The sequence below is a fragment of the Xyrauchen texanus genome, chromosome 31 (genome assembly GCF_025860055.1).
Source record: "Xyrauchen texanus isolate HMW12.3.18 chromosome 31, RBS_HiC_50CHRs, whole genome shotgun sequence".
Taxonomy (NCBI): Eukaryota; Metazoa; Chordata; class Actinopteri; order Cypriniformes; family Catostomidae; genus Xyrauchen; species Xyrauchen texanus.
Window position 1 is genome coordinate 27488835 of NC_068306.1, and position 118090 is coordinate 27606924.

Consider the following 118090-nt stretch of genomic DNA (forward strand, 5'->3'; position numbering starts at 1 on the left):
TATAATGAAAGTGAATGGTGACTGTAGCTGTCATTGTGCCTAACACCTCTTTTGTGTTACATGGAAGTAAGCCATAAGTGTTTTGAACAACATGAATGTGAGAAAATGATTACAGAATTTTCATTTGTGTGTGTCTCTCTTTCTCTCTCTCTCTTTCTCTGTATTGCTCATACAATGCTCACTGTTTACAGCTTGTAATGCTCTGTTTGCTGAAAACATTGTGAAAGGCAGAACTGGAACTTGGTGTTTGTTTAAACAGCATGACGAGTTTTTTGCTCCACTGAGTTTCATTCTTTGCAGATTGTTCCCTTCTCCAAAGGCAAATTGGTACATTTTTATGTTTTAAGTGCTATGCATTCTTCAAATGTATTTAAAAAGATACTTTACCCAAAAATGAAAATGTTGTATAATTTACATGTTGTTCCAAATACATTGTAAACTGGTTTGGTTGGAGTGATGGAGGAGTCAGGAGACAATGAGGTAGGTTCAAGGTTAGTACTTTTAATGTTGTACTTTGTCACACACACGACGGTAACCGTCGTTACAATTATATTTCTCTTCCGACAGGGCACAGGTTTCCACTCTGGCTGTCGTGCTTCACGCACGCACGCACGCACGCACGCACGCACGCGCTCACTCACTCACTCTCTCCCTCTCTCGACATTTGGCGTCCCTTAAATGTCTCTCTCCGTATCACTATAACAAGACACAGGCGTTAGAGGTAATTACAAACCAGGTGACAAGCCTTACCGCTCTCTCTCTCCCGCAGACCGACACATGACCACGCCCCCCATGCCACATACATATAACATTCTTTCTGGACACAAAAGGAGAAGTCAGGGATTGACAGCCTCGGTGTTTGTGTATATAAATGCGACTTGCATGAAAATAGCAGGTGGTGTTGTTGCAGGTGAGTAAAACTTTTATGGGCCAAGACCAGCATAGTGATTCAGATGGGAAAAAATATTATTTAAGTAATTCGTAAATGACTTATGGTACCCTATGACGGTATTTTCATGGTGATCTCATATTTGTTTTCAAGGGACACTGACATCAGCTTGCAACAGACATGTACCAAGGCAAAATCAACATTACACTGTAGCATCTGCTATAAAAATACACAAGCCATTTATCATCGTAATGTAAAGTCAAATCATTGAAGCATTGCGGAAAAGAAATTAGAAATACATTTGTACTGTGTGAACAGACTTGGAGCAATGTGGTTGCAAACAGGGAAACTATAAACATTCAAACAAGACAAATTATTTGAATTGTACAATTACTAGTTTTTCCACTGTAGCATTTGAACTTTCATTTTTAAAGGGGCACATAGTTATATGTTCCTAACTGCTGAACTTTTTAACAGAAAGTTCAAATATACTTTAATAAAAAATATATATATATATATATATATATATATATATATATGTTTAAAATGTAAACCCACATGAGAAGACTCTAGTCATATCAGTCTTAGAGACGTGGCTCATTGTGCATGACACTGTGGAGACTCGCAGCATGTAGAGGCTCATGCTACTGCTATCCGCACAAATTACGAAGCGCCCCATTGAGAGCGAGAATCGCTAATAGCAACCACGAGGAGGTTACCCCATGTGACTCTACCTTCCCTAGCAACCGGGCCAATTTGTTTACTTACAAGACCTGACTGGAGTTACTCAGCACACCCTGGATTCGAACTTGTGACTGCAGGGGTGGTAGTCAGCGTCAATACTCGCTGAGCTACCCAGGACCCATAGAGCGCCGCCATGTTAAGATCACATGACCAGCCAAAAATTACCTGCTTTATCTCAATAATCCCCCACAATTGGACGCCTTCACCTGCAGAATATATAATCATGGCTAACTGCAATTAGTTCATTTCTAAAATTGCATCGGTAACTGAAAATATTTGTGATCACGTGATGTTGCATAGATGCCGCTAGATGTCAGCAAAGGTGTAGACTTGGCTTGAACATTGGGTCATTACAGTCTGAACAAGTTACATGTTTCCATTGATCATGTTATAAATATTGGAGAGGTTGTACTTGCTTGTTGATTATTGGGGGAGGGGTGGATTCCAGGGGGGATACTAGTAAATATCCCCCCTGGAATCTACGCCCCTGGGTGTCAGCGAACATAAACAGAAATATTACAGACTGCACCTTTAAACTACATTTTCTGAAGAGAATTTGAGTGGTGCTTACTCAAAAAATGTACTACTATAATACTAAGGTGTTGTGGGTCGGTGCCAAGGCGTTGCTACTATGTGGTTGCTAGGTGGTTGCTTACTGGCCCACCTGATATTAAGATCCCTATTTATGGCTTGGGACCCTCCTTCAAATTTGATATTTTTTATTGAATTGTTTTGCATGTTTTACCATCCGGCAAGCAAAAAGTATCTTATTGCATAGAAAAGTATTAGCATATCTCCTTGACAAGCCGACAGTGCAGGTTTATTGTTATCCCTCTAAACTCTAACTCTAAAATTGAGCAATAGTAATACTGTAGTGTGGCTTGCATAAAATGCTTCACTAATTAATAAAAAGTCACACTTATGTTTTAATAATATAAAAGCTACAGTATGTCATTGAGGTGTGTGGTCTTTACAGCTTTACGAGCACAAATCAAATGAATTGTATTTTTATTGCTGTCATATTCTATTTAAACCTTCTGATGCCAATCCCATACAATAACAGTAAACAAACAGAGCCCATAACAGGAATATGGTTGAATGAGACAGCATTGTCATTAATCACTCAAGTATGTTTAAATTTGCTCTTTAGGGAAATATTCTTAAATCAGCTTTCAATCTGCAGTGAAAATAAACAGCTACATGAGTCAAGGCCTCTTTCACACTAGCATGTACAGTATGTTTGTAGTGTGGGCTGTTTCCTGCAGGCTGACCATTCCCTTCCTCCTGTTGCTACTTTCTGATCTGCTACTGTTCAGTCAGCATCTCTCTTGCTGTCGGAACAACAAGGCACACTAGATTACAGGCTATATCAGTAGTCAGAGGCTCAGATACAGTCTTTAAAGTTGAAGTGTGTAATTTCTGAGCCACTTGCACCACCATACAGAATTGCAAAAAATAATGACAGTTTTAAAATAGGTTTCCCAAAAACTACACCCATTTTATATTGGTCAGTCTAACAAATAATCTGAAAAAAAAAAAAGCAGTCATTAGTTAAGACTTTTTTATGAAATTATCCTAAAATATCTTATAGTTGTTTATTCACTTGAAACTGGGAAAAATGTTGGGTATTTTAACATTGGAAAAAAGTGCCCACATTACCTTTTCACAGCAACAGCAGAAAAGATCAAGACACATTAATTAATAATTACATTTAGAGAATGCTTTATGGCTTTTTAGAAATCTATGTCCTGGGCTGGCACTGTAACCACAAACAGATGCTTTTATGAGCTTTCATGTGCTAGACATCAAATAAATACAGTCATATGTCTGTAGAGTACATTAGTTGAAATATTTAAGGTCTGAAATTAAACAGACTGGTCAGAGTCAGTATATTGACTGATATATTACATGTTTCTGAATGTGCAAGAGCATTGCAGACCGATGGTGTGCTAGTTCTCCACAAAATATCGTATTGCACTGCCTTAAATGGGAATCACATAGAAACAGGCCATATTTTCTGTGTGGTTCTGATTAAAACCAGATTTGACTGTGCTGGCCCTTATCCAGTTCCCACCCAGGGACAAACAGATTTCTTTTTCATACGCTGTTGAACACACATAAGTTTGTGCCATGATCCGTTCCCCTATTTTAGACACATCTCTCGCATTTTATGCCTGTTCCCTGACTCCAAGCCAGTTGGAATGGACCAAATAGTTCAAATGTGAGTTGGATCACTACACACAAAGTGCAGTCGCTCCCTGCAGGGCAAATTTTATAGAGGGAATTCATAACCAAAATCTTCACAACCACAATCTTCATGACATTTTGTACCGTAGTGAAAACTGACGTTGCCATTTCACACATTTTTCTGCATTACAGCTGGTGTGAGCGTAACAAAGTAAATCTGAAAAAGTTTTTGTGCATCAAAATCATGCCGTTATTGGGGCTGGGGATGAGTACCCATTTAGGTCCACTTTGCTCTGGTATAGCTTAGTCATTGGGCTCAGGGGAGAGAGGGCCCACATATAAGATTTTGTCTTTGGCTTTGTGAATTTTAGCAGCCGCCCTGTTCAGAATAGACTTAAAAAAGATAGACTACTCAAGAGGGAGAACATTAAAAAATGATTAATTAGAAGAGTGAGCATTTGCTAAACTACTATCATCATCATCATCATCATTATTATTACTATTATTATTACTGGCACTTGCTTTAGCAAGGCATCAGTATTACAGTTTCTCAGACCTCCATTTAGGGATTTAGCAAAATCTGTATCCTTTAGTCCAATTTTTGCTTATGAATATGGTATTTTAAAATAATTAAACATAAATTAATAAGAAAGACCATATCTGGTTGTAATCCTTGTCCATTCATATATATATATATATACACATATATACACACACATCTTTTTCAAAAAGATGAATTTTCACACCCAATGTCTTGCAAAGAATGTCTTCCAAGTCTCTCCAAACATTTTTACTAAACACGCAGTTGAAAAATACGTGACCAACACACTCCTCTAAACCTCAAAATTCACATTTAGTATTAATATCAGTATGAAATCTCAGGAAAAGTGTTTTAACAGGGTAGGCCAAATGAGTTTCCCTCACCTTGTTAATAATAAATTACAATATTTTTATTGGTAACAACCACGCATATTTCCAATCAATGTAGACAGATATGAAGATATGGGGTTGTATTTTGCAGGTAAATACCTTATAAAAAGATTATTCCACCTCCTATCTGTAATATCAACTCAACTCAATATCAACTAAAAACTGTAATATTAATTATAACATCAAGTCTAACAAAATCAATGTCAAATTCTACGAGGCATGTTAAACCAGATGGAACAGCATCAAATACTATAATGTATTTCTTAGGAATTCTTGGATCCCCGTCTGTCGCTCTCTTCGACGTTGTGTTGGAGAAGTGACAATAATTCGATCCAAGATGGCGGCGCGGTAGCACGCAGCGGCCACTCCGGATCCAAAATGGTGCTATTTTTGTTAAAAAAGCCCGACTTTTGTGACACATGGACATCGGAGCAACCGGTGTTAGTGTTTACCATCGCCAGACACTACTGAAATATAAGACTCATGCAAAAACCAAGCTGCACGATGACCTGCAGGAGGCGCTACGTGTACTCTGCTTGCTGCGGAGACCAGGCCTCCAGTCCTCTGCATCGCCTGATGTTGGTGGCTGGGGGAGAGGTAAGCGGTGTGCGAGGAAGCGGAAGCGCGGCAAGAGGGCGGGGGTCCATGCTAGGCTAAAAACAAACCCTAGCTAGCCGGCTCTCCCGTCTATCCTGCTCTCAAATGTTTGCTCCCTGGACAATAAACTGGACTATATCCGACTCCAGCAGGCTACGCAGTGTGAGTTTAGAGACTGCTGCGTCTTTGTTTTCACGAGTCCGCCATTCAGCTAGATGGGCTCGCCTCGTTTCGCGCCGACAGAAATACAGCTCTCTGTGGCAAGACTCGTGGTGATGGCTTGTGTGTTTACATCAACACGGAATGGTGCAAGAACTCCATGCTAGTCTCTAGTTACAGTTCATCGCTGTTGGAGCTTGTGACTGTTAGATGCAGACCTTTTTATTTACCACGGGAATTCACCACTGTTTGCATAACCAGAGTTTACATTCCTCCCAGCGCTAATGCTAAGGAAGCACTCTGTGAAGTGTATGGGGCTATGAGCGAACTGCAGAACGCTCACCCCGATGGGTTTATTGTCGCCGGAGATTTCAACCATGCGAATCTCAAGACAGTGCTCCCTAAATTCCATCAGTATATGGACTTTGCAATGAGAGGGGCGAACATATTTTATCTTGTTTACACAAACATCCCAGGCGCGTACTGGGCGGAGCCCCGCCCCCACCTCGGATACTCAGGCCACATCTCTGTTATGTTAATTCCAGCATACAGACCGCTCGTCAGACGCACAAAACCGCTTCAGAAGCAGGTGAAAACCTGGCCAGCAGGAGCCATCTCTGCTCTTCAGGACTGTTTTGAGTGTACTGACTGGCACATGTTCAGGGAGGCTGCAAAATATGGCGATTCTACCAACTTTGAGGAATACACAGCATCAGTGACCAGCTACATCAGCAAGTGCATTGATGATGTCACTTTCTCCAAGACCATCACCACACGCTCCAACCAGAAGCCGTGGATGACTGCGGAGGTGCGCACGCTGCTCTCTGCACTCCCGAGAGTTACTATGTGCTCACAGAGACCAGGTTCTCAGGCACCTCAGCTGCTTGGGGCTTCAGGTCAACCAAGAAAAGAGCAAGCTCACCCCGGTCAGAGCATCTCCTTTCTCGGCATGGAGTTAGACTCAGTCTCAATGTCCGCATATCTCACCAACAAGCGTGCGCAGTCAGTGCTGAAATGACTCGCCAGGTGTCCCGACACATCCTGGTCACTACCGACGCTTCCAGATTGGGTTGGGGCACCGTGTGCAAAGGGCACGCAGCTGCGGGCCGTTGGAGAGGGGTCCCACTGTGCTGGCATATCAATTGCCTAGAGTTGATGACTGTTTTCTTTGCCCTGCGGAAGTTTCTCACGTTAATTCGAGACAAACATGTCCTGGTCAGGTAAGACAGCACCACTGTGGTAGCGTACATAAATCGCCAAGGCGACGTATGGCGTATGTCATGACTCGCACGTCGTCTCCTCCTTTGGAGCCAGCAGCGACTCAGGTCACTGTCACAACAACGCTTGCCCAGTGGAGAGTGTAGGCTTCACCCCCAGTCAGTCAAGCTGATTTGGGAACGATTCGGCAAGACCCAGGTAGATCTGTTTGCCTCCCGAGAGACCTCCCATTGCCCGCTCTGGTATGCCCGAACAGAGGCTCCCCTCGGGGCAGACGCACTGGCCCACAGCTGGCCCGTGGTGCAGCGCAAATACGCATTCCCCCCCCAGTGAGCCTTCTTGCACAGGTGCTGTGCAAGGTCAGGAAGGACGAGGAACAAGTCACACTAGTGGCTCCCTATTGGCCCACCCGGGCCTGGTTCTCGGACCTCGTACTCCTCGCGACAGCCCCTACCTGGCAAATTCCCCAGAGGAAGGACCTTCTTTCTCAGGGGCAGGACATGCTCTGGCATCCGCATCCAGACATTTGGAAACTCCACGTCTGGTCCCTGGACGGGACGCGGAAGATCTAGCTGGTCTACCCCCTACCGTCGTAGACACGATCAACCAAGTCAGAGCCCCTTCCACCAGGCATCGCTACGCCCTGAAGTGGTGCTTGTTCGCAGATTGGTGTTCTTCCCCTCCTGGGACCTCTCGGTAGTCCTCGCGTCCTGTGTCTTCGTTGTGTCTTCCCGGCCACGTCGCTGAGCCGAGCCGCTGTAGTGGCCGGACCATTTCCGGCTCCTCAGAAAAATCATGAATGAACTCTAGTATTTCCTCGCCTTTATACCCGTATGTCCGGGGGCGTGGTATGCAAATACTAGCTGCCAACTTCTCATTGGCCTTTTTTCATAGATCAGAGGTATATTCGGTGCTCAAGAGAGACCCATAGTGTCGCTTCTCCGACACAATGTCTTGTTCCCTCCATCAGGGAACGGAGGTTACATCCATAACCTAGACAAATTTTATACTTATGAAGAAATTCTGTGCATGTATACAGGTGCCCATTTTCATTTAACAACTTTCTAACAAATATAATGTCATTGTCCACCCATTTCTGAAAAAAAAAAAAAGTTTGGGTTTAAATGTTAGTTGACTGTTATTCCAAATTATACTTTTATTTGTTGGAAATATATGTTTATAAACAAGCAACCAGGAGAGTAGAACCTGTCCATAAAAACTACTTAATTTAATTGGAATTTTATTAATCTCAAAGTTACATTTCAACAGAAATCTTGTCATCATTCCGTTTGATCCTTTGACACTTATGTAATTTAAATGCCCCATTGACATTCAGACCCATGCTGAATGTTTTCATGAGTTTTTGACCTTTACATTGACCCTTGTCTTTAAAGTGAACCAGGTAAGCAAATTAGTTAAATTTTTGCACTTACATACACCGAACCATGTGCTGTTGTCCAAAGGAAACTATATAATGTGAGCAAACCTGTCTAGACTTGTTAGCCTAGCTAACAATGGTGTATTCTGTATCTGAGCTTTGACTTGACCATTAGTTTTGCACAAATGTTACCTGAATTTCAGAGCTTTCTGAACCGTAAACAGCATGTCCGTCAAACAAACATTGGTCCATGTGAAATGGATCTTTGGCCGGGTGATCAGGACAAAAATTAAAAAGACGATAACTTTGGACAACACGTGGTTCTCTGTGTACGTAAGTGCAAAAATTTAACTAATTTGCTTACCCGGTTCACTTTAAAGACAAGGGTCAATGTAAAGGTCAAAAACTCATGAAAACATTCCGTATCTGTCTGAATCTCAATGGGGCACGTAAAGGATCAAAGGATAAAATGGAACGATGACAAACCTTTCTGTTGAAATGTAACTTTGAGATTAGTCAATTTCCAATTAGATTAAGTAGTTTTCACGCAAAGGTTCGCATCACCAGACTTGTGCTTGATCCATACCTGCTCAAGGCAAAGTGTGATTTGTTCAGAGTGATAATGTTGCTGCTTCAGGAGCACTTATTTAACCATCAGTGTAATTCATGTTCAGTTACCAGAGCTCATGTTTTGTGTCATGTTATCAGTTAAATCATTAGCTGCACTCATGTGATGTATTAATGTACTTAAACCCATTGTAAAATAGTCAAGCATGGTTGTGAATTTATTCTAATCAGTGTGTTATTTGCGTCACAAGTTCTACAACAAGAGAAGGACTTACTTTGCCCATGATGCTTGGAGCAGTGCTTTGTTGGGAAGTTGTTTTGTTGAAGGCCTTGCCAGAGAGAAGATTCAAACACATGAAGCATGAACTATCAGAGATTATGTATAAAGTAGGGCAGGTCGTTGACACCCTCACTAGGAAGATGGTTGCTGGATAGCAGTTTTTGGAGCCTCATACGGAAAGCACAGAAGATACAGAAGCATCTTTAATTAAAAAAATTGGAGCAATTAAACATTACGTCCTCTGCATCTTCCTTTCCCTCGTCCTCAAAGTGTTGTGTGTTTGTATGTAAATGTCTTGACATTGTCTTAAGCTATTAGACTGCCTTGTGTTTGGGTGGTAATTAGCTACACAAGTTTTGCAAATCGGCACATAGATGTGATAAATGGTGCTTTCTGACTAGTGGGTTGGCAATTCTGAAGCAACCATGTCAAATTATATTCTTTGAAACTGGGCCAGGGTAAAGGGAAAAAAAAATCACTGGGGGGGGATGTTGATCTTTACGGTGGGCAATTGGTTATTTCTTCATTAGATGGAGGGGGAGGTTGACAGAAATTTCTGGGGGGCACAAGGAAAATCAAGGGGAGCTATAACCCCACCCTCACCATAGACATGCTTTGAAAGCTTCTGCCTGCTGTTCGTTTTGACACAGAAAAACTAATAATATCAGAAACATAATACTTCAGTATAATTTGGCAGTACAACATATTATTCAACAGTAACCCTTCTCAGCTTTTTATTTTTGCAAACCATTTTCGAAGGCTTAGTTGTGGACCACGGTTTGTATACGTTGTCTTAAACTGGACGAGGAGTGTATTCATGTATGTACAGTATGGTTGTGCTAGATTCAGAAGTTGCATTTTATAAATATTTATAAATGTATATTTGACCGAACGGTTACCGGCAAGACGGAAGTCAGCCTAATCTACGGAAATAATTCCTAATATAATTTTTTAGTTGTCAACTACGCCACCTAGGGACTTGCACCCTAAGAATTACAAGCCATCGGCTTTTATCTACTCAGAGCACACAGGTTCATTATCAGCAAGTAACTGGGCAGAGTCATGGGTTCTAAGAAAATAGATTTTATTACAACAAACCTCAGACGCACTGTAAAACCACCCCTCAACAGAGCATTAGACAAAATACTCAATTCCAAACATACACACAAGAATTTACAAAGAAATAATCCAAGGGTTGAAATGTAAATAACAGCAACAGTAAATTACCAAAGGAAAAATAAATCAAAAAGATGCATTAGTTCCAACACATTCATCAACCTGACCATACAGGGCTGGAGGACATCTACTTTGGGCACCCCCGGTTGGAAGTGGCCTACAAGGAAAGCAAAAGAACAACTCACTCAATACTCACGCACCACCACACACCACACAAGTGAAATAGAGCACTCTCAGTGAACGGGAGACCCCACTACCACAGCCCCAGGACACCCGCGTACAGTGGCCCTCAGCTCCTGCATGGGAATATACAACAAGAAAAAAATGAGTACAAACACAATAAACAATTTCACACCACTGGCAATGTAAATACCAGAAAATAATAAGCACAATAATGAATCTGCAAACACAGGAGAATGACTCTTAGTCACTAACACACAAAAAACAAAATATTCAATAAATCCACTTAAATCACGGACACATAATAACAACAAAACTAAGAATCAGTGACACATACGAAAAAAAAGAAACTACACACCAATTCAATATTGCGTTTTTAGACAGAAAAACACAAACCAGGTTAACTGGAAACAAAACGAAAGGAAAAGAGGACAAGATCATAAAATCTGAGCGAGACAACAGCGCTGACCGGGCTGCTCGCGCTACTGCCAAATATTGCAGCACATCATGCCCAACCTATCCAACACAAAGATATCAAGAGTCAGAATATGGTCAAATCAATCCTAGTGAAAGAAATGCTCGGTACATACCAAGGGTGATGATTTTATTTACATAGGTTAACTGCAGCTGGTGCACAGACTCCACTAAACGACCAACGCCACAGAACGCTGCAATGATACACGCTATAAGCGCACGTACATCAACATTGAGCCCACAAAAACGCCACTCACCTGAATAAACAACCAGCCAACCCCAACCAATCCACTCCTGTATTAAGTGGTCCAACCGATTTGCATGCTACCTCCCAGTCTATATCAGCGCCAACAGAGAATATTTAATAGTCATATCATAAGAAAACAGATCGGACACAAACACATACACATACACATACACATACACATACACATACACATACACATACACATACACATACACATACACATACCTTTCCCTGCAGCACGTCGAGACAGAATGACGACACAGAATAGGGCGGGTGTTACAACCGATCGCCTCACAAAACCAGCGCAGCCCATTTAAATACACACTTCCTAATTCGACATAACCAATGGGTGACATCTACGTCACCCACACACTACATTCAGCTTTGAACTAGTGCTATATAATAAGGGCTTTACGTTTGTCATTTGAACAGACATTACAGTGTAATATTGCCCTCTAGTGGAAGTAAAAGCAATCAATCCAGTCAAGTTAACCCTAAAGGGATAGTTCACCCAAAAATTTACTCACCCTCCTTGCATCACAGATGTGTACACAAATTATATTATAAAGATTATAAAAATATTTCAGCTCTGTAGGTCCATAAATGCAAGTGGATGGTGATCAGCACTTAAAAGCCCCAATATCCACATAAAGATAGCATAAATGTAATCCATATGACTCCAGTGGTTAAATCCATATCTTCAGAAGCGATGGGTGTGGGTGAAAAACAGATAAATATTTAAGTAATTTTGTCATAACTTCACCTCTCTGCCCAGTAGGGGGCGATATGCAAGAGGAATGTAATTCACAAAAAACACAAGGAGAAAGTTAAGGAAAAAAGGACTTAAATGTTTATCTCTTTTGTCACCCACACTTATCATATTGCTGTAGAAGAAATGTATTTAACCACCAGAGCCATCTGGATTACTTTTATGATGCCCTTATGTGGATTTTGGAGCTTTAAATGTAAGCATCCATTCCTTGCATTGTATGGATCTACAGAGCTGAGATACTCTTTTAAAAATCTTTGTGTTCAGCAGATGAAGCAAAGTCAAACACATCTGGGATGGCATGAGGGTGAGTAAATGATGAGAGTTTTTTTGGTGTGATCTAGCGCTATAAAGTAAGGCTGTGCATGAGTAATTGATTAATCAAATACTTGTTTCACCTTTAAATATTCAACAATACTTGAATATTGCACTTTGATTTTACGTTGTCTTTGCCTGGCATGAGCAACAATGAAACTGCTTCTCTCACCTAAATCTTGCGATTACAAAAATAAAATTTTAACTATTATAAGTGCTCGTATTGCTTCAGAAGACTTGGAATGCATGTCTGTAAGTGTCAGTGCAAAAAATAAAGATGTTTTTATGCATAGTGCTAATTTCTTCTAATTCTTTAATGGTTAAAGGTTGAACATACATTCTTAATTACAAGTAATCGATTACTCGTTTTACATCTTAGAGTACTTGACAACAAATTCATTCTAAAAGTTATCGCAGAGTGGTTGATTGTGGAAAAAAGGATATTAGGTTCCAAAGAATGTCATTTAAAAAAGGTAATGTGTACTGGCTATGGTTGGTTTGTTCTGCTTTGCAAATTAGCAAATATGTAAGCAGTAAACAACATACTCTAGTATTTGAACTGCATTTTCCAATAGTCCAGAAGACAACAATTGTTTATTTTAAAATGTAATTGACAGTTAATACTGATATGACCTGCATAAAACCAATTTTTGGAAACAATGAAAGTTTTTAAAATTAAAAAAAATATACAAAACACATTTAAATTACTGTATTCTTTTTTACATTGACAGATATAGGGAGAGTTCTGACACTTAATTTATAAAAAAATATACTAAAATAGGAAAAAGCCAACAGTGACCTATTTACAGTTACCAATAAACTGCGAGCTGTGCACGCTATACAGTATGTCATGTGCTTACCAAATCTAGCACAAGATTACCAAATAGATAATAGTTTTACTTCCATCTTAAAAAGTTGCATGTTGGGTTTTGTGATCTTAAAATCCATTTTCAACACTGTTGAGTGTATATCACTTTGCATACTCCACTGATCTTTGAATATGAGACATGAAAAGGTCAAACACGCAAAAGCATAAATTCATCAGCTGTTGTAGTTCAGCAGAAACTTTAAGCAGGCTGAGAAAAGACTAGAGACAAACCTCCAGGAAAACACTGATGATAAGTGGATTGAGAACTTCTCCCTTTTCATTTGCTTGAGAAACAATCATTTACACTTAGTGGCATGCAAAAAAGTACCAGCATCAATATAATTATCAAACATTTTTAAAAACATAATTAAGGATTATCTGCTGATTGAATGAATATAGACACAGGCACAGAGCTTTCTTACCCCAATGGTAGTTAAACAAGATGTGAACTTTTTGGATAGTAGTGATATCTCTTTGCAAATAAGGATAGTAACTCTAAAAGAGAATAACATCAGATAATTTTTTCAAGATGCCAAATGGAGCACCATCCTTGTATTGTTTTGCAGAAAGACATTGTAATAACTCACTGCGATAAGACGTTGGTTTGTTCTGCAGCTGTCACCTCCTCAGTATTACAGTGAAGCAGCATTTCAGCTGTTTTGTGGAACTGCTCTATGGATCTGGCTGTGAACTCAGCCAGGCTTGTAATGGCGCAAACAAATGGGCCTTCTATAAAGACGCATAACTCAAATGATTCAAGCACATTGCATATATTCATTATTTACATACAGTATACTGTATTTAACCTAAAATTATGTAAGGATGGTTCAAAAACATGTAGTACATTTTCGATAACTAGAGTGTCAGACCTCAATGCTGCATTTTGCCACTGCTGTTTCCTGCTCTGTCTCCTCTGGTTCTTGCTGTGAGTTTTCACTTTGTAGCTTCATGTGTGTGATATGGTGTTATGAATTGTGGAAGTAGGAGAAGGCAGACGGGAGTGTGGATCCAAATGCGGTTTCTTTATTGACAAACAACTAATAACAGTACAAAACAGGAGCAAAATAAAAGGACCACGATGGGTAAAAGAAACTAAAGATTAGATGACATACAGACGGGGTGCGGGTAATGAAACATACACGGAGGGCAGGGAGATCCACGAACGGGTTAACAGCGGGGAACACGAACAGCAGGGAGATCCTCGGACGAACACGCAGACAGCGAACATAAACTGTGAACAACAGGGAGAGAGGTTATAGCGAACATGTAACGTAATCTCAACATACAACGTCAACGAACGACAGAGGAAAGGGGAAACAAGCGGGTTTAAATAGACGGACATGGTGATAACAAAATAACAAACCGGTGCGGACAATAACACGGAGAGGGCGGTGATGAGTGAAACAGAAAACACGGTACAGACAACAAGGGATTGTGACACGGAATGTGATAAGTGAAAACGGAAAACACGGGACGGACAACACGGGATCGTAACATAGTCCCCCTCAAAAGGACCGGATTCCAGACGGTCTAAAGAAACCTAAAAACAACAAACACAAAATGTTCCAGGCGAGGGGGGCTAGAAGAGGGGGAGAAAAGACAGACCAAAAGGGGCACAAGGGACACAGAGACAGACCAAGGAGGCACATGGGACACAGAGACAGACCAAGGAGGCACAAGGGACACAGAGACAGACCAAGGAGGCACAAGGGGCAATTAGGCAGTCCATGGAGGCACGAGAGACGGACAGGCAGACCAGGGAGGCCGAGAGGGCAGACTGGCAGTCCACGGAGGCGCAAGGGGCCGACAGGTAGACCAGGAAGGCCGAGGGGGCAAGCAGGCAGTCTATGGGGGTGTGAGACGGGGCCAGGGTCAGGTGGCCTGGGGAGCGTCCACCGGGCAGGGACAGGTCCACGAGACCAGGGAGGTGGCCACAAGGCAAAGACCGGTTCAGGAGGTCTGGGAGGCGTCCGCTGGGTAGGGACAGGTTTGGGAGGCCAGGGAGGCAGCCACAAGGCAAAGACCGGTTTAGGTGGTCTAGGTGGCGGCCACTGAGGCAAGGGCCGGTTCAGGGGGCCTGGGAGGAGAAGTGGCCACTGGGGAAGCTGGCGGAGCCAAGGTGGACTTCTGAGGCGGAGCAGTCGTGGCTTTGGATGGCGGCACCGAAGGAGGTGTAGGCAAGGATGCCGGAGCCCCTGGGGGCGGAGCAGAGACAGGCAGAGCCGTGGCAGACTCAGGCGGTAAGGCCTTGGGCGGGTCAGGAGGTGGAACAGTGTTGGGCGGAGCCAAGGGAGGTGATGGCGTAGAAGGCTCAGAAGGCAGAGCTGGGGGAGCCACTGGAGGCGGAGCCGAGGGAGGTTCAGGAGGTGGAGCCGAAGGTGGCGAGGGCGAAGAAGGCTCTGAAGACGGAGCTGATGGAGGCTTCGGAGGCGGAGCCGGGACAGGCTCGGGAGACTCCGGGGGCGGAGCCGAGGGAGGCTCAGGAGGTGGAACCGAGGGAGGTTCAGGAGGCGGAGCCGAAGGGGGCGAGGGCGAAGAAGGCTCTGAAGGCGGAGCCAAGGGAAGTTCAGGCGGCGCAGCAAAGGGTACCTCAGGAGGCGGAGCCGAGGAAGGCCTAGGAGACGGGGTTGAGGAAGGCGGGGCCGAGGATGGCTCGGGAGGCCCAGGAGGTGGAGCCATGGAAGGCTTTGGAGGCTGAGCCGAGGAAGGTGGCGCCGTAGGAGGTTTCAGAGGCGGAGACCTGGAAGGCTCTGAAGGCAGAGCCGAGGGAGGGGGCGCCGTAGGATGCTCTAGAGGTGGAGCCCTAGAAGGCTCTGGAGTCTCTGGGGGCAGAGCTGTAGGAGGCTCGGGAGGCGGAGCCGTAGGAGGCTCGGGAGGTGGAGCCGTAGGAGGCTCGGGAGTCTCTGGGAGCAGAGCCGAAGGAGACTCGGAAGGCGGAGCCCTGGGTGGCTTGAGAGACTTGAGAGGCGGAGTACTGGGTGGCTCGAGAGGCGGAGCCCTAAAAGGCTCGAGAGGCGGAGCCCTGGGAGGCTTGAGAGACTTGAGAGGCGGAGCCCTGGGAGGCTCGGGAGGAAGAGCCCTGGAAGACTCGAGGGGTGGAGCCCTGGGAGGCTCGGGAGACTTGAGAGGCAGAACCCTGGGAGGCTCAGGAGGAGGAGCCCTGGAAGACTTGAGAGACTTGAGAGGCAGAGCCCTGGGAGGCTCGGGAGGAGGAGCCCTGGAAGACTTGAGAGACTTGAGAGGCGGAGCCCTAGGAGGCTCGGGAGGAGGAGCCCTGGAAGACTCGAGAGACTGGAGAGGCAGAGTCCTAGGAGGCTCGGGAGGAGGAGCCCTGGAAGACTCGAGAGACTTGAGAGGCGGAGCCCTAGAGGGCTCGAGAGACTTGAGAGGCGGAACCCTGGAAGGCTCGAGAGGCTTGAGAGGCGGAGCCCTGGAAGGCTCACGGGGCACTGGCACTTGGATGGTCCTGGCTACTGGCGCTGGCTCTTGGACGGTCCTGGCTACTGGCGCTGGCTCTTGGACGGTCATGGCTACTGGTACTGGGACAGGGACAGTCATGGCTATTGGCACTGGGACAGGGACGGTCGAGGACACAGGCGCTGGCTCAGGGACGGTCGAGGCCACAGGCACTGGCTCAGGGACGGTCGAGGCCACAGGTGCTGGCTCAGGGACGGTCGAGGCTACAGACGCTGGCTCAGGGACGGTCGAGGCTACAGGCGCTGGCTCAGGGACGGTCGAGGCTACAGGCGCTGGCTCAGGGACGGTCGAGGCTACAGGCGCTGGCTCAGGGACGGTCGAGGCTACAGGCGCTGGCTCACTGACCTCTGGGGCAACAGGCACTGGCTCACTGACCTCTGGGGCGACAGGCACTGGCTGGTTGACCGTGGTATGCGCTGGCTTGGGTTCGCTGGGTGACGCATAAGTAACTTGAACAGTATGATTAAAAGATACCATGCTAAATTTGTCTGCTGAAGTGGATATGTATAATCTTTAAAGAACATCTGTTAGTTCCTTTATGAAATCTTCTCCATCATCACCTGAGAATATCAATAAAGATATTTTAACTTTTCAGAGTTCTTCATTTTAAATTTTTCAGGGTTCCCACACTTTTTGACCAATGCATTTCATTGACTTTACCATGCTCTTTCCAGTCTTATGTGATTACTGGATAAGGTTGTTTTTTTTTATTGATTTGTTAATGTATCATTCAGACTAAATAATTAACTGGTTCAGCCAATTCAACTATAAGAACCGACTCAAAAGAACAGTTTGCTCACAAATGTATGTTCACAATAGAAAGATCTATGACTTTTCCAGGCCTGGACAACACCATTTTAAAACATTTCCAGGTTTTCCCTGACTCTGAATATTCCTTCCAACCATTTCAATGGTTATGTTCCCTAATATGTTTTTATTTTAGTGTTTACCTTTTGTATCATCCTCCACCTCATCACCAAAATCCATGAGGTAAAAGGGCTCTTTAATCTCTTGTATGTCTTCTCTTAGTTTAGCTAACTCATCACTAGACAGAGAGTAGTCAACACACTAGATGAGTTCAAAACCTCACACCACATCTACAGTACCATCAAGTAGTTAACTGCTTTATATAGTATTGTCTACTTTGTTTTACGTTTCTATAGGATATGTCTATAGATAAGATTGATGAAATAGAATTTGTTATTTTCAGAGCAATATCTTCACTTTATGTGAAGTGTAAGTTCTATTGACCTTAGCTTCACTTTCTCCAGAGTATCTCCAAAGCCTCCAGATGTGACAGACCTTGGAACTCATCAAACAACATCCCATAATGAGCCTTCCTGTCCGTTTCCAAAGTTAAGTTTTCAGCTGTCTGTTTGCTGTTGAAAAATGGAATTAGAGCAGTTTCATTCAACAATTCAACAGCAGAATCCAAGTGTAGATTGGGCAGGACACTTGTTCAGATAAAGGTTGGCATCAACTTCAGGGAATATATTCAATATCATCAGGACAGACAGTCATAATAATCTACGCTAGTGGCCGACTGATGTCCAGAGAGCAGAAAAGTCGATGGCCTTTATAATGACAATATATTCAGAATATAATATGACATTAGCAAATTAAAACAATTATTCAACACAATATTTATTCAAAGTTCACTAAAACAGGAAATGCTCATTGACAAGACTGTTGGTACATTTTGAATGGAGGAACACAAAATGGAACAACCACTAAATTTTGCTGATGTCCATCATTACAAATTAATTATAGATGCCTGTTCGATCACTAGATTATGCACCTATGACAGTTTTGTGTTTCTGATCATCAGCCACTTTGTTTTCTTAAAGCCAGGATCTTACTCTGCTATCACATCCATAGTCTTCTTCCCAATAAACTCCAATGCATACAGACCACCAGTTATTACTGTTTTACCCTGGCCAATACAAATAACAATACAGAATAAACTAGATAGGTAAAGTTTGTCAGGGCAAATTTTGATGTTGACTTGACAAAACTTTGTCTAAGTTTAAACTAAATTAATTAAAAAAAAGCTTTGAAGATACAGATAGACAGTAGGGATGCCACAATTCTCAATATAATATTGAACCTTTTGGTATGACATCCACGGTTCAATGCGCGCTTGTCGGTATTGCGTATAAATAATTTCCATGCATTTAATTTCTCTCGAAGAAACAATCCGTACATTGTTTCTTCAGCTCCTATTTTCGAGATTTGACAGCTTTTTCCAAAATGTATTCCACATCTATTTTGGTCGCTAGCATATTAGCAGATAATTCCCTTTCTGACGACTCCAGATAATCGATACGTTTCTCAACATCTGCCACTCTTGTAACCAACTTGTTTCCATTTCTGTAATCGATCGACATATTACAGTGAGATCCTCCAAGTCAGCAACAACCTTCGTCAGCATCACCGACATGTTGGACAGTTAACACTGAATTTCCTTGGTCGCACCATCCAAATCAAGTCCCCGGTCTGCAGGTGTTAGGTGTACCTTGTCTTGTCTCACTGTTGCCCTTTATTTGTCATTTTTGTCACTTTTGTAGTCCCTTACTTTGCACTTGTGTCACCCGTGTAGCTCCATAGTTCCCTTGTTAACCTTCGTGTTCTCTGTTCATTGTTTTCACCTGCCCTTGTTAGTTTGCCATTGTTTTCTGTTTATTGCCCTGTTATCTTGTTTGAGTTCTGTTTGTTCATTGGCCCCCGTTTTCCCATGTCCGTGTATTTTAACCCGGTTGTTTTCACTCCCCTCTGTCAATCGTTGAATGTTGTTAAACCTGGTATGTGTTTCCCTGCCTGAGTTCTCAGTGTTGTTGCATCATGTTTAAGTTTCCTGTTCAGTTTTGTTTCATCGTGTTTAAGTTTCCTGTTTTCCCATTGTGGGTTTTTCCTTTGTGTTTATTTGTTTGTTTGTGGAATAAAGATAAGCTGCATTTAGATCCACTCTCCTCGTCTGCCTTCGCTGCCACCATTCATAACAGAACGATTGACCAACACACATGGATCTAGCAGCCTATTCGACAAATTACCTGCTCATTTGCCTCAAGCAGGAGGACCGCCTTTTGGAGGACCACGTCCAGGATTTTCTGGAGCTGGCACGCATCTCTGACTTCCCCGACTATGCCCTGGTGACATTCTTCCGGAGTAACTTGAACGAGTCTCTGAGGGAGCGGTTGCTGCCGTGAGTCGTTGCTGGACGCTTATTGGTTTCGTGGAGGAGACCCTGTGGGTCAGCGGATCGCCGCTTACTGTGGACGTTCTGAAGGATGACGCTCCTCCCACGAAGATACTCCCCCTGTCTGCCACGATTCGTCTCTCCACGCCCGTCCTGACCTACACGCTGCCAACCTCGTCCGCTTCAGAGCCGGTGTGCCCCGCATCCGCGATCCTTGAGCCAGCGTGCTCAACTTCGTCTGCCCGGAGGAGGAAGAGAAGATGGGCTTCCGCCTCCCGGCCCACACCTGCCCCGGTCTGCGAGCCAGAGCCCACGCCTGCTCCGGTCTGCGAGCCAGCGCCCGTGCCTGTCACTGTGAGCGAGCCAGCACCCGCGCCTGTCACGGTGAGCGAGCCTGCGCCCGCGTCAGCCACGGTCAGCGAGCTTGAGCCCTCGTCAGCCACGGTCAACGAGCCTGAGCCCTCGTTAGCCCCGGTCAACCAGCCAGAGCCATTAGCCCCGATGTCAGTGAGCCAGCGCGTGTCGCCTCAGCCATCAGTGAGCCAGCGCCAGTCGCCACCGCTGGCAGTGAGCCAGCGCCTGTCGCCACCGCCAGCAGTGAGCCAGCGCCTGTAGCCTCGACCGTCCCTGAGCCAGCATCAGTGGTCTCGACCGTCCAAGAGCCAGTGCCCGTAGCCATGACCGTCCAAGAGCCAGCGCCTGTAGCCTCGACCATCCCAGAGCCAGCACCAGTGGTCTCGACCGTCCCAGTGCCAGTAGCCATGACCGTCCAAGAGCCAGTGCCCGTAGCCATGACCGTCCAAGAGCCAGCGCCTGTAGCCTCGACCGTCCCTGAGCCAGCACCAGTGGTCTCGACCGTCCCAGTGCCAGTAGCCATGACCGTCCAAGAGCCAGTGCCCATAGCCATGACTGTCCAAGAGCCAGCGCCTGTAGCCTCGACCGTCCCTGAGCCAGCACCAGTGGTCTCGACCGTCCAAGAGCCAGTGCCCGTAGCCATGACCGTCCAAGAGTCAGTGCCTGTAGCCTCAACCGTCCCTGAGCCAGCACCAGTGGTCTCGACCATCCCAGTGCCAGTAGCCATGACTGTCCAAGAGCCAGTGCCAGTAGCCATGACCGTCCAAGAGCCAGTGCCCGTAGCCATGACCGCCCAAGAGCCAGCGCCAGTGGTCGTGCCCGTCCAAGAGCCAGCGCCAGTGGTCGTGCCCGTCCAAGAGCCAGTGCCAGTGGTCGTGCCCGTCCAAGAGCCAGTGCCAATAGCCATGACCGTCCAAGAGTCAGCGCCTCTCGAGCCTCCCCGGGCTCCACTTCCCGAGCCTTCCAAGCTCTCCATAGCTCCGCCTTCCGAGCTTTCCAGAGCTCCGCCTTCCGAGCTTCCTAGAACTCTGCCTTCCGAGCCTTCCAGGGCTCCGCCCCTCTCGAGCCTCCCAGGGCTCCGCCTCTCAAGCCTCTCGAGCCTCCCAGGGCTCCAATTCTCGAGTCTCCAGAGCCTCCCAGGGCTCCGCCTCTCAAGCCTCTCGAGCCTCCCAGGGCTCCGCCTCTCAAGCCTCTCGAGCCTCCCAGGGCTCTGCCTCTCGAGCCTCCCAGGGCTCCGCCTCTCAAGCCTCTCGAGCCTCCAAGGGCTCCGCCTCTCGAGCCTCTCGAGCCTTCCAGGACTCCGCCCCTCAAGCCTCTCGAGCCTTCCAGGGCTCCGCCCCTCAAGTCTCTCGAGCCCTCTAGGGCTCCGCCCCTCAAGTCTCTCAAGTCTCCCAGGGCTCCACCTCTCAAGCCTCTCGAGCCTTCCAGGACTCCGCCTCTAGAGCCTCCCACGGCGCTATCTCCCATGGCTCCGCCTCTTTGAGCCTCCAGAGCCTCCCTCAGCTCCACCTCTTGAGCCTCCAGAGCCTTCTTAAGCTCCGCCTCCTGGGCTTCCCGCAGCTCCGCCTCCTGAGCCTCCAGGGTTTCCCTCAGCTCCACCTCCTATGGCTTCTCCGCCCCCCATGGCTCCAAGGCCTCCAACCGGCTACGCATTCTACGGCTCCGCCCCCCCGGACCGGCCCCTATCCTGCGGCCACCTCCCAGGTCCCCCAAGCCAATCCCCATCCCGTGGTCAACTCCCTGGCCCCCAGGACCGGCCCCTGTCCTTCGACTGCCTCCCAGGCCCCCAAACCTGTCCTTGCCCTGTGGCCAGCTCACAGGCCTCCTGAACCAGTCCCTGTCCTGTGGCCACCTCCCAGGCCCCCTGACCCAGTCCCCTCTGTACCCCCCTTGGACTGCCGGTCTGCCCTTTGTGCCCCCTTGGACTTCTTGGTCCCCAGGACTGGCCCCTGTCCTTCGACTGCCTACCAGGCCCCCCAAACCAGTCATCGCCCAGTGGCCTTCTCCCAGACCTCCTGAACCGGCCCCTTTCCCTTGTCTGCCCCTCGTTGCTCCCTGGACTGCCTGTCTGCCCCTCGTTGCCCCCTGGACTGCCTGTCTGCCCCTCGTTTCCCCCTGGACTGCCAGTCTGCCCTTCGTTGCCCCCCTTGGTCTGTCTGCCCACCACAAGCTTCCCCCCCAGTCAATGGACATTTGTTCTTTTGGTTTTATGTGATGTTACTTTTGAGCGTCTGGAATCCGCTCCTTAAGGGGGGGCTCTGTTAGGTGTACCTTGTCTTGTCTCACTGTTGCCCTTTGTTTGTCATTTTTGTCACTTTTGTAGTTCCTTAGTTTGCACTTGTGTCACCCGTGTAGCTCCATAGTTCCCTTGTTAACCTTTGTGTTCTCTGTTCATTGTTTTCACCTGCCCTCGTTAGTTTGCCATTGGTTTCTGTTTATTGCCCTGTTATCTTGTTTGAGTTCTGTTTGTTCATTGGCCCCCGTTTTCCCATGTCCGTGTATTTTAACCCGGTTGTTTTCACTCCCCTCTGTCAATCGTTGAATGTTGTTAAGCCTGGTATGTGTTTCCCTGCCCGAGTTCTCAGTGTTGTTGCATCGTGTTTAAGTTTCCTGTTCAGTTTTGTTTCATCGTGTTTAAGTTTCCTGTTTTCCCATTGTGGGTTTTTCCCTTTGTGTTTATTTGTTTGTTTGTGGAATAAAGATAAGCTGCATTTAGATCCACTCTCCTCGTCTGCCTTCGCTGCCACCATTCATAACAGCAGGCCTGTCAGAGTCTTTTAAAAAATGTTTTAAACACTTTTTCCGGCCAAACTGAGAATAGAAACGAATGATGGCAGCAGGGTATGTACGTGTCCCAAGCAAGCACTGTCCTTCATAAATACATTGCAGTGAGTTAGCCATTTGGTGTTTCTCATGTGAGTGGATTGACTCACTGAACATACACTTGATTGTCTGAGGAAGCTGGGCGGGGTTTTTGTTTGTGTTGGTTCCGCCAAGTGGCTGGAGTTTATTTTGTGGAATAACACCGCATCAGGACAGTTGTGGATGAATCTGTTTGTTCCTGGTGCTTATAACTCCAGTTGGCTAGAGTTTGTTGAGTAAGTCATCTGCTGCACTCATAAACCGCAGGCTCACTGTACACTTGATTGTCTCTCTGAGGAAACTGAATGGCTTTATATTTGTTGGAATTTGTTTTGTGGAAGAACACACCTTCCAGAATGAATCTACATGTTCTTTGTGTTTATTCTGCCTATTGGCTGGGTTTTATTTTACAAAGTATTTTCTGTTATGTAATTTTGCCTCACTAAATTTGTGCAGAAGCACCAGACTTGAGCAATCCGATGGCAAGGTTGTCACGGGGGCTCTCGTAGGCGTACATAGACTTTTTGAGTTTAGAGTGATTGATGTTGGCGCTTTCGTGCACAGGGTTAATGCACATTTTTTTCTTTTTTCTGTTTGTGTGGTTCTGGGGGATGTTCATGTTTTGATTTTCATACTAATGTGGTCTTTATAATCTTGTTTTTGACACACAATTAATTTTTTCTAAAATGTCAAATGTTAATATGAGTGGGTTATCTTTCTCCAGGTGGAATGTGAATGGGTTGGGGCACCCCATAAAAAGTTTATTTTCTTAAGCATAAGAAAGATGATGGTGTTTCTTCAAGAAACACATCTTTCCTCGCAGGAAGCTGAAAGATTTGGGAAGATATGGGGTGGGCATATTTTCTTTAGTGCTGGCTCAAGCGAGAGTAGGGGAGTCATTATATTGATAAATAAACATCTACAATTCAAATTTCTCAAACAGATTAAAGATAAATTAGGGAGAATAATTATTGTTTTAGCAGAAATTCAGGGGCAAATGTTGGTTTTGGCTAATATTTACACGCCTAACGTTGATGATCAGTGCTTTTTTATTGATCTTGAAGGGATGTTGCAAATCGCTGGTACCCCTCATGATATAAAATTGGGAGGGGAATTTAATCTTTGGATGACTCAGTCCTTGATCATAGTGAAGCAAAAGTGTGTACGCCCCCTAGAGTAACATTGATGTTACACAGGATATGTAAAAAATCTTGGTCTTTCAGATATTTGGCAACTTTTGAACCCATCTGGTAGGGACTATACATTCTTTTCATCAGTCCATAACATTTATTCTAGAATATATATTTTTTTATATCCAAGTCCCTCATTTCATCTGTTGTGGATTGCTCAATTGGAAACATCTTAGTCTCAGATCACGCCCTGGTGAGTTTAGAGCTGTTGCCACATACAGAGAAAAATAAATCATATAGTTGCCACTTTAATGTATCCCTTTTGCAAAATCCTGATTTCCAACAAAGGTTAAAGACTGAAATCAATGTTTATATGGAGACCAACTGGTCCTCAGTATCCTCCGAGGACATGGCTTGGGAAGCTCTTAAGGCAGTTCTTAAGGGCTGGATAATTCAGTATGCCTCATTTACCAAAAAATCGGAAGTGAATATAAAAAGTGTAAAGGCAGTTCTGAAGCACCGAATGTCGCCTGATGGCCTCTGAGAATTGACCAGATTAAAATACAGATATAATACTATTTTTTCACAGAAAGTGGAGTTTTGGTAATTCAGGGCAAGACAGTCATACTTTTAGTTGGGGGGAGAAGCAGGGAAGCTTTTGTCTAGATATATAAAGCAGAGAGAGTCTTTTTCTACCATTCCCTCAGTGAAATCTGCTGGTAGTTAAATTTTTACCTCGGCCATTGATATTAAAGGGGTCATGACATGGGTTTTTTTATTGTATTATTATGTTCCCTTAGGTGCAATTATAGTATTAATATATTTTTTTTTAAGAAAAACTTTTAAAATCTAGTGATTTATGACCTTTTCCCACCCTGTTTCTCATCCTCTGATTCAAACAAAGTCTGTTTTGGGGGCGTTTTCCATTTAAGACTTCAGTGTTAACGCCCACTGTTATGATTGGCTAACGTCAGTGCCTATGTATCAATTATTGACGCCCCCAGCCAGAACAATATGCAAGTAAACTAAGTAAAAACACTGTGATTATTCATAATGAATGAAATTGCGCTTTAAAAAGTAGTTTAAAGTTTAAAATAGATTACTTACAGTTTAGCGTCGTCGCTGTTCCCAGAATAGTCGGCACGGACTTATATTTGAGCAACAGTTTTCTGGCAAAGCCAGCATCATATTGAGATTTGTTCTCAAAACAGTCATCCTTAAAATGTACAGAACAAACGCTTAAGTTAACACTGCCGTGACTGGGACGTCCGCAAAAAATAAACTGCATCCATTTTTCCCTGACGTCTGGATCTTTCGGCAGCTTATTCAGAGGTTTTGTTTGACCACAGCCAGGAACAGCACATCTGTGTGGCATCGTAATTTTCCTGTGCACAAGTAGTCTCTATCAGAGCTCGCTGTCCATCGACTGAACACTTGTGAGGCGACGGCGATACTGAAATGAGCGTAGTTGTCTTGCGCTTAAAGCGTAGTTATCTTGTGCTGGAGGCGGTCATATGCAAACGCTGGTACGTCACTTCTAACCGACACGTCACTTCTAACCATGAATCCAGAACGAGCTGTATTTTGAGCTTGATTAAATAAATGATTCGTTTAGAATGGGGAGGACGTCTTAAAATATTAAACTTGCAGGACGTTTTAATGATACAAAGACCTCTTATATGCCAAAAGATCAAGGCAAATTTGGTTTCTCATGTCATGACCCCTTTAATAATGCCTTTAAAGAGTTCTATCTTGATCTTTATAGTTCCACATCTTTGTCTATGGATGAAGATATTAGAACATTTAGAACCTCTGAGCAACTGAGTAACTGTTGAGCAAAACAGATCTCTTGATTCTGAGATAACCTTGAATCTTATGATACAGAATTGGCTCCACTTTTGTTAGAAGTTTATAGGGAATCATTAATGAATGGAAAGCTTCCCCCAACCATGATACAAGCCCAGATTAGTCTGATTCTTAAAAAAGACAAAGATCCAAGCAAGTGTAAAAGTTAACGTCCAATTTTCCTGATCCAGCTAGATGTAAAAATTGTCAAAATTGTTGGCTAACCGATTAAGTTATGACATCTCTTATACATACAGATCAGGTGGGGTTTATTAGGGGCCACAGATTTTCTGACAACATAAGGAGTTTCATCAATATCATGTGGTCAGTAGGAACCCGGACTGTGCAGAAAACGGGGAACTGTTGAACTATGTGCATGCCTGAGACAATGAACGATGTGCATGACTAACTATGTTGTTGCTTACAGTACTAATTGCGCTCTTTTGTGTTTATTTAAATACATGATTACAGTGTTGATGATGTATTGTGTGCAGAGGCAGAATAATACTGAGAATCAGGTGCAATAAGGAAATGCTAAACGAGAGCAAAAGTGAAAAAATTAATTGAAATAGTGAATTGGATAAAACAATTGTTAAAAAAAAAAAAAAAGAATAGGGACACAAAACAGCACCTGCTTCTCTGATATCTCCCTGCCTTGCTCTCGCTCACTGGTTGGCTGAATGGACAGCCCCATGAGTGAGAGGAAGAGGAGATTCAGAAGAGAAGAAATAGAATAATTGGGAAAAAGATAAAGAAAAGGCTAAATGTTTTCCACTGCAGTGAACAAGACTAGAGAAAAATGCAGAGACAAGCGAGTTTTGTAAAGTTTGGAGATCAACGCAGATCTGAAGAGTGGGAGAGAGAATTGGAGAAAACACTGATAGAGTCAAAGGGGATCAGTGATAATTTTTGGAAAGGATCAGAGTATATAGATTATACAGGGCAGAGGAGGAAGTTAACTAAGAAAAAGAAAAAGGAACTGGTGAAGGGTCTGATTAAAGTAGTAAACTTAGCGGAGACCTTACAAGAATGACCGTTTGTTGACTAGAAAGAAATTGCAGCAGGTAACATTTCTCTCTCATACAGTACGCTAGATACTGAGTGCAGTGAAGAGCTGTAGGGGAGGGGCTGGCTGAGCAGAGAGAAGGAGCTGTAAAGGGAGGGCTGTGAGCATGCACAGTAACAGAGAAGACTTTTTTTTTTTTTCTTGTCTCAGTTTTCCTCCTGAAACAAAAATCCTAATGTGGTGGCAGGCTGAGAGGAGAAAAGAAATAGAATTAAAAAGATTAATAATAGAAACACAGGGAATTAGTGATCATTTCTGGAGTTATGAACAAATTAAATACAGTCACAATTTTTAAGATGATTTTTAATAGGGAGAGTAAAGGAGAATTAGCACCAATGTAGAAATTGTCTTGAACAGAGACCCAAAATGGATGTGACAGCTGTTGGTGGAAGTACATGGGTTTTAATATAAAAAGAAGTAACAGCAATCAACTACTGTAAATAATGAGTGTTTTTTATGGACATAAAGGAGAGAGAGGGATAAAAAGAGGAGAGCAAAAGGAGGGGCAGAAGTAATAGGTTTGTTTTAGTTTAGTATTTTTTGAGAGCTCTGTGTTTATAAAGGCCTTGTGTTTGTAAAAATGGGGGTATCTGTGTTTGAAAGTGTGGGAAGTATGACTGAAGTGTTGTTATATTCAAGCAAATGGTAAAAGAGGACAAATGATATGATGATAAAATAACTAACAAGAAAATTATATTTTGTATCTTATTCAGTTAAACCTTAAATGTGAAAACTTCACATTCATGTGTCTGTTTTATGTTCTGTTTGGTCCAGTTTATGAGAGAATACTATTTTAACATTAACATTAAATTAAAGACTAGAAAGTTGTTTTTGATTTTTCTATGATTTAAAAATGTCTGGAGAACAATTTAAATGTGAGTGCAGCGTTGTCGGTGTATACTTGATCAACCAACAAAAGATAGGCAGAGATTTTTTATTTTTGTTAGGAACTGTCTGATGAAGGCATTGAGGATGACTTTGAGGGGAAACAGGCCTCTCTTGATGTCTTCAGACAGACAGAAAGGGACTTTAGAAAAAGATAGATAGCAGATAGATAGCTATTTTATTTGTATTTTATTTATTTTTTGTTTGGTATACACAGAATAGGTCTTGGTTGATCATGAGTGCACTGAGAAGCTGCATTTGAGACTAAAATGAAAGGAAAATAAATTTAAGAATGATTTTGATCATTTAAAAATTGGTCTTGGGGCAGGTGAAGCCCATGGAGAAAGGTTAAGATTAAATTGAACATCATAACATCCTCAAATGTGAATGTTAATAACTTCATATGCATGTGTCTATTCTGTGTTTCTTTTGTCATCATAATGTGTATGTTGTTTCACTAACTCATTCTGGAACTAGTTTCTTAGCATTGCAGATGGCTGAGAAATATGATTTTTTTTATAAGTTACTAATGCTGCAGGAGGAAATCCGGAGACAAAGAAGACTGAAAATGACGTGGGCTATTATCTGATTGATCCTCCTGCCCTCATTACTGCTGGTAATCATTATTGATTTGCCATTTATAATGTGGATTCAAATTTCTATGGAAAAGTTGATTTCAGTCTTATACGATCGCTTTATGATTTTCCAGAATGCCATCAATGGGGTTCAATGCCCATTTTCTAAATTGTTCTGAGTATCTAAATTTAAATCCAGCAGCTAACCACTGATTTATTGATTTGAAGAATAAATATTACAAACGTATGGCAAAGTATAGAGTTACTGTGGCAGGGCGGAGGGCGGGGCCGGGTCGTGATCCTACGCACCCGGACCCGTATTAGGAGTATCGTGCGGGAGAGAGATCGTTTACGGACATGTCCGTCATGTGTGTGTAACATTTGTTAAAGTAGCAGAAATAAAACCTGAATGGAAATTAATGATCTATAAATGAGTTCAATTTTAGCATATTTTACTTTTACTTTGGACAATTTTAATAGATTGATGAATTTTTAATAATGCTTTTTGAATTTAACCATATTTTGAATTGTCTCCATATTTAAGCATTTGTAGATGTTCCATTGCCTGTGTCGGTTCTCTGGTGATACTCCCTGAAAAAGAAAATATCTGTTTACTGATAACAAATTATTACGGATTGAGGACTGAGCAGTATCAAGACCAGGGGCAAGAGGTGACGACCCGATGATGGGTAAAACTCTCCAAAGGTAAAAAAGGAGGGGGCCTAAGGCAGGGCGTCACTGCCCTGGAAACCTGCCCAAGAAGGTTTGAAGGGGGTTTAAGGAAATGGATGAATGCTCTTAGATCAGAAGCATCAAAAGGGAGGTCTAGAAGAGACCTGCCCAAAAAATTTTAAGTTCCACTGAACCCGACTGCATTTTAAGCATTCTGTCACTGTGTCATCAGGGGATTATACCCTGTGTAGAGGATTATTTATAGATTGGTTTTGGGGGTAAAGTTTTGCGAGCCATTGCAGACAAAGGAGTGCCTGACTTTTTATAGAAGTATTAAACAGACATGTTTGTATGATAATGAATTTAGACTGGAAGATGATTTATTACTTTTACTTTTGCTTTAATTGAACTCATGTACATTTTAAAAGTAATGAAGAATGGAAAAGATTCATGGTGGTGACTAAAGATTAAGATTGCTTGTCTTGTTTGTTTGTAACAATATAAATTGAATTAATTAAGAAATATGGTGCAGGGTTGGCTACAATTGGTATAATAATTGAAACAACAATTCTTGAGAGGGGAATAATATTATATTGTGTGTTACCATTGATTAAATAATTATGTAAAAAACAGATGAAGTACTGATCAATGTAAATGTCCAATGCAACAGAAAGACCAAACTGGGAGGAAATTGATTCCTCCAATGATATGTTATATATTTGATCATTCTTTTATTGATTTAATACTCTGAATTATTCTGATGCAGTCTAAAACTATGAAAAACAGCTTAGCTTGCAGGGAAAATTAATTAATGTGATACAGACATTGAGAGACCTTGGGAAACAGGAGGAAATGAAATGTATGTGATAAGTGAATGAGTAGGGAGTTTTAAGATAAGGAACACCTGTGGTAGTTTACCTCCTCTGATGAGAATTATAGCCTCTCTGTGAATGACCCTTTCTGTGAATGACTATGAACAATTTTGTGTATAGATACTAAAGGGATGATCTAATGTTTTTAATTGGAACAAAGTCAGGCTCTGCCTGGCACCTGCCTGGAGGAGGCAGAGGACCCAAGTGTTATTTAGTGCTAGAAATGAGATGCAACAAATGTGTGTGTAGCAAATGACTGTAATGAGGGAAATCATTTAATATACTAAACAAATGAATGCAGAAAGTAATGATTGTTAGTTAATATAAAGCATGTAACCATATGAGGTGATTTACAGTGTGCTTTCTGCATATAAAATGAAATAGTCATGCTGTTGCCATCATTGAAGCAAGTTGGGCAGGATGACCCACTGAAGGAGAGAAGGTGGAAAACAATTGCAGCCTACAATACCTATGAATAAGAAAGACATATTAATATGGATGTTATTACTGACATACTTGGGACAAGTGTTGCCCCCAATACAGGGCCTACCAGAGAAACGTCCCAAGAAGGACCAGGATCCCCAGATGAACAATTATAAGAAAGCACACTGCAGAGTGGGTTCCCTACAATCAGCCTTGGGGATCTTGGATGGCCTTTCCAATGAAGCTGACCTAAAACAAAATACTCCAGAAAGTGAATTCAGAAAGTACAGAGCACTTGACGGACTGTATTGAAGTAACTATGATATGGACTTCCCAACGATGAATATGAGGCAAGATTCAGATGAAGAAGAGCAGCAAGCACAAAACCAAGAACCTGAGGTAGGAGAAGATCCGCAAGCACCGGCTAGAGAATCTGAAGAAAGAGAAGAGGAAGTAGAAGAGGGACAAGCGAACGTAGGGGAAGAGCATGCTGAGGCAGAAAGAGGGATTGAAGCATGTGCCACAGTGGAGCAGGAAAGCGTAGAAAGGGAGACGGAAGTATTTGTCACAGAGGAACAGGACCAGGAAGATGAAGGAGAAAGACAAGAAAGTGCTCATCCTGCTGAATCAGATAAAGACGCAACTGAAGGAAATGAAACAGGCCAACAAACGCAGTCACTGGACGAAGTGTTGTGGGATGCAGAGGAAAGAATGGAAGCTCAAGGAGGTATTAGTATGGATGATGTTGTGGCTAACATATATGGGACAGGTATTGCCTCCCATACAGGGCCTACCGGAGAAACGACCCAGGAAGATCCAGAATTTACAGACGAAGGAACATCAGAACGACCATGGTATGATGAGTTCCCTACACTTGACATCACAGACCTTCAGTATTATTTCCCAGAATGAGCAAAACCGAGATATCATAGAACGAAGTGTCAGGAGGGAGTGAGCACTTGGCTCACAACACAAGAATGAACCTGGAAATACTAGAATTTGGATAAGCAATTTGGCTAAACAGGGCAAACCGAATAATCCGCCTAAGACCCAACCTGACGCAGTGCCCCATCAGAGGGTATCAAAAGCAGTGATAATGAAAGGGGATGATGAGGGTCTGATGCAGATCATTGTCAATGTTACAAGGTAATGTAACCAGAATTAAAAGGGAATGATAATAATGTTTATTTAAAAAAATACACTTTTTAATTGTTTTAGAAATATCATTTGTTGTTTCAATTATCTCTGAAGGTAATATTTACTGAGTAAATTGATGTATAATGAAATATAGTATGTATTTATAAACTTTAAAAACACTGGAGGGCCTGAGAATAAGACATTACAAAATACAGAAAAGGATCGACGAGCACCTCAGTGCTAAGCAGCAAGAGCAAGACTCTACTGGTAGTTTAAAAACTCGCTGTCTGCTCCAACACACCACCAGATAGCGCTCCAGATTACCAGAAATGTCTGTGAGTTCCTCTGGCACCGAGGGATACATATCACTATGTTAGTTGTACTAGTGTTTTGTTAAGCATATATCTATATATATATATATATATATAACAACGTGTAACAATTGTACTCTACATCACGCAAGGCTTTGAAATTGCATGCACACGCTTATTACAAATGAGTTGATTTGTTGCCACCCACCCCTAGGAAAAGTGATAGCTAGAGGATTGGGATCTTTTACTCCTTCCTAGCCAAGTGTGGAGGGAGACGTTTGGTCCTTAATCCTGCAGAGTGCAGCCCCATAAAGACGGTATTGGATAAAGGACTGAGTGGCCTATTTTGGCTACATGATGGAATGGGACAGACTGGCTTGTGTGACTGCTCTCTGGTCGAGGGAAATAGAGTGAGACTTTTTGTAAGTCTCAAAGGAGGGAGTATATAGTATATTTTTCAATATTCTAGTATGTTTTTATATCAAAGTACTTATATGAGTTTCCTGGCCTTTGTGTGACCCAGGAGAGAGCATATGAGTTTACTAAAAGTGTTGATGCTGCAGAGGCCACAAAGAGCACCCAGCTGTAACAAAAAAATGAGGCTAAGGACCTTGAAACACAGTTGAAGATAATGAGTAAAACAACTAATGGTCAAATTAATTAAAAAGATAGACTAAAGCCAAGTTTCTACCAGTAAAAAAGATATCAAAAGGCTCTGTGAGATAATGGTGGCAAATAGTATCCATTGGTTACAAAAATAATGAAGGGGTGTAGAAATGAGGTAATGCCAGATAACAAACTGTATAGAAGAGGAGGTTTTGGACTAAGAGAGTCAGAACAGACAGCTGACCGGTCTCAAGTTTGTTGGTGTTCAATAAACTACAACTTTGGCATCTGGAACCCTGGACTCCGAGAGTTTTCTTGCATTTTAGAGAGATTCGTCAAAGATTTTCCACGACATCTCCGGTCGCTGCCATCTCACTTGATGCCGAAAATGCATTTGATATGGTAGAATGGAATTACCTTTTTAAGATTTTGGAAATGTATGGGTTCGGAAGTGCATTTATTGGTTGGATTAATTTACTTTATAGACACCCTGAAGCAGCGGTACAAACATATGGATTCATTTCAGATTATTTTACTCTGAATAGGGGCACTCGGCAGGGTTGCTCTCATTCCCCATTATTGTTCTTTCTTGCCCTGGAATCATTAGCAGCTGCGATAAGAAAGGAGGATTATTTTCCAGGGGTGATCGCGGGAGGTGTGGTGCATAAGTTTCTGCTTAGCACAGATTATATTTTATCATTCGTTTCTGACCCGACTAGATCTATGCCTTGCCACCACAGAATTATTCATTCCTTTTCCAAGATCTCAGGATACAAAGTCAGTTGGTCTAAATCTGAAGCTCTGACAGCATACTGCCTGTTAACGGCTTTTCAGGACAAAAGCCTTCTAGTGGCCCAAACAGGGCATTAAGTATTTGGGTATTTTATTCCCAGCAAATTTGTCTGATTTTGTTAATTTTGACCCTTTAATAAAATGTTTTTTGAGAGATGTGGACAAGTGGGCTTCATTACATTTATCGATGATTGGGAAGGTTAATGTTATTAAAATTAACAGTATTCCAAAATTCAACTACCTGCTATGGTCACTCCCAATAGATGTTCCCCTCTCTTATTTCAAGCAATTTCATAGCATAGCGAAGTCCTTCATTTGGAATGGTAAATGTCCACATTTCAACAAATTACATAGGTCAGTTGACAAAGTTGGGCTAGGCCTACCCAAGATTCTGTTTTATTATAATGCGTTCAGTCTCAGGTATTTGGCTCATTGGTTGCTTCCACTTGAAAGAGCCCCTCCCTGGTTTTCTGTTGAACAGGATGTCCTTGCCCCTTTTTTGTCATTACAAATCCTTTATCAAACTAACCGGAGAAGTTAAGTCACACCCCGTTATTTCGTATTTGCACGTGATTTGGACAAGAGTGGCCAGAGTATTTAATTCAGACATTTATTTAAATGTTGCCTCAAGCATATGGCTGAACCCCAAATTATGTATCAACAAGTCCCCTTTCTGTTGTTCAAAGTAGATTGTGAGGAGGGTTACTACACTCGGCGACCTATATGAGAGTGAAGTGTTGAGATCTTTTGAGAATTTGGGTCATCATTTTGGGATTCCCAGATCTCATTTTTATAGGTATTTACAGCTGCGCCACATGCTCTGTATGGTTTTTGGGAATAGCACACACCCCCCTAAGGCGGCAGGTGCTTTGGGATAGGTGATTGCTGCTTTTGGAAAAGGTCATGAGGCATCAGTGTATTACTCCCTGCTAACAGTGTCTGGGGGACGGAGCTTTAACCTCTATCAAGAGATTATGGGAGAAAGATTCGAGTTTGGTATTGGAGGAAGGAGTGGACCTACATTCTAAAAAATGTCTGCATCTAGAGATGCAAGGGTTCACCTTACACAATTAAGATTTTACATAGATTTTATTGGACCCCCTCTAGATTATATATTATTGATCTTAAATCACACCCACCTGCTGGTGATGCCAATCAGAAGTTGGAGATACAACCCATGTCTTTTGGGGGCGTGTAAAGATCCAAGATTTTTGGTTAAAAGTTCAGAATTATTTGTGTGCTGTTTTGAACATTAAAATTTTTCTTTGTCCCAGAGTGTATTTTTGGTGATGGGGCGGTCATAAATTTGGGGGATAATAACATAAAAAATTGGGTTCTGACCAGTCTCATGATCGGCAGGCAAATAATTTTAAGGTGTTGGAAGTCGAATGGAGCGTCCTATTTTTCAGAGTGGTGTGTGGAAATGGGTAAGGTAGCTGCATTTGAGGAAGTGGTAAGTAGAAGGCTGGGGTTTAGGGACTTATTTGTTAAAAAATAAATGGGGTAATTATTTAGTTTTGGGGTGGAACTCTCAGGGAGGAGATGTGGAGAGTGTAGTTTAGTTTAATTATGTATATATTTATAATTTTTTTTATCATGGCACCATTCATAACAACTTAATGGCATTATTCAATGAAAATAATCATGAAATAAGAAATAGATAAAAAAAAATCGCTTCAGTTTTAATAATCTAACCTAAATTTTGTTTGCTTACCGTACTCTGAACAACATTGGTTAAAGAGGAGAGCATTCCCATACTACTGGAGAAGATCTTTCCCATTGCACCACCCATTCCATAAGACCTCTCCCTTTCCTCTTTATTTGCCTCACTGCTAGCTGATCCTGCAGGCAGATGGCAGAAACATCAATCGGCTGACGCCAATAGATCACTAGTAACAACTTCAAGTACAAGATCAAGTACTTTCCATAAACATCAGTTTTTTCGTCCTCGTCCACTTGAGCAGAAAGCTCCTCGGGAGTTAGGATTCCGAGAGAAGTCTCTGCTTTCTCAATGGCCTGTGATAATCCTTGGCCTTAGCCAATGAAATAACAGTATCAGTCTCTATAATACATATACTGAGCTGCTGGCAACAGACCCTGAATGTGAGAAGGATTTTGTCAGTTCAGTTATAGTAACAGTTACAGAATAGCAATTGTGCCACATACCCACAGTAGTCACAGTGGCAGTAGCAGTGGACAGGATAGACTTACCCCAGCTGCCCCAGTAACCCCACCCTCCTTGGGAAATAGAGGTCTCCATGGAGGACTGATGTTGGACAAATACAGACACAGTTACTTTGGTCGGGATGCTCAAATAAACACAGCACTGATTTGATATTGCCACAGAGCCACAGTTTTACACATTTCAGAGAAATAAACCTATAAATGGCTTACTTATAGTTTCCTCAGCTAAGCATTTTGAGCTTGCCAAGTATTTTAACATTGAAAATGTACATACTTCCACTTTATCTTACAACACCGGCACACACATTTCAAGATGGTTGGTGAAATTTACTAGCCCTTGCCCTACACATCTAGTCTTGAAATAAATAAAAACAGTCATATTTTTGTTGTTAATAATATCAGAAAGGGTGAGCTAAAAGTCTACTTTTGCATAATTTTCTGCTGGTTTTGATGTCTCTGGGATCTTCTGGTCCTCATGTGGAGGTTTGTGTTCTGGTCTCCTCCTGGTCTTATGGTTTGAAGCTACATCAATTGAGCTGTCACTCAGAGTATCAGCGGAGGGCTATTTGGCTCTTGGTCCATTGATTTGGTCACTTGCAGAGCTTTCGTTGTCTGACATCTTACCACATTACAATCTCGTCTTGACGTGGTTAAACAAATAGTTCATTACTTAATTATCTTAAAGGAATATTCAGAGTTTAATACAAGTTAAGTTCAATCAACCTCCTTTTCTTAAAAACAAAATAAACAAAAAAGCAAAACTCTGGGTTCCAGTTAGGCACTTACAATGGAAGTGAATGGGGCATATTTTTTAACATTAACATTTTCAAATGTATAGGCACAAGACATAAACAATATGTGTGTTAATGATTTCAGAGTGATAAAATCACTTACTAACCTTTTCTGTGTAGTTAGTTATATCCAATTTTATAGCTTATCATCATTATCAAGACAACATAACAGTGTAAATCCCGGTTATTTTGTAGTCTACCACAAAAACGACAATTTAAAAAATCTTACAGCTCAAATTAACAAAACATTTGTAACAAAACAATTAAAGTGCTTTTATTAAATTATAAGCTTCACATTTCAGCCTTTAATCTTTCCAAAAACTGGCCTCATTCACTTTCTTCACAGTAACCTTTTTTTATTTTTTTTTTAGAAACGGAAGGATGTGGGGCCTGGGTAGCTCAGCGAGTATTGACGCCGACTACCACACCCCACACCTGGAGTCACAATTTCGTATCCAGGGCATGCTGAGTGACTCCAGCCAGATCTCCTAAGCAACCAAATTTTCCCGGTTGCTAGGGAGGGTAGAGTCACATGGGGTAAACTCCTTGTGGTCGCAATAATGTGGTTCTTGCTCTCGGTGGGGCACATGGTGAGTTGTGCCTTGATGCCATGGAGAAAAGCATGAGACTCCACACACGCTAGGTATCTGCAGTAATATGCTCAACAAACCATGTGATAAGATGCACGGATTGATGGTCTCAGACAAGGAGGCAACCGTGTTTTGTCCATGCCACCTGGATTGAGACAACTTACTATGTCACAACAAGGACTTAGTGTGCATTGGGAATCGGACATTCCAAATTGGGGAGAAAATGCCCCAAAAAAGAAGAAAAAAAGAAAAGGAGGGATGAGTCAAAATAAATTTTTGTAATTATCAACTAGGGTCGCAGCGGTACACCGGTTTCACGGTATATCACGGCTTATCTACAGTAAAAATGCAACCGGACAAAGAATCTCACCACCGCTTACACATCTTCTTTCCTCCTTGACTGCCTGTCAGACTTGTCAACTTGTGCCACACACACACATGCAGTGGAGAAAATGTCAGAGAGAAGTGAGGGGGTCTGACATAAGTAAGTGTGTGTGAGAGTTAAAGCAGTGTTTCTCAACTGGTGGCTCGCGGACAGCAGGGAAAGAACAATGCTGTGGTTCTCCTATTGAAGATAATTTGGCAGCCGCCCAAATTATAGCCTATTTAGGACTGCTGAGGCAGATTTAATTATATAATCTGCACCTTTGGACGAGTGTAATGGAACAAGCTTGCGCTAATGATCTGCTCTTCTCTCTGGCACACACGTGCAACAACCGGGCTTCCCTCGATATTGTGGAGCACAGACCTCAAAACTGATGTGACCAATTTCAATTCTAGTGAGACTTTTCTAGTTTATAGCGTTACTGAGGAAGTCAAGTCAAACCTCTCAAACGGTAGGCAGCCCTGACATGCCAAACAGCACTGAGGAGGAAAAGAGCACCACTATGCTATGAGTTAAAGGGACAGACAGGAGCAGTCTGGCTGTGCTGTCGTGCATCTACAGTATATGCTAACTGTTAACAATCATAGGACATTACTTTAAAAGCTCACACAGCTGATGTTATTTTTCATTTAGTAGTTAATTTAACATGATATGCTAACATGTAAACTAACATACTTTAGTTATATAACATGTTATAGTTGCATGCGATTTTTTTATCTTGTTTATTATTCGGTTTATTATTATAATTCTGTTAGCTTTATTTTTCTTTTCTTTTTTCAAAAGGGAGACTTTTTTACACATTTCAAGTTTCAGTTATGTCCCAGCCTTAGTCTTGATATTATATTATATTCTCTTCCTCCCTATTTCTTCCACCGCTTCTTCCCTTCCCAACTTTTGCTTGCATTGCATATAAATGTCTTCCTTTAATTTCATTATTCCAGTAATGTTGCAATTTCTGTAGCATCTTTTGATTTATTATTGGGGGGGTGGGGGGGACTACAACAACAAAACAAACTATGCTAAACAGGTGCCTGAGTACAATTAAATAAAGAGGAAAGGGGTGCCACTTATGTAACAATATCATACTTGCTTACAATACTGCAGGCTCTAATTGCCTTTTTGCCTTTACATTTGTAATGAACAATATTGTTTAAAATCATTTTCAAAGTGAAAAAAAAAATAGGTTTGAGTCCTACAGGAAATTCTCTCATTGTATCTTTCCTCCCTACTCTGTCACTGGACATGATGTGGTATGTTTTTCCCGTTAAACTCTCGCTTTCATTGAGGAATGCAAAACGATGACAAGGTGTTGTTGTTTGGAGGCTGCACTTACAGTTACGTATACATGAGGGCGCTTAAAGAAGCAGTTCACCAAAAAAATGAAAATGCTCTCATCATTTACTCACTCTCATGCCATCCCAGATATGTATGCTTTTTTTTCCTGCTGCTGAACACAAGTGAAGATTATTAGAAGAATATTTCAGCTCTGCAGATCCCCACAATGCAAGAGAATAGTGACCAAAACTTAAAAAAAAAAACACATAATGGCAGCAGAAAACAAAATAATCTATAGGACTCCAGTGGTTTAATCCATGTCTTCTGAAGAAATCTAATCAATTGTGGGTGAGAACAGACCAGTAATCTAGCTGGAAATAATGATCACCAAGGAGACTGTTGGTATACTTCTGACTGGTATAAACTGGTATAGTTCACCCAAAAATGAAAATACTGACATTATTAATTCAGCCTCGTGTCACTCCAAACCTGTATGACTTTCTTCTGTGGAACACAAAAGAAGATATTTTGAAGAATGTATTTAACTGTTTTTGTCCATACAATGAAAGAAAACAACATTGGACCCCATTGACTTCCATTGTATGAAAAAAAAAAGAAAAAAAAAATCAAAATATCTCCTTTTGTGTTCAATATGTTAAAATATTTGTGCGACTAGACCATTTATGACTGCACAACTTAATGTGATGTAATCATGCAAAACTATGAGCATGAAGTGAGAAACATTGACGGTTTTTGTTCTAAACTTTATTCTAGGTGCCTGCTATGGTTTGGACAGTTATGAAGTCAAAAATTATCATTCACGTTGCAAAAAAAAAAAAAATAATAATAATTTTTTTTTTTTATCACACTTAAACAAGCTTGTAAATGTTGTTGATTATGTAATGCAAATGTGAATATGAGACATGCGCTTTAGTAAAAGTGTTTAAATGTAATAAGAGAGCATTGTTTGAGGAACAGAGAGGAAAGCAAGTGTTAATTAACTGATTCTCTGCTGTTTTACTCGTGATTTGAGTGAAAGGGGATTAAAGTCATTGGTTTTTTTGCGAATCTAGTGTTCATTCCACCAGGTAATTGCACTTTTATGTACAACAGGCCACATAAAAATAATTTTGCAAAATGTAGTTATTGTAACATGATTCTTTGACCAGGTTGCAAATGCCACTGGGGAGAAATATTAAAATGCGACTTAATAAACCAATCGAATTAAACTTTCAAATCGAATTTTTATACTTATGTATGATTAGACTTTCACTCAAGTATGTTTTTGGCTAGATACTTGGAATTTTAACTGAGTAAAGTTTTTACTGAGAATACTTTCAATGAAGTATAATTTCTGAATACATTTTACACCCCTGATACTGCCTAACATCTCCTTTTGTATTCCCAGGAAGATGAGTCATATGAGATTGCAACAAAATTCAATTATTAAGTGATTAAATTATGACAGAATTTTCATTTTGGGGTGAACAATCCCTTTATTGTAAGACTTGTTGTCTTTTGTGTAAGCATATTTAAATGTATTTTTACATATAATAGTTTAATTCCTCCAGGAATTTTTTCCTAAAAGGAATTTTACAACCCATTACAAAATGTACAGCTTCGACTTGCAGCTGCAACATCGTGAAACATTTCTGTGCATAAGTATTTCAGTAAACCTGATTTTTTTATTGAATAAGGGAACATGAAGTATCATCCTATCATTGATAACTTATTTTTATGACATAGGACAGAAGTTAAGACAAATTTAGTTAGTTCCCGTTATGAAAAAAACAATAAAAAGTCATGCAAGGCTCACAGACTTCATTGGAATTCAAAGCTCGTTGAAAAACTACACAGTCCAGAAATCCACCTCAAATCTGATTGGCTGGCGTCACTCTGTTGTGTGTTGTTGTCCTCGGTGATTGGTGCGCCAGTGTGGTCGTCGCTAAGTCTCGATGTTCTCACGCAGTGCGCATCAGAAACGAAATGGCTGAAGAAGAGGTCGAGCAAACTTCTGGAATTCTTCAGGAGATTTTCACGTCGCCTCTGAACATAAGCTTGCTATGTCTCTGTTTATTCCTGTTATACAAAATCGTCCGCGGAGACAAGCCTGCAGATTTGGGCCAGTTTGAGGAGCCGTTACCTAAACTTAAAAAACGAGATTTTACTTTAGCAGATCTGCAGGAGTACGATGGGGTGAAAAACTCGAGGATCCTGATGGCTATCAGCGGGAAAGTGTTTGACGTGACAAGAGGGAAGAAGTTCTACGGGCCCGGTAATACACGACCTAGTTCAATCTCAAACTTATCTCCAGTGATTTATCAGTGGCCGCAAAACCATGCGGATTAAGTGCTTTCTTGCATTCCTTTGTGTTTACGATACGATTAATGGTGTCATTTTTATTTTAACTCATCATATTCTTGTATTTAATTAAAATAATCATCAATTAATTAATCCACTTAATTTCAGCCACGCCCAATGTTCACTTCCCTTTTAAGTTTTTTTACATTTAAATATTAATATAGAGTAATGAACACTATAAAAATGAAAAGATACTTTCTGGATATCCACCAGACACTAATGTGTCAGTCATCCCATCATAAAGTAAAGGCTTTGAGACAAATGAAATATATCTTAAAGGTATAGTTCCTCCAAAAATGAAATTTCTCTCAATGTTTACTCAACCTCATGTCATCTCACAAGTGTTTGACTTTCTTTTTTCTGCTGAACACAAATTAAGATTTTTAGAAGAATATTTCAGCTCTGTAGTTCCTCACAATGCAAGTGAATGGTGACCAGACATTTGAATATCTAAACAGCACATAAAGGCTGCATAAAAGTAATCAATACAACTTCAGTTGTTTAATCCATGTCTTCTGATATGATCCAGTCGGTTTTTGGTGAGAATAAATAAAAATATATTTCATCTTTTCATTGCAGTCTCTATGCACAATCGTGATTTCAAGATTGACACTTCATATTACCCGATGCATGTGCAGAGCGCTAAATGGCACTAGGAAGTGTAATAAAGCTTGCAATCATGATCGCCAAGGAGACTGCTGTTGTGAAGGTTTATAGTGAAAAAGGAGTTTGTTCTGTTCTAATCCAAAAACAATTGGATCACTTCAGAAGACACGGATTAAACCTCTGGAGTCGTAGGGATTACTTTTATGCTGCCTTTTTTTGCTTTTAGGATCTTCAAAATTTTGGTCACCATTCACTTGCATTGTATGGACCTGCTGAAATATTCTTCTAAAAATCTTAATTTGTGTTCTGCTGAAAGTCATACACATCTGGGAAGGCATGAGTGTGAATAAATGATGAGAGAGTTTTCAGTTTTGGGTGAACTATCCCTTTACTTCAAATATGGGATAATTGAGACTCTTTGAAAAGGGTTTTGTCAGTGTTGCAGCTTAGGAACCCCAAATGGTGGTTTGAGGATCTTTTCATTTTTACAGTAATTCATTATAATTGAGATTTCATACAACCTTCTTTAACCTTGTTCTAACGTTTTTGTTCAACAACTGTGCTTCCACGTGTGCCTTTTGTGCACACTTTGGCAATGCCAAAACTGCTTGTCATCAGTGAATGATTAACTTATCTCGGGACAAAGGTCGGGGGATGACGAGATACTTCAGATGTTGACTGTCTGATTCATTCAAGCACTATTTGTTGATTCTACCTAATTTGCATTCCTATCAAAATTATATATTTGTGAAGAGTTCAGATGTTGAAAGGGCCCTGCTTGTTCTACATACTCACTCTGTTCACTTTTAGAGGGCCCATATGGGGTCTTTGCAGGCCGGGATGCCTCCAGAGGGTTGGCCACATTCTGTTTGGAGAAGGAGGCCTTGAAAGACACTCATGATGATCTTTCGGATCTCAATGCCATACAACAGGAAAGCCTGAACGAGTGGGAGACCCAGTTTGAACGTGAGTTGAAGGACAACTTTTTTTCTTTCCTCTGCGCCCAGTGAATTTTGCAATTGACATCTTGTAATAAAAGCAGTCATAGTGGGTTGCAGTTTGTTGTCATAAACTCAATCCCACTTGGGAATTGCTGTATCAAGCAAGCTATTCTTATTCTTTATTCACACTGAAACACAATTATTTTCGTAAATATCCATCATTTTCGCATACATGAAAAATACTGAGAAAGTGTTTTTTTTTTTCTCCACAGAGAAATATGATTATGTTGGGAAGCTTCTTAAACCTGGAGAAGAACCGACAGAGTACACGGATGATGAGGAAGTCAAGGACAAGAAGAAGGATTAGAACATGCAGATCACAGGGCGGACCAAACCTAGTTCTATCCTTCCGTGCTTATGTGACCTAGCTTTGTTCCAGTCACACTTGCCGATAGCTCGGTTTGACTATTTTGTCTGAACCTCTCATTTTCACCACCATGACCTTAAAAAGCATTTCTTAAGTTTATAGACAGAATTTCATATCACTGTTGTCTTTAATGTAGTACATGTTAATGCTGCATTAACTGTGACTTATAATGTCATTTGTAGTTATTCAAGGGTAAATATATGCTTCAGGAATATATATGGCTTACTGTTAATATGGAACACAATTCTCACTCTTTTTATTTTGATTGTTGATCAGTTGTTTTATCTAACGAGAACATTTAAACCAAAAAAATGACATCAAGATACACTTCAGAATATTTTGTGAGGGATTTTAAAAGAGCATCAGATGACATGTAGATGAGATCTCAATCAAGGGTGCTTGATGGACCAGTTTCACAGATACAGATCAAGACTAAATGCATACTAATGGGATTTCAATAGGTAATCAGTGAGATCATCACATGCTAGTCTTAATATGTGCTCAGGAAACATTTACATAGATGTAACATTCCATGAGATTATGTTTTTGACCAATTCAAGTATTTGTTCATTATTAAAGAACATGACTTATTAACATAATGTATTTTTTGTACATTTGTCCAAAGTTAAGTTTTCTTTTTTGTGGAAAAATTTTATTTGTTGATTTTCTTAACAAGTATCTTTAAACTTTCCATGAATTTTGCTGATTGCTGGTGGTGAACACATTAACTGTTATATTGAACGTGATTTTGCCAGGTTGGACATATTCCTAACATCTGTTGTTGGTCCTGAAAGAATGCTCCTGTCAAGCAGTAATAGTAACTCTAGTAAATGGTAACGATAATCTACCCCTATAATCAGAGGGAAATGTCAGGTTAACTGGAATGTTGTTCAAGCCGAAATCCTGAAAGCTTAATTGTTGATTCCAAGACCAACAAAAGATTTTCATCCTACTTTGAAAATGATGGTCACTGAAACATTTTTTTTACAATAGAAAAATATATGGGCCCTGGGTAGTTCAGCGAGTATTGACGCTGACTACCACCCCTGGAGTCGAGAGTTCGTATTCAGGGTGTGCTGAGTGTCTCAAGCCAGGTCTCCTAAGCAACCAAATTGGCCCGGTTGCTAGGGAGGGTAGAATCACATGGGGTAACCTCGTGTTCGCAATGAAGTGGTTCTCGCTCTCTATGGGGTGCATAGTAAATTTTGCATGGATCACGAAAAGTAGCATGCGCCTCCACATGCTGCGAGTCTCCGCGGTGTCATGCACGAGCCACATAATAAGAAGCGTGTATTGACTGTCTCAGAAGCGGAGGCAACTGAGACTTGTCCTCTGCCATGCGGATTGATGTGAATAACTGCACCAGGACCTAGTACGTAGTGGGAATTGGGCATTCCAAAATTGGGTAGAAAAGGGGATTAAAAAAATAATAATACAAATATACATTCAAAAGTGGAAATTCAAATGTGAATTAATAAAGAGTAAAGCAAGGCACATACTGTACAAGGATCAGAAATGAATGGGGGCTTGGGGCAAACATGCCCTTGAAATTTAAAATGTTATCACAAAATGACAGCCTTACTGAATTAATTTGGAATTTATATGAATACATTGACTTCAAGTATTTTACATAAGGTGTGGCCATCCTGACAATATTTACGAAAATAATGAATTTTGTATTATTACATTTGAACTTGCATAAAACACAAGGGTAACAACCCACAGCAAGTGGCTTTAAGAGTGTAAATTAAGACAGCAATGGTGGCTCCTTGTTATACACATGAAAGAAAATATTACACCATTGCCTCGCGTTCCTAAAGTTCAGTACAGGGTTAACTATAAACCACTTCTCATTAGACTACAACAGTTTTTAGTCTACATTATATATTTGAGTATATTTTTTTTCCATGATGAATCTGCTGCTCGCTGTCTTGCGCGCATGTCTCGTACGCGCATTTCCGCTCGGTTATTCGCCATTTTCTTCCTGCCTTTCAGTTCAAGGGTATTAGCACTCGCAGTTAGTGGAACCAAGACATCGCCATGTATCGCTTCGCCAAGGCTGCTCTCAACCTCTCCGGTAAGATAAAATCTTAGCTGAGCCATATCTCGTTTAGTCGAGTTTTCAGCAATATGCTGATGATTAACGCTGGTCTTTAAACTAGCAGTTCGTTGCCTTTATGCTAAAGTGGTAGTTTAGATGAGACACATCCGTAGTTACGCTTCCTACATGGTTCCACAAATTAATTTCATGTATTGGGAGGTTTTCGCCCTAAAGAATATGTACGACTTATAAAACTGTTAATATCATAATTTAGTTATAGGTACTTGAACCTGTCACCAGATTACCCATACAGCTGATACTAATGATCAATGTAATGTAGCAAATGCTAATAGCACTGATTGCAACTTTTATCTTTCATTCTCAAATTACCCCATTAACACTAACGTACAAAAAATGTGACCTCTACAGTGGTTTGTCAATTCTTTTCTAAGTTGTGCTCCCATGTATGAACATGGAAAGGTCATTTTGTTTTGAGTTTACTCATAAATTCAGTGAATCGTGTTTGTGACTTGTATTAATGTTTTAAACGATTTGGCTACTTATTTGTCTTTGTAATAGGTCAAACTGCCCGTCAGGTGGCTGTTCGTAACCACTCTACTCTATCAAAAGAATTTCATGGAAAATATGGAGCCCCTCTGCTGATTGCAGGAGTCACTTTTTGCACAGCTGTTTGGGCATATGTAAGTGTCTGCAACACAATAGTCACATGACTTCTTTATGTAATCACTATTGTTTTATACGTGTTTACATTATCATTGCAGGTGATCACATCAACAGGCATCACATGGAACCTGTCACCTGTAGGCAAGGTGCAGCCCAAGGAATGGAAGGAGTAATGAACACAAAGAGTCCTGGTGAATTCTGAACTTTTCCATTTTGAAAAAGGAGCTCCTTTTCACCTGATTCAATCCAGTGTTTTGGCATGTCTGTAATAAATTAATTAAAATCTTAAGATTTGTCTTAGTTACTTTGTGTCATGTGTTTAAAGAAATGAGCTCTTGTGACATTTAGATCCAAAACCAATATTGTTGGACTGCAACAAAGTAAATTAAGATCATTTTTCAATTGCTTGAGTTCAGCAGATGAAAGAAAGTTGTACACATTTACTCACTCTGTCCCAGATGATGAGAGAAATTTCATTTTTGGATGAGCTATTACTCAATAAGTCCACATTCACTATAAATCTTTACCTCTTGCTCAATTGGAACACTGCAGACTTCAGGATGGTCGGTGATGCTTTGACGGTACATTGAGAATGCATTTTTATTTTTTAGTGTTTACCATTTACCTTAGTGTTTACAGATGCTACCAGAATACATTGCTTCTGGATTTTAATAGACTAACTGTGCCTGGATTGTGTGCATGTGCAGGGAATTGTGAATGAGCTTTGTTTTAAGGTTTATTGTAAATAAGGACTTTCTGGTGTTTCTTACACAAAGACATATCTCTTCAGAAGACATAGATTAACCACTTGAGACATATGGAATATTTTTATGCTGACTTGGTTCTTTTGGAGCTTGAACATTTTGGACTTTATTGACTTCCGTTTATGGACAAAAACACCCCCTGAGATGCGTTTGTGTTCCTTGATAGAAAGTCACGAGTTTGCGATGGCATGAGGGTAAATAATGAGATATTTATTATATGGTGAGCTATTCCTTTAACTTGCAGTTTTTACAATCCGGTGCAATTCCTAGGAGACATTTTGGATAAGTCAGCCTACAGAGGGGAACAAAAGTAAAGCATTCATGCAATATTCTAGCAATGCCAATTCTAAGCCTGCACCTGTGTTTATTTGCATTGTCTTTGCAGCTGATCTTAATAATTGATTATCAAGTATAACAACTGATAGCCCAAGTTTAAATTTTTGTTAAGGGGTATTTGCGAGTATTTAATGAGACAAGCGTACTAAATCATGATGCGAGTTGAACATTTACTTGGCTGAAAACGTATTTGGTTTATCGAAATCGCATGCTGCTAGCTATGCATGAGTGTATGGATGATTTGCAGTACCGTTACTTGTACCACATTCTGAGTACTTGGTTAGATATATTGATTGACAGCAACTATATCCAATGAGCTCTTGATGTGTTGACCAGCATGGCTCGACAAGACCCGCCCACCCCGTGTGCATCATCATCATCAAGCTAAGGTCATTTTAATTCGGGAACATACGCAGCACTGCACCACAGAAGCTACAGCCAGAATGTCTCTGTCAAACAAACTCACGTTGGACAAGGTGGATGTGAAAGGAAAGCGCGTGATCATGAGGTGAGTGAACTGGCACCGTTAAATTCCGTCGGAAGTGCCCGACACCTTCCGTTATTTATTACTGACATGTCCATGCTCCTCGATTATATGCTAGCATGCTTTGTGTAGATACATACAAATCTAGCTTGATTTATCGTCAAGGTAGTATGAATGAGCAGCTGTTCAGACATTTTGTATTTTTTATTTAAGCAGCTGTTCAAACAGATAACCGGAAGTGTATCTGTCAAGAGTCACGTTTTAGAGATTCGTGATACGTGCAGGATGGCAGGTATACCAGGAGGACGCGCACAGCCTTTGATTAATAAAAGTGTTAAGTAAAAAATATTAGTTTATCTAATAAAGGAAAGTCTTTTAGGTCCTGACACAATATGTGCATCTTGAAATGACATCACCATCAGCTGGAAATGTCAAATGGTCACCGAGCCTCTGCTTATTTAATTTTTGTGCCACACAGACAACCAGTACGTGTTAAAAAAAGCCTTTTTTTTTTTTTCAAATTTATCTTGTGCTATTTCCCAGCAGTAAATGATTTGGCTTGCTCAGGCGTGTTCTATTCATATATATGGTTGTTCACATGGCTTGTTCTTACTCGTTTGTCATGCTGATGGCGCCCACCACGCATGCGACGGAATGTTCTTATTATACCATAATTTAAGATTGTTTGTCATGTATTCCTTTAAACACGGGCACTAACCCAAAGGTATGCCAAAAACAGCATGTCCCGCCCACTGCATGCGCTACATGTCTTAAAGGGATAGTTCACCCAAAAATTAAATGCTCTCATAATTTACTCCGCCTCACGCCATCCCAAATGTGTATGACTTTCTTCTGCTGAACACAAATTAAGATATTGAGAAGAATATTTCAGCTCTGTAGGTCCATACAAAGCAAGTGAAAGGTAACCAGAATGTTGAAGCTCCAAAAACCACAAAGGCAGCATAAAAGTAGCTAATCCATATAATGGCAGTTTGCATTCTTTGTGTTTATTACCACCTTCTGGTCGGGGCTGGTCAAAGGTGGAGATTCATTGGGAAAATTATTTAAATATTGATCTGTTTCTCACCCACATCAATTATACTGCTTCTGAAGTTATAGATTTAATCACTGGATTAGTATGGAATACTTTTATGCTGATTTATGTGATTTTTGGATCATCAAATTTCTGGTAACCTTTTACTTGCATTGTATGGGCCTACTGACCTAAAAAGCTTAATTTGTGTTCTGTAGAAGGAAGTCATACACATCTGGGAAGGCATGATTTGAGTAAATGATGAGAGCATTTCAATATTTTGTGAAATATTCCTTGAATATATGACCATATTTAGTGTTACCAAATCCATTGTAGTCATGGAGACAGTGTGAACGTGCAGCAGTGTGTGTGCGCTCCTACATGTAGTATACAGATCAGAGTGATTCTCATTGAGGGAAAATGCCCTCGTACTGAATAAATATGAGCTTTTACTTATAGAATCATATAATTAAGCATTGATTATCCTAATGCTTATCTCTAACTCTGTTAATAACCAGTATAAAGATGTTATAAGAGCTATTTAAGTTTATAAGCTTTTTATAAGTGCATTTCTATTGAGACCTTCATCTTTCACTGACATCTGAACACATATACTTGATGTACACATTGCTATGAAACATTGTGTCTAATATTGTTATCTGAGAATGAATAGCCTTAAAGGAATATTCTGGCTTTAATGCAAGTTAAGCTCAATCGACAGCACATGTGGTATGATGTTAATTTACCACAAAAATTATTTCGATTGGTCTCTCCTTTAAAAAACAAAATGAAATAAATCGGGACAATTTTTTTTACATTTTAAAATACTCACTTTTTCAAAAGTTTACCCACAAGACAAACAATATGTATGTTAACATGACTTTAGTGTAATAAAATCCCTGTGCAATTTTACAACTATGTTGTCATGATGACGTAATGCCTTAAACCCTGTTATCCCAGTAAACGACAATTTAAACCACTTTACAGCTCAAATAATGCACAAGTTTTAACAGAAGAATTAATAGAAATGCTGTCATAAAATTGTTTCACATTTCTGCCCTTTTAAACCCTCCAAAAATTGGCCCCAATCAATTCCATTATAAGTGCCTCACTGTAATGTTGATTTTTTTTTTTTTTTACTTTTTTTGTTTTAAAGAAAAGGAGGGATGATTTGAATTGTTTTTTTGTGATAATCAACATTGTCACAAATGTTATCGATTGAGCCTAACTTGTTGAAACTGGAATATTCCTTTAAAAGACTGTCACTATGTTTGATTGCCAGGGACACAGAGTCGGGTATGATTTTGTTTTCAGTTCATATATTTTTATAATATTTTTCTCTACAAATGGATGATCAACATTACTACAAATTGGTAATGCATTGCATGAGAAAATAAGCTTTCTTTTCTCTCTCCAATAGGGTTGATTTTAACGTCCCCATGAAGGATAAAGCGATAACAAACAACCAGAGGTGAGATGGATATTGACAATTTACGAGTATTTTACATTCTTTGCCTGAAGTAACCTGTTAAGCTGCTTTGTCTGATGTATTGTTGGGGACAAAATTTCCCTGTACTGGATTAGTGGTACAAAAATAATACAAGGGAATCTTTTCATCGTTTGGGTTAAAGCTTTTTTTGTATTTTTTTTTAATGTAAAAAACATATTTTAATTGGTCAGATCTTTACCCCAGGACATATAATACATGCTTTAACATAGATTAAACTGATTTCAAGTTGACCAGATATTATAGCCTATATCGAATTGACTTGCAGTTTAAACATTATGCTGTATATTTCTCTGTACTGGGCTGAGTGAAATATTAGTTAAATCGATATACCTGTAGAAGTGTTTTTTTTTAATTATATTTTTCTATCATGGTTATGCAAAATGTCACTGCATGGCAGGGAATGTGCACTCAATCAGAGGTTGGGCTACATATAACCATAAGGCCTATTATATTTATTGGCCATATCATTATTTTTGACTAATTTTTGCATTAAAAATTCACCTTTCTCATGGTGAAGAGAGCGCTTTCATTTAGATTTTTCATTATTTACTTTTAAATAACTTCAATTACAATTAAATTTTTAATTACACTCCATAAAATGATTACATTGTGATATACTATATTGTTTTTGACCAAAAATGTCAAGAATATTACGATAATACTTTTGTGCGTATATAGCCTTCCCCTATCTGTACTGTTTGTAACTAAAAAAAGTATATTACCTCCTCTCAGAATCAAGGCTGCTGTCCCATCCATTCAGCATTGTTTAGATAATGGGGCTAAAGCTGTGGTCCTGATGAGCCACTTGGGCCGGCCTGATGGAGTCCCCATGCCAGACAAATACTCTCTGGAGCCAGTGGCGGCAGAACTAAAGAACCTGCTGGGAAAGTAAGAGAGCTGCGCTGAGCACAGCACTCAATTTGGAATGTCTTGATATGTACAGAAGTCTTTAACCATCCACACTAAACCTACAGGTGAAACTCGAAAAATTAGAATATCGTGCAAAAGTTCATTAATTTCAGTAATTCAACTTAAAAGGTGAAACTAATATATTATATAGACTCATTACAAGCAAAGTAAGATATTTCAAGCCTTTATTTGATATAATTTTGATGATTATGGCTTACAGCTTATGAAAACCCCAAATTCAGAATCTCAGAAAATTAGAATATTACATGAAATCAATAAAAAAAAGGATTTTAAATACAGAAATGTCAGCCCTCTGAAAAGTATAATCATGTATATGTACTCAGTACTTGGTTTGGGCCCCTTTTGCATTAATTACTGCCTCAATGCGGCGTGGCATGGATGCTATCAGCCTGTGGCACTGCTGAGGTGTTATGGAAGACCAAGATGCTTCAATAGCGGCCTTCAGCTCTTCTGCATTGTTTGGTCTCATGTCTCTTATCTTTCTCTTGGCAATGCCCCATAGATTCTCTATGGGGTTCAGGTCAGGCGAGTTTGCTGGCCAATCAAGCACAGTAATACCATGGTCATTGAACCAGGTTTTGGTACTTTTGGCAGTGTGGGCAGGTGCCAAGTCCTGCTGGAAAATGAAGTCAGCATCTCCATAAAGCTTGTCTGCTGAAGGAATCATGAAGTGCTCTAAAATGTCCCGGTAGACGGCTGCGTTGACTCTGGACTTAATAAAGCACAGTGGACCAACACCAGCCGATGACATTGCTCCCCAAACCAACACAGACTGTGTAAACTTCACACTGGACTTCAAGAATCTTGGATTGAGTGCCTCTCCATTCTTCCTCCAGACTCTGGGACCTTGGTTTCCAAATGAGATGCAAAATTTGCTCTCATCAGAAAAGAGGACTTTGGACCACAGACCACTTCTTTTTTTCTTTAGCCCAGGTAAGACGTCTGACATTTGAAGCCCATGTCCAGGACCCGTCTGTGTGTGGTGGCTCTTGATACAGTAACTCCAGCCTCAGTCCACTCCTTGTGAAGCTCCCCCACACATTTGAATGGCCTTTTCCTGACAATCCTCTCCAGGCTACGGTCATCCCTGCTGCTTGTGCACCTTTTTCTTCCACACTTTTCCCTTCCACTTAACTTTCTATTAATGTGCTTTGATACAGCACTTTGAGAACATCCAACTTCTTTTGCAATTACCTATTGAGGCTTTCCCTCCTTGTGGAGGGTGTCAATGATGGTTTTCTGCACAACTGCCAGGTCAGCAGTCTTCCCCATGATTGTGAATTCAACTGAACCAGACTGAGAGACCATTTAAAGGCTCAGGAACCCTTTGCAGGTGTTTTGGATTAATTAGCTGATTAGAGTGTGACACTTTGAGCCTACAATACTGAACCTTTTCACAATATTCTAATTTTCTGAGATTCTGAATTTGGGGTTTTCATAAGCTGTAAGCCATAATCATCAAAATTATATCAAATAAAGGCTTGAAATATCTTACTTTGCTTGTAATGAGTCTATATAATATATTAGTTTCACCTTTTATGTTGAATTACTGAAATTAATGACCTTTTGCACGATATTCAAATTTTTCGAGTTTCACCTGTATTTAACAGCATTGATGAAATAGTGCCGTTTTGCTGTGTGAATACCATATCGTTATGGAATGAGCACTCCCTCAAACTGACATCTTAATGAACCTATGAAATTGCTTGATGAGCACAGTTTTCTGTCCTGTTTTGATGCATTTCCTATTGTAACCTAATGTTTGGGTGGGACATATTAAGGGGGCTTGTCCCTTTGTTTTAAATGTCCATTAGGCTTTAGTTATGCCACTGCCATGAACAATTATTTGATTGCACAAAAATCTATGTAGTGCCAAGATGAGTCATCATTATTTTCTGTTTGTTTTTCTAGAAGAGAGAGACTGCAAATTTTAAATGCCTGTAGCTGCTCAGAGTTCGTTTTGTAGTGCACTAACATATAGATGACCTCGAAGCAAACACGCATGGACTGAAAAATAAAAAAATTAATTATTTCATGGGGACTTTAAGAGCAGTTCTATCCATCCATATCTACATATCTGGCCAATGCTGTGCTGTACAGATCCATGGTAAACCTGGTTGGTTCATTTCTCTCTGAAGAGATGTTCAGTTCCTGAAGGACTGTGTGGGTCCAGATGTGGAGAAGGCCTGTGCCGACCCACCTGCTGGTTCTGTCATTCTGCTGGAGAACCTGCGATTCCATGTGGCCGAGGAGGGCAAGGGCAAAGATGCATCGGGTAACAAGGTCAGTGCCATGACAACAGCTGCACCAAATGCCATTGGCTCTGCAGAACGAAGTGCATCTTGTACAGTGGGATCTGTCGCTTGAAATGGCACATGCTGAAATGAAGAAAAACATGAAGAGCAGGCTAGATGTACACATTGGAATAACAAAATTGTAATCAAATCTGTCTGTTTTGGCTGCAAGAAGCTTATAATTGACCTTTTACGATTGCTTCAAATTAAAAAACAATATGCTGCACTCAAAGGCTAGAGGTGGCTGTAGACACTCAACCTATTGACATTTGTAGGAAGGTCATGTCTGATTATGTGGCTTTTCTGGTTGTCTGAGTCCTGGCTGGAATACATGCTGTGAAGAGGAGTGGAGAGACCAAAGAAGTAGACTTGCTGAAAGGCAACTGTAGTAAACCTATGCTTGGCATTTAATGGGCACCTCCACAACCTTTCTTCACAATAGGTCAAGAGCCATGGCTCTTGACCTATTGCAGACAGCAGTAATTTAGTCCTGATTATGTGCTGCTGGGTCTTGATCTAGGGGTCCTCATGAATATGGGCCATCACTGTGATAGTTGTTGCATTCATAGATTATTTAATGTAGTGCGTTAAGATTCTGATTAAAATCAATATATAAAAAATGATGCATAGTTGGCATTAATTATCAGAATTGTCTCTCAGATTCAGCATACTGTGTTCAATGTTGTATTAATGAAACAATTAAAAAAAGCAATAAAACTTGAGCTGTCGAAATTAACATGTGAACTCATGCAATTTAAAATGTAATGCATAAGTTTTTCTTTTATGCGATTTAACGCATTTACCAGTTTTCACATTCGATTCTGACATTTTATTCTTTATACATTAGTTATTTTTCTTTTATATATTTTATGATCAAGTGATTGATAAAGGACTACTTATCTGCATTCACATGACTTACTGGAGTGAAGCATCTGCATTTCCCCGTCGCTGTGTTGTGCTTCTGACTTACCGGACAATTCGGATGAAGTATCATTTACATGCACATTCCCAGCGCTTAATATTTTGGTGGATGGGAGTTTGCCCAAAAATGAAAATTCTCTCATTTCCTCACCCTCTTGCCATCCCAGATGTGTATGAGGATCTTCTGCAGAACACAAATTAAGATTTTTAGAAGTATATGTCAGCTTTTTAGGTGCAAGTGAATGGTGACCAGAACTCGAAAATTTCAAAAAGGACATAAAGGCAGCATAAAAGTAATCCATAAGACTCCAGTGATTAAATCCATGTTTTCTGGAGTGATATGATGAAGAAAAATATCAATATTGAATTCCTTTTTACTATCAAGCTCCACCTTTGACGAGCCCCAACCAGTAGGTGGCTGAATGTGAAAGTGTGGAATGAACTTTAAGAATTCATCCGTTTCTCACCCACACCTATCATTACACTTGAGAAGATATGGATTTAACCACTGGAGTCATATGGATTACTTTTATGCTACCTTTCTGTGCTTTTTGGGCTTTAAAAATTCTGGTTACCATTCACATGCATTGTGAAGACCATCAGAGCTAAAATATTATTTTAAAAACCTTAATTTGTGTTCAGCAGAAGAAAGTCAGTCAGACATATCTGGGATGGCATGAGAGTGAATAAATGATGAGAGAATTTTCATTTTTGTGTGAACTATCCCTTTAAGTGATTTAATGCCTATTGTGATGAAGACCCAACCTATGGGAGATTCTTGAATTTGTCAGTCTTAGACTTTGGGAAATGTTTAATGTTACTTGAATTGGTGGTGCTGCTTTAGTACATTTCTATCTTTATACGGTGGAATACTTTGTTTGTAAAATGTTAATTTAATATTATTGTTACATATTGTTGTTCTTTTCTAAGAAGGAACTAAATGCATTTTTACAGGGAAAACAAATATATAGTGTCAATTTTTGCACTTCCAATATCTCTGAGTAATCATGATTAACTAATGAGAAATCAAAAAATGTATCTTGATTTAAATATTTTCATCTGCTGACAGCACTAAATAAATCATTTTGAAATGGCTACTAAATTAGTTAATGCTATTTGTATTCTTCTGGTGGCATCATATGACCTATTAAGGATTTCAATTCCTCTTTACAGACCAAAGCAAGCCAAGCGGAAATAGACTCTTTCCGAGCCTCCCTGTCCAATTTAGGTGACGTCTACGTCAACGATGCCTTTGGAACTGCGCACAGAGCTCATAGGTACCTCAACACATTGGCTCTATTAAGCAAAATAGTATGTAATATGTTTGGTTTACTAATTTAGTTAGAATGTGTAAACTTAATGTTTGCTTGGTTTGCAAGTTAACTGGTTCAATATCTCACTTGCTCAAGCTCCATGGTTGGTGTGGACCTCCCTCAGAAGGCTGCTGGTTTCCTGATGAAGAAGGAGCTGGACTACTTTGCCATGGCCTTAGAGAAACCACAGAGGCCTTTCCTGGCCATCCTTGGAGGGTGAGTGTCCTTTGAAAAATGTCTGATAGCTTATCTCATCCCAAGAACTATTTAGGTATAAAATGACAAGTTGGCTGGTTTTAGGCATTTCTTTTGGTCTTTACAGAAATTGTCCTTCATTCTAAGAAAGGATTTCAATTTAAAGTCAGTTTCAGATTTAGCTTAAGGCAGGGTTCCTTAAAGGGATAGTTCACCCAAAAAGGAAAATCCTGTCATAATTCACTCACCCTCATGTCAAACCAAATCACTTTGTCACTCAACCATATGCACAAATGGAACAGTGGGTGAAAGTCTTGGGTGCAGTTCCAAGCAACATAGCAGTAATGACAGTGAAGAAACATGTACCAATCTACAATAAACATCTAATTTACATGTAGTACAGTATACACAATACAAAATACACAGTACTACAAAGTGCTTTTATAGAAATGGAGATTTCACTTAATGATTTGCAGGATTAATTGACAGTAGGCAGAGTTCAGGCAATGGTTTTTTGCTCAATTTCCACACATACTAATCATTTTATTTTTTTGACCCTGAGAGCATCCACCCCTGCATATTCATTGGTTGTCACTAATTTGCATTGATGACTTTATCACTTCTTGTCTGTGGTTTGTCCCAATTTGATCAAGTTAATTGATCAAATTGACCCACTGATAAGTCATACTGAAATGTCCTTACGGTTTTGTAGCTGAATGAAAAGTTCTTACCCATAGTTTCCCATAGTGGGAGAAAGATGAAACTCTTTTTTTTTTTTTTTTTTATTCCATGCCAATTAGATGTGATTTTAATTTAAAAATGGACATTTCAATGAAAATGCTTTTTGCTGCTACTTTGATATTTACAGGGCCAAGGTCAAAGATAAGATTCAGCTGATCAACAACATGTTGGACAAGGTGAATGAGATGATCATTGGGGGAGGAATGGCATTTACCTTCCTCAAGGTGCTCAAGAATATGGAGGTAAGTGGACCGAGAGAGAGAGAGACATGTTTGCATAATTTCTGTAAAGTCATGTCCACAATGAAGCCAGAGAAAGAGCAGTATATTTACTACGGGTGGGCGATATAGGCAAAAATGTATTTTGCAATATTGTTAATATATTTTCATGATATACCAATTTTTATGGAAAACAGGTTAAAAAGAAAATGTGTGAAAGTAATGAAAGTTCCTTTTTTATACTTAAAATAGTTTCACACATTTGGGGGGAAAAAACATTTAAATTTTTTTATTAAAGGCACTTTTACATGCAAAAGTATCTAATGACAGACATAAATATACAGAGTATTTTACAGAATTTTGCATCTCCGATTCATCATTATTTGCAGTGCAGCCTTTGTTCTATAGAATGCACCAGCGTTTGCATATTTCTGACATATACACTGGTGGCCAAAAGTTGGGAATAATGTACAGATTTTGTTCTTTTGGAAAGAAATTGGTACTTTCACCAAAGTGGCATTCAACGGATCAAAATGTATCATCAGGACATTAATAACATGAAAAATGACTTACAATTTGAAAAAATGTTCAGTAATTCTTAAACCTCTTCAAAGAGTTCTCATCAAAATATCCCCACGTGCAGTGACAGCTTTGCAGATCCTTGGCATTTTAGCTGTCAGTTTGTCCAGATACTCAGGTGACATTTCACCCCACACTTCCTGTAGCACTTGCCATAGATGTGGCATAGATGTCTTGTCGGGTACTTCTCACGCACCTTACAGTCTAACTGATCCCACAAAAGCTTAATGGGGTTAAGATCCATAACACTCTTTTCCCACTCTAACCTTTTCTTTTTGATCCCATAAGGCCTGCACCCCTGAGTCTTCTCTTTACTGTTGTTCATGAAACTGGTGTTGAGCAGGTAGAATTCAATGAGGCTGTCAGCTGAGGACATGTGAGGCATCTATTTCTCAAACTAGAGACTCTGATGTACTTATCTTCTTGTTTAGTTGTACATCTGGCCTTCCACATCTCTTTCTGTTCTTGTTAGAGCCAGTTGTCCTTTGTCTTTGAAGACTGTAGTGTACACCTTTGTGTGAAATTTTTAGTTTTTTGGCAATTTCAAGCATTGTAAAGCCTTCATTCCTCAAAACATTGATTGACTGATGAGTTTCTAGAGAAAGCTGTTTCTTTTTTTACCTAATATTGACCTTAAACACAAAGACAATGTTAAGCTTCATTTAACAAACCAAATAGCTTTAGACTGTGTTTGATTATAATGGCAAGCGATTTTTCTAGTACCAAATTAGCAATTTATTATGATTACTCAAAGATAAGGTGTTGGAGTGATAGATGCTGGAAGTGGATTTGATTAAAAAAAAAAATGGTAATGTTGCTGTTTTTTCCATCAGTAATGTCCTGACTATGCTTCTTGATCAGTTGAATGCCACTTTGATGAATAAAATTACCAATTTCCTTCTGAAACAGCAACATCTCTACATTATTCCAAACTTTTGGCCGTCTGTGTAGACAATACTCAAATATGTACAAGTTGACACATTTCCACCAGGATATTAAATTTAACCTGTGTCTCCCACCACCAATAATATATATATATATATATATATATATATATATATATATTAGCTAAAATAATTTAAGTTTGACATGCTAAATTGTCATCACAATATCTGGGTAGCAAAAGGTTTAATCGCAACCCCTTGTGAATGCTATGGTCATCTAATGGCAATTTTATGGACCCATTTATACACCACTACAATATAATTTCTGACCTGTAAAATGTATTTTCACTTGTGCTCAGATTGGCACTTCCCTCTATGATGAAGAGGGTGCCAAAATTGTGAATGACCTGATGGCCAAGGCTGAGAAGAACGGTGTGAAGATCACACTTCCTGTCGACTTTGTCACTGCAGACAAGTTTGACGAGAATGCCGTTACAGGGACTGCTTCAGTAGCTGATGGAATTCCAGCTGGTTGGATGGTAAGGCATACACATATTAGTGATTTTCTTTTTTTTGTGACTTGTGATCGTTCAGAAAGTTACGCATGAAAAGATCTACTCACTTGTTTTCTTCTAAGTCAGCTAAGTAAGGGATATATACGACCAGCTGGTAATTTGCATAATACGCCCTGTCAGGGTAATCTGGTCATGTATCATCCTGGTTTATTGTGCAATAAGGACCGGCTGACTACAATATCCTGCTTATTACACTACTATTTGCTATATAATAAAAAAAGAACATGCGTAAAAATGATCTTGCCTGTAGATTACAATAATTTAACGCTTCTGCCAAGAAACATAACCAATTAAAGTAGAAAACGATCAGCCTACACGGCAAAAATAATTTAAGAAAAGTATTTTTGTGTTGTTTTCCAATAAATATATAAACATCCTTAAAACCAGATGAATTTACTAGAGAAGGAAAACTGCGTAAGATTATTTTGAAGTAAGTTTATACATGCTTGAAAGAAGAAAAAAATGTTTGCCAATGAGGTAAGTAAAACAAGCTTAATTCAACATTGATGTCCCTATATTTACATGATATCACTATAAACCCCGGGGGGGCTTTTACCCCAAATGTGGGGGTCTTTACTCGCCACCTTCTTAAATTGGATTGTTAATTCAAACAGTTTTTTGTTTCAAGCATGTATAAACTTCAAGATTCTCTCAAAACGAGTCTTAATATCTTTCCAAGTAAATCTTGTTCTTACATTTACATTTATGCATTTGGCAGACGCTTTTATCCAAAGCGAATTACAGTGCAATTATTACAGGGACAATCCCCCCCGAAGCAACCTGGAGTTAAGTGCCTTGCTCAAGGACACAATGGTGGTGGCTGTGGGGTTAGAACCAGCATCCTTCTGATTACCAGATTACCAGTTATGGTGCTTAGACCACTACACAACGTCTATGTCTACATGTCTTAAATAATTTTTTGCAGTGTAGCAATAAAGACAAGCACTAAGAATTATATTTTATTGTTGATGAAGTTAAAAATGCTAAAGATAAAATTGACTTTTTCTATAGACTAGTTTAGCTAACATAATTAACGGTTTAACAAAATGCTCAGTAACAGGTCTTATTTTTTTTATTCTTCCAAGCAATGTTTTTTTGCTTTAACCCTCTGGGGTCGTTGGACGCGCCGGCGCGTCCTGCTGGATTTTTTTCGGCATTACAGTGGAAACAACATAAAATACTCCGTCATTTTGGGGCATACAGATAAGTGTAAGACATCATTAGATACTATAAATGGTCTACTTTTTTGTGTACACTCACAATAACAACAAAACCTTGTGCTTTTGTAAAGAAAATAAAAAGGGTGCGCTTACAGCAGTCTCTGTTCAACTGAAACTCCGCAAATACTTATCACACACATATGAAACGTATGACTAAAGAAAGCTTAAAATGTCTACTTTTAAATTCAAATTTAAAACTTCTCCTGCAATGTGATCTGTATGAATCAAAACGATGTACGGTTTCTCCTGGCTCAGCTAATTATCCCTAATGGGATCACACCCACGGGCAGTGGGTGCTATTCATACGGTAATGCGCTGAGACGATCAATGCAAATGGTAAACGCCACCGACTGTGCCTTAAAATGCATCTAGTTCATTCACTTTTCTGCGCGGAACTCCTGGATGGTGACGAAGATTTAACATTTTCCTCAGAAGAATAGCGGGACTCCGATGAACGTTTTTATTTTGAAGAGTTACTTGATCCAGCCGAGGATACAATTTCGGACAAGTCATTTAGATTTCTTTAGTTGACATGCTATTTTATATAAACATGTACATATTTTACTAGTGGGACTGAAATTTGAAATATGTTCTAATAAGCAAGTTTTGGTTACATTTTAAATGCTGTTTCGGCTAAAGCAGGTATTTAAATTGTATGCTGTATGATATAAATATAAAATAGTTTTTTCAAAAACCATGCATGAACATTTTTTTCTCAAAAATAAAAGCATGTACACATGTTGCTCACATATTATTGTAGCCCAGTTTGTGCTGAATACAGTGTTATCAGACTTTAGCCATTATTATATTTTTAAGCAACTGAAAAAAGCAAAAGTCAAGGCATGTCATCTTCTCCAGGGCCCAAAACACCCTCAGACCCCAGAAGGTTAACCATTTTTACTACTGTCAGCTAACCATTTTGTACCGCAAAATTGCGGCAGTTGCTTGGAGACATACAAGTTGCACTAGTTATTTGCATTGAACAACATTTAAATATACAGTTTAGTGGGCATTACACAAAATATTTGACTGCTGCTCAATGCCATGATTGGGCAAATCAACAAAAGAGACACTCTCCACTAGCAACTGATCTCTGAAATATCTAAAGCTATACCTTTTCTTTTCAGGGTCTGGACTGTGGTGCTGAGAGCTCAAAGGTCTATGCAGAGGCTATAGCCAGAGCCAAACAGATTGTGTGGAACGGACCCGTCGGTGTGTTCGAGTGGGACAACTTCTCTTGCGGAACCAAGAACATGATGGACAAAGTTGTGGAAGTGACTAAAAATGGCTGCATCACCATTATTGGTGAGAATTTCATGCCCATCCAATTATCAGTTTAAGTGCATCTAGAAGGTTAATGCAGGTCTTTTTCCTCTTTGCTTTATTATTAACTGATGTCTGCCTCAGGTGGGGGAGACACGGCGACCTGCTGTGCCAAGTGGGACACAGAGGACAAGGTCAGTCATGTTAGCACTGGGGGTGGAGCCAGTCTGGAGCTGCTGGAGGGGAAAGTGTTGCCTGGTGTGGATGCCCTCAGCAGTGTATAAGCACTATGTGGCTCTTCTGCCAGAGGTTGGGTACTCCTCTCCCAACATGCTGTCATTCTTACTCGCACAGCATTTGTTCAGTGCTATCACCTATCGGGGATGCAAATGATAACTACTCTATTTATGGACAGCTGGACTGCTGACCTATTCATTCATGCACATTCAGATTAGCCATTTGCTTTCTATCAAATTACACTTTCTTTTGTTGGGGGGGAGGGGTCACCTCACCATTTCTCAGTCAAGATGTTTCTATCCGTTAGGTTTTTGTTTTTTTAGAGAGAGAAACTTGGACATCAGCAGTAATCGCTGTTCCTGTATTGTTATTTTTCAGAGATGGGTCATGTTTTGTCACATGTGTCATCCCCATTATAGTCTGAATGTATTCGCTGTAAACGGTTGTGCTGTTACTGTAGAGTTTATACTTTATTTTTGTCTCTCCACAGATGTTGAGTACATGTAATACTGTAGACACTTTGCTCCCCATTTTGCACTTGTCATCCTAGACCTGCAGCTTATGTGATAGATTTTCTGCACTGGAATTATTATGATGGGCTAATTGGTAAACCCAGACAGTCTGTTGTGGAATACGAACAAAGATAATAAAAAAAAAAATCAAAGCTCTGTAGTCTGAGTCATTTTTGTGTTTATAATATTCTTCCATTTAGAAAAGGCATCTATTGGTCTTATCTATTCATGTGGCTATATTTAATGGAGAATATATATATATATATATATATATATATATTCTCCATATATATATATATATGGGAAACATGTTATTCCTGGCTATTTTGAAATAATATCTGACGATCTAATGTTCACAATCCAAAGCTCCCCTCCACACACACAGCCACCCAGACAATTTATTAAAATTGACCAGCAAAAACATGTTTCAGACATCACAACCATGAACATAACATTATGACCTCAAACTTTTGCATATCAATGCCTATTCAGCAACTTAGCAGGCACTTACTGATTCTAAATGTGATGGGGATAGCCAATCATAATGGAGGTAATTTACCTTTACAACTTTTAAAAGTACAGTAGTAAACCCGCTTGATTAAAGCTGAACTGTGTAATTTCTGCCCCACTAGTAACACTGAGTAGAATTGTAAAAATAAATATTGTTTTCACAAGCTTTCTGCTGTGGATCGAACAAACAGATGGTATCGCACCCAACTCAGGCCATTGGTTGAGGCAACGTTGTTGTGTTGGACTGGACGGTCCGCTCGAAAGGAACAGAGGAATTTTTAAAGCTGATTTCACAGTTTGAAAAAACGAGCCTACAAATGGATTACTTATATTTTAAACTGAGATTGGAAAGGTGTTGGGTCAATTACACTAAAGAGCAATCCATCCTTACTGATTACTGAACTGATTCATTCATCACAGCGCCTAATTACTTTTCAGTTACTTTATAAAAGACTTACTTTTTTTTGTTCAACAAATTCAAAATTTCATTTTTGGCAGAGCCTTCAGATGTCACAAAAATACAAACTGACAAGTGAATTCTTATTTTAAATGTTAATTAAAAACAGTATTATATTATAAAAATGTGTAACCCAAGTAATGAACTTCAAAGTAACTTTTATCTGAGATTAAGCAAATAAAATTTATCAAGAATTTTGTCATGTGATTAAAAAATGGCTGCCCCATGAGGGACCCTCTCCATGTAAAATAAAACTGCTTTTATATGACTGGATTCTTAATCTCTGATGAGTGCTCGTTATTTTATACACTTTTAAAAATTACAATTTGTTTCGTTAGAAGTACAGTTGAATACAAAATGATTAGCCCCCTAGGCTCCTATGAAATATTTAGTTATTTTTCAAATAATTCCCAAGTGCCCTTTAATGGAGCAAAGATTTTTTTCAACATTGCATTTCTAAACAAGTTTATTTAGGCAACGTAGTGTTTATAATACAAAAATAAACTATTAGAACAAAGAATAAAAAAAATCTACCAGTCAAAATGATTAGCCCTCTGATGGTACAATAGTGTATCCCTTTTTTCTTGATAACAGCCTTTCAATCATTTGTTGTAGTTCTCAACAGGTTTTAGACATTTCGCTTGAGTTGTTGCAGCCTATTCGTCCTCAGCAAATCTCTCAAGCTCCTCCATATTTGTTGGTCTCCTGGCATGGACTCTAATCTTCAGTGTGGCCCACAGATTTTCTATGGGGTTCAAGTCTGTGCTTTGTGCAAGCCAGTCAAGAACAGTGGAGGTAGTTCACCAGAAGTGAAGTATACTTTGGGTCGTTATCATGCTGGAAGACTAAAATGTCGACCCAAACCAAGTTGTTGCAGATTGCCTGAGGTTGTCTTTCAAAATCTTCTCTTCATGATTCCTTCAACCCTGATGTGATTCCCAGTTCCAGACGCACTGAAACATTCCCACAGCATTATACTTCCACCGCCATGTGTGGGAACGGTGTTCTTTGGGTTGAGCGCCTCTCCCTTCTTTCTCCAAACATAGGCAACATCTCTATGGCCAAAGAGCTCTGTCTCATCTGACCAAAGGACATGTTTCCAGTATGCATAATTTTTCTCTAGGTTGTCCTTGGCAAACTTCAGTCTAGTTTGGAGGTGTCTCTTCTTCAGATGTGGAGTTTTTCTTGGTCTGCAACCTCACAGTCCATTCCTGTGCAGGGCTCTAGTGACCGTCTTCGTTGAGACATCAGTCCCAGACTTGGCCAAATCATTCACTAGTGTCTTGGCAGTTGTTCTTCGGTCTTTAGAAACCTCTCACCAGTGTTTTTTTTTTTTTTAAATCTTTCGTTTCCTGCCTCTGCAAGTCTTGTTCTCCACAGTGTGAGTCTCTTTAAACTTCTTGATAATACTTCTCACCGTAGTTCTTGACACCTGAAAACACTTTGATAAACGTGTATATCCTTCTGCTTTGTGAGCATTAACAATTATATTTCTGAAGTCTAAACAAATGTATTTTGTCTTTGCCATAATGACAGTTTTATATTAATTCACTAGTTGTTTTGCAAGATACTAATCCTCAGTTTGAAGTGCAACTTAAAGGCTTGGGGGATTAATTAGTTTAATTAGGCAAGTCATTGGATAACAGTGGTTGGTTCCGTAGCCAATCAAACAGATAATTTCTGGCTAATAATATTGACCTCAGCAGTTTTTTAATTTTGTTTTTAATAATTATTTTATTCTAGGCAAATTGAAATAAATAAGGCTTTCTCCAGAGGAAAAATATAATAAGTAATACTGTGTTAAAATCCCCCTTGTTCATAGGGGGGGCTAATCATTTTGTCTTCAACTGTAAACCTTTTAAACGAGGAAATGACTGAGTGCACCTTTAAGTCATTGTTGTCCGTCGTGAGTCTTCTTGGGACTACAGTTCCCATAATGTCATCGTAGCTCCGCCCTGCACTCACCTATCAAGGTGTGCATTCATCATCAGCAGTAGCAAAAAGTGCGGGTTTCTTTATGGGTAACAGGTATGTAGCTTATTGTTCTCTCCATAAGCAATTATATGTTTTATAAACCTGTGCACATGGAAAACATTTCAGCTAATGAACGAGCCAATAAAGACATTTTATTATGCTAACCATAACCTGTGTGCTTCCGCTGTGTGAAAATAACTGTGCCACAACATACATCAGTGGAAATTGAGATCATATTTCACCTGTTGAATTGGTCCAAATATATATACATAATGGCTTATAAAAGGACTTTCACTTTACCTTCACCAACGACTTTAGTAAAGATTTAGAAGTCGATAATTTAAATCAGTTCACTGTTTTTGAACGTCATTAGTTTCAGTGCTTGTGTGCTGTAATGTGATTTTTCAAGAGTTTACTGTCCCGTTAGGAAAGAAAGGATGCGAAGGAAGAGAGAACAAATGAAACCATGATTTCAGTCGATTATTTTGGGTGAGGCAATTGATTTTCAAGAGTTACATCAACAGCAAGTCGTTTAGAAAATGAAAATGGGGAAGCGTTGTCCGTTATAATTTACATTGTCAAAGGTGGTGCCATCACATGGGGGCGCTCAGGGTCTAGCTCTTTAAATACACAAGACTATTTAATAAGAGCATATTAATATAGTTTTGCATATTTTTATTTCTTCACAGAAAATTGAGTTATTGGATTAGAGCTTTTGGAAGTCACTGATTCAGTTTTAGGTAAGAATACATGCTTGCATTTTTAAATGCATATTTCTGATCATACAAGGAAGAATATAGGGGTGAGGGATGAAGTTAGGGATATATTACGTATGCATTTAATTTAAAGACACGCTTGCCTGATTTTAATCATTTAGGCCTATTTGGAAGCATTGTCGTATTTTTGTCCACATTCCTGTTCTTCAATCAGGTGGGTAATATATTTATACTATAGGTTTGGTTGTGTTGTGTTGTGTTAATAACCATGCTTTTCATTTATAACCCCCCAAATAAATATTTCCATTGATCAATAGCCTTGCCGTTACTGCTGTACGTCAAATAAAAGTATAGCTATTCATCTCAGAGAATGAAAAGGAGTAGAGGCATGCAGGGTGTGCTATTGTTTATTTAGTGAAAAAGCATCTTTCAAGCATTTGGCTGATGTCATGCCATTATCACCACTTTTACAAATCTTGTGCTAATGATGTGCAGCTGTTCTGATAGTACAAGGGAATAGACCAGTGATGAATGTGTCTTGCAAGTAGGGTACAACCTTATGGAAAATTTGCTTTATTCTGATTACAATGTGGATCAAGCTTAAAAAATAAATAAAAACATTATAGTGATATCATGTAAATACAGGGATATTAGTTAAAAGGGGAAAATTTGCCAGCATAGGCAAATACTTTTTCGACAGCAAGATGCTTTTTGAGTAGCAATTTCAGATAATGTGTCAAAGTAACCACTTAAAAAAAAGGTGCATAATTTTCTGTCAATTTCAATCGTATTTGACATTTAATAACATCTTGTGTATTCTATAAAAAAAATGAATCTCCATTGTGATTGGATCAGTCAATGTGAGCCCACAACATTTTTCATGACATGTCTGTTCTCCCCAATTAAGTAAAACGTTGTTTTTTTTACAACCCCCTGCAACAGGGGCTTTTTACCCCAAATACTATCTTATGGGACAGTTATTGAAAAACGTTTTATTTAATCATCTTGAACAAAACTGAAAATGACAAGTATTTTGTATCTTACATTTTTTTTTTTTTTTTTTTATAATTTCCTGGATATTTATTAGCTACATAATTTTTTTTAAAAATATTAAGTACTAGATCAAGTGATTTCATTATTAAACTTTACCCACAACACGCAATGATCTCATGGATCAGGAATGTTTTGCAGTATATAGTGAAAAACAGGTGCAAGGGATAGTTCAACCAGAAATTCTCATCTTTTACTCACCCTTATGCCATCCCAGATGTGTATGACTTACTTTCTTCTGCTGAACACAAATTAAGATTTTTAGAAGAATATCTCAGCTCTGTAGGTACATACAATGCAAGTGAATAGTGATCAGACCTTTTGTAGCGGCAAAAAAGCAGAATATAAGTTATCCATAAGACTCCATAAGACATAAAGGGTTAAATCCATCTCTTCAGAAATAATGTGATTGTGAGAAACAGATTATTAAAGAATAGTAAAGTCCTTTTTTACTATAAATCTCCAATTTCACTTTCACCTTTTTTTTGTTTTGTTTTTAGCTATTCACATTCTTTGTGCAAATCTCCACCTACTGGGCAGGGAAGAGAATTTATAGTAAAACATTACTTAAAGATTGTTCAGCTTCTCACCCACACCTATTATATTTCTTCTGAAGTCATGGATTTAACCACCGGAGGCTTATGGGTAACTTTTATGCTGATTTACGTGCTTTTTGGAGATTCAAAACTTTGTTTACCATTCACTTGCATTGTATGGACCAAAAAAGCTGAAATATTCTCCTAAACATCTTTGTGTTCAGCAGAAGAAAGAATACATCTGGAATGACATGACGAGAGTATTTTTTTATTTATGGGTTATAAACTATTTCCTCCAGCTGATATTCAAAATCAAATGCATATTTGAAGTTATTTTAGTTATTTTAACTTGAGATTTATTACACGCAGAGGTTTTGTTTTCTGTGGGGGGAAATACAATTATAAATCCTATGAGTGGATTTAAAATGTATTTTCCTCTGAAGTCATTGAATGTGTGTGAGCTGTACCAAACTTAAGACGCTCTCTGACGGGCTACTGATCTTATGACGCACAAAAGCTTTTTGTAATTGTCTAGCTTGAGCGACATTCCTTGAAGCCAACAGAAAGACAGGAACAATCGACAAACTCTCCGGAGGAGGGCTCCCCTAGCCGCACGCACGCACGCACAAGTTTTGATTCCCTTAAACTTTCTGAGCAAGGGAGATTGTGTTTTGTTACTCCAAAAGTAATTTCGCTTAGGGTTCGTCTGAGCAGAAGTCCTTCACTTTGCAGCACATTCCTAGTGGAAAACTAATTTCTCCAGCTCAAAAAATGACACGGCGAAGAGAGTTTATTTTGTTTGTGTGTGTGGAGAAAACTGCTAACATAACCGAAAGTCCCCTCGGATTGACGCGTTTGAACTAATGTGAAAAGTGCTGGACGGGTCGGAATTAACACAAATAGACTTTTAACGGACATACAAACTTCAACTTCAAGCCGTTTTACACCGGCTCCAGATCGAAATAAAGCGGGACTTCAAGTTTTATGAAGGTAAATCACTTTTAACGGTATGCTCATTTGAAATAGTATAGCTTGAATCGATTCATTTACATTCGTTTATTTCTAACGATTATAGCACGTTATGTGATTTTTTGTGAAGTCGTAGACTACAAGTCTCATAATAAATGTAATATGAGCGTCAGATAAAAGAAAAAAAAGTGAAACTTTTAGATGCATAATTTAGATAAGACAATTTAAGTTAGAATGAATGGTGTTGCTGTTACTTGTACAGGGTGAACATAAATAAAAATATTATGTACTCTGACACATTTGCTACAGTGTCAACCTGCTCCTTCTGGCCTAAATACATTTGCAGTGGTGTATACTAAATTAAAGGGCGCTTGGGGCAAAAATGCCACCAATAATGACCAAAATGTCCAATAATTTGGGGGCAAAAAATCCCCAAACCTTTAATTGTTCTTAAAATTCTATTATAGACCCAGTTATGAATTTATTAAATTGACATATTTGACGTCAACGGATGAGACACAGATTATAGTTTAATAAGTTTAACAGTTTGAAAAGTTAGAAAAAAGGCCACCACATTGGTAAAAGATGCCCCGTAAATCATATTTAGAGGGCAAAGATTGCCCCTTAATGTAAAAGTTAATATCTGACTCTGCTATTAGAAATGCATAAATACAAAGTATGAATTCATAATATATTTTGGTTTGCAGACAACCTTTTTTGCCCGATTGATGAAAAGGGACATTTTAAAAAAAGGCCACACAAGTGCCTTTGATGCTTCATTATAACTTAATACTTAGAGTAATGAATTAAGCTTCACAGAGGATAAGCAGAGGCCCTGCTGACGGATGTCACCCACTCTTCTAAGGAATGCTGCCGGGGGGTGAAGGGGGATTTGGACACACAGATATCCACATTACATAGGGCAGGAATGCAGTCATGTGTTATTGGAAATCAAAGCAAGATTCTTAAGTTATGAGGAACTGTTGTCTTTATTGGGTGAAACTAATTGCTTTTTACTATTTAACTGTGGCTAGCAGGAGTATAGTTCCTACCTCATAGTGCTTTCATTGAATGGGGTCCATTTAAGTGCTCTGGTTCGTTCTGAATGTTGGGAGGTCTTGTTTACCTTGATTTCCAAAAGGGTTACTGGGGTAGCAGCGACCAACATTCTAAGAAATGTCCGTCGCACATTCATAGCTTTATTAGATGGACATTCAGCATTCGGCTTGCCTCCTCTCCCGTCCTGTCATCACAACAGTGCAACGGAAAAGCCATGGGCTTTTAGTTGTAAAGGTAGCAAACGACTGCCAGAAAAGTGCCTAGCAGCATTGACTCACGGGGCAGGAATGTCAGCACTCTTTCACTTTTTCTTCCTCTCTCCATCTCTTTCCATCTTTCACTTCCACTGACCCCCCCTTGTGTTTCTTAAGAGGGGCCAAAGTTCTGCTTGCTGACTCAGCCTCCAAATCACCCAACAGCCTTTTTCCACTGAGTTTTAGGGACTCTTAAGCTTGCACTCCTTATTGAAGTTTTACAATTAGGTTGTGTCCAACTGAGAATACTGCATCCCCCAAACCCCCTCAAGGGAATCTGTCATGTCAATAAAACACAAAAACACCCTTTAAAATAAATGGACCTCTAAAGAATGTTGTGTTAATTAGTGCTGCAACAACTACTCAATAAACCAATAAAAATCAGTACTGAAAATGGTTGACAACAAATGTCATTACAAAGCATGTTTATATATATACACTCACCTAAAGGATTATTAGGAACACCATACTAATACTGTGTTTGACCCCCTTTCGCCTTCAGAACTGCCTTAATTCTACGTGGCATTGATTCAACAAGGTGCTGAAAGCATTCTTTAGAAATGTTGGCCCATATTGATAGGATAGCATCTTGCAGTTGATGGAGATTTGTGGGATGCACATCCAGGGCACGAAGCTCCAATTCCACCACATCCCAAAGATGCTCTATTGGAATGAGATCTAGTGACTGTGGGGGCCATTTTAGTACAGTGAACTCATTGTCATGTTCAAGAAACCAATTTGAAATGATTCGAGCTTTGTGACATGGTGCATTATCCTGCTGGAAGTAGCCATCAGAGGATGGGTACATGGTGGCCATAAAGGGATGGACATGGTCAGAAACAATGCTCAGGTAGGCCGTGGCATTTAAACGATGCCCAATTGGCACCTAAGGGGCCTAAAGTGTGCCAAGAAAACATCCCCCACACCACTACACCACCACCACCAGCCTGCACAGTGGTAACAAGGCATGATGGATCCATGTTCTCATTCTGTTTACGCCAAATTCTGACTCTACCATCTGAATGTCTCAACAGAAATCGAGACTCATCAGACCAGGCAACATTTTCCAGTCTTCAACTGTCCAATTTTGGTGAGCTCTTGCAAATTGTAGCCTCTTTTTCCTATTTGTAGTGGAGATGAGTGGTACCCGGTGGGGTCTTCTGCTGTTGTAGCCCATCCGCCTCAAGGTTGTTCATTATGTGGCTTCACAAATGCTTTGCTGCATACCACGGTTGTAACGAGTGGTTATTTCAGGCAAAGTTGCTCTTCTATCAGCTTGAATCAGTCGGCCCATTCTCCTCTGACCTCTAGCATCAACAAGGAATTTTCGACCACAGGACTGCCGCATACTGGATGTTTTTCCCTTTTCACACCATTCTTTGTAAACCCTAGAAATGGTTGCGCATGAAAATTCCAGTAACTGAGCAGATTGTGAAATACTCAGACCGGCCAGTCTGGCACCAACAACCATGCCACGCTCAAAATTGCTTAAATCACCTTTCTTTCCCATTCTGACATTCAGTTTGGAGTTCAGGAGATTGTCTTGACCAGGACCACACCCCTAAATGCATTGAAGCAGCTGCCATGTGATTGGTTGATTAGATAATTGCATTAATGAGAAATTGAACAGGTGTTCCTAATAATCCTTTAGGTGAGTGTATATATATGTGTGTGTGTGTGTGTGTGTGTGTGTGTGTGTGTGTGTGTGTGTGTGTGTGTTTAAACACCTGTACTGGCGTTTTTACCGGTTTATCCAGTGTGCGTAAGTGCTGTGCACATGCCCGTTTACATTTTGCTGTCAAATGCAGAGAATAGTCAGATGGTTACAAGTATCATATAAATGTGATTCTTTTGCATTGTTGGATTTTTCATAAAAAATAACTATAAAAAATCTGGTATCCGCTTGTTAGCATGGGATCTGAATGAGTGTGTATGTGGTAAATGGGAATAATATTTTGACTTGCGCCCTTTTTACCAAGGTCTGCTTTTTGGCAAATCTCTTATGTCTACCGAGCGAACATCACATCATAAAATAAAAATTAATGAGCAAAGCTGGAGACATACTGTATGTATATTTCATCCCCTACTTTACAGATCACAGATTTTTTTATTATCATAGTAGTTGTAAGCTGCAGCTCTAGCACTAACTTTGAGTACTACCTAAGTACTATTAATTTTTGTCTTGTGTAACCCAATGCTTTCCATGGAGCCATGCAGCATGATGCTTACCTGCTCGCCTCAGGGCAGAAAAGTCAGACACCTCTGTGGTGGACTGTGTCATCATATTTCAGACACAATCACATAGGCAAGGTACAGCGTCTCACCACTCTTTCATCTCTGGGCCGCTAATTGCTCAAGCAGGATGTGTCACTCAAAAATTAATTGTTTAGGGCAAGTCACCACAAGCCAGAGAGTGATTTGTCTCCAGATGGTCCAGTATGGTAAAAAGTATGCTTACTGTTTTGTGTCAAACTGAAAGGTGAATGGAAAATATAAGACTTTTGAGGACATCTAAATTGGCCATCTGGTTTATAGGCTTTTAATTGTAAAGATCCCAGGGAGGACACCGGACAACAGGTTCCTTCAACTGAAGTGATTAGACTTTTATTTGGCTTTCACAGGGCGCCACAATATGCCAGCTTCACAGTAGATGTCAGCTTCAAAATAACTTTTAGCTTTTCAAAAAGGTTCAGCTTCACAATAGACATTCGTTTCTACGATACTCTTTTATGCCGCTCTCCCCGTGTTCACTGTAACCAGAAACAGGTGTTACCTGGTACCCCTTTTGCTCAGGTACCACGCTCTCTCTCTCCGGACGGACACTTGACCATGACCTCGCTGCCACATATCCCCACTGCCCGACTCAGGCCGGGGAGACATCCGGACTGCCTACCACCCCCCTCACCCCCAAATCTGCGCTCCCGGTCTGCGGACCACCTTGAACTTAAATGGCTGAAGAGCCAGATACCAACGGTAATCAGCATGTTGGTGTATTTCATGCTGTGGAGCCACTGGAGTGGGGCGTGATCCGAACAGAGGGTGAAGGTAGTATCAATTTCAGGAGGTTGAGGTGATATATTTGACGTGCGCCCCCTCTATCGGTTCGGTTCGTTTGACCTCATAATCGAGATCTCCACTCGTCGTGTGACCTCCAAAGGGTCCTTGCCACTTGGCGAGTAATTTGAAGCTCGATGTGAGGAGTAATACGAGTACTTTATCTTCCGGTGCAAATTCCCTTAGATGAGTACCCCTGTCATACAGTCGGCGCTGACGTTCTTGGCCTCGGAGCAAATTCTCCTGTGTTAGTTTCCCCAAAGTGTGGAGTTTTGCTCTGAAATCGAGGACATATTGAATTTCTATCTTAATATTTGAAGGCCCCTCCTCCCAGGCTTCGCGCAAGACATCAAGCACACTGCGTGGACGCCGCCCATACAGCAGCTCAAATGGGGAGAAGCCAGTGGAGGCTTGCGGGACCTCTCGTACTGTGAATAACAGGGGGTCGAGCCATTTATCCCAATATCAAGCACCCTCGTGCACAAACTTACAAATCATATTTTTGAGGGTTTTATTAAATTGCTCCACTAGGCCATCTGTCTGCGGATGGTACACGCTAGTGTGAAACAACTTAATACCCAATAGTACATAAAGCTCACGTAGTGTCCATGACATGTTGTGCCCTGATCGATGAGAATTTCTTTTGAAATCTCCACCCGGGAGATTACTTTGAAGAGTGCCTTCACAACACTATGTGCTGAGATGTTGCATAGAGGCACTATCGCGTTGCATAATCTACTAGGACCAATACAAAGTGATGTCCGTGTGCTGTCTGCTCTAATGGCCCGACGAGGTCCATCCCAATTCGAAGCCCGAAGGGAACCTCAATCAGTGGAAGGGTCGCAATTGCGCATTTGGGGTGTCCGATGGATTTACCAGCTGACATTCGCAGCATGCCGCACACCACCTGCGGACATCGCCGCCAATGCCCGGCCAATAAAAACGGGCTATAAAATGGTGTAGTGTTTTCCTTTAGTGGTTCCTAAGTGACCCACAATGGGATTATAATGAGCTGTCTGGAACACCATTTCCCGATGCTCCGTGGTATCAAAAGCTGAGTTGTATTTTCTTTTGTTTGAGCGTCCTGCGTCACTCTGTACAACCACTCATTTATAATGGCAAAATAGGTATATGAAAGAGCGATGTCCGGCTGGAGTTGATGACCATTGATTACTCTCACTTGGTCGAAGGCGTGCTTGAGGGTTTCGTCCCGCGACTGCTCCTAAGGGAAGTCCCCCTCAGGGAGTTCCCTGAGAAAGGGAGGGGCCTCTCCCCTTCCCTCGTCATTCTGACGTGGAGCTGTCGGTGATGGCCCGGACTCCGCCTACCCTTCCAGAGCATCGCACATCTCTCATCTCCCTATTTTAGTGCAGGACCCATCCGCGCAAATCCGCTGCCTCCACTTTTTTTCCCCCGAATTTGATCACAAGGGACACCACAGGATACTTGTGAATATCCCCATGCACACACTTCACCCTCACCAGTTTAACTGTGTCCAAAGCCTCAGGTTGAATCAAGCTTTGGTGGATGGTGGTTTGATTACAACCTGTATCAACCAATGATTGGCGAGTACCCCCCTTGACACTCACCGGTATCCAGTACACTCCGGCCCGATCGGGGGCAGCCTGCAGGATATTGGAGACCCGCACCACTGTCCCCAGCTCCATCAGAGGGCACTGATTCCGGAAGTGGCCGGGTCTCCGCACCTCCAGCATGCTGGCCCAGGCGCTACGCCCGTACCTGCGTCGGCTCTTTTATGCCGCTCTCCCCTTGTTCACTGTAACCAGAAACAGGTGTTAAAAATAATTTAGCTCAGGTTCAAGTGCCCTTACCACTCTCTCTCTCCGGACAGACACTTGACCACGCCCCCGCTGCCACAATATTGTTTAAGCGTTACATTGAATGAAAGGTCCTCGCAGATTATAAAATAGTTGGAAAATTCCATACCCTTACAGTCAAAGAATATCAACAAGAATATCGTAGAAACTTGGCTGTGGGCTGTTTTTACATAGCCCGGTAAGTAATAGGGATGGGAATCACAGAAATGTGACAATATTAATATCTTATTAATTAATTTGTGTGTGTATATATATATAATACCACTAATTACAACAAAACTCATTATGAATCTATAAAAACACATGGTCATAAATGACCATCCAGTAATTTAAGTCTTTACAAGACTTAATACACAGTTGTTGGTTCACTTCAGACATGACAAAATGAATTACTTGTAGAATCAGACTATACTGGTCACGCTGCATGTTTTGCACTGTAGATGCAAAAGAGCTGGCTAATTAATCTGAAACTTTGATTTTGATGCGAACACGCTGCGTACAGTAAAACGCAAGCCTTTCAAAGTAACGTATACTCCATCTGACTGTGTGCACATACACAGGCATTTGCCGCATGTGCGCTACGACTGCAGTGGAACACCAGACTTTTTCTCCTGAGGAGATTAGATCCATAAAGTTGTCTTTATACCGTAGTCCTTAAGACTCAAATTATACAAATGCAGGTATCTCCTGATCTCCTCACTGACATGTTCTTGACATGCACATCCACTGTTGTTGTTTTTACCTTTGTCTCCTGTGGTTTAGTGTTGATTAGTAGGGATGCAACGATACCACTTTTTCTTTTCCGATTCCAATATCTGAAATCTCAGTATCGGTCAAGATCAACCCCGATCTGATACCAGTGTTGTGGTTTTCTTGCATAATCAGTTTAGAATTTCTTTTAATTATTGTGCTGAACTTATTGGGGGTACTCTTTAATATGTAAAGAAACACCAACCTCTAACTACACATTTCAATATAAATGTATAGCTTATTAAAAAAAACTTTATTGTTAACTAGTATACTGGATAACGTAGCAGCAATATTAACAGTAATTCCAGTCCAAGTCTTCTGCCAAAAAGAAATCAAATATTTTTCAACTTGTATCTAGGATTCAGATCTCTTTTTTGTTCAATTTAGTTGTAAGATATCAGCTCAGTTTTAATTCACAGTTATCCTTTGGAACCCATTCAACTTAAATATTGTTACAATTTGTAAACAAATATTAATATGAATGATAATAAATAATAAAATATTTTTATTATTGATTTCTAGAATTTTAAATACTACAGTAATATATTTCAATTGTGGACCTTTAACTTTAAAACCCTCTGCATTTATTTTGACATTCTGAACTCTCAAGAAAGTTCTATGTGTCTCTTTGTTAGCAAGTTCGTCATAGTTTTTTTGCGTCTTATTGAAATTCTGGTAAAATGTACCTCCACTGCCGTTCTGAATGCAAATTATAAGTGAACCGAACTATTGAGCATCTACATCTGAGATGATGTTCATGAGTAGCGCTCAAATATTGCACAATGCGTGAAGACTGAAAATAGTCGCGGTTTCAACAGCCTAACCGTGCTTATGTGTGTGTGTCAACAGAGCTGCACCATTCACTAACGTGCTGGCGCTGCGTGTGCATACTATATATTACTTATTATACAGAGTTTTGTGATTTCACAGAGCTATCGCACATCATCAAGTGACTTTGAATAAAATGCACAAGTTATATGAAACCCTTAATGGTTTTTATGGTTCTTTTATGTCATTTATGAGAACCTTACTGTATTGAACATGACTAACACACAGTATCGGATTGGTATCGGCTCGTCAGTCTGATACCCGATCCATCTAAAAACATCAGTGTCGGAGCTAATTCCGATCCAGGTATTGGATCGGTACATCCCTAGTGATTACATCTTCTAGGACTTCTTTGTGACAACAACAGCTTAGATGTGAGTGTTGATACCTTGTGGACACACCAATTTGTGCAAACAATTGCACACACATTCTACCGTAAAATTGGGCTGAGCGTTCAGTGCTCGAACACTCTGCCGATGGCTAGATTTGCATCACGTGTCTGACCGAAGTATACTTTGGGCTTTAGAGCAAACCGTTTGGGAATCCGACTGAACTGGTCACGCTCTATGTTTTGCACTGTAGATTCAAAAGAAGCGGCTCATTAGAATAATTTGTTTGTGAATCAGACTAAACTGGTCATGCTGTATGATTTGCACTGTAAATTAAATAGCAGTGTTGCAGTGAGGCTTAATTGTAGCTAAGGAAACACTGTCAGTATATTTTAGCATGGTGTCCCATCCGTTTGTGTACCATTAACAGAACCGTAAGTCAAGAAAATCATTAGGTTCTGGCATTTAAAAAAATAAAAATATTTTAGGGGACCGGTTTTAAATAAGAATGGTTCTCGGTTCCCAACCCTAGTTAGGGATCACCCAGCACTTTCCCAGAACAGCCTAGCAGCCATTTAGCGATGCACAAACAACCACTCAGAACACCTGAGCAATCCCAAAGCAATACTCTGGTAACCACCCACAAAACCCATGGTAGCAATTTTTGCAGGCCAAGCAACTCATTTTCTAAAAAGAAAGAAAAAAAAAAGTACAAATCTAGTTCAAGCTGTCCTTTTAATGCTGCTTTTGTCTTTAGAAAAGAAGTGCTGAGCCTTTGGATTAGCAGTCAGCAAAGACACATTACAAATATATAAAAATTCTACAGACAGTAGATATATTTGACAAAGATCTTTCCTCTTGCAACGCCCTCATCTGTGTCGTACATGACCGTAACTGTCTTAATTGTCACTTAGGTCATAAATTCAGATTTTACAGATGTAATTTTTCTCCTCTGACAAAATGGGAATGGGGGTCGGGTTGTTAAATGTATCTTTTTTTCTCTATGCTGAGGGAAAGAGAGTAGTGCAGAGCTAGAGTGGCAAAGATGAAATGGGGATCTCATCTCCCAACCACATGCTTTTCATTAAGGGTTTGTAGTTGAGGGGAGCAGTGCTGTATTTCCAAATACTTGGGCCTGTATCAGGGACTTGTGGGGGGAAAACCACATTATAGAGACCTTGTTGCATTTGGAGTATGAAGGAAGAGAAGAAATGGAAGGAGTTACTTGGTGACTCATGTTGGATTTTTCTGCCATAATGGCACACAGGTTTGCAGGGCCTCTTTTGTGCTTCCTTTTTTATCTGTTTTTATAAAGGTAAAAAAACTTGACCTTTTAAAAATAACTGTATTTCCTCAATCCTTTTAAAAGTTCAGGGATAGTTCATCCAAATATGAAATATTTTCTTTCCCCTTTTGTTATTCCAAACCTATATAACTTTCTTTCTTACTAAGGCAGAATGTCACCATTTATACTTGCACCTTTTTTTATTCCAATAAAAGTGACTGTCTGAAAAGTTAAAGTGAATTCTTTAATGATTAAATTGGTCCATTCCCTGATTAAATATCCACAATATTTAACTTCAGCAAGACACATGATGTACGGCCACAATCAACAAATATTCATATTCCATCCTGAAGTCTTGAATCTGCCATGAGTCTAAAGTTTTAAGGCCCAAAGTGCTTTCCTGGTTTCTCTCAGCCCCAACTTTCCCATCAGACATGTTTAAAAGAATGCAATCCCGTGAAATTAATCAGAGGGGCTAATTTTAAGTAAGCAGCACAATTGAGGGAGGAGGTGGATTAATGCTGTGAAGACATATTGCGATGAACATGGAAACGGAGGAAAAGAGCAGGAGCAGATATGTAAGAGTTTCTTGGCCTACTTCTTTTCCAGTCCTGCCGTGTAAGAATCTGCCTGAGCTGGGAATAATGGACTCAGAGGGAGGCTGAGCTTCGCGCTTTCCCCTCGGTTGCAGCGCCAGACCTTTCCAGAATGGAATGTTGCGTTTCCTGCTCTGTTCCTGCCATGTGTTTCTCAAATCCCCCTTCTGCCTTAATCTCTCTGTCTGCATGTATCTTTGGTCTCTGACTATTGCTTTGTCACTGTCTTGTGCGCTCGTTGGATCCATGGTGTAAGAAGATGTAAAGTTTGGTCTAAGAAGAGTTGTTCACCAAAAATGAAAATTCTGTCATTTACTCACCTCCATGTTGTTCCAAAACTGCCTTATATGGCTTTTTATTCTATGGAGCAAAAAATTAGATGTTTGGCAGAATGTCAGTCTCTGTCCCATTCAGCTTCATTGAAACAGCATAAGGCTGATTTTACAATATGACCATTTACATTTTTGTGTGAACTAACCCTTGAAAAGATGTTCGTTCTTCAATTCTAAGTGCTGTCTTTCACTATCATCTGATTATGTCTAATTCCCATAAACCTTTCATCTGCTGCCCTCATTGCGTTCTTGTGATCATCATACATCTCTCATTCTTTTCAGTCTATCTTCAAAGACCCCATTCGCACACACACTTTCTTCTCCATTAGCTCCTCCTTCCCTATAACAATATTTTCAGTGTTATGTTGTCCTACATAAACATAAAATAATTCTTAACATGGACAAGCTCACTTGAGTTCATTTAAATCCCTGGAAACCTTCACCAAAGCTCCCCTGTTATGTAAACAGTGTCAGTGGAAGATGGAAGTGGTGTATTTTTACTATCAGAAGGTTGCTCACTCAGTCTTAAGCCCAAATATACTTTGGTTTTGATGCGAACACTTAGCATCTGCGTACAATCGAACGGCAGCCTTTCAAAGTATACTTCATTTGACATGCTTGCATACACAGGCGGTTGACGCATGTGCACTACGACTGCTATGAGATACTGGACTATTTCTCTTCAGGAGTTTAGATCCATAAATATGTATTTTATACAGTAGTCCTTCAGACTCGTGTTCTACAAATGCAGGTATCTCCTGACCTCCTCGTACATGCGGACTTGATGTGCGCATCGACAGTTGTTGTTTTCACCTTCGTCTCTTGATGTTTATCAGTGATTACATTTTCTTCTAGTGCTTTTCGTGATGCAACGGCTCAATTGTGAGAGTTGCCATCTTGTGGACCCTCTAATTAGTGCAAAAAATTCCAGGCGCATACACATTCTGCGTATTCAGAGACACGCTGTTAGAAAAATCGGGCAGCACACGCATGACCAAAGTATACTATGGGCTTTAAAGGTATAGTTCACCTGAAAAAATCTAATTGTGTCATAATTTACACACCCTCATGATATCAGGTGGTCAGTGTGCCTTGCATATCCTTTTGTGTTCCACTAAAGAAAGAAAGTCATACGGGTTTGGAAGAACATGAGGGTGAGTAAATGTCAGAATACAATTTTTGGGTGAACTATCTTTTTAACAGGGGTCTTCTAAGGTCAGCCTCCTGATCTTTCTTGCTTTTAAGTTTTGATGTTTGGAGGCTGCCGTGGTAAAACTCTAGGCCTCATGGAATGCGGCTCTACCACTCCTCAGCATTAGACGTTTTACCGTTGTTGCCGCCGGCAATATTCATCATTTCATGCACCCGAGGTCGGGAAGACAAGAAAATAGAATGGAAAATCCTGCTGTCATGTGTCACTATTCTCTGAAAAGTGGAACCAAAGGTTGAAGTTATTGAGTTACAGGAGTGTGAATGGGTCTATAGTAACATGTGCATAAGCTGTTTATTGTTGAGTTAGTTAAAGAAAAGTTTCAGGTTACAAGGAATGCTCAATCGACAGCATTTGTGGCACAATGTTGATTTCCACAAAAAATTATTTAGACTTTGGTTAGAGTAAAGCATTTACAATGGAAGTGATTAAGGCAGGCCATTAACATTAAATTACAAAGTTAATATTGGGCATAACTTCATGCAGATATGTTTAGTAAGCGACTTTATTACAATAGAAACATTTAATCAGTCAACACATATACTGTTACGTCTTGTGGCTGTACTTTTGTAACTGTGTATTTTAACATTTATGGACTGGCCCAATTCACTTCCATTGTATGTGCCTTAGGGGGCTTTCACACTAGCACTTTTGGTGCGCACCCCGGCTCGAATGACGTCAGAGTTCGGTTCGTTTGGATGATGTGAACGCTGTCTTCCGAACTCGGGTGCGCACCCGCGAACCGTACTCGAGTCCGCTTAAAAAGGTGGTCTGGGGTACGGTTCATGTGAACTCCAGTACGGTTCGCTGCTGATATGAACGCAATCGAACCAAACCGCGGAAGTGAACCGCTATCGATGACGTATAATGTGGTCGTCAGTCTCACACGCGTCACTTTCAAAATGAGCGAAAAGGGTTTACTTTTGTGCGTGCGTGCATGTGTGTGTGTGTGTGTGTGTATACACTTACCTTGACGAAAAGCGGGATTGACGCACACGCACTGCAAGCAGAGAGATGATTTCTGCTTGCCTTCGCAAAAATTGTCTTCGGCGGACAGCCCGCTGTCTTGAACGATTTCAGGATTTTTGCGGCAGACAGACGCAAGTGTGTTTCTGTATCTTGATGTTGAAAACAAAACCAAAGGTTAAAAAAAGAACAACAAATGTGAACCGAGCAAGTCTATTCATTGAATTTTGACGCCTTTTCATTTCGCGGTTATCAAGCAACACTATTACGCACCAGCTGCAGCTTCATGACGCAAGCGTACCGCGGTTCGGATACAAATATATAATGTGAACACAGTCCATCGGGGGCAGGGGGGAGCAATCGAACTCGGGTTCGAAACAGGCAATCGAACCAAGTGTGAAAGCCCCCTTACTGTAACTGTGGTTTTTGCTTTGTTTTTAGCAAAGTTCAAGGGCAAAGTTTTTTGTCAGTCCACTCAGCGGCCATCTTTGGATACAAGTGGCTACAGCTTTGTTACAGCTTCTATCTACTTCAATGGAGAAAGACCAAAATCTCCAAACCGGTTGAAGATTACGATCAAAGAGCATATTTCAAATCGGCAGTAAATTCTGACATCAATGGTGCCATACATTTTTATTTTTTTTCACAGATCATGCTAAAAAACGCTATTTTTCAGGCTGGTACAGCTAATGCACATGCATGTTCTCGAGTTGACTGACAGATGATGTCTGTGTCTCAAAGGTGATTGGTTCTTTTTACCTGTAAGGCAGGACATTTTTTTTCATCCGTAGGCCTTTGGTCTTTCCAGTTTCTATCATTCATTTTAATACCAGTGGTCCATCTCTGCTAAACTGTCTGTAATGAGGACCAGTCAAAATTGTTTCATTATTATGACTTTATTATTTCACATACAGTATTTGCTCGTAAACGGCTATTTGGGAACCATTATTCTCACCAAACCGCCATTGTTACCAAGTAGAATAATTTAAAGTACATGTTTAAGTAAAACACACCAATTGATTTTTTTTAAATTGTTTTTAGGAATGTTTTTCACTTTTCACAGCAATATTCCGGATGCAAAACAAGTTAAGCTCGGTCGACAGCCTCTCCTGATCTTTAAAAATAGCTCAAATCTGGTTTCCAGTGAGGCACTTACAATGGAAGTGAATGGGGCCAATTTTAGAAAGTTAAAATACTCACTGTTTCAAAAGAATAGCAGCAAGACATAAGCAATATGTGTGTGAACATGATTTTAGTCTGATAAAATCACTTGCTAACCTTTTCTGTGTAAAGTTATAGACAATTTTATATCTTCGTTGCCACGACGATGTAATGTCAACAAACCTTAAAACGACTTTAAAAATTGCAATTTAAGTGACTTTATAGTTCAATAATTGTTTTAACAATTTTAACAGAAGAATTCATGTAAGTGCTTTAATAAAATTATAAGCTTTACATTTCTCCCTTTATACCCTCCTAAAATTGGCCCCATTGTAAGTGTCTCACTGGAACCTCGATTTTAGCTTTTTTTTTTTTTTTTTTTTTTTAAGGAGGGACGAGTCTAAATGTATTTTTGTTGTAATCAACATTGTCACATATGCTGTCGATTGAGCTGAACTTGTACTGAACCTGAAACATTCCTTCAAGGAACCCAAAGAAGCCAACATGTTTATGTGGTATTAAAATAAAAAAATAAAATAAACATTAAAATGCCGCACTGGGACTGCAGTGAAAATGTTTCAGTGTTGACATAAATGAATCATTCAATCACTATTGTGAACTAATTAATTGAATCAGACAGTTCAAAAGAGTTGTTTTGGGGAGATGAATCAAACTGCCAAACTCTAAGCATTTTTGCTACTGCATTTTAAATCAGATATACTATGAAATTATTTGCTTTTAGGCTTCTCTTCGCACAATTTGTAACATAAGTAGTGGGCCTGAAACTTGTCTCTGACCACTATCTTTAGGAAACTTAATGTCCAAATCAAATGTGCATTAAAATGATCACAGTATTGATGATTTTGGTTAATTTTCTATTGCAAACAAAATAATATTGAATGTACTGCAAATATTTAAGTTATATAGCCCAGCCTTAAACATAAGTACATTTTGTTCTAAACCTGTTGCTTCTATGCATCCACATAAAAGCTACTGTATTTGGTGATGGAATTCTATTGTGTCAGTTTCTGGTCATATGACTAAAAAGACTGGAAATCTTGTGAGTGTAAGAGTTGTTTAAACTAAACTGGAGTGTTTTTGGAGATAGTTTTGAAGTTTAGTATGTCTTAATGTAATGATCAAGGAATATTATTCAACACAAGATGAGGTTTTGAAGGTGTAGTGCCATGGCAACGTTACTATACCAAAACTCTATAATGAGTTAGCATTAACGTCCATCCCAGATCAGAAATGAGCCTGAACATCTGTCAGCACTGTACCAAGAGCCTGGAGTGTTTCAAAGTTATGAGAGCAGGAAGGGACTGTACTGTCAGAGGCTGTTTGACTGAGTGCCAGTGACGGGCCTGCACTCAAATTTACCCTGGGCCACATTCCTGATGTATTACATGAGTAAACACTGTCTATGTGGGGGCCCTGGGAAGCTTGTGCATGAAAGGTAAATATTTAGACAATGTCATGGTCCATTTAAAATGGACCGGACCATCACAGTGTCCAGGTTACAGTGTGAGGGGTACATTCATTTGAAATAATTCAATCTTTTGCAGTCATTAAATGTAAAAGCTGACATTGTGAAACCCACGCACAACAGTTTGCTTATTTTTGTAATGTAGCTTGATAGCTAATGTCCAGTCATGTTTTTGTTTTTTTTCTTCTTGCATAACCAAATAATTAATTGTCAAGGAACTGAGATCGTAATAAATGAGAATGTTTGCTCAACATTGTTGGCACACCAGATGGGGTATTTCTATATGGCTTTTTTTTTTTACAAATTTAAAGGAAGAGGTCCTGCCAATTTTATTTTATTTTTGGACTTTAGAAGTGCATAAAAAATTGTTTCTGCATCGTGTCGCCCAAGATCTTTGGTGTCCTTATGAAAATTGCCCTCCTTAGGGGCCGTTCACAACAAATGCGATACTTTGTGATAAAAAAGCTAAATAGAGCTGAATGTAGATCTTCTTAACCTGACATTTTGTCTAAAAAAAAAAAAATTATGCTTTAGCATAAGGTGAGGACAGCGAGACAGTGTGCAACAAATAAAAACAATTATTTGACCTTTATTTAACCAGGCAAGTCACTTAAGAACTCTTATTTTCAATAACAGCCTGATAGGACAACAAACTCCTGAGCACCAACAACATGCATGCATGCATACAATATTAAAAACATACTGAGACATAAAAAAAAGACAAAAAGGTTTTTAACTGTTAACGAAAATCGTTAACAGTTGAAGTACTTATAGGCAAAATTATCAAAAATCAACAATGTCCATCTAGCAGCTCATTTACATTAGAAAACAGTGTGGATGGATCCAAAAATGTTTTCCTGAATGGCCCATTAAAGTGTGTAGCTAATTTCTGCATCACTAGCCTCACCAAATGAAATTGCAATTGCAAAATTGATTTCTTCAACACTCCTCGTCTTCCATTGGTCCATAAAACTGAAGTCACACTCCAAACTCGCACCATTGGTCACACTAGTCTGGATGCTCAAACAAACAGCAATGTTTTGTTAGTGCCATAGTGTTTACTTTTTCAACCTATGAATGGCTTAATTATAGTTGACAGCATAGTAAGCTGGTATTTGAGAAAAGATTTAACATCTGAAAAATTACATGCTTCACTTTTAACTTGAAGATGATCTGTGTGGCCCTCTCTATTGCACTCTTTGTGATATCTTGACAGCAGGCGTGTGCCAGTACACAAGTTGTTCTTGGCTCTGCTTAATGCTTTGAATGACACACGGCATCAGCAGCAGTTAGGGAGAATGTGAGGAAGGAATATCTGCTAGCTGTGTTGTGGCAAGTTTCAGTTTCTTATCAGGAGAAATTACGGTTTGCCACCTGTTTCTTCATTAGTCAACTGCTCTCAGCAGGTGAAAACTCTGCTCAAGTTGGCATTAAGTTCAGGGATTTGTTAAAACACTGGATGTAAGAGTGCTGTGTCCAATAATCTGCAGACAGCCCACTATTTCAGAAAGTTTTTGCTAATGCCTTGACCAAGGTCAAGCTATGAGCTGCAAGCTAGGTTTTATGTAAATAAATTGAATTTTTGGATTTCAACTTTATTTTGAATGCCCCTTGTGGTAATTGGAATGCCAATATAGCACAGAAATGAAAATTTGTGAACAATAAGGAAAAAGTATACTTTGGCTGTCCGCGTTGCTGATCAGAATGTGCACAGTATGCAAAATTTGTCATCAGCACAGTCTGCGTGTACTGTACGTGTGCAGCCTCATCTTTGCGCATCGTCTGTGCATGTGCCTGCAATTGACTATACTAAACAAGTATTACAGTGTAGTCGTAGTGCACGTGTTGATATCATATGTATTCACTCACATTCACAAGACACTTTTGAAAGGCCGAGCGCTCGACCTTGAGAGAGAGACGACCCAGAATGTGAAAAAACGAAGTACACATGAGCCTTAAAGGTGGATGTGCACTGTACGATTTTCATGTTTTGTTTTACAATTGTTGCTTGTCAGGCTGTACGATATGATCCCTGTGAGTTTTTCCCGATATTCAGGTTTTTGGATGGAAACATGACCAGTGACTTCACACTTGTAATGTAAATGTTTTTGACCTCAAATCACTTGATAAATACAGGTTTTGAGTAAGCGTCATAGCAAGGCACTTAACTCCAGGTTGCTCCGGGGGGATTGTCCCTGTAATAATTGCACTGTAAGTCGCTTTGGACAAATGTTCAATAAGATCAAACGATGTATGACTACAATTATAAAGACAAATACAGGTGAAGGGAAAAAATAAACAAAAAATAATTAAAAACGAATTTAATATGGATAAACCATCCAAAATATATACATAAGATAAAGACAAATAATCTAAAAAATGTAAATAAATATACTTTTAACACACATATATATATATATATATATATATATATATATATATATATATATATATATAAGTCATGGGGCAGGAAGGTTCATATTTTAGCATATAAGAAAGGATATTCAATTTGTATTAATAACACATATTAACTGTGGAGGATGTGGTTAGGGGCCGTGATTAGGGTGGTCCCATTTAAAAGTCCCTTATTTTAAAGACCCCTAGATATATCACACACCCATTGTCGAATAATTAGCAGTATTTGCATTATTGTAAGTTAAAGCGGTAACAGCAGCAGGCACGTTTGAAGGTGTGTAGATAACTGGCACTGATCCAGACTCACCTTTCCTCGTAGCCACACCTGATGGAATGTATTAGGCTGTTCAGTGTAGTGTGCTTACTGTAGCAGTATCGTTGAGCGTGTGAACAGAGTACGACTCAAGGCAAATGTTCAACAATTAGGAGTGTTTGATGGAGTTTTCACACTGAGGACATGTTGGGTGGAGTGGATAATTAATTATCTGTAAGTTGAATTTGAGTAACTTCCAATTGTTTTACATTTTTTTTTATGGTTGCTGTAGAAGTAATGTCTAATTTTTAGAGTTAGATTGCTGAAATGAAAAAGCAATAGACTCATTCACCTAACAAAAAATATTTTTAATCTAAACTTAAAGGAATGTTTCATTAAAAATGTTTAACTCTCATCATTTATTCATCCATTCTTCCGTGGAATACAACAGCAGATGTTTGGCTGAATGACATTCTCAGTAACCATTCCCTCTTATTGTATGGAAGGAAGATGCAATGAAAGGAAATGGTGATTGAAACTAACATTTCTGTGTCTAACTTTTTGTGTCTCTGTTCCACATCAACATGCAAACAACATAATGGTGAATAAATTATGACTTTCATTTTTAGGTGAACTATCTCTTTAAGAGGTATTTGCTGTATGCACATTGTATCTAGTAAATTTGAGGAAACTGATTTCTGAGTCAGGAGGCTAGATAAACGTTCCCCCAGTTTTGTAGTTCTGAGAATCGTGTCTGGCATGCTCCAAACCTTGGAAAGAACTTAAACAGAAGCACACAGTGTCACTGACTTAAACATGGCAAGACTCAGAGGTCAGAGCCTTTGGAAACGCACGTTGAGAGACCTATCTGTGGACTTTCAGGCATGTCAGATTCCCAGAATTCACTGCTGGGCACTCTGGCCATGGAATAAACTGTTTATCTGAAACAGTCAAGGAACTTAAGTTTGAGCGTCAGTGGGGTGTGAGGGGAGGAGGCATCTGAAGCCGGTTTCTTTTTTGCAGAGGTTGGGAAGGGTATTAGAGAGAGAGGTCTGGCTTATTGCATGATTTAGATTGATCCATAACACAGTGTGTAAGTGTGAATTATATGTGGGTGATTAGAAAGTTGGTGTAGTGAGTTTTGTTTCAGAAATGTATTATTAGTCTGAAATGGAGTACAACGTTTTGTCATCACAAGTTTATTTGAGTAGTACTCAAGTTGAGAAGTTGGGGTTATATTTCACTAATAAATAAAAATTTTAATACATTATAAATCAATTTATATCATATTATGGTAATAAGTTGTTTTTAATTGTGTTTAAAATGTAACACAATAAAAAAATCTTTATGGTCTGGAAAATAGGCTATATATATATATATATATATATATATATATATATATATATATATATATATACACACATATACATACAGTAATGTGCAAAAGTCTTTTTTGCTTCACAAAAACATTTGTCTTGGATGGTTATTTATATTTTCAGCTTTAGTGTGTCAATAGGAAAAATAAATGTTAGACTCCCAAACATTTCTTTTAAGAATAGAATAGAAGAACTGGGAGCCCTGCAATAGATGTCATGGTCCCTACAAAGCCCACCACTGAATATTGAGTCAGTCTGGGATTACATAAAGAGACGGAAGCAATTGAGACAGCCGTAATAGATAGAAGAAGAACTGTGGCAAATTCTCCAAGAAGCTTGGACCATCCTATCTGCCAACAACCAAGGAAAAACTGTATCCAGGTGTACATGGGGGAATTGGTGCTTGCAATTAGTATTGAAGGCAAAGGTGGTCACGGCAAATATTGATTTAGCTTTTTTATGTTTACTCGACTTTGTATGACGTTACTTGATAAATGAAAACTATGGCATTATTTTTTGAAGACATCCTCACTATGCAAGTGTGCCTAAAACCTTTTCACAGTACTGTGTGTGTGTGTGTGTATGTATTTTATACATTATTATTTATGCACACACACAAAACACGCAGGTGGCCAAAAGTTTGGAATAATGTACAGATTTTGCTGTTTAGGAAGGAAATTGGTACTTTAATTCACCAAAGTGGCATTAAACTGATCACAAAGTATAGTCAGGACATTACTGATGTAAAAAAAAATTTTTTCTCCCAATTTGGAATGTCCAATTCCCAATTTGCTCCCAAGTCCTTGTGGTGGCGTAGTGACTGGCCTCAATCCGGGTGGCAGAGGATGAATCTCAGTCGCTTCTGCATCTGAGACGTCAACACGCACATCTTTTCATGTGGTTCGTTGAGCGTGTGGAGGCCCACGACATCCACCGCAGCATCTACTCACAACTCGCCACGCGCCCCACCGAATGTGAACCACATTATAGTGACCACAAGGAGGTTACTCTGTGTGACTCTACCTTCGCTAGCAGCTGGGCCGATTTGGTTGCTTAGGAGACCTGGCTGGAGTCACTCAGCACGCCCTGGGATTCTCCTGGGAACTCCAGGGATGTAACCAGCGTCTTTTACCACTGAGCAACCCAGGCCCCCCACATTTTTTTTTATAAAATCACAGACCAAAAATTCAGATATTCTAAAAAGTTTTGATGCATTTTACCCTTGTAATTTATTTACCTTTTACACCTGTGAGGAGAGCAGCTCTGGTGTATGTATCTCTCATACTGTACGTCTCTTTGATCAATGGTGTATTTGCAAATCGAATTGAAATCTTTAATGACAGATTTCGTATCCAGGCAAACAAAAGACATTAACAATGTCACTGACAAGCTAAAATTTAGCTAGATTTTCCTTATAAATGATGAGCAAGTGTAAGCTGTTGCATGCTAGAATCCTAGAGTGTTCAGCAGGTCTGCTAAGAACAAGCGACTTCTTCTGGTCAATAGTTGTAATAACATCACGAATGAATGCAATCTTTACATAATCCCTTTTTCAAAGAAATAAAATCAATCCTCAGTCTTGTCCGACGGGCCATATTCAACGATACAGATATATGGCCAGCGGGCTGCCAGTTTCCCATCCCTGCTCTAGATTCAATGTTACACTGTTTCCTTAGAGATGACATTATTTTGCGTACACCACCTTAAATCCACTTGAGTAATCCATCAAAACTATGCACATCCTGTGTTAAATTTAACCTCTCCCATTCTTTCTGTACCTTCTAATCTGAAATCAGCTTCACTAAACCATAGTATGTGCTTGTGTGTCTGAAGTTTTCACTGGTCTTAGTCCTGTAGTTTAGGCTGGTATTTGTGTACTACACTGCAGTGGTCACATATAACTGTAAGGGGGTAAAAAAGCAAGGGTATTTCTATTTTGGCTCCGTCACAATCCGGAAACGAATGAACTTCACATCCCCAGTTTTCCACATGAAATATACTTCTCTCCTCAACTAAAAAAAAGCCCCTCTGGTTGTCTTTGGACCCCACCCCATTGTTCTAACTCGCAAGGCTGCCTTCCTGTTTCAGAGTGGCTTGGCGTACGGGACCTCACAGACCGTCTGGGTGTTTTGGAGCGACTTGAGGAGCTTCTTCAGAGCAGTGACTCCTGCGAATGTCAGCACCATGAGCAGCCAATAGTGACGTACGACAGCAGCTACATCAGCCACAAAGGTAGGTGATCTGGTCCAATACAGTAGAGTAAGTATGTAAAGACTAAAGATTAACATAGCTGAGATGGAACAAAAAGAACTGTTACAAGGTAACCGTTAGTTCAGTTCTATAACTTTTAAAATGCAGTGATTGACATTTTGTGGTTGAAATTAACATCCTAAAACACCTAAAAAGGTGTTTGAAATGCTTTTAACACCAAGGATTTGTCCATCCCATTTTAAAGTTACTCTAAACACATTTAATGAAAGTCACAAAAATTATGTACAAACATATTGTGCACTTAAAGCTTTGATATAAGTAACTTAATTTATCTTTAAAAGGTGTTTGAAATGCCTACTTTTGGATTTTAAGTTGCTCCAACCACATTGGATGAATGTCATAGTAAACATTCTGATAAAGTAACATAACATTAAGTTGCTGACAAATATCCAAGCATGTCTGCTTTCCATTACATAAATTGCCATATATCCATCAACAGTAGCCAGTAATCATTTCATCCATCTTAACCATTGTTTTTTGACCATATCATTTCACATTTTGTTTGTTGCCATCTCTGCCTTTGGTTCTAAGGAGTCAGTGAGAGAAAGTGTGGCGTTTGTTGGAAAATGACCGGAAGAGGAAGTTAAAGGATGGGGGGTTAATTGTGAGATGCATTTTTCTTCTTTCATTCTATGTATCTCTTCTCTCTCCCTGGCTCTCTGAATTGCAAAGCAGCTGTACACCGATGGTTCCTAACTCGCTGTACGTGTATGTATTTATTCACCACAGATGTTTCGGAAAAAAGCCTCATCCTCCTTGAGAATGCGGAGAATATCAGAAAACAATAGACGTAATAAGTTCCCCTTCATTACTTTTTACATGGTGAAATAACCACTAAACTACAAACTCTGTTCAAGGCCAGTAGTGGCAACCATTCCAATTTAAACACAGTTTAGAGCAGTGTTTCCCAACCTTTTTTGTCTTAGGTACCCCCACAGACATATCACTAACCCCCTGGCAGGGCCACATCTAAAATTCATGGGGCCTGGGACAAAATTATATAGGTGGGCCCCTTTTTCCCCAGGCCCACAAATGATCTTAGTGGGCCCCCTCATAACCTGGGACAATGTTCCCAGTTGTCCCCCAGATTATGTCCCTGCTTAAGTACCCCCTTGAGTATGCATGTCCCTGGTTGGGGAATCACTGATTTAAAGAAGCAGACTTTAAATGAATGCATAATTAAGTAAAATGTAGTTGTAGAGGTACCAGATATTTGCCCGACATTGGCACAAACATTATGGAATGGTTTCCACCTAATGGTTTTGTATTCTTTAACAGCTCACTGTTATCTTACATTGCTCTGTGTGATTTGTAAGTGTCTACAGCTCAAGTCTACAAAAGGGAGATGGGACATGTTTAAAGCTTTGGATAATCAGATGAATCAACGGCAATGCATGTTAAAGAAATGGAACTGTTGTACAATGATGGCATATAAAGGGTATTGATATCATGATTTGCATCAGGGATGGACTTCTACACCTTGACTCTGGGATTTTAACTTTTAAAGTGCAATACAACTATTCATACCCATGGGAGAAATTGGTATTAATTTTGGATTGAGTAAGTGGGACACAGTATCGTTAATGATTAGGCCTAGCTTATTTTGGCATTTAAGGGATAGCTCACACAAAACTGAAAATTCTGTCATCATTTGCTCACCTTCTCAAACTGTACTTAATTTTGTTTAGGTGTAACACAGAAGATGTCAGGCAGAATGTTAGCCTCAGTCACAATTCACATGCATTGTGTGCAGTGAAAGTGAAGGTGACCGATGCGGATGTTCTGCCTGACATCTAATGTCATTGTGTTCCATGAATGAGTAAAAGTCATATGTGTTCCACGGAAGACAGAAAGTCAAATGGGGAGCAACACAAGGGTGAATATACAAAGACAGAATTTTCCTTTTTGGGTGAACTACCTCTCTAACAAAACAGTTCAATTACTTATTATGTTGCCCAGCTATCAACGTGTTAAGAGTTTGGGACAGTTGTGGTGTGAGATTTCAGGCAATCCTCTAAGCACATACAGAGGACTCGTCAGTCTCAATCCATTTTCATTAATTTTCAGCTTTTACACTTGGCATCTACTTTCTTGATGTGCCATTATGGTGCAGCATATAATATAATTTAGTGGCTAAGTTTATCACTCATTGCTCATTGATGTTTTGCGCAGGGAGTGTGGACCGTGCCCGAAGCTCCTCCTTCCATGAGGTGGGCCGGACACGAGAGCTGGAAATGAGGGTGGCAGCCTCCGAGGACACTTCGGCTAGCAGCGGAAGTGGCCACACCGTTTTGCAGAGACTCCTACAGGAGCAAATGCGTTATGGTGAAGGCCGCAATTATCTTGCCTTGCAACATCAACAGCAGCAGCAGCAACATCAACAACAAGGTCCAGTGAGTGGATATCAAGGCCCCGGCAGCCCAGGGGACGAGCACTCGATGGTCTCCCACATCGCAAGGCAGGAGCCTCAGGGCCAAGAGCTGCAGACAGACAGCGGCATGGAGAAGTTGAGCACACGCAATGCAGGAGGGGGTGGCGGTGGCAGTGGCAGTGGGGGCATGGGATCGGGCGGTGGAAGCTGTGTGAGTGGACAGGGGCCAAATCCTGAGGATCTACCCACCTACGAGGAGGCCAAGGTGCAGTCGCAGTATTTCCGTGGCCACCAGCCACAGCAGCCTCAGCCACAACTTCCCCAGACAGTAGGTGCTGCGTTTTACATGACCGGCATCGGCAACCCTAAAGTGCGACCCCCAGAGGGCCGGCCCACAGTGCAGAGAGTGAGTGGAGGGAAAGTACACCAAGATGATGGACTCAAGGATCTTAAACAGGGGCATGTGCGTTCTCTTAGCGAAAGACTAATGCAGCTGTCTTTGGCCACCAGTGGGGTCAAGGCCCATGCACCTGTTACCAGTTCGCCACTCTCCCCCCAGCTGCCTCCACCTGGACTGCCAGGAGACTACTATAAACCAACAGGTCCCCCACACAGGGGGCCTCCACCAGACTATCCTTTTAAAGGTATGGCCTCTCCACCCAAACAACACCAGCACCATCAGACTCAGCACCAAGAGCCAGGACACTTCTATTCAGACCACCGCTCTACCAGCCAGCCAGGCAGAACCGACGTTCCTCATGTCCGCTACCAGCCACCACCTGAGTATGGCTCTTTCCGGTGAGTGTTCCTTACAGGCCTAAGCGTATGCATACTTTTAGGAGTTGTTTGGGAACTGGAAGAATACACCTTGAAACACAACTCTATATAGTTACAGATCACATTTCCTGAGTCTTCAGTTGTTGAAAAATTCCAAATGATGAGTCTTAAACAGCCCTTCCCTACAGTGCTTGGACAAGTTGTCAGGCGTTATGGGAAAAGCCAGTTTTGCCTGTTTCCCTGAATTCATTTGCCTCAGAGCCAGTGTGTGTCATATGGCAAAAGAATGCATATAGAATTCTAATAATCATCTACAACATGTCACAACGTGACAGTTTCTCCATTATGTTGCAGAGATCCAGGAATGTTGACCTTTTTTTGAACAGTTGGAATGCATTACATAGGGCATTGGATAAGTTATTGTTCCCTAACCATGATCTGTTAATTGAAGCCATTGCTAATGTATGTTTGGATCAGTATAATTTATTTATTTATTTGAGTGTTATTGAGAGTTCAATTTATTATTTTGCACAGATTGGCCAATATTGTTTTTATGAAAGGAGACCAGTTATTTTTATGTTTAGGAGTTCAATAATGATAAACAGGACTGTTTTTAATTGTTTTATTTTTACTTTTTGACACAATGGTAATCATTACAACAGTGAAATATGTATAATATGCACTATGAATATTTGAATAATATTAATTATAACAATATTATTATTGGTAAACAATGTCACAATCAAGACTAACAAAGGAATGAGTTTTTGCCATATCCGTAAGCTTTATATTAAGGAACCGATAATTGGTTGAAAATATCAGTAGATAATATTGGCCAAACCAATTTTCTGTCTTTCTCTTATATTTTAAATGAATTTTTATATGTTTGTACATTTTAATCTATCAAAATAAATAAAAAAAATGAAAGTAACTTTAAAATGTTATTAAGTTTACACTGAAAAGTTTGAGTATTGGTAGAAAATATTGGTCAAACCAATTTTTTATATTTTGATTGAATTTGGATTTTGGTTATTCATTTTTAATCCGTTAAGATTTGAATATGATTCATTGCTTTGTCCATATTAGGTCCAGTAAAGAGAGCTCAAGTCACTCTCAAAGGTCAGTCCATCACCACAGCCCCTCATCCTCTGTTACGTCAGGGGGCTCCCTGTCTCGTGCCCAGTCCTCCACTCTCAGCAGCATCTTGGCTGCTTCCCATGCTCTTCCACCCATGGGCCATCAAGGAGAATTACCCTTCCCCATGGGTGCAAGAAACCCACAGGGCCATGTTTCCCACCAAGGTGATCCATATAGCCCAGGTCCAGGACACCCTCCTCATCAGCGGAGCCATGGATTTCCTCATGATCCTTACGGCTCAGCTCCCAGGGGCATTCACATACACCAGCACCAATACCACCAGCAGGGCCCTCAACAGCAGCAACAGAATCCAGGGCAACATTACCCACATCCGCACTCCATGCCAGGGGATCCCTATGCCATGCTGCCCCGGGCCCAGCAGATGGTGGACATGCTGTCGGAGGAGAACCGGTTTCTCAAGCAAGAGCTTGAAGTGTGTGGGGAGAAGGTGTCCAAACTGCAGAAGGTAAGATCCTCTTTAAAGGTTAACATTCTAATGTTTCAGAGCATATGGAAACCAGTTAAGAATACCAGCATATTTCGGGACCAGCTACCTGACTTAAGTAGAAGGTAGATGTCTCATAACTGTGAACCTGTTCCCAAATACAAAAAAATTTGCCTATTCAAAGAACTAGAAGAGGTTTGGAGGTATTCTTTGAAAGGGATGATTTGTTTATTTCCAAAGCAGTAAAAATCTAAGGCGATTCCAATCAAAGCTTGTAAACTGTGTACAAGACACTTTGTCTATGCAGGGGTTTTATCCCTTTGAATTCAGAACATTCATCTGCTCATCTTTCTGTAAGACCACAAGATTGTTAATGCTTTCTATTTGCCCTGCAGCTGGAGACTGAGATTCAGATGGTGTCTGAAGCCTATGAGAACCTGGCCAAATCATCCTCAAAGAGGGAAGCTCTGGAGAAGACCATGAGGAATAAGTTGGAATTGGAGGTGCGCAGGCTGCATGACTTCAACAGAGACCTGAGAGGTAAGAACGCAGCAAGCGTGCGTTTTTGTAATCTTTAAAATACCCTGTTATTAACACTCTTATTAGGTGTATTATGAAAAAACTATTAAAAAGGGATTGATAATTAATTTTATCTGGCCACTGTATCAGATCTTATTATAAGTAATACTCCAAAACATATTTGTGCAATTTTTTAATATTTATTTTTAATTTTCTCCCCTTTTATGCCCAATTCCCAATGCTCTTTAAGTCCTCATGGTGGCATAGTAACTCACCTCAATCCGGGTGGCGGAGGATGAATCTCAGTTGCCTCTGCATCTGAGACCGCCAATCCGCACATCTTATCATGTGGCTTGTTGAGCGCGTTACTGCGTAGAATAGCGTAGGCCTCCACATGCGCTACGTCTCCGCGGCATCCACTCACAACTCACCACGTGCCCCACCGAGAGCGAGAACCACACATTATAGTGACCACGAGGAGGTTACACCATGTGTCTCTACCCTCCCTGGGCAATTTGGTTGATTAGGAGACCTGGCTTGAGTCACTCAGCTGGATTCGAACTTGTGACTCCAGGGGGGTAGTCAGCGTCAATTCATGCTGAGCTACCCAGGCCCCAATTGTTTTTATATTTTTAAATGTTTTAATTCATTTTGCACAATGTTTTGCACTTAAGTTTTAGTTTATGCTTTGCTCACATGCCTGGGTCTCATTAATACCAGACCATGTTATTTTTTACATTTAAGGACAGCTGAAATTAGAACCGTTGTTCATTTATTTGTGAAGTGAAATGCACTTGTTCTTTATTTTGGTCATTTGTTTATGGTTTCGACACAATTCTACCAAAGTTACCTAAAGACTAAAGGTGATGTGTGTCATTGTTTAGACAGACAGGTAGTCCTGCCCCTCAATTATTGGTTGAGATCCATGAATGTAGGGCTGGTCAGGACGCTCAATCAGCAAAAGTGCCACAGAACCAAAGTGTTACACTTTTTGGTGGATTCACTGTATATTAAGCTGGGATACAAGGAAGTATTTCAACAAAGAAAAAATTAATTACACTTCACCATTATGTCGAGGTGGTCCAACATGGCTCCAACGTTCTGTCTTTCCCAGTCAACAAGGCTTCTTATTCTTCCCCAAAGCTCAAGGCATTTGTATTTTAATTTAGTTTGCTTTCTTTTGTTTGATATTTAGTAGCCCAGTGCAGTATCTCTTGGAGTCCAGAGCAAAAGTCTCTCTGGCTCATTTCTCTGCTGCTGGCTCATTTCTCTGCTGCTGACAGCAGGCTCACTCAGCTTGAGCGTGGCCACCTCAATGACCATGCCTCACTGTGTTCTTTAGTCCAGCAGAAAACAGAGGAGCCCTTTTTATGGCAGTGTGCCCAGACTTTAAGTCCACAGGGAGCTCCCAGAATTTTATAGCAACATTTTTCTTCCCTCTCACTCACCCTTCTTTATTTCAGTACATGTTTCTCCTGATATACCATTTCTGCTATTGTTCAAACTTATATTTTGCCTTTGTATATTCCAAGTCAAGTGGTTTTTATTGTCGTTTCAACCATATACAGTTAGTACAGTACACAGCGAAATGAGACAACGTTCCTCCAGGACCTTGGTGCTACATAAAACAACATAGGACAAACACAGGACCACATGAGACTACACAACTAAATAAAATACCTTTATACTTATTTAAAGTGCATGTGCAAACGTGCAAAAAGTACGGGACAGTACAAGAAATTTCTAACAATGAACAGGACAATAGGCACAGTGAGAGACAGTGCAGCGCCGACCAGTACACAGTAGTGCAAAAAGATGACAGTTTCTAAAAACGTAAACATAACATACTATGAGATAGTGTTCATGCACATAGCAGTCTCTGAGTATTGAGGAGTCTGATGGCTTGGGGGTGGGGGAGCTGTTACACAGTTCATAATCAATAATTAGTGTTGTTTGCTAAAACAAGAGTCACTATTGTTATTGGTCATAGTTGGGACACCTTCGCCCTGGCAACAATCAATACCACTTACATTTTCTTCAGAAAATTTTAAAATCTTCTATTTATCTTCTCATTAGGGATGCTCTGACGTATCGGCTGCCGATATTTATCAGCCAGTTATTGACCAAATTAAAAACATTGGCATATCGATTATAAACATGAAAATGCCGATTTGAAAAACTGATGGATTATTTATAATTAGTAAAACTCTTTGTAAAAACTCTGTGAAATCCAGAAATAATAAGTCACAATATGTATAGAAGGGTTGGCACTCCTAAGAACATGCAATGTGTTTTTTCTTTCTCATTCTCATGTTACCGTCATACTACATGATGAGGGAAACCATCCAAAACACTTTGAAAGCAGCAGACTTTGACTTCTGAGACATCAGTATAATATAATTAATCCTACATGATACACTTATTAAATCACATCCATTATACCAATATAAAACACATTTAAAAGGGGGGTTTGTTTCTTTGGTTAAATCTTTTTATTTTTTTAATTTATTTATTTTTTGTCCATGATGTGGTTGATATTTCTGTGGAATTGCCCAGCATATGGATAGTATGAATTTGTAATGTGTAAAAGTGAAAAAACAAATTGTTGTTTAGTTATGTTGCTTTGAAGTGCAAAAATGTTTTAGAAGTACAAAATAACCTTTTTTTTCTTATGTCATCATGCTATCATATTTAGTTATTTTTGTATATTTTTAAATATGTTTATCTTCTATTTTTCTTTCATTGTGGTGAAGCTCAGATCAGTGATCTGATGACAAAATAAGGTGAGATAAGGCAAAATATTGGTATCTGTATCAGCCTACATTTTTTTTATTTATTTTTTTGTTGTTTATATTAAAAAATTATATTGGTGCATCCCTACTTCTCATCTGTATTTTAAATCTAGATTTTAATCTAGATTGTATTAAGAGGCTTTAAGAAGTGGGAAGGGGGATAGTCATTTGATTCTGGAATGCTCATCTCACTGGTTGACAGGGAAATATTTTTTAACATTTGGCCTTCTTTCTTAATGAATGGTTGGCCATTGCACGAAAACAGCATCCCCCGCTATATAATGGCCCTTTTATCTGGGCCATTTTTTTACTTTATAGCACATTGTGAATTATGTCAAGACTGCTCTTTGGGATTTGGGCTCATGTAAAATGTTTGTTAGACTTTTGTTTTCCAGTTTGCTGAGCAACCAGTCCAAGTTGAATTTTATGTGTGTACAGAGGCCTCGAATACAAGCTACATTATATTTTATTTTGGAGGGATGGAGAATATCGCACAAATCATTTGTTAAAATAATTATAGATTTTGTTGCATTTATTATAAGTAAATATTGAATATTTATTCAAAGTCGGAGTAGCATTACGTTCATATTTTGGGATTAGTATTTGGAAAAGACTTGATTGTGGTCTTCTCCTCAAATAAATTATAACCACATTTGTTAATGTGATGCCAAATAAAGTTTTGCATGAATGAATTCCTCTACATTAACATGAAAAATGTTAATGTAGAGAAAAACTTGGGTTTTTGAATCCAAGTTTCTAACACTGACTTGATCTAATGCACATTGACAAACTTTTCAAAGCAATGTCAGATTTTTTAACCATAAAATTGGTGGAAAGTATTATGGCATTTTCTTTTTATTGTATTTGTATTAGAGCGAATGGAATCAGCCAACAAGCAGTTAGCCGCGAAGGAGTGTGAGGGCACAGAGGACAATCGGAACACCATCTCGCAGCTTCTGGCTCAGAGTGAGTGGACATCGGAATCTAGAACTCTCTTGAAGCCAATGTGCTGCACTTACAATTTATTTTGAAATACTGTACTGTGGATTTCTAGGCATGGACATCAGGTAAGAAATATAGGAAGAGAGACTCATTTTGAAGAATTACCTTATTTTACAATTTTTTTAGATAAAGAGACACAGAGAGAGAAGGAAAAGCTGGAGATCGAGATGAATTTGCTTCGCTCCACCAATGAGGACCAGCGCAGGCACATTGAGATTCGTGATCAGGCCTTGAACAACGCCCAAGCCAAAGTGGTCAAACTGGAGGAGGAGGTAAGCTTTGGTACCCCTGTAGCATTTTAGGAATTAGTAGTGCACTTTAGTGCATTTGTGTAGATGTTCATCCTTCTGTTCAAAAAATGTCTTCTGCTTGCGAATAATTTGGCTTTCATGTGAACACTCTAAATTAAGGAAGTATCATCTCAGTGCATGCTGCATGTTTTGATTATAACATTGTTTGTGAATGCAAACTATTTCAAATATTTGCCTGTTACAGTTCATTATTTAAAGCTAATGACATGCAGCTATACTAGGATGTAGTTTGTGGACATTTTTGTCCTTGTCGTCCCCATGTATAGAATAACTGAAATGCAGCTGAAGTCTTGTAATGTACGACTAGTCGATACAAACCCAATTCACCGACTTGTAGTACAACTAATCCTGGTGCAAACTCTATCTAGATAACTTAGTTGCACACTCTTGCTTTGTGTTCTTGACATGATTTACTCCACACTTTCTACAGTCTCCACAACTGTGTTTCTGTGTTTAAGACATGCGATTTAGATGTGAGCCCCCTTGTGGTCACATTGTTCATCTCGCTGCTCTGTCAAGACCTCAAAGAAGGAAATATCTTTGGAAGATTTTGGAATGATCTATTATTCTGGAATTTTTTTATTTTCTCTTAATCAATTTTGGCTCAGGAGTTGCTGAATCATGGTACAATCCAGATGTAGTGCTGAGGCAGTTTGCCTGTTTAGTACCAGTTTTCTATAGTGATTTTTAGAGAGCAATTGATATATTCCAGGTACTATTCAAATTCCAAAATGAAAAATATAGAGCGACTTGATTTTATCCATCTGGAATTGAGTGGATTGTAAAAAAGTGGGCATTACTTAGCAGAATGGAGGTTGAAAAATAAGAGGAATTGGTTATGTCAGTCGAAAAGGAAAGTAATTCCATTTCAATGAAAGATCACAAAGACAAAATGGGAATAACATGCACCAATGATTTGTGCACAATAGACCATTCCCCTGTGTTAAGAAATCAAATGGGGTCATTTTTTATTTCATAGTGATTTGAATTGACATTTCATATAGTTACACAATTTATCATCAAACCCATCCCTATGGTACATCCACCACAATGTTTCAGCTCAAACTTCACAAGTTCTTTGAAGTTTTTCCTGTCATCTCCTCATTGCTGCAGTTAAGATCTTTAAGCTTGAGTGAACCGTTGGCCACAACCATCTCTGAAACAACACAAGGTCTATTGAGGCCACAAAAAAAAGCTTCAATGGGGAGAAAAGGGTGAACCCCCCAAACCAAAGTATTTTTTACTGTTTTGAACTCCACACTTGAGTATCTGTAACAGTTGGAGTCTATGGTTGAGCTCCCTTGGCTCGCTTCCAGTTGTCCCTTTGGCCCGTGCTGAACGGGGCGCGCACCCTTACGTCCCAAAATGCACCGGGCCATTCCACTTTTGTTCTGACTTGTCACAAACGCCCGCTTGTTCCTCTAACAAAGCCTCTTGAGTTGTTTGCCATGAAAGGACTTAAGATGGCTGAATTCTTGCCCTCTCCACCCACCCCTTCCAAACAGGAGCCAAATATTCTGTGCTCTCTGCACTGGGTCTTCTGTGTTATGTTGTCCCGCCCTGAGCTAAATTGGACCATTCATTTTGGCTTCAATTATGGCCACTGGTGGACTTTAGTCACGTAGAGGAGAGAGGGGTTGGAGGACACAAGGGGGCATTGTAAGGTGGATGGTGGGTGGGCTTTTGGTTGCAGCATGGCCTGACCTGATTTTTTTGTTTTTATAGCTGAAGAAAAAGCAGGTGTATGTGGAGAAGGTAGAGCGAATGCAGCAGGCTCTAGCACAGCTTCAGGCCGCCTGTGAGAAGAGAGAACAACTTGAGCACCGGCTACGCACTCGGCTCGAGAGAGAACTGGAATCACTGCGCATGCAACAGGTACGAGATACACGCGCACACACACACTTGGCTAGCTCTATTTATGAATATAAGTCACAAATAGCCAGACTCGACTATCAGCATAAATTCTGGTGCACACGTAACACCCAATTAGACAGGAAGGAATTATTATAGGAATTGTCTGACCAACATATTTCTGCTTTTAGACCCAATAACGACAAAATTGTTCATCTCTTATTTCTCAAGTTGAACAAACAGTTTTAAGAATCTAATTTTGAGCATAGTAAACAAATATTCACTTCACCTGTATTATTGACATTGACAACTTACACTTGCTCTTTACTCTATTGATATAACGTACAATTTTGAGTATTTTGGAATCTAAGGCCATGTCAACTCTATTACAGATCCTGTTTGCTAAAATCATCATATTCCAAAGTATCCAGTGCTACGAAGTAGAGGTCAACCATCATATTCGTTTTACCAATTAGTCGTTGCTGATTGTTGCTTTTTGGAGCTATTGGTTACTGGCAAATATCTGCCATTTTTCAATAGTTGTTTTTTTTTCCTCTGTGGCAAAAACTTTTCATCTCATGAATACTGTATATAGGCTACAAAAAGCTTAATTTAGTGACCTTTTACATACAGAGCATTATAACTGAGCCAAGACTCTTTCACCATCACTAGCCTAATTTATGATTTTAAATGCAAAATGTAAAAAAAAAAAATACAATTGACAAGTGATCACCGATGATCCACTTTTGATGAATAATGATCTACTGTTGATGAATTACTGCTCATCCATTATTTATTTGCCCATATGACCATGTTCAAATATATTGTAATACGGTCTTCACGGGTCCAAAAATGTGTGTCCGAACCCGAAGAGACTTGGAAATGTACTACCTTGAACGGACTCGGACCCGTCTATTATTTGAAATCTGGACCCGGCCGGGACACAGACCTGATTGAACATGATCGGCACAGATCCCACAGCTAATTGCTATTAACAAGTTAATTTACAAGTTGTGAAAATAAAACTTTGTGTTTTACCTAATTTAATGTTATTAGCCTTCGCTCCTGTACCTGACCATGATGCATACAATCTATCCTCCTTGTCAAGAATGTTGGTATAATAACATCCATGTTGTTCCTCTCTTGCTGATTGAAAGAGCGTGTATAATCCAGTCATTATTTCAGCTTCAAAAATGACAAACATGGCAGTTTTTTCTTGCATAGTTTCAATTGCAATTTTTTTTCTCGCATAATACGATAACTTTTGAACTATAATAACGATTGCTTGTTCAGTGCCACGGCCGCTAATGTTAGCATTACTAATTTGCTGTCATCTGTGCCCTCTGAGACGTGTCTGACCATAGATTTTAGCGAATGAACATAGAACAAAGCGAATGAACTCCAAACACAATATCTCAAAAATCACGCAGACGCCAATAATGCACTTCGGTTTACGTCATCTGTCAAACACTGATATGGCAGAATAAGTCCGCCTTCTAAATAAAAGAGCAATCGTCAATTGGTAAAGTCCCAGGACACGAAGTACAAGAATGGGACCTGACCCAGACACGGCTGACCATTTAAAATATGGACCTTAACCCGTACGAGGGTCGGGTGGGACCATGAATACATTGAGTTATTGTTGTTTTTTTGGTTGCGCAACAAACACACATCTGGGATTTTACTAATTTTTGACTCTTGCAGTCTCTGTCTGTGCCCTTCACAGTAAGAATTGACTACAATGTTTTTTTTTAACATTCAATAAATTGACCTCTACTAGAGAGCGTTTTCTAAAGTCTCCAATTTCTTGGTTTTTAGTTTTTAGTCTTAGTTTTTCAATTGTTTTAGGCTAAAGTGAAATTATTCAAACTGATTATCAGTGTCCCTCTAAATTTTTTACATGATGTTTAGTAATGGGTAAATCTGAAAATGGATTCAACCCGGAGAGCAAAGTAGAATATTCATTTGTGCTCAAAGATATCTTGATTTGCTGTCTCAAACTAAATCCTTCAAAAATTTGAGGCCATAAACTTTGTAAACATTGGCAAATTCAGTGACTAGTTCTTCCTTAAAAGCAATCATTGTATCAACCTGGTACCTTTTAAATATTACATTGTTTCCCTGCAGACTGATAAAACTTGTGCACCCTGACTCCCTGAAATTACATGAAGCCTGCCAACCATATTAGAGCTGAATACACTCAAATATTAATACAGCGTATACATAATATATTAAACTCCAGAGGAATGTGAAGTTTACCATGTTTCCTTTCTACACAGTCTGTTTAAGTATCGTCCATAAATTGATAAGTCTCAGCTGCAATCAGTAGGAGCTCTCTCTCGCTCTTTGTCCTTCTGGAGATTGTCCATTTCCCTTCATAGCCCCTCTTCCTGTGTGTCCAACCCAGTGTTTTACTAGTCCCTAATCTGGAGGAAAGATTACAGCTGTGTGCGTGCATGTTGGAGAGGGAGAGAGAGAGGCATAGCAGACAGCTGTATTCTTCATTAGGTGTCAAGATAGTGGACATTCTTCCTGTGTGCTTTTCCTGCAACCCAGGTACCTGAAAAAACCTTCAGATGAGATCTGCATACTTCAGATTAGTGGTACTCAGCCTTAGCTAGTTTAGAAACCAACTTGACAAATTTAATTTAAGAAATTTGATCTCTCTTAAATTCTGAGATTTCAGCGCCACAGAGCAGAGATATACGTCCTACACTATTCGATACTGATCAAGCTTGCACTCCTCTTTGAATGTTCATTTGCTCATCTGAGTGGAAGCTGCACTGAGACAAAGCTAGCTAGCTAACTAGTTACAGTGATGCTAAATGATGTTATTTCAGCAGCCAAGGCTCAAAAGAAAAGAATTTGGGGGTAAAAGGGAGCCACAAAACAAATTTTCAAAGGCCCGTTTTATGAGGCTCATTAGCCTCAGGTTGAGTAGAAATAATGTAGATGTTTAAAGTTTGTTTGTTTTATTCTTCGAAGAGTAGAATTTGTGAAATTTTACATCAGGGCTTACAGTGATAAATGATAAAAAAGTTTAGTTTTAACTCAAAAGCATTTCAGTACAACAAAATAATTAAGATGCATATTGACATATGCTGACATATTGCTGCTTTTTTATGCTGTTTTCAAATACCTCATACCTCCAGAGTTTATGAATTTTTTTTTTTCAAAGATTTATACCTCCTGTTTCTCTTTTAGAGACAGGGTGGTTCTCAGAACACAGTTGGCCCCGAGTTCAGCACGGCAGCTCTGATGGAGCACCTGAGAGAAAAGGAGGAGAGGATTTTGGCCCTGGAGGCCGACATGACCAAATGGGAGCAGAAATACCTTGAGGAGAGCGTCATGAGACAGTTTGCACTGGACGCTGCTGCTTCTGTGGCCACACAGAGGTAGAAAAGTGAACTTCACTAAAATTGTAGGAATGTAGTAGGTTACACATGCTTTCTCAAGGATATTAGCTCAAAACTTCCAGTCAAACATATTTTTGTTAAAATAGAGTTTTACAGACAGAAAGATTTAACCTGAACTGGAAAGGTGCACTGCAATGGGAATGGAAAACTGTGACCAAGAAAAAAAATTTTTGTATTTAATTAATGCTAGTCTGATCTAAAGCTAAAGTGTGTAACTTTTTCTTTGTTAAAATACTTTCTCTTATTCCAACAAAACTACATCTGGTTAGAAACCTCATTAAGTTTTTACATTGAAACATGCTTGAGACAAAAGACTAGAGTCTCTAGTTTCATCTGATATGCTGTTTAGAACATTTCTCGGATTTATTGCAAAAGATGCGCTGTTAAACAACGACCACAGACGAGTACCATAGGGCTATTTTTCACGTAGAAATGTTCAAGATGCATTATCACATTAAGTATCAATGGGTGCATTCAAAAGATGGAAAATGTTGCTTTCAGAGACTGTATACAGAGTTAGGATGAAAATAAGGTGTATTTCAAATGTTCTGAGACCAGTGAAGACAGACAGCACACTGGAGGGTAAGTCATTCGCTAAAAAGGGAGGAAGGAATCAAGAGATCATCATATAGATCATCATCATCTTACTTACGCAGCCTAGTGCATTTACTTCTAAAATTCGACCAAAAGTTCAGTTTCAGGCTGCAGATGCTGTATGGAACACTCAACATGTTTGGCAGACATGGAACAATGATAATCAGTACATAGCTTCAGAATTTACAAGGTATCATTTTATTTTTTTAACATGGTTGGCATTGATTGGATGATGTTGGCCATTACTTTGAATCAGAATTAATTATCGAAATTTCTGATTAGTGAAATGATTTAGCACTGGCATTTGACAGCGCAAAGAGAAAACATTGAGATTGTATTACCAAAGTAGAAAAAAACATTGTAACAAAAGTCAAATCAAGTCAAATAATTTTTATTTGTAAATTTCTAGTGCTGTAGAAATCAAGAAATACACAATTCAGCTTTAAGTTAGTCTTGCAAGCCAGACATTTGACTTATCGGTATATCCTGGGAAAATGAAAAGAAAAGTTGGCCTTATGGAAATTAAATAAAAACTATTTATGCATCATTGAAACATAATGAAAACTAAACTGGAAAATTGAAAACCAAAACGCTTCCTGAAAACATTATTATCCCTGTTTTATCACTGGTTTTGGTGTGCGCATGCATGTGTGTTTAACATCTAACATCTGGCCTTATCCAGAGACACGTCGTCCTCCGCCATCATCAGCCACTCCCCCAGCAGCAGCTATGACACTTCAGTCGAGGCGCGTATCCAGAAAGAGGAGGAGGAGATCCTGATGGCCAACCGCCGCTGTCTGGACATGGAGAGCAGAATCAAGAATCTGCATGCGCAGATCATCGAGAAGGACGCCATGATAAAGGTACTGCACCAGCGCTCCCGCAAAGAACCTGCCAGCAAACTAGACACCCCGGCCATGCGGCCCTCCAAGTCCCTCATGTCCATCGCCACAGGCACTGGCAGCTCCACAGGCTCTGGGCTGCTCTCACACTCTCTAGGACTCAGCGGAAGCAGCCCAATCACAGAGGAGCGCAGGGAGGACCGCAGCTGGAAGGGCAGTCTTGGTAAGAAAGTTTAAAGTTATGTTGAAGAGGTCAAACTTGCCATTTGCTGTCAGTACAGTTTGATCCGGTGGTTCTCAACTGGATATATTGCTTTCCTAATTATCCATTATTCCATGATGGCTAGTTTATAAATCATGTTCTGATTGGGTCTCAAACAACAGGGAAAAAACTAATCTAAATGGAAATAATTAAATAATCATGCAGCGCTAAATAAATGGGCTTATCTATGTTCAAAGGGTAACTAAATACCTGCTCAGAGTCTGACTCCACCCACTAGAAATATTTGAAAATGCTGGAAAAGTGGGCAGACCCCGGCGGGGATAGAGGGAACGAACCGAGTGCGGTGCTGAGCGGGGGGCACCTGAGACTCGTAGTGACGGATTAATTGACAGCTGCTGTCAGACTCTATATTATTATTATTCCTCACACGGTCGCAAGACGACATGTACATGAATCTGGCGTGGTGAGCTGGAAGGTGCTTACGTCAGCTGTCACCGCTTACGTCACGAAGTACCGCAACAGCCAATAGGAAAATTCAACTGCAGTAGCCACCGTTCAACCTGAAGAGGGCAGTTGGTTTAGGGTTTAGTTACCCTTTAATAGGGTGGAGAAAACTCTTCCTCCAACTACTGTTTTTGTCATCAAAGCACTGTTGACAATTTTGCAACTTTGTTGCTAGATTTTCCCATCAAGCGGCCAGCTACAATTTTAGTGACTTGCTGTCTGCATTAGCGACTTTCTTCCACATCTGGCAACAGAAAAAAACATTAGCTCTATCTTGAATGACATCTTATCTCATGAATTTTTCTTGGTGTTCTAGCGCCCCCTTACGGCTCAAGTAATATGTTTTACCTGAATGCAATCAGCAGTGTTGTTGGTTTTTGTTGTGAAAGTATCAACTGCAATTCACATGCATGCTCTCCTTTCAGTGAAGGAACGTCACCCTTCTGTGATAGAAGAACATTGAGAAATTATCTAGCAGGGTGAGAGAAAAAGAGAGAGAGAATGTTTATGAAACCCTGATCTTATAAAGTATACAGATAAGTGATATAAACAGATGAGAAGTCACTGTCAAAAAATGAATGTGACCGTAATACTGGCACAAGTAATAAACACTGCTGTTTGTTGATGTTCAGCTTGTAACACCACACCGCTGCCTACCCCTGGTTATTATTGCAAGGATAATTTTGGACTGCATGTCATTGTTCAATAATGCAGTTCAATTACCGAAAAAAATCCCCATATACACGATCAGCCACAACATTAAAACCACCTAACTAATATTGTGTAGGTCCCCCTTGTGCCACCAAAACAGCACCAACCCGCATGTCAGAATTGCATTCTGAGATGATATTCTTCTCATCATAATTGTACAAAGCTGTTATCCAAGTTACCATAGACTTTGTCAGTTCTAATCAGTCTGGCCATTTTCTCACTGGATGATTATTTTGTTTTTGGGACCATTTGGAGTAAATTCTAGAGACTCAGCAGTTACAGAAATACTCAAACCAGCCTGTCTGGCACCAACAATCATCCATGTGATTATATAGTCAGCCAATCATGTGGTAGCAGTGCAGTGCCTAAAATCATGCAGATACAGGTCAGGGCAGGAGCTTCAGTTAATGTACACATCAACCATCAGAATGGGGAAAAAATGTGATCTCTGTGAACTGGACCGTAGCATGATTGCTGGTGCCAGATGGGCTGGTTTGAGTATTTCTGTGACTGCTGATCTCCTGGAAAGTCCCCTTTCTGCTGGACAGAGTGGATTGTGAGGGCGGTTAGTATGCTCGGTGACTTGTATGAGAGTGGAGTGTTGAGATCCTTTGAAAATTTTATGTACTATTTATGGGAGTAGCATACACCCCCCCTAAAGTGGCAAGATACTCTGGAAGTGGTTATTAATGCTTTTGGATAAGGTCATTAGGCATCAGTGTATTTACTCACTGCTAATTCAGAGTCTGGGGATGGAGCATCAATGTCTCAAGAGATTATGGCAGAAAGATTTAAACTTGTGGCTGTGGCTCAGGTGGTAGAGTGGGTCGGCTGCTAATTGCAGGTTTGGCATTCCCGGCCCACATGACTCCACATGCCTGTGTCCTTGGGCAAGACACTGAACCCGAAGTCCCAATGGCAAGCTAGCGCCTTGCATGGCAGCTCTGCCACCATTAGAGTGTGTGTGTGTGAATGGGTGATTGGTACCCAGTGTAAAGTGCTATATAAGTGCAGACCATTTACCTAATGTTGCAGTCAGTTGACGCTGTTGAATAGCGGAAGCACTGAGGCAAGGCTCTCAGGAGCGCACATAAACGTCACTTTGGATTTTCCAGGCAAAAGCGACCCGCTCCCTTCGCATGAAAATCAGTCTACAGGCAACCTAGGAAGTCCTAGGCTTTTATGTGAACAATATAACTAATTTAACACAAAATATATTTGAATTTACATACAAAATTTATATCAATAATAAAATCAAGTTTGATAATTTATTAACCATTATTGGAGATTGCTGCAATTTAAAAGCAATGCTTCTGCATATACTCATTATATACATTCCCCTACCCTTAATTTTCTCTTCTCTTCATGTTGCAGGTGTTCTGCTCAGTCCAGAATTCAGGGGTGATTCTCTGAGGACAGAGTCCATCTCCTCGTCTCCATCTCCAGTCCTGCCCTCAACCCCCATGCCAGTTGCTACACACTCAAAGACGGGCAGTAGGGACAGTTGCACCCAGACAGACAAGGGTCAGGAAGTCAGCAAGCCAAGCACACCAGCACTGCAGAGTGTACCCGGACCCAGCCGGATCAGCAGCCCAAGCCCCGTCTACATCCCTGACCGCATTGCCGGTAACAATCTTTCACACACACAATGCATTCATAATTCCAAAATACCATATTACATTCAGGCATCAGCTTAGCACAAAAAAGCAGGAAAATGTCCTGAGCGAAGTGGGGGAAAACAAAGGACATTTTCCTGCTTTTTTGTGCCCATTACAATTTCAATTTAATTCACCTCATAATGCTGTGAATATCATATACGAATGTCTCAGAGGTCAACGTTTGCAGAATTTAAAGAGATTTCCCTCAGCATGTACTGTTCCTGTGCTGCTTTTAAAACTGTCACACAGTTTTTTCCACATTAATGTGAAAAAGCAAATGAATACAAATGTATTATTACATTTTCTTAGGAGTGCCAACTCCTCCTCATCATATGTCTAGTATTATTTCTAGATTTTGCATTTTTTTCAGTTTTTACAGAGTTGTCTCCCAAAAACTCAATGTCAATTTTTATTACATCCGTAACTCAATTTAATTTCCCAATCTAAACGGGTAGAAAAATTAGTCTAGACTGAACATTTTCAAATGTCTGCACTGTATCTGCAGGGTTTTATGATGATGTAGACAAACAGTTTGTTATAATGACAATGAACACTTTATATGTCAAGATATATCATTCACGAAATTCACGATTTAACCGCAAATATCACATCAGTAATGCTGGAATTGCAGCTAGCAATTTTTAACCTGTCAGCAACTGTGGCAACAGTTCAAATCTGTTTTATATCAAACCATTTTATTTCTCTTGATGAATTCCAATAAACCTGTCTGTCTTCAATGGAGTCCTGACGGCAAAAATCAGGAGCTTCCGTCTCGTGCGTTTTCAAAAAAGTGTGTGTGACGCAAAAGCAGCGGTGAAGTTGTTTGGAGGGAACAAATTTTGGGGTAAAAAATGGTCATCGAGAATGCCTCGGACAGGAAATTGTCGATAATATAGCATGTGTATATTCATTATATTGTTAAGAAATATTAATAATTTGAGATTTTAAGAAAATTTGTGTCCCTCAACTTCATGTCTGTGGTGTTTCAACATGGGAAATCTGCCCTTTAAGAAAAGCGGCAATTCTATTTGATATACTTCCTGTGTGCAAAGGTCATTTTAGGTGATGATTAATCTGAGGAGTGCATGTTGAGTTTGTTCTTTCTTATTAAATGTAATATATTTTACTACATTTCTGAAACTTTTAATGTGTCGCACTTTATTAGACTCTGTGTTACTATCATAACTTGCAGATTTAAATGTAAATTTTGATAAATATATTCTTATTAATTTTCTAAAATATCCCCTGACCTTGAAACTATCATAATGGCAGTCTTCACAGTTACTCACCTCAATCCGGGTTGTGCATGACACCGCAGAGACTCGCAGCATGTGGAGACTCATGCTACTCTCCACGATCCACACACAACTTACCATGCGCCCCATTGAGAGTGAGAACCCCTAATCGGTACCAGGAGGAGGTTACCCCATGTGACTCTACCCTCCCTAGCAACCGGGCCAATTTGGTTGCTTAGGAGTCCTGGCTGGAGTCACTCAGCACGTCTTGGATTCGAACTTGCGTCTCCAGGAGTGGTAGTCAGCGTAAATACTCACTGAGCTACCCAGGCCCCTGTTAAATTTAGTTCTTTAAATTATTTATTTTTCAGAATAAGTCCCTAAAGTTGTACTTACCTTCTCATTTTAGAACAACCCTGAATTGAGGGTGTCTGGGAAGCTCAGTAAGTAAAGATGCTGACTACCACCCCTGGAGTTCGCAAGTTTGAATCCAGAGTGTGCTGAGTGACTCCAGTCAGGTCTCCATAAGCAACCAAATTTGCCTGGTTGCTAGGGAGGGTAGAGTCATATGGGGTAACGTCCTATAAACGCTATAATGTGTTTCGCTCTCGGTAGGGCGTGTGGTTAGTTGTGCATGGATACCGCAGAGAATATGCGCTATGTGTCCATGCTAATGCGCTCAACAAGCCATGTGATAAGATGCGCGGGTTGATGGTCTCAGACGCAGAGGCAGCTGAGATTCGTCCTCTGCCACCCAATTGAGGCGAGTCACTACGCCACCATGAGGACTTTGAGCGTATTGGGAATTGGCCATTCCAAGTTGGGGAGAAAAAAAAAAGAACAACCCTGAATTGCACTTCAAATACCAGTAACACCACAGACATAAGTGGTTGTCAAAAAATGTATTACAATTATAAATAAAAAAAAAAACGAAATGTCTTTTAAGCTTCCATTTTACTGGCTAAAGCATAATAAACTATTTTAAATATGTGGCCGCAGGTATATTTTTTAATAAAAAAATTCTGCCTCTCCAGTTCCAGATTAATCCAGAAGAGAGGAATTAATCCCTGTACATGGTATAAAACAGTGTTTCCTACAGGGTTCTGTTTTGCAACCAGGCACCAACCCATATTTGTGCTGTATTAAAATACCATTTTAACATTGTAATTACAACAAAGTTTTGCCATGGGGTTGTAAATTCAGCTGCACTGCTAAATATTGATGAAGAAAACATCTGATATGACAAGCATCTAATTAAAAGAAACAAAATATATTCCTGTCTCTTCAGATGTGCCAGTGTTTCATACCAGCACGCTAGAGAGGAGAGTGCCAGTACAGTCTCTATCTCAACAGAGCCTTCCTTCACCACTGCCTCAAGACGTTGACAATGAGATGGTGGAAATACTCATCTGATTACAATCATACACATTCATAAACCAACAATACAGGTGCAGTTAATTTCTCTCTGTACATATTTGGATCCAGACAGAGCGATGTATGGGAATGCGTGAACCACAACATGCAACGTCATTTACAATCAACAGAGTATTTTTTTATTTTATTTTGTTTTGTACAGCATTGTCTGGTGATCTTTTTCTCCTCCAGATTTTCGGACCAAATGTACTGGCAACCACTGCACTACTTTGTGTTTTTTACTTATTTGGGTATGTCGTATTTTTGTTGTGTCTTATGTACTAATATTACAAACATGGCACTTGAGTATGTAGTGGTATGGTAACTAGCACAACAGTTGTTACATGTAAATACTGCATCGGAATGCTGTAAAACACATGCGGGAGAACAACTGAATATTGTTGGACCTTTTTTATTTTTGTACGCATTGGCTGTACAGAAAGTTCTGTACGGTTCACAGTGCTATGTTTAAGAGCAATGGACCAACAAGCATTTCTCTGTGGTCCAAAAGCTCAAGATAATGTATGTGAAAGTATGAATGACCCAACTGGTTTTGGGTTTGTCTATGTTAGTCTGTAGTGTTTCAGTCAGAACTGAGGATCCATCATTCCAGTTGAACAACAGCAGCTGCAATGTGCCTTGCACATGAGGTACTGCATGTAATATGTGATACAAACTAGTATTTTCAGTTTGGAAATCCTCCAAACCTCTTGTTCAGTGATGGCTTAAAAAAACAATTGTTCACCCAAAAATGAAAAAATCATAATTTACTCACCCTCAGGTTGTTCTTAACTTAAATGGCTTTAGCGGAATTGCTTTGTTATCAGTCTTTTAGTCTCATGGTTGCAAGATACACATTTAGCTCTTGATCAAAGGTATCCGTTATACACAAAGGTATCCCATCATTAAAGTGACACATTATGCACAATCATTTAAAGTGATAATTCACCCAAAAATTTAAATTCTCATTATTTACTCACCCTCATGCCATCCCAGATATGTATGTCTTCATCTGCTAGAAGAATATTTCAGCTCTGTCGGTCCAAACAATGCATCTGATTGGTGACCAAAACTTTGAAGCTCCAAAAAGCACATAACGTCAGTATTAAAGTAATCCATACAACTCCGGTGGTTTAATTCATGTCTTCAGAAGTGATATGATAGGTGTGTGTGAGAAACAGATCAGTATTTAAGTGCTATTTTACTATAACTACTACTTACTGCCCAGTAGATGCAATGTGCTGGAAGACTTTGAATCACCAAAAACCAAAACAAAAAAATTATAATAATAATGTGAAAGTGGAGATTTACAGTAAAAAAGGACTTAAATAATGATCAGTTTCTCCCCCACACATATCATATCACTTCAGATGACATGCATTAAACCATGAATGGATTACTTTTATGCTGCCTTTATGTGCTTTTTTGAGCTTTAAAGTTCTGGCCACCATTCATTTGCATTGAATGGACTAACAGAGCTGAGATATATAGGTCAAATATTCTTGTAGTGTTAGCCAACAGTACATCAGATCATCATCTCACCAAATTCAAAAGCATTGGCAAATCCTTTTGACTTTTACTTTTCATTTACAATCCAAATTGTATTTGAATTAGTGACCATCAAAAATGATACCTTTTGACATTTCCAGATTTGACACTAAACACATTCTGCCCCCTGTAGGACAAGAATAAAGTGCAGTATAACAATCATTGAGGCCAGACTGATTTAAATAATCTAGGGCCAAAGAAATCCTAGTTGACAAATTAGCAGCTTGGTTTTTGCCTCAAAGACAAACCCGAGATTATGCATACATATGGAAGACTATAAGTGTTTAAACACAATAAATCTTTTTTCCTATTTGTCTTGGACATTTCTAATATGGAAACAATTTTCACATTTTTATTTTATTTTATTATTATTCATCCAAATCAAATTCCTTCACACGCAACTTCACATTTGTTCGCCACAAACACTTTCAGTTCGGCACACTTTTTGCCTTAGCAGTGTTCTTGACATTTTGTACACAATAAATCCTTTATCTCTTATCCTTTTTACATAAAATCTAAAATGAACATTTACAGTATTGTCAGACAAACCATTGTGCAAATCCTCAAAGGCAGCATTTTAAAGACCACTTTCTTAAGTTAGATATCAGAAGTTACTTTAGGTTTCAAGATCACTCATCTAATTTGGGCTCAAACTAAGACAATGGACCTAAGAAGAGCTGATTGAGTCTAAATTGGGATAAAATACTGACAATCTCACACACATTACATTTCAATATGCTTCAGTGAATGCAAACTGTTAATTTCATCAACGAAATAGCCTTAGTTATTTTCTGAGTGCTTTGTGAATCTTACTGTTAAGTCGAGTCAGGACATGTAAGTTAAGATTTCATTAGGACCTTTATCAGTTTGTTCCACTAAGGCCTCAATCTTGTTATCTATTATATCTTGATGGTCTTGCTACATTTGATACTTTAAAGTTTGTATTTCTAAAGGAGTATGTGTTATAGTCTGTCTCAGGATGAATTATGAGAATGTCTTTTTTTTTATTATTGTTTTTCAGTTATTTGTACAGCATTTACCCTTTTGTCCCACCAATGGGCATTTGCATGTATTTACTGTTCCTCTCGAGGAATGTTTTCATTCATTTCACAAGTATTTGTTGCATTCAAAATGTCATTCTAGTTGCTGCTTGACAATGTTCCATAATAGCAAAAGACCATCACCCAGATGTCTATTTGATGTGTTTGTTGACATCTGGAAGATGTGTTTTTTAGGTTGTTTGCTCATCTGCAGTACGTCTGTAAGATGCTTCCTCTCGGATGTCAAAAAGACATTGAGCAGATGTCTTTGTGACATTTAAGATTAAAAGGTTAAGCTGATGATTGTGATACTTTCCAGATGAAACACTCAAAAACAGACATCTCGAATATGTATGTGTGCTATCTGGGTTATTACTGTACAATCATGATTTAATTTTGTATTCAGTTGTATTCCTTATTTCAGTTCCTTTTCTCACACAGATTCTGTATAAGGCTTTACCTTTTTTATTTGGTTTATAGTCTAAATGTTTAAAATAACTTTTTTTGGTTAATTTAATTTTTTAATAAACTGATCCAATTGCAGTTTTTAAGTTGTCCAATTGTTCTATTTTCCAAGTATCATGTGAGAACCTATGTCCCATATCTCATCTTCTGTCATGTCTACACTTTTGTGAGAACTTTACTCAACGAGAAAACAAAATTGACCCAATTTACTTACCTCAGTGTGAATGATTCATAAAAAAAAGAAATAATGTGTTTGTAAAAGGTATTTTTTTTATTATTGTGAATAAGGACCTTATTCACCGTAACAACATATTGGATTTTTAAAGTGAATGAAAACAAGGCTGAGGGATAGACTTACTTTTTCCTCAGTGGCATGCATTGTATTAAAGCTCCTAGATCACACCTCTCTTTTTTTTTTTTTTTTTTTTTTGTCTACTGAAATGTATTTTTCAATGTTTCATCAGCAGAACAATACAACCCACTGAAGAGGCTATTCTATTCTTCACAGCCTTTTTATGATTCCCATCATAAATTAAAGGTGGCGCAACTGTGTTGGAGGTCACGTGACGCCATGTGAGCAGCAGACGTGTGAACGGCAAGCTCTGCACACTTTGCTATTTTTTAATTATTTTTAGTTAAAATGTAATAATTAGTTATAATCCGGTGAGATTCGATACACCCAGTTCATATTTGTTCTTTGAGGTAAACATGGCAAAGAAGTCAAAATCCTCTGGCTCTGGAGACATTAAAAGACACTTACGTCCTTAAGCTGAAAACTCTGACAGGCCTGTGGACCGGGGACTCAATTTGAATGGTGCGGCGGGAGAAATCCAGCGTCAACAGTCCAATATGTCTGTGATGCCGAAGGTTGTTGCTGACTTGGAAGATCTTGCTGTAATATGTTGATCGATTACGGTGATGGGAACAAAATTCTCTTGAGTTTTTTTTAAAAGAGTGGCAGATGTTGAGAAATTAATTGATTATCTGGAGTCATCAGAAAGAGAATTATCCGCTAATCTGCTAGCGACCACAGGGTCCCAGCTCGCAGATCTGCAGATTGAGAATGGATTCTAAGGATGGCTGCAAAATATCTATATGCCCAAACAAATTATGTCTTTTATAAAGTTGACTAAGTAAGTCATGTTGTATTTTTTTATGCGGCATCCTAGTGAATAATACACTCTTGACCATCCGAGAATCTGGGACACCTGTTTTGTTTCTTTTTGTGCTGGTTCCGCTTAGCAGCTGGAGTTTGTTTTGGTGACTAATACTGCTTCATTACAGTTGTGGATGGAACTGTTCATTCTTTGTGCTTATGCCTCCTGTTGTCTGGAGTTTGTTTTGTGGAGTATTTTTGCAGGACATTGGAATGATTATGTCATCTGCTGCACTCATAAACCTTCGAGACAGTTCTGTGAATGAATCAACACATTCTTTGTTTATTCTTTCTAATGGCTGGGATTTGTTTTACAAAGTATTTTCTGTTATGTAATTTGTGCAGAAGCACCGGACGAGCAATCTGATGGCAAAGGCGTATATCAACCTTTTGAGTTTAGAGTGATTGACGCCGGTTGGCGCTGTTGATGTTGGAGTGTGGTCTGTATAATCTGGTTTTTGACACACAATTTATTTTTTCTACTATATAAAAATGTCAAATGTTAATGAGTGGGTTATCTTCAGGTGGAATGTGAATGGGTTGGGGCACCCCATAGAAAGAAGGAAAGTTATTTCTTAAGCGTTAGAAATGTGATAGTGTTTCTTCATTTCCTCACAGGAAGCTGAAAAATTTGGGAAAATATGGGGTGGGCATATTTTCTTTAGTGCTGGCTCAAGTAAGAGCAGGGGAGTCATTACATTGATAAGTAAACCTCTACAATTCAAATCTCTTAAACAGATTAAAGACAAATTAGGGAGAATCATTATTGTTTTAGCAGAAATTCATGGGCAAAGGTTGGTTTTGGCTAATATTTACATGCCTAACGTTGAAGATCGGAGCATTTTTATTGATCTTGAAGGGATGTTGCAAGCTGCTGGCACCCCTCATGATATAATATTGGGAGGAGACTTTAATCTTTTGATGGACTTAGTCCTTGATCATAGTGAAGCAAAAGTGTGTAAGCCCCCTAGAGCAACATTGACGCTTCTCAGGATGTGTAAAAATCTTGGTCTTGCAGATATTTGGTGACTTTTTAACCCATCTGGTAGGGACTAAATAATGTTTTCATCAGTCCATAAGATTTATTCTAGAATATTTATTTTTTTATATCCAAGTTCCTCATTTCAACTGTTGTGGATTGCTCAATTGGAAACATCTTAGTCTCAGATCACGCCCTGGTGTGTTTAGAGATGTTGCCACATACAGAGAAAAATAAATCATATAGTTGGCTCTTTAATGTATCCCTTTTGCAAAATCCTGATTTCCAACAAATGTTAAAGACTGTAATCAATGTTTATATGGAGACCAACTGGTCCTCAGTATCTTCTGTGGGCATGGCTTGGGAGGCAATTAAGGCGGTTCTTGGGGGTCGGATCGTACCGTATGCCTTATTCACCAAAAAATCCAAACTATGAGAACTTGTGGAGTTGGAAGGGAATATTAAAAGTGCAGAAGCAGAGCTAAAGCGCCGAATGTCATCTGATGGCCTCAGAGAATTGACCCGTTTGAAATGCATATATAATACTATTTTGTCGCAGAAAGTGGAGTTTTGATTAATCAGGCAAGACAGTCATACTTTGAGTCAAGGGATAAAGCAGGGAAGCTTTTGGCTAGATATATAAAGCAGAGAAAGTCTTTTTCTATCATTCCCTCGGTGAAATCTGCTGGTGGTGAAATTTGTATCTCGTCCATTGATATTAATAATGCCTTTAAAATGTTCTATCTTGATCTTTATAGTTCCACGTCTTTGTCTACGGATGAAGATATTAGAAATTTTGTGTAACCATTAGAACTCCTTAATCTGATGAAAAAAATCTCTTGATTCTGAAATAAACTTGGAGGAGCTTGACGAGGTAATTAAGGCCTTACCTGCAGGCAAAGCTCCAGGGCCAGATGGCTTTGCCACTGAATTTTTAAGATCTTAAGCTACAGAATGGGCTCCACTTTTGTTAGAAGTTTAAATGGAATCATTAAAGAATGGAAAACTTCCTCAAACTATGACAAGCCTGGATCAGTAAGATTCTTAAAAATTCTTTGGCTCTGACTGCGTATTGCCCAGTAACGACTTTTTAGCCAGGCGCCTTTCAATGGCCCAAACAGGGCATTAAGTATTTGGGTATTTTATTCCCAGCAAATTTGTTATATAGTCAGAGAGTTAATTTTGACCCTTTTAATAAAACAATTTTCGAGCTATGTGGGCAGATGGGCTTCATTGCATTTATCTATGATTGGGAAGTTTAATGTTATTAAAATTAATTGTATTCCAAAATGTAACTACCTGCTACAGTATCTACCTGTAGATGTTCCCCTCTCTTATTTCAAACTATTTGATAGCATAGTGAAGTCCTTTATTTTGAATGGTAAGTATTCCATGTTACATTTTAATAAGTTACATAGGCAGATTAACAAAGGTGGGCTTGCAGATTTTGGCTTACCCAAGATTTTGTTTTATTATAATGCATTCTGTCTGAGAGATTTGGCCCATTGGTCGCTCCCACCTGAGAGAGCCCCTCCCTGGTTTCGTATTGAACAGGAAGTCATTGCCCCTATTTCGCCATTGCAAAGCCTTTCGATCAAACTAATCGGAGAAGTTAAGTCACACATATTATCTTGCATTTGCACGTGGTTTGGACAAAAGTGTTCAGAGGGTTTAATTCGTACATTTATTTAAATTTACATTTATTCATTTGGCAGATGCTTTTATCCAAAGCAACTTACAAAAGAGGAAAACGTAAGCGAATCATCTTAAGGAGACAGTGGTATGAAAAGTGCCATACTACAAAGTTTCACTATCATCAGAAAAGTATTCAAAACAGTTTTTTTTTGTGCTTAATTGCTTTTGGAAAAGATGGGTTTTTAGCCGTTACTTGAAGACAGAGTGTGAGTTAGCTTCCCGGATTGAGTTGGGAAGGTCATTCCACCACCGTTGT

At 39.8% G+C, this 118090-nt stretch overlaps 4 protein-coding genes and 2 pseudogenes across 6 annotated transcripts; 5 read left to right on the top strand and 1 right to left on the bottom strand.

Annotated features, from left to right (window-relative positions):
- The first annotated feature begins 8327 nt into the window (after positions 1–8327).
- Positions 8328–9267, top strand: LOC127624908 (28S ribosomal protein S17, mitochondrial-like; annotated as a pseudogene).
- A 1091-nt stretch (positions 9268–10358) lies between these two features.
- Positions 10359–36886, bottom strand: LOC127624909 (protein FAM114A2-like; annotated as a pseudogene).
- A 3469-nt stretch (positions 36887–40355) lies between these two features.
- On the top strand, positions 40356–43341 carry pgrmc1 (progesterone receptor membrane component 1). Its single transcript, XM_052100808.1, has 3 exons — positions 40356–40681; positions 42184–42339; positions 42587–43341. The coding sequence occupies exons 1-3, from the start codon at positions 40393–40395 to the stop codon at positions 42679–42681; spliced, it is 540 nt and encodes a 179-aa protein (XP_051956768.1). The 5' UTR covers positions 40356–40392; the 3' UTR covers positions 42682–43341.
- A 1315-nt stretch (positions 43342–44656) lies between these two features.
- LOC127625493 (cytochrome c oxidase subunit 7B, mitochondrial) lies at positions 44657–45755 on the top strand. The gene is made up of 3 exons (XM_052100810.1): positions 44657–44818; positions 45362–45483; positions 45565–45755. Exons 1-3 carry the CDS (start codon positions 44782–44784, stop codon positions 45637–45639), a joined length of 234 nt encoding a protein of 77 aa, XP_051956770.1. The 5' UTR covers positions 44657–44781; the 3' UTR covers positions 45640–45755.
- A 1154-nt stretch (positions 45756–46909) lies between these two features.
- On the top strand, positions 46910–61627 carry LOC127625487 (phosphoglycerate kinase 1-like). The gene is made up of 10 exons (XM_052100801.1): positions 46910–47074; positions 49504–49554; positions 50326–50481; positions 52662–52806; positions 54912–55015; positions 55148–55267; positions 56115–56229; positions 58028–58207; positions 60591–60768; positions 60871–61627. The coding sequence occupies exons 1-10, from the start codon at positions 47010–47012 to the stop codon at positions 61008–61010; spliced, it is 1254 nt and encodes a 417-aa protein (XP_051956761.1). The 5' UTR covers positions 46910–47009; the 3' UTR covers positions 61011–61627.
- A 5750-nt stretch (positions 61628–67377) lies between these two features.
- Positions 67378–114075, top strand: amot (angiomotin). Of its 3 annotated transcripts, none has more exons than XM_052100793.1 (13): positions 67378–67708; positions 88968–89111; positions 89880–89940; positions 91323–92319; positions 93385–93901; positions 94276–94420; positions 98065–98157; positions 98320–98465; positions 100230–100379; positions 103560–103750; positions 105048–105430; positions 108020–108271; positions 110827–114075. In XM_052100793.1, exons 3-13 carry the CDS (start codon positions 89880–89882, stop codon positions 110949–110951), a joined length of 3060 nt encoding a protein of 1019 aa, XP_051956753.1. In that variant the 5' UTR covers positions 67378–67708; positions 88968–89111; the 3' UTR covers positions 110952–114075. The 3 variants fall into 3 exon arrangements, with proteins under 3 accessions (XP_051956753.1, XP_051956755.1, XP_051956754.1); XM_052100794.1 differs by lacking the exon at positions 67378–67708 and adding an exon at positions 85636–85737; XM_052100795.1 differs by lacking the exon at positions 89880–89940.
- Positions 114076–118090: the final 4015 nt, after the last annotated feature.

Excerpts from the sequence above, each read along its gene's own strand:
- amot (XM_052100793.1), top strand. The coding sequence starts at position 89,880 with ATGTTTCGGAAAAAAGCCTCATCCTCCTTGAGAATGCGGAGAATATCA. Across the intron at positions 98,466-100,229 it reads TGGTCAAACTGGAGGAGGAG|CTGAAGAAAAAGCAGGTGTA; the intron begins GTAAGCTTTGGT and ends TTGTTTTTATAG. Across the intron at positions 100,380-103,559 it reads AATCACTGCGCATGCAACAG|AGACAGGGTGGTTCTCAGAA; the intron begins GTACGAGATACA and ends TTTCTCTTTTAG.
- LOC127625493 (XM_052100810.1), top strand. The coding sequence starts at position 44,782 with ATGTATCGCTTCGCCAAGGCTGCTCTCAACCTCTCCG. Across the intron at positions 44,819-45,361 it reads GGCTGCTCTCAACCTCTCCG|GTCAAACTGCCCGTCAGGTG; the intron begins GTAAGATAAAAT and ends TCTTTGTAATAG. Across the intron at positions 45,484-45,564 it reads GCACAGCTGTTTGGGCATAT|GTGATCACATCAACAGGCAT; the intron begins GTAAGTGTCTGC and ends TTATCATTGCAG.
- LOC127625487 (XM_052100801.1), top strand. The coding sequence starts at position 47,010 with ATGTCTCTGTCAAACAAACTCACGTTGGACAAGGTGGATGTGAAAGGA. Across the intron at positions 52,807-54,911 it reads AAGATGCATCGGGTAACAAG|ACCAAAGCAAGCCAAGCGGA; the intron begins GTCAGTGCCATG and ends TCCTCTTTACAG. Across the intron at positions 55,016-55,147 it reads ACTGCGCACAGAGCTCATAG|CTCCATGGTTGGTGTGGACC; the intron begins GTACCTCAACAC and ends CACTTGCTCAAG.
- pgrmc1 (XM_052100808.1), top strand. The coding sequence starts at position 40,393 with ATGGCTGAAGAAGAGGTCGAGCAAACTTCTGGAATTCTTCAGGAGATT. Across the intron at positions 40,682-42,183 it reads GAAGAAGTTCTACGGGCCCG|AGGGCCCATATGGGGTCTTT; the intron begins GTAATACACGAC and ends GTTCACTTTTAG. Across the intron at positions 42,340-42,586 it reads GTGGGAGACCCAGTTTGAAC|AGAAATATGATTATGTTGGG; the intron begins GTGAGTTGAAGG and ends TTTTCTCCACAG.